This window comes from Eleutherodactylus coqui, chromosome 8 (genome assembly GCF_035609145.1).
Source record: "Eleutherodactylus coqui strain aEleCoq1 chromosome 8, aEleCoq1.hap1, whole genome shotgun sequence".
Lineage (NCBI taxonomy): Eukaryota > Metazoa > Chordata > Amphibia > Anura > Eleutherodactylidae > Eleutherodactylus > Eleutherodactylus coqui.
The window spans coordinates 123,473,408-123,617,586 of NC_089844.1; the positions used below are offsets into that span (position 1 = coordinate 123,473,408).

Consider the following 144,179-nt stretch of genomic DNA (forward strand, 5'->3'; position numbering starts at 1 on the left):
GGGCCTCCGCGTCCTCGCCCGCGTCCACGTCCTCTAGGCCTACCCCTACCCCTCAGCATGCTGTATTACCAGGAGTGCAGAAACAGAACGCTGTAATTAAATGTGCCGCTTATTGGCCTGTGGTTGGAGGCTGACTTCGCTTACGGAACGCACAGCAGAGGCAGGAAAGAATTTTGCGCAAGCCTGCTGTAACACTTAGCTGGCTGCGTATGAATTAGGACAACTACCCCCAGCAGAGACCCAGTACACTGAGAACGGTCACAGGCAGCCCAAATAGATTTTTTTTCTCAAATGTTTTTGGAAAGGCCCACTGCCTATATACACTAAATATGTCTTCTGTCCCTGCCTCACCACTACTGGCCCTGGACAATGTAAAATTACTGCAGGACAATTACTGCAAAAAAATGTGCAACACTGCAAAAAGCGGCCTCCACACTACTGCACACGGTTAGATGTGGCCCTAAGAAGGACCGTTGGGGTTCTTGAAGCCTAAAATAACTCCTAACGCTCTCCCTATAGCAGCTCCGGCACCAGCAGCACTGTCCCTGAACTATGTCAGAATGCATCTGTGGCGAGCCGCGGGAGGGGCCGATTTATATACTCGGGTGACAACTGATCTCGCCAGCCACTCACAGCAGGGGGGTGGTATAGGGCTTGAACGTCGCAGGGGGATGTTGTAATGCCTTCCCGATCTTTCTATTGACCAGAAAAGCGCGCTAACGTCCCAGAGATGAAAGTGAAAGTAACTCGAACATCGCGTGGTACTCGTCTCGAGTAACGAGCATCTCGAACGCGCTAATACTCGAACGAGCATCAAGCTCGGACGAGTACGTTCGCTCATCTCTAGTGCTCGCTCATCTCTATTAAAAACACATCGCACAAAAATCGTAATGTACAAACTTGCAATGTGTTTTTAAAATTAAAAAGTCCCATTGACAATCGAGTTTAAAAAATGCAGCGATATCGCAGTGTTAAAAAAACGAAAGTGGCTGTTCACCCTCCCTCTGTGATGTCATCTGACCCTCCGCTAAGTAATTGCAGAGGGCCGTTGGCCTACCATGGCAACAGGGCGCCTGATACAGGTGTCCTGCATTGCCAGTGCTTATGATTGCTATAACAAGCGATAATGTCATTGCAGGACAGAAGTCCTGCAATACTTTATCATAGCGATCATAATAATTATGGTACAAGTAGACAAATAGTGTAAAAAAAAAAAAGTGTCAAAATAAAAAAAAAATTAAAAGAAAAAAAGGGTAAAAGCAAACTTTTTTGTGCTTTTTCCCCTATTAGTATAAAAAAATAGTTTTAAAATAATATCTAACATTTGGTATCGTTGTTTCCGTAACAACTCGCACAACAAATTGAACACACTTTTTATCCTGCGCAGCCAAAAAAAAAAAATTAACCCCTTAAGGACACAGCCTATTTTGGCGTTGAGGACCAAACGATTTTTGGTATTTTTTCATCTCCATTTTTCAAAAGCCATAACTTTATTTTTCCATCGACGCGGCTGTCTAAGGGCTTGTTTTTTGCGTGTCGAACTGTAGTTTTTATTGGTACCATTTTTTAGGTACATAGAGTACATTGTAAAACTTTTATTATTTTTTTTTATGATCGTAGGGAGAGAACGCATCAATTCTGCCATAGATTTTTATTTTTTTTTAAAGCGTTAATCATGCAGCATAAATGACACACTACATTTTTTTCTGCGGGATGGAACGGTTACAACAATACCAAAATTCCTATTTTTTTTTAGGTTTTTCCACTATTCCACAATAAAAACCCTTTTTTTTTAAATTATTTTTTTTCTAAACTCACTGCATTCAAAGTGCTATAACTTTTTTTTATTTTTCCATGGGTTGATCTCTCTGAGGGCTTATTTTTTTTGAGACAAGCTGTAGTTTTTATTGGTACCATTTTATGATACTAAAAATTAGCATTTTGCCTCAGTTTTTTGGCATTTTTTTTAACCCTTTTTGCCATGCAGCATAAAAAGCATGTTCAATTTATTGTATGCGTTGCTACGGATCTCGCTCACTCTCCCTCCACCCCCCCACACTCACCCCACGGCCCCCCGAATTTTCTCCGACCATGCAGTTACTCGAAAATATCGTCGCTCTCTTGAATACCCTTACCGAACAAATTTACTGCTAGGACCTTCCAAACTAATAAAATTAAATACCTTTTATTAAATTTCTTTAAAAAGAGAAGAACAAAACACATACAAACAATTAAAGGAGGAGTTATGATGAAGAAGGCCACCTATATCTAGTGACCGGAACAGGTTAGAGTCGTATGATAGGACTCAACCTCAAAGACGACAGCAACCGCCACTTCTATAGTATGAACAATGAGAATTCGAGTCATACAATGAGGCTCAACTGATGTTCATCATGGATCATAGATCAAGAGAATAGTGATCCAGTCTAATGAAAGTAGAATCACTCTTAATCTGGTATCTCAATGTGCGTCATATAATGGAAAAGACTTGCACATAAAGAATTGCTCATGAAGCAGAATTGCGCGTTACCCTACGCGTTTCCCCCACCTAGTGGGTTCCTCATTAGTTACAATACGCTAATCCCAACCAATGTGTTGGGTTGTGGCTAGAATCTTATTGTGGAGGCCACAAACAGTCCGGAACTGATAATCATGGACCAGTGGTCGCCAAAATACAGTCTGTCTGCAAATGTAAATGCAGTGCAGCGAAAAATTACAGTGCACTGCAATTTACAAAAGATCAGAAGGAAATGACCTATGGCGTGACAATGATAGTCACAGCTATGGTCATTGAGAGAACATAACTATCGTCAAAGTACAAGATAAAATCAAGGAGAGATATCCCAAAACCATAAGCCGTCAGATGAAAACAAGATCTACAGCCCCTAAAGTCCTATGGATTGATGTGCAGCTACCTAGCTGATAAAAAGCTGTCTAAAGTTGCTAAATAAGCAGATAAGTGCAACTAAAGTAAGTAGCTAAAGGGGGCTAGCCCCTGTATTAGGACAAAGAACTGAAATCAAATGAAAGAAAAAGAAAACGGCGGCATGTCAGTCCTTGTGGTGGAGTGACAGCATAATGATTAGCTAGTCCAGAGAGCTTTAAATAGGGTTCGTTGGGGAACACCTCATAGTGGGTATGTTTCCCCTGAACCAATAAGAGACAAAGTGGGAGTCGCACTACTCGTACCTTGTAACCAAGGTTACCAGTATACAGATGCTCCGTGCTGATGATTAGAGTACTCCCATTATATTATCAAACATGCGCATGGGAGAGGAATAACAGTCGCTGCAGTAATGTTAAACATCAAGCAGATATCGCAAAGCGATCGCACTGTAGCGTCTCTCAAAACTCCGTAACCCGGAGTTCTGATAGATGACGTCATGACGTTAGCGCGGGGGAAGGGGGGGGGCGTGATTCCGCAGACGACGCCTTAGTCACATGACGCTACACGTCATTGAAGGCGTCATGTGATACCCAGGGAGGCGGACTGAGCGACGGCAGCGGCGTGCCTAGAGTCAAGGCCATAGCAACGGTTGTATTCATTACCCAGGGCTAATGGGTGACACGGAACAGATGCTGCGGTAATGATACATTATCACTAATAACCGCTGCTGAGACAATACTCATAGGTTCATACCATTAGAGTTAAATATAACGATCGATAAGAGGCAGTATTTTACTCCCACAGATTGTGGTGAGAGCATTAATGTGGTGCCTATAGAATAAGCCCCAATAGAGGCATACACGTAGCTCATTTGAAGGATAGTTGTATTCAGTGCATTCTGAAAGGATCTCCAGATGCATCGAGTATTAATCAGCTCTAATGGATGTGAAAACATCACATGGGTGGTTCTGATACAGATAACCGCATCCGAGAATGATCTAACCGCATGTACACACCAATAAATGTTTATTTGGAGTAGATTTAGTTATTCCTCTAAACCAATGCGCCATGAATAAGAGTAAATATTTGATGAACAGTAATATACAGTGTATAGGACTAGCGTAAACAATTATAGCTAAAAAAGGCTATGAAACATCTTGTACGCAAAAATGAGAAATTTCTCATAAATGAAGTGTAGCATAATAGCTAACTGAGAAAATATTTGGTTCTTCTGATGAAAAGATATTACATTGCCTCTACTGACGTGTTTAGTATCAATCATGCATGCTATCATTAAATGAAACAGTTGAATGACAACTGTTCATTCAGTCCAGTTGGAGACACAGAGCGTAGTCTGAAAATCCAGCTTGCCTCTTTTTGTAAGAGGAGCTGATTGAGATCCCCGCGGCGACCGTCAGAACGAATATGTTCGATGCCTTGGAAATAAACATGTGATTCATCACCCCCGTGTATATCCCACATGTGTATTGCAAGTGGTGTTTGCTCCTTGCGTCTTATATTCCCTACGTGGGCAAGAACACGGCGGCGGAATTCCTGGGCCGTCTTGCCCACGTAGTTTAACGGGCATGAGCAGGTGGCCAAGTATATGACATTTTTTGTCCGGCAGTTTATAAATTCACGGTTCGTGAATTCTTTTGCTGTATGTGCACTTTTGAACGTTGGACTTTTTTTGATAAATGGACATGCTGCACATCCTGAGCATTTGAAAGTCCCTTTCAAATTGTGCCTGCCTAACCACATACTTGTCGGAATTTCCTTTTGGAAGTGGCTTCGTACAAGACGGTCACGCAAATTGCGTCCACGGCGAAAAGTGATCAGTGGTGTTGGAGGTAATAAGTCACTAACGTCCTCGTCGTCTTTGAGGATGTCCCAGAAACTGCTTAAGATATCCCTAACGGCAGTGGAACCAGTATCAAAGGTACCGACAATCCTGGTTTGGGTGGTTTGTTCCCTCCTTTTTTGCAATAATTCCCCACGATTTTTTTGGGATGCAAAGTTATATGCCTCAAGAATTACCTCTTCTGGATAGCCACGCTGTCTAAACCTAGAGGATAATTTAACGGCTTCGGCTTCAAATTCATGTTCTGAAGAACAGTTGCGGCGTATCCGTAAAAATTGCCCTTTTGGGATTCCTCTACGTAATGAGTAGGGATGGTGACTATCCCAGGTTAAAGTATTCGTGGCAGTGGATTTACGGAATGTGGTTGTTGAAAGAGTGCCGTCATGTTCCTTTGTAATCTTGAGGTCGAGGAAGGTAAGAGATTTTTCATTGCTCTCAGCCGTGAAATGTAAGTTGAGGGAATTGATGTTTAGCTTCTCAACAAACTGGCTGAAAGTGATTGCCGTACCTGACCAGAGGATAAAGATGTCATCTATATACCTGGCCCATAAAAGGACGTTGTTGGTATATAGATGATTCTCCTCAATGAAAAACGTGTCGTTCCTAAGATTCATTCTTACTCGCAATTACTTTCTTTTCCAAGATGTCTTCTTCCACCAGCTCAGGGGCACCGCGATGGGGACACCATGTGCCCCATCCTACGCAAATCTGCTCCTGGGCTGGTGGAAGAAGACATCTTGGAAAAGAAAGTAATTGCGAGTAAGAATGAATCTTAGTAGTTCCAGAACAAATTGGTTGTGTTCATAGTAATGTTGGCCTTTCTGGCTAAGAAAATATTCGGTAGCCTTCAGACCTAATTCATGAGGAATTGAACTATAAAGACTCTCTACATCCATAGTCGCCAGAATCACATCTGAGTCAAGGTGAATGCCCTCTAGTTGGCGCAACATATCGAGAGTGTCCTCGACATGTGAGGGCAAGGAGGTGACAAAAGGCCTCAACAGCTGGTCAACGTAGGTACTCGCATGTTGGCTAAGGTTGGAAACGCCAGACACGATTCGCCGCCCTTTAATGGGCGATAGTCCCTTATGCACCTTTGGCAAGGTGTAAAACGTCGCTATCCTCGGGTGCTTGGGCACAATGAACTCGAATTCTTTAGGGCTGATCAGTTTGGAAGTCAGTGCCCTCTCCGCGATAGATAGTAATTCGCTGGAGAATTTCAGAGTAGGATCAGAAGGGATTTTTTCATATGTGTCAACGTCATTTAATAAGGATAGGCACATATTAGTATAATCGTCTCTGTTGAGGACTACAACGTTACCACCTTTATCAGATGGTTTGATAACCACATCATGGTTACTTTCTAAGGTTCGCAATGCACGTGATTCTTCATAGGTCAGATTTTGGGGACCTCTGCAGTTTCTGGGATTAAGATTTTTAATCTCCTTGAGGACGATTTTTTCAAAGGTATCTAGCAAGGGACAATGCAATGAAGGAGGGTTAGATGCATTTTTATTCTTAAGTTCCGTAAATGGACCTTTACCGGGGACCTTGTTCATATCTCTTTCAAGGTCTTGGAGATCCCTCAAAATGGGCATATCTGATGGAGAAAGCCCATACTCTCTTGCTAATTTTTTATCCAACTGGATAAAATGCTTCTTCCACCTAAGGCGACGCATGAAGAGGGAGATGTCCTTCGTCCAGACGAACGGATTGAAGGAGCTCGTCGGGACGAAGGACAACCCCCTCTCCAAAACGTCAATCTCTACAGATGTTAAAGTTTTTCCTGAGAGATTCATAACTTGTAATTCATCAGTGGAAGTTTCTAGAACAGCTTTATTATGGTGGGTCTGGGTGGTAGTCGCAGAGCTCTTCTCTCTCGTAATGGGTATCGAGAGGTGGGGGGGCCTAAAAAACCCTGATCCATGGTAGGGTTAGGGTATTTATTTCTGCCTCGTCCCCTTTGTTGGGGCTTATTTCTGTTTCTCCGAGGATATAAAGTGTGTCTACCTCTACCTCGAGTATCACTTTCAGACAGATCGAGATCGGATGAGCTTATATCGGTATCAGAACATGATCTATCCGTATAGGCTCGATTTTCTTTGAAATCAATGAGATCCCGGTTGAACTGTCCGTGTTTGCGTTCTTTGATTTGGGAGGTGTACTTTTCGACATTGTTCTGTAAGATTTTTTCTTTCACAGAAAACTCAGGGTCTGCCGAGTAGTGTGTTTAACATTACTGCAGCGACTGTTATTCCTCTCCCATGCGCATGTTTGATAATATAATGGGAGTACTCTAATCATCAGCACGGAGCATCTGTATACTGGTAACCTTGGTTACAAGGTACGAGTAGTGCGCCTCCCACTTTGTCTCTTATTGGTTCAGGGGAAACACACCCACTATGAGGTGTTCCCCAACGAACCCTATTTAAAGCTCTCTGGACTAGCTAATCATTATGCTGTCACTCCACCACAAGGACTGACATGCCGCCGTTTTCTTTTTCTTTCATTTGATTTCAGTTCTTTGTCCTAATACAGGGGCTAGCCCCCTTTAGCTACTTACTTTAGTTGCACTTATCTGCTTATTTAGCAACTTCAGACAGCTTTTTATCAGCTAGGTAGCTGCACATCAATCCATAGGACTTTAGGGGCTGTAGATCTTGTTTTCATCTGACGGCTTATGGTTTTGGGATATCTCTCCTTGATTTTATCTTGTACTTTGAGGATAGTTATGTTCTCTCAATGACCATAGCTGTGACTATCATTGTCACGCCATAGGTCATTTCCTTCTGATCTTTTGTAAATTGCAGTGCACTGTAATTTTTCGCTGCACTGCATTTACATTTGCAGACAGACTGTATTTTGGCGACCACTGGTCCATGATTATCAGTTCCGGACTGTTTGTGGCCTCCACAATAAGATTCTAGCCACAACCCAACACATTGGTTGGGATTAGCGTATTGTAACCCCTGAGGAACCCACTAGGTGGGGGAAACGCGTAGGGTAACGCGCAATTCTGCTTCATGAGCAATTCTTTATGTGCAAGTCTTTTCCATTATATGACGCACATTGAGATACCAGATTAAGAGTGATTCTACTTTCATTAGACTGGATCACTATTCTCTTGATCTATGATCCATGATGAACATCAGTTGAGCCTCATTGTATGACTCGAATTCTCATTGTTCATACTATAGAAGTGGCGGTTGCTGTCGTCTTTGAGGTTGAGTCCTATCATACGACTCTAACCTGTTCCGGTCACTAGATATAGGTGGCCTTCTTCATCATAACTCCTCCTTTAATTGTTTGTATGTGTTTTGTTCTTCTCTTTTTAAAGAAATTTAATAAAAGGTATTTTTTAATTTTATTAGTTTGGAAGGTCCTAGCAGTAAATTTCCCATAAGTTCTAACTGGGATTAGCTGCCCTTGTAAATTTGTGGCCCTTACCGAGCATGCTCGCTCATCTCTACTCGTTACACAAAAAACAAGCCCTCATAGAGCTCCATCCATGAAAAAATAGGTTATTGGACTTTGAATGCAGTGATTTATAAAAACAATTTTTAAAAAAGGGGTTTTATTGAGGAAAAGTGAAAAAACTATAATAAAAATCAAGAATTGTGGTATAGTGGTAAGCTTACCGAAGGTGGATATGGTGATGAGGGAAAGGAGCCCACAAGACATCAGAATAAACTGAGAGAAGTAGAGGGGATGACAAGGATTATAAAGAGGATGTGGTTTGGGACAGGACGTGGGAACCAGGTGATGAGGAGGTGATGACATTGACGTCATCAGAGTAGGATGGGTAGTGGCGGCACTGGCAGTGGTAAAGAGCCAAGCCAAGAAAAGGCCAAGACATCTGCAAAATGTCCCAGGGTCAGGCCTGTTGGTATGATCAGCTCAGGAGCAGATAACAGTGACACTGCTACTGTCTGTGTAGGCTGCAGAAGAAAGCTTGTCCGAGGAGGGACAAACTCCGGTGGTGGTGCTAATACCAGCTCTTTCTGGCACTCTATTGTGTGGCAATTCTTCTGTACCTCTCTGGAGAAACAAAACATGACACTATGCCAGATCTGTCAGCAGGAAGTAAGGCGGGGTCAGGGCCCAAATGTAGGAACTATGGCCCTGTGTAAGCACAAGAAGTGACATCACAATCCGATATCGAACAATCAAATTGCCCCACAATGAGAAGACATTTTTATTGCTGATGCTCTGAATCCCTATAATCTGTCTAATAACCAGACCTCATCCACAGGCTGTACAGTTTCACTGTCTTCACTGTCATCTAGTGCTCCTCCTCCGTCCTGTTAGTGAAATTCAATCATTCCATCAATATGTTGTGAGGCTCCAAATCAGAGGTGGTTATGGAGGCCCCCGTGAGAAAGCAGTGACACAGACAAGTCTATGTGCAAAGCAATCTACCTTTATTACATATGTAACAACTTATATGGTAACATGACGCAGGGCAGACTTTATGGCGAATGATCTTGTTTTTACAAAAGCATACATCATCAGTTAGAGATGGTATCTTAGATTGAACAGTAACTTGTGTTTTCACATTCCAATGTTACATTATGTTGTTGGTTCCAGCTAAACAGGATATGTGATTAGTAAATTTTGCTGAGTTGTACTGCTAGCAGTATGCCCAGGAAATCCTGTTTGGCTGTGTCAAGAAGTGGTAGACAAAACAAAATCATATTCGGGCCTGAGACCTTCACAAATCCCCCATTTAAAATTGTCCATCGAGAAAGAGTCTATAAGATGATGGTACGTTCAAGGGTTCTATTCCACCCATGCCAGACTTATCCACTATATTCTTCAATTCTTCTTGCCGGATTAACAACAGAAAGCCACTTTAAGATGGCTATTTTAACTATATCGTAGGGGCAGCATCTCCAAATTATTGGCTTGTCTTCTCATATTGCATAACATCCAGAAATTGCAAACACTCAAAATAGCAAACAGAGTAAAAAGTAATAATAAAGGATGCAATACAGAATTCATAACTTTTCCTGCTGTGGGCGACCAACCAATGGTGCCCTGTATCCACCTGTATCTTTGTACCTATGCTGATAAGTTCATTTGCCACCCAAACCGTCTGTTTCTCTAAATCTACCAATGTAAGATTATTGACTTCTAAATGCTTTTTCATGTGCTCAGTGTTTCTCATAAGCTTCTGAAGTGATATTGTTATATTAGACATCGGTAATATGTCTGGATGCCAATTATATCTTAACATTATTTCAGCATCAGGGAGGAAAGTATATACTTCCGCAAACCAGTATAACAGGGACACATTCTGTAAATATCCTGAGAAGGGTATAGTCAAATTGTACATGGAGGTGTTTTTCTGATTTGTTACCATACAAATATATTGTGGTCCTATTTCTATCATGTCATAAGTAATTGGCAACACTGTCCATATACTGACTGAATGTTGTAACAAACATGGCTCATATTGTGCTGTCCCCTGACCACAAACTAAACCATCTAAGGTCTTTTCACAGGTGTCTATTTTATGTGTCTTATTATTTGTATCCACCATTACACCTTCAAATTTAGTTAACCAGTATTGTGCTGGGTATAGTGGTGGACCAAATATCACAGGTAAAACTATAAACTTGCACATCAGATCAGTGCTTTTTACCTGGAAATATATCATAGAGCCTGTACAATACTCAGTTGTGCATTCTACACTGTCTATTTTAGGCTGTATCCATGGTCCCTTAGGTATCATATTTTTGAATATATTTCTCCATAATCTTTCATTATGGGTCGAGAAGTCCGACTGTGCTTTCTCTCTCTCTCTCTCATGTAGGATATACATATTTCGCAGATTACATTGTGTGTATTTTATTAAATTGCTTACATTTGCAAATAAATTATATTGTAATGCAAAGCTCAAATTAAAAAGAATTAATGCATCGTTATCATAACCGAGCATAAAGTGTTGGGGAAGGAACAAGGAAGGAATCCATTGTGCCTGAACATTTATCAAATGAGTAACAGCTTGCCCTACCCCAGACATCTTATTCTTCATCACCTCTAAATCTATAGAGTTCAAAACCCCTACACCTGTACCAATTCCCCCTAATAGGGTATCATACCATTCTCGTTTTACTCTGGTGCAGAGTTTCATTGCCAGAAAAGAAATATTAAAATGCACAATGGTTTTCTGGCTCTTTGTGGACACATTCATACAGGTATGTGGTATTATTACCATATTATCGCATACTTTCGGTCTCATATCTAACACTGTTGGATAGTGTCCCCAGACTGTACGATTTGTTATGCTGGTAGCATTTATACATAGTACTGTATATTTATCTGTCAAGTATATGGTGAAATTAATGCCACTGGCACCTGTTATGTTCCTTTTACATTCTAGTGCCTTCATTACTGTATAATAATCATATTGATTATCTAATTCAGCCATACATCCTTGATTTAGGGAAAAGCATTCTATGTTTACCAGACTGTTTACATGTAAACTCATGTTTCTCCCTTCTACAGTTTGATAGGATCGTTCTGTAAACTTTACTGTGGGGCTATATAGTGCTCTAATCCCCTTTATAGTACAATTTGGGAGTTAGCCGCACATGTAAAGTTATCCTGTGTACGTATGTTTGTGTGAGACTTCCATCCCCAACTACGAGTCATCTGCCCCTTTTCCTCTGCCCTCTTTACTATTCTTAACAGTCCTCCAGGGGTTACCGCATAGACTCTTATGTACTGTATCTGTATACCTGATAACACACAAGCTAACCACCTCATTTTTCCTCTGAGTTTTGCACTTTCTTACAATGAGACCAATAAAAGTCTTACAATGAGAGGCGTGTACCCAGTTAGTTTTGGCTTCCAATTTGACAGAAGTGCTTGTTGTCAATAGCACCTGATATGGACCATCAAACCTGGGCTTCAAAGCCCTCCTTATGTGTCTTTACGACCACCCACTCTCCAAGCTGTAGGTCATGCTATCCCTCAAAGGAGTTAGGATCTGGAATTGAAGAAAACACCTGGTTTTGCATTACCTTTAGACGAGCACTAAGAGACATAACATAGTCAATTAGCGCACCATACTGGGCCTGCAACTTCTGTGGAAAATACAGGCCCAGGCTTGGTGCACACCCAAACAAAATTTCATATGGTGATAACCCCGTGTTTCTGCTAGGTATGTATCTTACTGAGAAAAGGGCTAAAGGAAGGCACTCAGTCCATGGTTTGCCAGTTTCCTGCATTGCTTTCTGTATTTTTAATTTTAGGGTACCATTCATCCTTTCTACCTTCCCACTACTTTGTGGATGATGGGTGTGAAATTCCTGGGAGACATTCAGGGCAGACACGATGTGTGTATTTTACCTGTGAAATGTGTACCCCTGTCTCACTCAATCACTTCCGGTACCCAATACCTGCAGATTACCTCATTCATGAGCTTCTTTGTGGTTACCTGCTCGTTTATCTTGGTAGCAGGGTAGGCCTCCAACCTGAAAAGACAACAACAACAAGCACATATTGTCACTTTCCAACACGTGGGAGCTGAATATAGTCAATTTGCAATCTCTAAAATGGGTAGAGTTGCCTAGGCAAGTGTTTATGTGACAACCTTACCTTCTGTCCTGAGTTACTTATGGCTGTAGAAGAGAGGAGACCACAGCACACGCAAAAACAACCCGCTGGATAAAGATCTACTCGGGGGGGGGGGGGGGGGAATTATTTCCAAGACTTAAGCGTCAGCAATAAATGCAAAGCCACCCTAGGGGCTATGGACCTACGCCCCATAAAACATGTAGAGTAGAGGAGGTGGCAGCATAAAATGATGCAGAAAATTGTCATATAAAGGAACATGTTTATTGTGTCCAAGGTAAGATAGGCAACATTTCGACCTATAATTAGGTCTTTTTTAAGCTAAATAACATAAGGATCAGGATATGCAGTCCATGTTCCATGTTCCAGTGAGTTGCAGCTGGGAGCAGGGGGTGCCGGGGGGAGAGAGGGAGAAAAAGATCTCTCCTCCGTTCCTCCCCGCTCTCCCCGCCCCCTGCCAGCCCCCGAATCTTTAGAGACGAGCGGGGAGATACTTGGTTAAGGCACTACTCGCTCGAGTAATGTGCCTTAGCGAGTATACTCGCTCATCCCTAACCCCTACTTCTTCAGGTAACAGGAGGGCTTTCATGAGACTCTGCACTGCTGCACCATTCTTAATTAGTTGTCCAGCTGAAGTTAAAAACTGTCTGGCCTTCCATATTGGGCCATAATCATGAGCTATGCCAAATGCATACCTGGGAATCAGTGTAAATGTTTGCTGTCTTACCTTCCACCACTCTACATGCCTCAGTGAGGGCATTCAGTTCCGCTTCTTGTGCTGAGACATGCGGAGACAGAGTTTCTGCTTTTGGGACATCACGTTGTGTGACTACTGCATACCCAGTATGGAATCGGCCATCCTCACCTTGGTACCGTCTACAAAAAGCTCAAAATATGCATTGTCAACAGGGGTTCCAGTAACTGTTTTTAAAACCTGAATTTTCTTGTTGCATCCATGCTAGACAATCATGCTGATATTCTATTTCAAATAGATCATGATCTTATTTGCAAAAAAAATTTTTTTAAATAGCTGATCTGTAATACCTAGATCACCTATGCCTCCCCCTCCCCCATTTGAACCAGGACACTTGATTGGAAGAAGAGTAGCTGGGTTCAAGGTAATACATTATTGAAAAGAAATTTTAGGGGGGGCATGGAAAGAGCACATTGTAGCCGGATTTGACAAGCTAGAGACAGATGTTTAGGTTGTACTTGAGTGAGTATACTCTGGATGTCATGAGGGGTGAGAACCACTAGGGGGTAGTCCAGGACCACCTCAGAAGACTTGTCAACCATTGCTTGTGCTGCTGCCACCGCACGGACACAGGAGGGGGCTCCTCGGGCCACCGGATCCAATCTCATGGAGTAATACCCAAGTGGCCATGGACGTCCTCCATGTTTTTGTATCAATACTGCTGTCGCATGACTGGAAAGTTCAGTGCAGAAGAGAGTGAAAGGTAAAGTGTAGTTAGGAATTCCCAGTGCTGGAGAACTGAGAATAGAGTTTTAGTGTATGGAAGTTGTCAGTTGCTTCATGAGTAAGAGAGAAAAGAACACTTGGAAGACCGTCATAGAGTGGTTTCATCAGAAATGAGGCAGAACGGATCCAAGGACAGCAGTATGAGACAAGTCCCAAAAAGGTGCGGAGTTTGGCAGCAGAAGAAGGTACAGAAATGGCTTGAATTGCAGCTTTGTGTTCTTTTGTGAGATGTTTGGTCCCTTGAGCTAGGCAATGGCCTAGAAACACAACCTTTTGTTTTCAAAGCTGTAATTTTTCCTTTGAAGCCTTGCAGGCATTTCCTGCTAAACATTTTAGAAGAGAAATGGATGCAGATTGACATGTTTTCAGATCCTCAGCACAAAGCAGAAGGTCATCAACATATTGCAACAGCACAGTCCCATCAGGCGTAGTCCAGGTTTGCAAGACAGACTGGAGTGCCTGGGTGTACATGTTTGGAGAATTCTGTGCACCTTGTGGCAGGACTGTCAAAGCATCCTATTTTTATTTCTTTAAGTTTAACTCAATGCCCTTTGCTGTCTGTAAAAGGGCCAGAGATTCAGACTGTCTCCACTCTGGCTTATTGTCTTTGAGTTTAGACTAGGGGTTCCCGTAAACCTTCTACAAAGGCCATACTAAGTACACGTTCGCCCATTTCTTGTATACCTTTATACCCTAGATCAGACCATCGTTGCTGGAGTCAGACAAAAAAATGTTCTACACCCTCTTTGTCTTGCGTTATGTTAGAGAGGGACCGAGAGCACTCCTTCAATTTTTCCTATGCCCAGTGTTTGATCATTTTTCTCATTTCATTTTCAGCCATCAAACTATATATATTTTATATACCACTCACATACGGGCCCTTCGCACACATACAAAAATACCCCCCCCCCCCCCCAAAAAAAAAAAAAAAGACAGATCCATATTTATGATCAGGAGCGACAAATATGACACTCTAATTCTCTTGTGCAGCCCAATATAACCAATTTTTAATTCACATTTCTTTGCAGAGACAAGTAGGTCCTCTATGGCACAGTACCCCACCCTTTGCAATTAACTTATCTCCTGTAGAACAAAGAAACTTCTCTAGACAAATAGTAGGACTGTATAACCGGTTCCACTGCCTATAACCATCATCTTTTATGTGCAAATGGCCTGGGCTCCCGTGTCTATTTAGAATTACCCCAGAGTGTAATATACTTGTCCCACCTTACAAAACTGAAAATTCACGCTGGAGTTTTATTCATTCATATACGGGCTGATAAGTTTATCATGTGAAGTAGAAACTGTGATTGTATTTACTGTACATAGGACTGCCGACAGCGAACAAAACACAAACACACATTATATATATATATATATATATAACAGAAAAACTCTTATGTACGGCGGTTTTATGTTTTGTCCAGTATAGGTTATCTAATGGCAAGCACAATACCACTTATGCCCATTTCCACCCACATACTTATATTCACCACTTAAGTTAGCAACTATTATCACTGTTAAACCTTTTTCTATATCTTTACTTGCCTTTTTCCAACTATTAAACATTTCCTGTAGTCCATTATCTTTAACTCATCCAGCATGACTTTCTGAAAACCTTTCCCATTGCTGGAGATCTAATAATCCTGTCCCTTCATATCCTATGTGCTTTAACAATTTATCACATCCTTTACTTACTGCATCCCTGCCTTCTCTCTCTTGTACAATTTCCCATGCAGTCTTTCATACCTTATCCTCTTTACCAGCAGTATTGCCCATGGCTGGCGGCTTATGTACACCAAGAGGCTTATTATTTTTATTTGTTCACACACATAAAACAATCCCCTGACCATTTGAAATATACAAACTGAACCACAGGGGGCCCTGTCCAGAATCGTGGCCTTGTTAGGGACTCATTACAGCCTCACTGATCGGGTTCCTGTTAACACAGGACACAGATTTATATTTGCACCCCAGAGGTCAGGTTTCGTAGATCAGGTCAGCTCATCTCAATCACTCACTCATGCATAAACAGACACACATAAAGACAAAAACCATTTGCATGTCAGTTCCTTCTTTTAAGTGTCAGTACTTCCTCACCCTGCTTATTTCCCCCTGTCTCTACTACTTCTCTTATGGCTATAAGAGGATCCCATCAGGGATTCAATCCTCTGAATACTTTAGGCTTCCCTGGTACAACTTATACCATGCCTTTCAGAGATCAGCAAGAGGGTTTCATATTCTCTAAACTGACCACGCAAAGTAACAAACAATAACCGTTAAAGAACACCCGCACAGCATATTCAGCCCACCATATGGATTCTTTTAAAAATTTGAAGATTTATAAGAGGCATGGACTTCTTACCTCTCGGACAGGAAAGCAGCGGCCGGAAAACATGGATAGATTGTGGCAACATAAAGCCTTACCTTACTGCTCAGTTTTGTCAATCTGTGGTTCCGAGTGGCTCCTATCCCATCTGTGTCCAGGAGGGTTCGAGGTGTAGGTGGCCCTCTTGTTCCTTCAACCCCATCACGTTGGGTGCCAGTTTGTTAGGGAAATTCAATTATTCCATCAATATGCTGTGAGGCTCAAAATCAGAGGTGGTTATGAAGGCCGCCGTGAGAAAGCAGTGACACAGACAAGTCTATGTGCAAAGCAATCTACCTTTATTACATATGTCACAACTTATATAGTAACATGACGCAGAGCGGGCTTTATGCCCGATGAACTTGTTTTACAAAAGCATACATTGTCAGTTAGAGATGTTATCTTAGATTGAACAGTAACTTGTGTTTTCACATTCCAATGTTACATTATGTTGTTGGTTCCAGCTAAGCAGGATATGTGATTAGTAAATTTTGCTGATTTGCACTGCTAGCAGTATGCCCAGAAAATCCTGTTTAGCGGTGTCAAGAAGTGGTAGACAAGACAAAATCATATTCAGGCCTGAGACCTTCACAGTCCCCTCTGTTATCCATAACGGAATCTGTAGCCAACAACACACATTTCCTTTGCCGAGCTTAGTACTATTTCTCTGGGTGCATGGTGTGTTGAACACATTAAGAGGTGCATGCCTCTTCATGTATTAGGCACATCCCTAGGAGCTCTGAGCGCCTAGACAGAAATATACACCATATCCGACCTAGTGTACATTTCTGATATAATTTACGCCACTTTCTGGTATAAATTACACACATCTATTGGTCCGGGGTCAGACACGCCCCCTCAACATTTTCTACTGTTCAAAAAAAAGGGACAGAAAGGAGTTGCAAATGTTTGTGCAAATACATGTTTGGGGCTTTTATAAAAAAAAAACTTAAATAAATGTGTCCCAATGTGCCTAGTCATCCAGTTGTCATGGGGCTGAATTTGCACCTGGCCAAGTTGTTGGTGCAGTCGCTGCCATACTAATTGGTCGAGACCACCGCCTTCAGGCAACTGATGACGTGTCCTTAGCCTAGGTGGCAGATACCTAGCTGCTATCCCTACTTTGCTCAATTAAGTGGAAGAGCGCATGGTACAAACTTTGCAATTGTTTGTGTGGTGCAGTGGGAGGTCAGTGGGAAGTTTGAACAAGGCTCAGGTAAAGTGAAATTGTGAGGTTTAAAGATTTGTGGCTCATAACAGGGCTGGGGTTGTGTGGCCTTTGGATCTGGAATCTAGGCATGGGGATTTTTGGAGGGGTGATGGTGTGCATTTGAATGAGGTGGGCATTGAGATTTGGTCATTAGCGATCTAGGAGTGGAATGAGAGAGCGGTGAATTTGTGGGGTGCGAAGCAGGCCTGAGGTGGTCAAGCCATGCTTGCTGTGGTGGGTGGGGGTCCTTGGAACCGGCATAAAAGTGGGTTGGGGGCAAGGCAGGGGGTGGATAGCTGCATTCTCCCCTTTGATTAATGGTTACTGGTGGGTTTGTCACCTCTTGGCTCTGACAGGGTGGAGTCCTTGCAGAGATGGTGGGGTGTCTAGTCTGGTAAAGGGTAGTGGATCTCCGAGTCAGGAGGTGTGTGGCTGGAGGTAATTGGGAAATTGGGTCTCCTGAGTCAGTTGCTGTGCAGTTGGAGGAATGTTTGGATACTTCTCTTAAATAGGGAGGCGACAGAATTTTGGTGGCTTCAAAGACTTTCCCTCTTTTGTGGGGAATGTTAATTATTATGGTTGAATTGGGTTAATTATATGTTAATTTATGTAAATTTAGTTTGTAATAAAATGGCTGCTGTGGCTAAATTATCCAAAGAATTAGTAGATGTCTGTTGTTCGGGCATAGAAGATGTAGATCGGTAGTGGTTAAAAGGTGTGAGGGCTATAGCTGGGAATGACTCTGCTATAATCGGCCAATTCACGGACGAAAAATGCATGGACAAGAAAAAGCCACTAGTGTGAGAGGCCGAGAAATAGTTGCAACATTTCTCATAGATGTAGTCCTGGAATATGATTCAATTCTGGCATTACTTTTTAAAACTATTTTTACAAAGTTCACCAAGTGAGATAATTAAAAAATTATTTTCATTGTGTATTTTTTTGAATGCGGTAATACCCATTATGTGTAGCTTTAATAAAGTTTTGGGTATTTAATGCATTTAAAATATATATATTTTTTTTTTAGAGGGGGGGGAATGCATATTTTTTTCAAACTGGATTTTTTCTTTAAATTAATCTTTAATTTTTTACACTTTTTTGTTCCCTGAAGAGGACGTGAATATGGATTTTGATCACTAGAATAGTACAATAGTATATGTAGTGTACTCTATTAAACCTATAGCAGCAGCCTATTAGACTCCGCAGGAGGCGAGTTCTAATAAGCTGAGTTACATGGCAAGCATGGGAACCAATTGGTAGGTTGCAATTGCATTGCAGAGTGCCGATGGGTTATAGAAGTTGCCCCCTCTGGTACTGCTGAATTATGTCACAACCGAAAGTTAGGGGTGGTAACTAGAGATGAGCGAGCATACTCTGTAAGGCAAATTATTCGAGCGAGTATTAGCATTTTCGAGTAACTGCCTGCTCTTCTGAAAAGATGCGGGGGGGGGGGGGGGCGGTATGGGGTGATCTCTCTTCCCCATGCTGCCCCCCTGAATCTTTTCCGACGAGCAGGCAGTTAGTCAAAAATGCCGATACTCGCTCGAGTAATTTGCCTTACCAAGCCTTGCTTGCTCTTCTCTTTTAGTAACATAATACAGCAGTCTTCAAGTTTCATAACGCCTCCAGCTTCTGATTAGCTGGGGGCGTGTTTAATCCCCAAGTGCCGTCCTGACACTGCAGTCCATCAGGGAGGACAATGACAACAGTGGGAGCAGCCACGGCAGAGCGGAACACACAGTGAGCCAGGCAACCACCTGTCAGTGGCAGAGACCTGCCGGCTGGGACGGAACAGATAGTTGGGACACCGGGTGAAGAAAGTTAGCAGACGGAACTGTGAGGGAGAGGAGGCACAGCCTAACAGAAGGGGGATTCCTCCAGTGCCACCACGATCACACTGTTAACAGAGTTGGCGGGTAGCGGTTGCCCAGGAGAGATGGAACGGGGATGCCTGCTCTGAGGAGAATGATAGCTGCAGCGAGTGTATTGATTTTTGGCTGGCCTGAAGGGTTAGGATTAGTTTTCCTGTTAGGCTTACATTATTAGCTCTAAATGCTTCCATGTTACAGCTGTAACATGGAAGCATTTTGGTACCATGCGGCGGTGTGCCGTTGGGGCGCGTCCTCCTGGCTTGTCTGGCTGCTGGGGATGTGGGTGCCCGGCCGGCGTGGTGCTGGTGGCGCACAGCGCTGTGTGCGCGCTCACCTGTGAGAGCAGCTGCCGTGCATGAGCTCCCTTTTATGTTCTGTTGGGAGTTGGGAGGGGGCATGGAAAGAAGTGCAGAAGAACCTGGAAGAAGCCGGGGCTCGTATGCAGTTGCGTAGTGGGAGGAGTCTGTCAGTATCTGAACTCTACAGGATGGGACAGAAGGTATATTTGTCTTCTAGAAATCTCAAATTAAAGGTTCGATCTTTGAAACTGGCGCGGCGTTATGTGGGTCCCTTTATCATCACGCGGGTAGTAAATTCGCTTGCTTATGAACTTGATTTGCCAGCTACATGGAGGGTTCATAGGGTTTTTCATAAGTCATTATTGAAACCTTTTGTCCCTTTTGTTATGTTGTGTTGGGAGTTGGCTGTCTCCCTCTCTCCGCCCCTGGGCGGAGGCTTTTCTTTAAAGGTCGGCAGAGACTTGCAATCACTGCCAGTTATTGGTTTCCCTCAGTATGCTAGCTAGCCTGCCTCTGTTGGTCTCCTGCCTCAGTCATCTTGCCTGCTATACTTTGCTATTGTCCGCCAGGTTTTTCCATCTGTCTCAGTTCTGCTTAGTATTGTTCATGTTAGTTATTTACATCTGCCTTTTCTGTCGGTATTCTACCCTTTCCATCCAGGGATGCCAGTGTCCCTTTTTTGGTCCCTAGTGAGAGTAGGGACCGCCGCCCAGTTGCCTGCCTGGGGTTAGCCAGGAGTGGAGGCAAGTAGGCAGGGACAGGGGTTGTGGGTGAGATCTAGGGTACCGGGGCTGGCGTATCAAGGGTAGTATACCGTAACACATTTACAGCTAATAACCTAAGCCTAAGAGGCCAATCAAAATTCTAGGCCAGCCAAAAATCAATACAGATGCTGCTAAGACCTTCAAAAATTCAGCTAATCAAGAGGTAAGGGCCTAATAGGGGCATTCCTGCATGCAAGCCTTGTCAAACCCCTAGCTTCCGGTGACGTCAAGGTACCACAGTGCCGCCCTCTCCCTCATGTCATCTGTTTACATGCTACAATTACTATTGATTATGGCATGTAAGTGGTTAAACTACCAGAATCTCAGGATTCTCCGCTACTGGCTGTTAGAGCAGGAGCCTGGCTCTCAGAAGCCAGCCAAGCTATCACCTTAAATAGATCTATATGCAGGTTTGCAGCCAATTACTGATATCAGTAAAATATATTGCAGTCTCTAGCAGGTTAAGACGAAATGGCCATACACAAGTGTAATAATATATCACCCCTCTAGCTGCTTCTTGCTCACATGGTTATGACATCTATGCTCCTGCTGCTACTGCAAGACCTTTGATCTTTGCTATTGTCTGTCCCTGTGTATACAGAGCAGGACCTGAGTATACAGAGCAGGGGAGATATGCGAGTGATCTCCAGGGTTACCTGCTAGAAGGGACTGATTGGGCAGTTAGGAGGAGGACTGTGCAGCCACAGTATGTATGGCAGCAGAGTTCTGCCGATGATCGATCATCATTATGGAAGCGGTCAGGGGTCTCTGGATCTATCTGACCCCCCAGCCTCTGGATGATAAAGCGCAGACACTTATCAGTAAAAAGTGTTAAAAGCAAATATTAGAAAGAATTAGCTTATTAAGTGCCCAGTAGTAGAGCAATGAGGTCCATGTGGCCTTTATGCATACTACTGGATGCAGGCATCTTAATGCTCAAATACAAGTGGAATATATTCACAATGCTGTAAACTGCCTACTGCCTGGGAGTTGCACAAACTTTGTAGCTCTTGGGTCTCATGGTGAAGACCGCTACTGGGTTGATGTCCAAGTCATCTGTACTCACTCCTGGAGGCGGTGTGAATGTGAACTTCTGCAGCAGTCCAGTGATGAAAAGAAATAGCTCCATTCTGGCGAGGCTCTCTCCTGCACACACTCTGCGCCCTGTATAGACATGAAGATACCAATCAGGGTCTGTAAATCATTACTAAGGAAACACAACAGAGCTGGCTCCACCACTATAAGAGTTGTGTACTGTTTTATTATTGAGTTCCATGTAATGAGTATGCAGTAAGCTCCCCCTAGTGGTAGGTGCAAACAGCTAGATTTATTATTATAGCAATGATTTTTGCTATTAAGCTATATTAAGAAGTTAATCAGCACAGAATTGTGGACCAAAAAATATGTAATGTTGAAAATTGGAGATTTACTTTGAGGGGTAATTATAGACTGAATTCCACTAAACAGGACAAGGCCCATGGATCTTCAAACCGATACCAACTTTAACCCCTTAGTGACAAAGCCTGTTTGCGCTTAGTGACGGAGCCAAATATTGAAAATCTGACTTGTCACTTAACATAGCATAACTCCGTAAAGGCTTTACATATCCAATGGATTCTGACACTGTTTTTTCGCTATATGTTGTACTTCATATAGGTGGGGAAAATAGACTGATAGAATTTATGAATATTTATTAAAAGTGCCAATATTGGGAAAATTTTGAGAAAATTGTCTTTTTTCACATTTTCAACTGTAATTACGCAAATATGTGCAAAAATACTGTACAAAGTTTTGCTAAGGTATATATTTTCATCAGTTTACTTTATTCTGGACGCACATTTGAAAAACGTTCTTGATTTTTTAACTATTTAGGAGACGTACAAATTTAACATTACTTTTCAGCATTTTGAGGAACACTGTTTTCCTGCACCAAGCCAAGATTGCAAAGGCTTATAGGTGTCAGAATGATAGATACCCCCACAAATGACCCCAATTTAAAAACTAAATGCCTTACTGTATTCACTGAGGGGGCTTATGAGTATTTTGACCCCACAGTTTTTTTTTTCAAGTGTTAATGCAATTTAGAAGAGAGAAAAATAAAAATTTACATTTTTGGAAATATGTCATTTTTTTCAAGACATATTTTTTTCTATAGTGCACATGAGAATGAGTGACACCCCAAATGGATACCCCTGTTTGTCCTATTTTCAGAAATATATCCATTGTGGCCCTAATATTATGCTTGTATGCACAATGGGGCCCAAAATGAAAGGAGTAGTCGGTGGCTTTCAGAGCAGAAATTTTCCTTGAAGGCCTTTTAGGCCCCTAGCACACTTGTAAAGTTCTTGAGCGGCCAAAACCATTGAGGAATCCCACAAATGACCCCATTTTGAAAACTAGACTCCTTAAAGAATTTATCCATGGGTGTACTGGCCATTTTGACCCCACAGTTTTTTTTTAATGAATTCAAGCAAAGCAGAAGGAAAAAATTCTGATTTTCATTTTTTTGGTAATTCTGTCATTTTAAAAACAGCTTTTTTTCTTCAGCACACACATGAATGAAGACTTGCACCCCAAAATGGATTCCCCCTGTTTCTCCCGTGTTCAGAGACATACCCATTGTGGCCCTAATCTCATGTCTGGATGCACAACGGGGCCCAAAACAAAAGGAGTAGTTGCTTAAAGGCCTTTTATGCCCCATTGCCCACTTGTAGAGCTGTTGAGCAACCTAAACCATAGAAACCCCCACAAATGACCCCATTTTGAAAACTAGACCCCTTAAGGAATTTATCTAGGGGTGTACTGCCCATTTTGACCCCACAGTTTTGGAATGAATTCAAGCAAAGCAGAAGGAAAAAATTGAGTTCTGTTTTTAAAATGACAATTGCCAAAAAAACGAATTTTTTTTGTACAGCACACACATGAATGAAGACCCCTGTTTATCCCATGTTCAGAGACATACCCATTGTGGCCCTAATCTTATGTCTGGATGCACAACGGAGCCCAAAATGAAAGGAGTAATCGGTGGCTTTCAGAACAGACATTTTGCATGAAGGTGATTTAGGCCCCATTGCCCACTTGAGCGGCCAAAACCATAGCAAACCCCCACAAATGATCCCATTTTAAAAACTAGACCCCTTAACGAATTCATCTAGGGGTCTACTGAGAATTTTCACCCTACAATTTTTGAATAAATCTAAGCAAAGCAGTAGGAAAATTACAATTTTCATTTTTTTGGCAATTGTCAATTTAAAAACTGTTTTTTGTACAACACACACATGAATGAAGACTTTCACCCCAAAATGGATATCCCTGTTTGTGCCGTATTCAGAAACATACCCATTGTGGCCCTAATCTACTTATAGGACACATGGCTAGGCCTATAATGGTGGGAACACCATTGCATTTCAGGGCACAACTCAATAAATTCCAGGCCCCAACTCAATAAATTCCAGGCCCCATTGCTCGCTTGTGCGGAAAAAAAATTGACTCCCTAAAAATAATCCCCCCCCACACATACACACACACCACGCCCTTTTTGGCGTTCCTCCAAATCTGAGATAAACGTAATAATGTGAACTGTGTGGGGGTTTTTTTCCGAAGACACAGGTAATTAAGGGGGCCTGGTTGGGATGGTTAAATCGGGCAATAGAATCTTTTTATCACATGACTGGGGACAGCTCCAGGCTCTCAGCGACCGTTAGTCGCCGGGAGCAAGGGAACTTTAGGTTTCCTGGGCTCCCCGCCTCCTGCGCATGTGTCCAGCATTTTGCCGGCGGTCGCATGCGCAGAATGTCGGGAAGGCCCACGGAGGAGGGACCCGTCGGGGTTCAAATACGGAGGCCTCCAGTAAAAAGTTTCATCTCTCACGGATCGCATCCAACTTTTTTTTTTTAACTTTTACGTGATCGCCATGATCCATTGGATAACGGCGAACACGTGATCAGGAACCGCTCACCGCGGTCCCCCATAAAATCTCCAGGCTCTTGGCTAAGTTTTGTAGCCAAGAGCAGGGAGATTTTAAATTACCCTGGCAATCCACAGCTTTTTCGAATGCGTCTGCCGCTTTGGCGATGGGCGGTGCACAGAAGTTGGGGTAAGGTCCGTGGATAAATTCGGGGGCCTTAGGTACGTAATTTCATCCTCCCTCATGGATATGATCCCTGAGGGGAGATGAAACGTAAGCTTTTTTTAACTTTTTTTTTTACTTTTTCAAACTTTTTTTTTTACTTTAAATGATCACTGTTATCCATTGGATAGCAGTGATCATGTCCCCAGTGACATCCCTCTGCTCCTGGCTACACATGGTAGCCAGGAGCAGAGGGATTTTAAATTTCCCGGGGCCTGAGCCCCTCTGTGCACGTGCAGAAGGGGACTTCAGGTCCCGAAAGACCAGGACACCGCTGAGGACCGGGGGTGAGTATTTTCACCTCCCCTCATGGATCCGATCCATGAGGGGAGGTGAATTTAACTTTAACTTTTTTTTAAAAAATTTTTGTGATCGCCGCTATCCATTGGATAGCGGCGATCACTGGCCTGGAGATCACTTCACCATGGTACACATCAGGGAAGGCGGGCAAGTACTTTCAGCTGCCCTGATAGATCCGATCCATCAGGGCAGCTGAATCTTAAACTTTTTAAACTTTTTTTTTAACTTTATTGCGATCGGCGATATCCATTGGATAGCGCCGATTGCAATGCCGGGGGGACTGCCCGTGGCCCAGGATGACAGCTCCATGCTGTCAGCTACCTGCGGGCACCGATAGCATGGAGCTGTCACGTCCTCAGCTAAGAGGGCTTTAATCCTAAGAGGATGTATGTTTTTTCGTCCTCTAGGATTTAAGCCCACTTAAAGGGGTTGTCCCGCGGCAGCAAGTGGGTCTATACACTTCTGTATGGCCATATTAATGCACTTTGTAATGTACATTGTGCATTAATTATGAGCCATACAGAAGTTATCAAAAGTTTTATACTTACCTGCTCCGTTGCTGGCGTCCTCGTTCCCATGGAGCCGACTAATTTTTGCCCTCCGATGGCCAAATTAGCCGCGCTTGCGCAGTCCGGGTCTTATTCTTTTCTGAATGGGGCTCCGTGTAGCTCCGCCCCGTCACGTGCCGATTCCAGCCAATCAGGAGGCTGGAATCGGCAATGGACCGCACAGAAGCCCTGCGGTCCATGGAGACAGAGGATCCCGGCGGCCATCTTTAGCAGGTGAGTATGAAGACGCCGGACCGCCGGGATTCAGGTAAGCGCTGTGCGGGTTGTTTTTTTAACCCCTGCATCGGGGTTGTCTCGCGCCGAACGGGGGGGGGTTAAAAAAAAAAAAACCCGTTTCGACGCGGGACAACCCCTTTAAAGAGGACGTAAAAAGGCAATGGGGCCGTCACTAAGGAGTTAAGACTTAAAACAGGACCTTAGCTCCCTACCATGTCCCTAATTAGTCAGGCGATGTGGCAAGAGAAGTGGAGGAGCTGTTTAATCCATTAAGGATATGTCCTATTTTGGCCATGAGGTCGCAATTATTTTTGGGGGATTTTTATCTTTTCAAAAGCCATAACTAAATTTTTCCAGCGAGATGGCCATATGAAGGCTTGTTTTTTGCATGGTGAACTTTAGTTTTTATTGGTACCATTTTTTGGTGCATACAATGTATTGTAAAACTTTTATTATTTTTTTTTTTTTTAGGGAAGGGAGGGAAAACACACAAATTCTGCGATCCTACAGATTGAGGGCTTATTTACATGAGCGTATATCCGCCGGCGTTTTCACAGCCGCCCGATATACACTTCCATCTAAGCAGTCCCCACCATCCCTCCCCATCACCAGCTCTCTGCCTCTTTCCTCCATTTCGGCGTTTGCAATGGGAGGGGGCGATACAGGGGCAGAGCTAAGCTCTTCTGTCCCTCCTACTCCCATTGCTGGATATGGACAAGTGGCGGGGAGGGGCTATGAGCTTATTTTTACATTGGTGTATTCAAAGTCCCATTACTTTTTAATTTTCCATGGTCAGAGCTCTCGAAGGGTGTGATTTTTGCGTGACTAGCTGTAGTTTTAATTTCTACCATTTTGGGGTACATACGGCTTTTTGATCATTTTCACTGTCTTTTTTGGGGAGGCAAAATAGATAAAATACTTTGCCTCCATTTTTTCGTTTTTTTTTTTACAGTTTTTGCCTTGCAGTATAAATAGTGTATTCAATTTATTGTACAGGTCGTTACAAATACGATGATACAAAATGGTTTTTTTTTAAATGCTTACTTTTTTTAAACATAGGGGAAAATATGCAATAAAGATTATCATCTTTTTACATTATATTTATTTTACAATTTTTTTGTCACTGTAGAGGACTTCCAGCATAAACAGCTATGATTGCTATGATAATGCATTGCAGGACTTCTGTGCTGCATTGCCTTATTACTTACAGTAGCAATCATAGGCAATGGCAAGCTGGGACACCAGTATCTTGTTTCTATGGCAACTCATCAGCCATCATAGAATGCTAGAGTTGGAAGGGACCTCCAGGGTCATCGGGTCCAACCCTCCACTCAGTGCAGGATTCACTAAATCATCCCAGACAGATATTTGTCCAGCTTTTGTTTGAATACTTCCATTGAAGGAGAACTCGCCACCTCCCGTGGTAACCTGTTCCTTTCATTGATCACCCTCACTGTCAAAAGTTTTTTCTAATATCTAATTTGTGTCTCCTCCCTTTCAGTTTCATCCTATTGCTTCTCATATTAACTTTTGTAAATGAGAATAGGGCTGATCCCTCTGCACTGTGACAGCCCTTCAGATATTTGTAGACAGCTATTAAGTCTTCTCTCGTCCTTCTTTTTTCAAAGCTAAACACTTCCAGATCCTTTAACCGTTCTTCATAGGACATGATTTGCAGACCGCTCACCATCTTGGTAACTCTTCTCTAAACTTGCTAAAGTTTGTCTGTCTTTTTTTAAAGTGGAGTGCCCAGAACTGGACACAGTATTCCAGATGAGGTCTGACTAAGGAAGAGTAGAGGGAGATAATGACCTCACGTGATCTAGACTCTATGCTTCTCTTAATACATCCCAGAATTGTTTGCCTTTTTGGCTGCTGCATCACATTGTTGACTCATGTTCAGTGTATGATCTGTTAGTATACCCAAGTCTTTTTCACATGTGCTGCTGCTTAGCCTAATTCCTCCCATTCTGTATGTGCTTTTTTCATTTTTCTTGCCCAGATGTAGGACTTTGCATTTCTCCTCGTTAAATACCATTCTGTTAGTCGACAACCACTGTTCAAGCATTTTTAGATCTTTTTGAATACTCTCCCTCTCTTCCTTAGTGTTAGGTATCCCTGCAAATTTGACCAGTTTCCCATCAATTCCCTCCTCCAGATCATTATAAAATGTCGATCTACACTGGGCCTAGGACAGAGCCTTGTGGTATCCCAAATGATACATTCTTCCACTTGGATGTGTAGCCAGTTGTGAATCCACGAGAGTTGACTTGTCAATCCCATATTTGGTCATTTTTTCAATAAGTATAGTATGAGATACTTTGTCAAATGCTGATACCGCACAGGCTGGTGTGATTTGTATTTCTCCTGGGTCCAGACTTCTGCACGAGATCTGGGATCATCTTCTCTTTGATAAACACATAAATTCTCCTTACAAAGGGCTTTACAATTTGACATAGACCTCTCTGCTCCAGTGAATTTCCTATTAGCAAATATAGCTTTAAAAGCTTATTCTAATATGCAGAACACAGGAGTGTTGGAGATGGACGGAAGCACCAGAGGACAGCGGGAGAGCTGAGGCAAATGAGGAATGAGGAGAGAGAATCCCAAATAATGCTACAGCATGTAGGAGAGCAACAGGCTGCAGCTGCATGCAGAAGAGGGAGAGGCAGGTAAGCACCAAGGCTATGTGTGTATATATTTTGAAGGGGCAGTTTAACAAGAAACACCATATGGGATGGTTTTAGAGCATTTTACATGGCAATAGGCTTTATATTTTGGGGGAATTTTGGAGAACACCAAAAATATGGCAATACTTTCAGTGGAGCCCTTTGCAGGGCGCTATATATTGCACAATGAAAAACATTCTTTGCATGCACAAACATGACAGGAGATCTGCATTCTGAATGTAATTTTCTTTGCCATATCTCTATAACAAGCTTGGTTCTATTATTGTATCTATGCAGTAAGCTTGGTTCTGGTGCTATCTCTATGTAGTAAGCTTGATTCTTGTGTTGTATCTATGTGGTAAGCTTGGTTCCGTTACTATATTTATGCAATAATTTAAATTCTGTCCTATATATTTGTGGTAAGCTCAGTTCTAGTAATATATCTATATAGTAAGCTTGGTTCCGTTATTGTTTTCAGTAAGCTTCAGATAATTTTAAAACTTTACACTTTAGACTGACCTTTGGAGAATGCATAGAATGCATCTTTCTTCACAAACTTTCCATCAGCATCCAAGAAATGATTGGGGTTAAACTGGTTGGGAGTCTCCCATTGGGTTTCATCATTGAGAACAGATGAGAAGAGTGGAATTGTTAAGGTTCCCTATAACAGAATGACAAATGTGTAACAAATTTGAAAGTTCTTTCAAATATACAAAAATAATATATATGTAATAGGATGTCAGCCATTTTCCCACACATGGAGAAATTTAGCTACAAGTCTAGTGTCCATCAGCGCGATAGTTACTGTTTATGGTAGTCTATATACAAATGACTGTTACAATACTTGTCATATGGCAGCCACTGTGCTCACTGTATTCAATACAGACTGCCATAAACATCTCCTTCCTCCTTTCATATGATGGAGGGCGGCCATGTAAATTGGATCTCATTATTTCTGCTTCCTTTACTTTTACATCTATAAATATCTTAGATTGTAAAACCCCTTTGCAGAGGATTGCTTCTTTAGGGTGGTTTCACATGGGACGACTCTTGGGTGCTTAAGTGCCCGACAGCCATCCAAATGGTATCGCTTCTGTACTTTCACACAGGAGAGACAATCGCTGACTGAATGGAGGTAGGACATGCTGGAGATCTTCCGGCCTCCACTCAGAATAAATGAGCAGTCATTCATACATGAATGACTCCCTGTTTACACGGGCCGATAATCGCTTGGTTTTTAGAGCTAAAGAGTGACTCTGGAAAGTAAATGATTCTCGTTTACTTGCCCTTTTGGGTCCCGCGTTTAATAAGATGACAGTCATCCGTAATCGCTCTTTTGAGCAATTATTTGGTCAATCATTGAACTGAGTAAAACCATTCTCAAGTTGCTTAAAATATTAATCATACAGCACCACAGTACCCACATAACAGTGCCAGCCACACAGTGTCCCCCAAAACAGTGCCAGTCACATGCAGTAGTTCCCTCCCAGCACAATAAGAGACCCACCATTCTCCCATAACAGTGCCAGACACACAGTTTTCCCATAGAAGTAGTAGACACAGTGTCCTCCAGAACAATGCTGGATGCACAAAGTGTTCTTCCTAACTGTACCAGCCACATAGTGTCCAATTAGTATTTACCTCACCCTGTTCTGGTGCCCCTCACCACCCCCTCTGATCAGGCAGATACATGTGAGTAGCTAATAGAGAGTGCTCACATGTATCTTGTAACTCCTACATGGATATACGGTGGATATAAAAAAAAGTCTACACTCTCCTGTTAAAATACTAGATTTTTGTAATGTTAAAAAATCCAACAAAGATGAATCATTTCTAGAGATGAGTGAGCATGCTTGTCCGAGCTTGATACTCGTTCGAGCATAAGCATACTCGAAGGTATTCCTTACTCAAGCGAGCACCACTCGGTGCTCGAGAAAATTTCACTCTTTCCTCCCCACATTTTTAGCGGCTTTTCTTAGCCAATGAACATGCAGGAAAGGCTTTGGCAACTCCTGTTATGACATGCCAACCCTGTGCACATCTGTAACAGTGACTGGCTGCCCAGATCAGGTGACCTACGAGCATAAAAACTCAGGTCACCTGATGCTTGCCTCACACGCAGGCTGGATTAGCTCAGGGACAGAGCTGCTGCTAATGAGGGAGAGTGGTAGTGTAGGTTAAAGAAGCGTTTAGGCACGGAGCCTTTTTCCAAGAACCCAACTGTCCCTTTTAGGACTACAACCCCTCTTATTATGTGCATCAGCACTTTGGTAAGCCTACTGAAGACAGCGCTTCCGAGGAGGAGGCCAGTGCAGCACCAGAACAGGTTTGAAGAGGCAGTGGGGTGGCCAGAGGGAGATGTAGGGCCAGAGCAAGTAATCCCCCAACTGTTCCACACAGCACCTCCTTGCGGCATACTCCTGTGCAGAGGGCTAGGTGCTCGAAGGTCTGCAGGTTTTTTAATGAGCGCATGGCAACTGACGAACAGTGGTGTGCAACCTGTGCTGCACCAAGATCAATAGGAAAGCCACCGCCACTAGCCTGACCACCACCAGCATGCGCAGGCATATGATAGCTAAGCACTCAATGAGGTGGAAAGAACGCCATTCACCACCTGCGGGTCACACCACTGTCTCTTCCCCTTTGTCACATGCTGGCACTGAGATGCAATCCACCTTCCAGGATGCAGCCATGAGCGTCTCCCACCCTGCACCCACCCCTTCACATGCATGGTCCTCCATTGACTCCACCAATGTGTCTCAGCGCAGCGTTCAGCTGTTCATAACACAAGCTTTAGAGCACAAATATGCAGCACCCACCCGTATGCACAATCGCTAAATGTGCATATCTCCAAATTGCTGAGCCTGGAGATGCTGCCATATAGGCTGGTAGAAACGGAGGCTTTCTGATCCCTCATGGCGGCGGCCATCCCTCGCTACTCGGTCCCCAGTAACCACTATTTTTCCCGCTGGAGTCAACCCAAATGGTGAGCGGCGATGTGGCCATTATCAGCATAACCATCCCACTGCTTTGCCTGCGGAGAAGGTCGCTGCTAAGCATTAAGGCCGACGCTTTGCAGATAGAACAGGAGATGGGGGATGACAATACATCACTTGATAGCCAGACCACCCTCAGGTCTGTTTCTCAGCGCGTATTGGAGGAGGAGGGGAAAGAGACTGCTGCCCACACTGCAAAGGGTACCCATGCTACTTCCTTCACATCTTTTCAGCATGTATGGGCTGAAGAGGAGGAGGAGGAGGAAGAGACTGAAAGTCATCCTCCTAGTGAGCGCAGCGATGTGTTGCGTACTGGTACTCGGGCACACATGGCTGACTTCACGTTAAGCTGCCTTTCCTGTGAGCATCGCGTTAGACGCATTCTGGCCAACACAGATTACTGCGTGTTCACCCTTCTCGACCCACAGTATAAGGAGAACCCTTGCACTCTCATTCCCAAAGAGGAAAGGAGTATGAGAGTGATGCAATTACCACAAGGCCCTGGTGGAAAAGCGGATACTAAGTTCCCATCTAACAATGCTAGCGGTAGAGGATGTAGTTCAGTGGGCTAACTAGCATGGGAGAAGAGGGTAACAGGCAACATGTCCAGCGCAGGCAGGGGAACACTCTCCAAGGCCTTTTCCATTTTTATGGCACCCCAGCTAGACTGTCACCACTCCCCAGTCTAGGCTGAGTAGGAGGGAACAGTGTAAAAAGATGGTGAGGGAGTACATAGCCGACCGTACTAATGTCCTCCGTGATCCCTCTGCTCCATACAACTATTGGGTGTCAAAGCTGGACACGTGGCACGAACTTGCGCTGTCCGCCTTGGAGGTGCTGGCTGGCCCTGCCGCTAGTGTGTAATCAGAATGGGTGTTTAGTGCTGCTGGGGGGATTATCACGAATAAGCATACCCGCCTGTCAACTGACAGCGCCGACAAGCTTACACTTTTTAAGATGAACAAAGCCTGGATTTCCCCAGACTTCTCTTCTCCACTGATGGAAAGCAGCTTAACATAAAGTATCTTTAAGTTAGAACTGGAGAACCATGTACCCTCTATTACCTCCAAAAAAGGGGAGAAGTTGCTTGGTCTATCCTTCTCTGATCCTCCTACTCCTTCTAAACCAGCATGTCAGCACGCTGAACAACCAATTTTTCAGAGGGCCAAAAGGCTCTGTAAAATCTATTTTTTTCGGAGGACTGCCTCCAGGCTCACTGTAAACAATTTCTTATGAGGGCCGCCTCCAGGTTCTCACCCCCAATTTTGAGGAGGTTACTACTAGAGTTCAGCAAACGTGCTGGTTCCAGCTTCATACGCCCACAGAGTCCACAAATGTATCCCAGCGCAGTGTCCAGCTATCTGACACCGAAACGGAATGAATTGTCCTGGTCATGCCACTCTAATTTCTTCATAGTACATGCTGTCTTTCCCTGGGGCACTGGTTAAAAAGCCCCTCGGGGAGAGGCAGGGGCTGGGACAGGCGGTAGCTTGCCTGTCTGTGGACCGCCACCTGGATCCCATTAAGCAAGTACGAGCTCTATGTTAAGAAAAATTATTTTAGGGGTTCACCTGCACTCTGAGTAAACAAATCTTTAAGGGGTTCACCTATACTTTTGGTACACAAATTTTTCAGGGGTTCGCCTATATTCTTGGTACACCAATTTTTCAGGGGTTAAACTATACTCTTGCTAAACAAATGTTTCAGGGGTTCAGCTACACTCTTGGCACACAAATTTTTCAGGGGTTCACCTATACTCTTGGTAAACAAATACCCTGCACTCTCGCTCAAAAAATCTTTCAGGTTCTCACCTGCAATCTTCGTAAAAAAAAATTCTTCTTTTTTTAATAGTGGTTTGTTTTCTTTATTAAAATGTAGAGTTACTGGCCTCTGAGTCCCCCCTATGCTGGCGTTTGTGGCTAATGAAATGCTGCGACGGAGGTGACATGGGATGGCACTTAAAATCATACACTAATTTGTCTGCGATTTGTCAACTATGAAGCACAATTTTAACAGGGTCACACGGCGTATGGAAACATATCCCAGCGAGGTGTCCATCTTTGGCCACTAATTTCTTTACAGTTCATGATGTCTTTCCCTGGGGCACTGGTTAACAAGCCCCTCGGAGAGACAGGAGCTGGGACAGGCAGTAGCTTGCCTGTCGGTGGACCGCCACCTGAATCCCATTCAGGAAGTACGAGCTGTCGCTCAAAGAATCTTTCAGGTTTTTACTTGCACTTTAGGTAAACAAATCTTTCAAGGGTGCACCTATACTCTTGGTAAACAAATCCTTTTAGGGGTTCACCTATACCATTGGTAAGCAAATCGTTCAGGGATTCACTTGCACTCTGAGTAAAAAAGTCTTTCAGGGGTTCAACTACACTGTTAATAAACAAATCTTTCAGGGGTTCACCGGCACTGTGGGTAAAAAAATCATTTGTTTTAGAATGGGTTGTTGAATTGCGGAGATGTGTAGAAGTACTGGCATCGGAGTCCCCTTTATGCCCACGTTTGTGGCTCATGAAAATTTGTGACAGAGGTGGCATGGGATTGGAATTATTTGAACCCAACAGTCCTTTTTAGGACTACAACTCCACTTTTTGTGCATCATCAGTTTGGCTGCCTGGGACCACTAGTGCGCACAAAGTATTTACAAGCATCCCGGCTTTATCCTGCATACTGTTGCTCGTTCTATACAGCATACTGCTACTGGTGTACACAAAATATATAGGAACTAACAAAACTCCTCATTTTTCATTTTTTTATTTGTTTTTGGTTGAAAGTATTTGCATAATAGGCCAAAGGGTGTGTCCTGTTGATCCACACTATATAACAAGACTGTACACATTTTACACTGTCTATTTTTGGCTTAAAACCTACACAAAATACCCCTGTGTGTGTCCTGTCGATCCAAACTCTGTAACAAGACTGTATGCATTTTACACTGTCTATTTTTGGCTTAAAGCGTATGCAAAATACACAGTCTGTCCTTTCGATCAGCACAATATAACAAGACTGTATACATTTTACACTATTTTTGGCTTAAAGTGTACGTAAAATACCTCGCAGTTTGCGTAGCATTTTGATGCAGTGCATTATACAACATGATGAAAACTAGGGGTAAGGGTCGAGGATGAGGACGTGGATGTGGGTGTCCGAATGAGGGTGTGGGAAAAGGCCGAGGTCCTGGGCGGGGTGAAACAGTGCCTGGTTTGGCCACTCTAATTTCTTCATAGTTCATGCTGTCTTTTCCTGGGGCACTGGTTAAAAAGTCCCTCAGGGAGAGGCAGGGGCCGGGGCAGGCGGTAGCTTGCCTGTCGATGGACTGCCACCTGGATCCCATTAAGCAAAAACGAGCTGTCGCTCAAAAAATCTTTCAGGTTTTTACCTGCACTCTTTGTAAATAAATCTTTCAAGGGTTCACCTATACTCTTGGTAACCAAATCCTTTTAGGTGTTCACCTATACTTTTAGTAAACTAATCAATCAGGGGTTCACCTGCACTCTTGGTAAATAAATCATCAAAGCAATCCAATTGTTGAAAGGGATCAGTCAGGAGAAGGGGACCAAAACATTTCCAAGGCATTACATATACCATTGAACACAGTGAAGATGGACATCAAGAAGTAGATTAAATTTGGCACAACACTAACATTAACAAGAAGTGGACGTTCCTCAAAAAATGGTGAGAAGACCAGAAGAAAATTGGTCTGGGAGGCTACCAAGAGGCCTACAGCAACATTAACCCTTTCTAATGCAGTGTTGGACTGTGTGCGACATTAAGATTTTCCTGCATTGCTCCCATGTCGGGTGAGGTCCAACGCGTTTCTAACATTATGTAGGAGAGGTCCGACATCCAACCTGTCTTCTGCATATGTATATTACAGTATGCAAGAGAGTCTGATGTCCGACCTCTCCTGCAGTGTAATATATAATATACGTTTTAACTCACGCTAAATTTTCAAACAATGGCTAATAAAATCATCATGAAGTTCACTTTTAGTGTTTCAGTTGAGTAATTCTAATGAATCCACCCAATTGTCCCACTCAAAATAAATAAGAGCTGGGGCGAGTGTGGGTGGCAGGGAAATTGGAAAGTGTTAAAGGAACTGCGATGATAGTCTGGTCTCTGTATCTAAAGGTTACAGTTGTCTTTTGACAGCCATGTTTTCTGGACCATCAGGATGCATACTAATATGTCTGTCTTGATGGTTGGCGCCCACAACCATTTTCTATCTGGCTGCAGGTTGTGGGCTTCTGCCCTATAGCTTTACCTCTGATACTAGTAGTCCTCAAGAAAATAAGAATGATATATAATAGTGACATTAATAAATTGTAATAATGTAAGAGAACAGTGTCTGCAGCTCTTCTATATACAATGAGTGCAGACACATCTGGATGGAGCGCCCTCTACTGTTATACAACTAGATAAAGATGGATTTCTCAGCCCCGTCTTCACCAAACTGCATAGCAGTACAGGGGTTTTGTAAGAAAAATGTACAGAATTGGCTAATAAATCCTATTGCAAAAATGCTTAGAATCACCTATTCTGTACATTTAAAAAAAACTGCAGGTAGTCTTACAATTTGAGAGACGTTTTTGTGATGTTTTGTTATGCACACTGCTAGATAAAGAATTACCTTTGGTATAAAATAATCTTTGTAATGGACATCTGAAGGTGTGAAATGTGGGAAAAACTGGAAGATATTAGCACAGCGTTGCGCTTCATGGGCTACGGCCAAGCAGTATGGAAGGACTTTCTGGTCTTCCCATCTAGGAGGGCGCTCAAGCCCTATCACACTTTTAATTTCATCTTGTGCTTTTTCTGGAAAATACAGAAATGTACAGAATAAATTGTGATATTCCTTTCATCCATTGACTTGTCACTATTCATCTATTAACCTTGACCTGAGATGCTGAGCCATGACATGGCCATGACTGCCGGTACTGCAACATAAAGTGTCATTGCAGACTATACCCCCGAACTCTTATTCAGCGTTACAGAGTGTCATTTTCTCCAACATGGAACTGCCTCTTCATGAGTGGACTGGCTGCAATGTCATTAGCACTATAAAGTTAAGCCCCATTTATACGGGACGAATTGTCAGGCAAACGATGCCCGACAGCATGTCCCAGTGATGCTTGCTCCTGTGCTATTACACGGGAGAGAGCATCTCTGGCATCTCTCAGAGCACAGCCAGCATGGAGAAAGAGCAGGCGGGGAGCGATCTTCCCCCGCCCACCTCCATTCAATGTAAGCTGAAAGTCGCTCAGAACCGAACGACTACTGTTCACACTGAACAGCTAGTTCAGTTTTCTGCATGCAGAAACTGAATAACTGAACAACTCTTGCTCAGCCGCTGCATGCATTTACATGGCATGACTACAGTATAAATTCCCGCAGAATTTGAACAGCTCTGAATGATAATCGTGCTGTGTAAATGAGCCATTACACAAGTGGCTGCACACACAATGTGTAGTTATTAGGACTGGACATCTCCCTTTGGTTACCCACGGTAATTAAAATACTTAAATTATTTGTGGAACTTGAAAACAGAACTAGTTAGATGGAATTATTACTATTCATATACAACATCCTTAGTCCCCTCAGAACAGCACCAGAAACTAAGTTATGTTGCTGTTTTGGGGGGGGGGGCAGGCGGGGATGTATTTTTTATGATAACCCGCTCCTCAGTTGCCATGCTGTGAAGTCCACAGATGTCTATGGGAGTGTGCATGTACAGCGGCCTGGAATGAGTCAGATTTTCAGACTGTGAGCAGACATCACCAACGGACGCCACAGGTGCGGGGGAGTGGGTGAGTATAAAAATACATCCCCCATCTTCCATAACCTCCCTGAAAAGCACTATAACTTAGTTTATGGTGCTGTTTCGGGGTGACAGGCTCCCTTTAACTTACTCTGTATATGAGGATATTTCATCATGAACAGAATACACCACTGTATCGTCGTGGATGTGGTCTCTGTCCCACCAAGCATAAGATCAAATGCAGAGGCCAACAAGTTCCTTTCTGTAAAGATTTTCTCTTTTTCATCTGCAACTATTTCCTAGAAGACAAAGACAATAATGTGAGAGTGGCCTTAGCCTGGAGCTTCTCAGCAACTAACATTACTGCACTTCAGAGGAGACTTTAATGTTCCCCTATGATAAAAATGACAAAACAAAATCCAACCTGATCATGTGTCTCTGATGGTTGCAAAGCTCCTTGCAACATTTCATAATGGGCAACATTGTAGTCACCCGCTAGTTACAGTAAGGGCACAGTTACAATAGTAAAAGTAATTTAGGACCTTCCTCAGATGTGGGCAGCAGCAACATGAGTAATTTCCACATGCAGTATTGGACCTGTGCGCTATCTGGTGTCTGAAAACTATAATTATATTTTTCTACAATGAAGGATATTCTGTATCACTCATCACACAGATTAAAGCTCTTTACCCTTTCCTCCTTCTGAACGAAGGCTTCGGTGTACGTCCTGAAAGAAGCTTCAGATTTAACTTCTTTTGCTTCCTTGAAGAGAACCTTCAAAATTTCATTTAGCTGATGAATTCTGTCCATAACAAATGCGGGTTCTTTCACGAAATATTTCAGTATTGGGAAGACATTGTAGCACTGAAAGAGGAAGACAGACAATAAATCGTATATATGATGAGCAAGTATCTGTAATTCATATCACCACATAAATCAATAATCGATGGGACCCAGATACATTATGACTGTGTACTGTCAGCTAAATATCACACAGCTACTAATATACTATGTGTAGGAATTTGGCTGATCCTAATCTTCCATAATGCCTTGTAATTATCCCAAAATCCTAGTATGCAGTCTTGGGTCAATCTCATTGAAGTCTAACACGATCCTTATAAGTCTATGAAGAAGGTACCACCATTAAGATCCATGTAACTGGCTACATTGCAGATTTATCATCTTTTGTAATATGGAACCATGAGGTCTTCACGTGTCATTGCACTGTAAGTCAGTACTGTGGCTTTACCGTGTGCATGGGCGATTACCTGTTTGTGCCAGTGTTACAGCTATAAAACCTATGAGAGTTTTGGTTAATCAGATCTCACCCACATAAGGTCACATTCATGCGTGGATTGTAATCCTGTTGGTCAGAACTGGGTTGAGCATCTGAATCAGCAATATTCTGATAGAAGCTTTGGAACAGTAAAGATTCTGCAGAGCAAAGACTAATATAAGATGCATGTGAATGACAAAGTGACATTGTATCACTGACCCCCCGATATATAAATGCCCAACCTTCATTCCACACCAACACCATAGCAGCAATGTATGATTAAACTGTAATATAAATGCCCATTTCTGACAAAACCTTCTAGTCCGACTTCACCTCTCTTGCATGATGTAAATCCAGCAAATCAACCATTATGAAACTGTATGTATTCCAGCCCCTCCTCTCAAAGGTCGATGGTTATTCAGCTGCCTGGTGGAGTTCTGGTCTTGTTGACATCCTCTAGTTCCAGCACTGTCAGATAAATTTGCTGTGATCATTCTTTTATTTGGGCTTTGTGATATCTCTTGCCTTGTCCTGCTGTGACTTCTGTGATTTCCATCTGTCAGTCGTCACCTCCATCTTCACCATCTAGGGTCAGATAAGGTTGCCCCAGGCTCCAGATATAGAGCCACCCTCATCAAGGAAATTGTCCAGCTTTTAGGTAGAGATTCTTCATATTAGTAAGTTGTGGTAAGATTCCCCATTTCCCCCAATTTTTAGTTTGGTTATTCATACTTTTTACTCTCTGGGTTATTAAAAAATGCGTTTATTTTTACTTTTTGGATAACTTGTATGTCCTATCCTGATTATTTGCTTAGCATGCGGCTTGAATGTAACAGTATTTATGTGTGTTGAATATTTACAGCTATGCATCCATATGCATCTCCTGTCTCTATGTGGATGTGCTGTTGCCTTTATCTTGTATACAAATGATTTATCAATCACTGCTTTAATTGATACTCTAATGGTGTACTTTACCTTTGCAGCTGGTGTACCAATATTGATAACAAGTTCATCCATAATGGTTATCATTCTTTGGAAAGTTGGGTCATCGTAGACAAACCGTCTCCCAAATAACATTCCAAAGGTTATGTTAGGAGCAGCAAGATACAACACTTTTTTAGCAAAAGGTTTACCTGGAATGTATATGGAGAATTAGTATTACTCAAAAAGATCAAATATCCCCAGTTCTGCCAATAACTAGTGCTTTTGGTCATTTGTTTGTCAGCATTTACCAAACTATTATTCTAGGATCAGTATTATTGCTTATATGACCATTGCAGAATATTTCAACGACATGTTCTTATATTGAACAAATGTCTCCAAACTTTGAAAGTCATGTAAGAAACTGCCTACAAGAAAAACCCCATGGTCTGTTGTATCTAAGACCACTCACCATTATAAGCCTGAATTGCTTCACACAGAAACTGTAGCTCCTCAATAATTCGGGTTTCAATGGGTCTCTTCCCCATCCCAAGATCTCGTAATATAGAAAGCATAAATCTTCGGGTTACCTTCCATATCTCTCCATTAGATAAGAACACTCCTAGAGAAGAAGAGTACATATTTCACACTTCACAACATGGGTCTTTCTTTTACTAGTTCCCTAGATTTTCCCTGCATGCCTTGGCTCTCTGACAAAGAGGTGAGTCTTTATGAAATTCACTTCACATCCTACAAATTCATGTCACCACATCCTGGGACAGAACGGATAAGTACTTAGTGCTTTTCCTAACCCCTCCTCAGCATCTCATGGCAGCTCTTGTGGGCCCCATAAAAGCAACATGGACTGCTTCTATGGTATATGCATCTTGTTCCTATCTCTACAAAAGTTGATGGATGCAGGAGCTGCTAGAACTCATTTTAATATTTTGTTATACACAGGACAGGGTTGCAAGGGGTACAGCCAAGAAGGCTGAGAGGAGACTTAATAGCTGTCTAGAAATATCTGAAGGGCTATCACTGTTCAGGGGGATTAGCCCTATTCTCATGTGCAGAAACAAAGACTATGTGACGGTGTTAATTACCATGATTTTGCTGAAAGTTATCCGCAATAGGGATTGGACCACGATCTCCAAAACTATAGTGTGCATTGACCAGAGCTTCTTTATTGGCTTCATACCCAACAAAAACGACTGCTTTTGCGGAGCCAAAATGGAAGGAGAAGATTGGACCATATTTCTTTGCAAGCTGGAAAACAATATTAATAATGTTATATTTCACAGTTGAATAAAATGTTTTCCCACTCATGACATTGCAAGCATACACCTTTTTGCTCAATTGCATTTATGTCTCAATACACTTGAGACAAAATCCCATTTTTGGAAGGGGCATGAAGGCTTGGATGGGGGAAGAGGGATACCTAGACTTGCCCAGAAGACTGTATGTTATGTCGCCATGATTTCAGGGGTAGTTTGTTGGTGTATACCCGACTTGTAACTACCAGTGGGGCACATGTCCTGCCAGCCTTCCCTTGTTACACCCCTTTAATTCAACCTCTTTAACCCCTTAGTGATCTATGATGGATATACTATGAAGACTAAGAAAGAGGAATCGGATATCAAATCTCTTACACGTGGAAAAAAAGCCTTTAGCCTATTTAACAGGGACGATCTGCCAGGCAAATTCAGCCTATCAGGATTTCCCACAAGGTTTGTAAGTGGGCCCAGTCATGATATCAATCCTATACGCACTACAAAGCGATCCCATGAGCCTAAGAGTTGTCCTATGAAAGTTGGGGTATCCAGTCCTCGTCTGCCTATCCCCCCTGGGTGCCATAAGATATCCTGTGCCTGATGTGGAGAGGAGTTTTGTTCCTGTTCTACCTACAGCTTAGGGAAGCGGTTATGAAAAATGTCTAGTACACATTTCATGGTTGTAGCTTTGTGAGACATTTTACGGATACGGGAACAATTGGACCTAGGCAACCTAATGGGGAGAGTCTGGAAAAGGTAGACAAACTTAGGGAGTGAGTCCATTTTCAGAACATTACCAAACCATGAGAGGGTTAATGGCCGACACTTCTGCAAGTCTGCCTCTAGCAATGATAGCATCAGTTTATAATTCAGGTCAAATAGTTGGTCTGGATTGGCTATCAGAGAAACCCCCAGGTATCTGATACAATCATCCCCCGAACGAATGGCAAATTACTTCCCTAAATTTGATACTTCAGCTTGTGGGATGGACCTGTTCAGGATCTCAGACTTATGGATGTTGACCTTGAAGTTACTGACTCTGCTGTTTTTTTAAAAATCTTTTAGAACAGCCAGAGAGGCAATTCTAGGGTTCGACAAATATATTAAGAGATATTCAGCAAACAATGCCAATTTGTGCTCAGAAGTATCAGTCTCATAATCTCAAATATCTTGGTTTTCCCTCAGCACGTTTGCCAAGGATTACATCACTAGGATACAGAAAAAAAGGATAGGAGGCAGCCCTGTCTTGTACCGTTTTTGATTTGCTAGGGGCGCGGAAAGAGATACGTTCACCTGGACCCATGCCGTAGGATTGTGGTATAGGGCCAATGTCCAATTCAGGAACCAGGGTTTAGTCCAATCTTTTTCAAAACCCCCAGTGGACTATATCAAATGCTTTCTCTGCATCAACCGCCAGCAGACATAGGAGTTTCCCCGAGCAGCAAGTCCGCAAAATCAGGAAAATTGATTAAATTGTGCTATCTCTGGCATCTCCACCTGGTATGAATCCCACTTGTTCTCTGTGGATTAGGGATGATATAACAGATTGGGCATAAGTGATGCAAACTTTTTTAGAACATAGGGATGCTAACATTTTTTAGAACATTTTTGTACCTATATTAAGCAGCAATATATTTGCTGCAGATTGAGGGATCTTTCCCTGGTTTGACTATTACTATTATTATGGCTTAAAGGGCCATAATAATTGTAATAGCCAAAGGGGGAATGGACAGTTAGTCCCAACATACTTTGGAAAATCTAGCTGTAAAGCTGTCTAGACCTGGGCTTTGGCCTATCTTTAAACTCCACATTACCTCTTGAAGCTCTTTTTCTCTGAGGTTGCAGTCTAAGTGACTGGAATCTTTATAGGGCAAAGAGTCTGGAGCATGTTTGGACAGATAAGTCTCAATATTCTGTGTTTTGATTTTGTGTGACCCTGGGATCTCCTGAGAGTGTCAGGACTCAAACCCAGGATCTCCTGGACTCCAGGCGGTTGCTCTACCTGCTGAGCTATCCAGCTCTTTGGATAACTTCCCTGCATGACCTTGTATGTGTTTCCTGTTTGGCTCCACCCTGTTTTCCAAGATTGCATATCCTTTAAAAGCCTGGCCCTTTCACTTCCTCATTGCATGATTATTTGTGCTCCAAGCTTAGTCAAGCTCCACCACCTGCCTGCTCTTCTGAACTGCAACTGATACTACCCGTGTACCTGTCTGCTCCTCTGTACTGCAACTGATACTACCCGTGTACTGACCTCTGGCTTCCCCTGACTATGCTATCTGTCTGCTCCTTTGTACTGCAACTGATACTACCCATGTACTGACCTCTGGCTTCCCCTCAACAAGCTTTGCTTGCATTGGTTGCAATACTAAGGCTCTGAACCCAAACCGAACCGTTACAATAATTATCATGCCCAAAAATGGAGGCCGTTGTGACCACCCTGAGGAAGCAAGTTTCGGAACTGCAGGAATTTGGTGCCACTTACCAAGAAAAATTTTCTAATTTACAAACCTTGGTATTGAACTAACATAAAGAAATAACCAATTTACAGAGGCAACTTCTGGATTTGCACAGTTCTGGCTCAGATATTCGCATTCCGTTGCAGGAAAATTCAATGGGGGGATCATTATCTTTACAGAGGTTTCCTTAACCAATGCCATATAATGTCTGAAAGTGGCTGGGCCATGTCTGGAAAAAGTAACAAGTTTGTCTAGTCACGTGGTGTTTGATTATAAATATGAGTGATTGAGAGTAAGGTGGGGTCCTTCAACCTCGACGGCTGAGAGAGGAGGGAGAGTGCCGGCCACATGCGGGTACCTTCAATCCTCATGCTTTGAAGGGATGGAAGCGGAGAAGAGGTATCCAGGTTACCACCGTCCTAGGAACCACCTCTGAGGAGTGAAAGGAGTAAAGGAGTTTGTTGTGCAATATCTACTTCAAGAATACGGAGTGAGTGTCGGCAGAGTGTTGTGTCCCCCTGAGGAGTTATTGAGAGTCCCGGAGTGTGTGTATCCAGGAGCAGAGAATTATAGATAAATTAGACTGTAGGCCCAGTTTCATTACGTGTTCTCCTCCCTGACTGTCTACTGAAAAGCTGTCTTTCCTACACGTGCGAGTAAGCTGTATTGCCTTCAAGTATACAGTTAAGTTGACCAGTTACTGCCATTCCCAGTGATTGAGTTTTCAAGTTCCATTCGTGTGTTGTGGACTCTTTATTCTGCTGCTGGAGAATCAATGGTGTGAAGGAACTGTGGTGTCACGCGTGACAATTCATTTAGTCCACTACACTTATTCAGGTAACCGCCACCCAACGTTACCAGGAAGAGGCCTACTAGTGCCTTGGCTGAGGCTCCGTGCATCCCTCTGGGGAGGAGTCTGGTAGAGCCACCATGACAAGTGACACCTCTACCCCCGCCAGCTCCTTAGTGTGGGCCTCATGTCTTGGTCATCGTGGAGCACCACAGAAGGATGGAATTTTATTGACTTAAAAATACGCTCTTCAAATAAACATTTCAAGGAGTAAACACATGCCAATTGATTTGGAAACAATGGATGTATCACCTTATTTTGTGGTCCTGTAAGTCATGAAACAATTGAACCATAAATCTGTATTGAACCTGATCACTGTAAAAATATTAGTTTTTATCTTATTCCTTCCCCCAAGTTTCCAGTTATTCTTAGAATCCCTTGGTTTCTATCCATAATCTTTCTATCGACTGGGGTTCAAGGACTCTTACCTTCCCTTGTGAGTACTGTAAGGAAAATTGTCAGATGATTCTGCCCACCCCTAAATACTATGAATTCCGTGACATCAGCAGCAATAAAAAAGCTGATCGACTACCCCCCTCATCGGCCATATGATTGTCCAATAGAATTGCTTCCTGGAACAACCATTCATTTTAAACGAATTTACAATCTTTCCAAACCCGAATTAAAGGTACTCAGAGAATACATGGATGAAAATTTAAAGGAGGGCTTCATTTGACCTTCTTCATTCCCAGCTGAGGCACCTTTTTGTTCTTTGTAGAGAAGAAAGACTCTACCTTGCTGCCATGTATTGATTACAAAGAACTACGGTAAATAAAATTACTGTTAAAAATCTGTACCCTCTCCCCTTAATTCCGGAATTGCTGGAAAGACTCTGTTCTGCCAAGATTTTTACCAAACTAGATCTACGATAGGCCTATAATCGTATACGGATTCGCCCAGGGAATGAGTGGAAGACTGGCATTAGAACCAGATATGAACATTTTGAATACCTGGTTACCTTCTTATATTTTCAGGCAGTTTGGAGGAGCATCGTAAGTATGCCAGGCTAATCTTGGAACGTCTCCAAAAGAATTCTTTATATCAAACTGGAAAAATGTGAGTTTGCACAACCAAGAATTCAATTTCTTGGATATTTTATCTCCCCAGATAGTCTGAGTATAAACCCTAGTAAAATTAAAGTTTTGGTTGAGAGGCCTACTCCAAGAAATTTAAAACATGTTCAAAGCTTTATAGGGTTTGCGAATTTTACCAAATCATAAAAGACTTCTCAAAAATCATCTTACCAATCACTTTACTCAAAAAGTCAAAGCATATTCATAGTCTTCTGAGGTACAGGATGCTTTTGAAAAATTAAAAGCTTCTGCACCATTACTGGTCCATCCACATCCTGACTTGCCTTTTGTTGTTAAAGTGGACGCCTTTGACTCTGCTGTGGGAGCTATCTTGTCACAATGATTCTGAGATAAAATGCAGCTTCATCCTTGTGCATTTCTTTGTCATAGCATGTCATCTGCAGAAAGGAACTATGACATTGGAAATAAGGAACTGTTAGCCATCAAAGTCGCCTTCTCCGAATGGAGACATCTTTTGGAAGAAGCCAATCATCCTGTAGTATTCCTTACTGATCACAAAAAAGTTGAATTTTTCCGCACAGCTTGGCAGCAAGACAAGCATGATGGGCCTTGCTCTTCTCTAGATTTATTTTACCATTTCTTAACAGCCTGGCTCAAGAAATGGCAAGGCTGATTGTCCAGGTTTCTTGCTGACCTGGAGCAGGGGTCTAACACAGGCTGTACAATTTTGTCCTCCAAACATTTCTTGGGAATAATTGACTCAAAGGACTTTTTTATAAAGTACAAAGACAGATAACAAAATGACACTTTTCTCAATCATCCTAAGAATGTGGATCTCTCTTTTAAGGAAGAGTTTTGGAGGCAGGAAAATAGAGTGTATGTCCCCAATTCTATTCGACTTGAAGTTCTTGAACTTGTCCATGATTCTAAATTTGGAGGTCCTCTTGGGGTTACGACAACTCTTGAACTATTGCTTTGTTCATTTTGGTGGCCTAATTGTAAGAATGATGTAACGTGCACACAACCAGACACCATGATCTTCCCTTTTAGGACTTTTTCAACCACATCCAGTTTCATTCAGGCCTTGGGGATCAATATCAATGGATTTTATTGTGGATCTCCCCCATGTAAAGAAATAATTGTCATCTTTGTTGTGGTGACAATCAACCAAGGAGAAAAAATGCCCTGCGCTTGCAAGGACAGACTCCAGAAAAATCCTTCGTAATAAGTAAAAAGGTTCTTTAATATAGTGCAACGCATTGGGTTTTGTACCAGCGGATTGACGGCTAAACCGCGAGATTTCCGCCCAGAGTCCGGCGTGTGAGCATTCTGCCTAACAGCGAGGTAAGAAATTAATCGAGCATGTGCAGGGAGCACAGATTGAACCATGTCTACAGGTTTATCAAATACTAGCTGATATACCCGGCTTTACCTGTGTTAATTTGGTACATGTGTTTGTGGTGTTTGCACAGAATTTTATGAAGTCGTGGTTACTTCAAAGGAACTGGAGAATAAAAAGTATACACGTAGAGAAGCGTTAGATTCTCCTCAGACTGCATGTACTGATGTCCCTCTGCAGAATGTGCCACCCCTCCCACTCTACTCACTTTTTACCCTTAAAAGTAATGCCCATTTTTATACAAATTTAACCCCAGACTGGAAGTTACAGCCCCTTCTTAGCTTAAAGGAATGCTCCATCGCTGTAGTCAATCGCCACTTCCTTATGTTCTTTACAGTCTTTCAGTATATGGAGGAAGAAAACAAGATTAGGTATATTACATAATGGTGTGCTTACTTTTGCACTTAGCTTTGAATACTCAAGTTGTGACTCCTTTGCTTTTCATATTTAGGACCTAAAGAATGCTTTTGCCGAATTTCATGTTTGTTCAACAACGGGAAGTTAGAGAGTTATACTAGGTACATTACATAGGGGTGCATTTACTTTTGCACTTCTCATTGAATAATCAAGTTGTGACCCCTATACTTTTTCTATTTAAGAGCTAAAAAATAATCGTTGCAAATTACATGTTTGTACAATATCGGGAAGTTAGAGAATTAGTCAATCAGTGAGTGAGTCAGTGGGTGAGGGCTTTCACCATATATATATATATATATATATATATATATATATATATATATATATATATATATATATATATATATATATATATATATATATATATATATATATATATATATATATATATAATATGACAAATCACTGAGCCATTGTACACTAAACATAATCTTGTCCTAAACCACAATGGTTAGCCATTAATTGTGATGTACTCCTATATTTTACACTTCAACAGTGCCACTATTCCCCCCTCCGCAGTAAAACTAGCTGATCGGTTGGGGTATTACCACTGGAACCACCACTGATTCTAGGAACAGGGATCTCTTTTCCTCTTGTTCTCCTCACTATGGGATTGTTTCTTTCACCTACAGTGACGTCACTGTGTATTGAGTGCTAGCTGAACATGCACAGTCAGCGCGCCTTTCACTTCATGGAATCTTAGGCTACAAATATCTTTCATCTTACCAAGAAAATAACATACACAAAATCTGCATCTGGATTAAAAGGCCGTGGTATTTATTTAAACTGGGTTAAAACATATTAAATATCATAAAATATATAAAATGTAGACTCAGTCCGTCCACCTCAAGTCTACCAAATATAATAAAATCAAATATAATATATTAAATATCATAACCGATATAACACGTAGACTCACTCCGTCCACTTCAAGTCTACCAAATATAATAAAATCAAATATAATATAACCTGTAGACTTAGTCTTGCATACTCCAGTCTACAGCACCAAAGTCCTTTTAATAACCTTTGTCCACCCGCAGGAGGCGGGCGACATCCCACTCGGCCATGCTCATCCTATGATATGGCCCCCCCCACAACCGCCGCAGCCATTTCAATCATATTTTGCAAATTCATGTTAAGAATATCAAGAACAATATCAGATAGATGTACCTGGTCCACCCTGTAAAACCCAGAAACGAACCTTTCTAATGCTCTGTGACGAAATGAGAAACCCCCAATGGTTGACATCCATCTCTCTAGAGATCTATTCAACCGTCTTCTAATCTTTTCCATAAACAAAAACTTGGGGAACGACCAAATTTTCCGGGGTATTATTTCTGATAACACTATTCTGGTCCCAGGGAACATAGACTTCGTTTTCCACAGCTCCTTTCTGATCTCAAGAATCAGGTCATATGTCTTCAGCCTTCCAACATCATTTCCTCCTAAATGAATAATCAAAATGCTCGGCATCGGCAGCACTGCCTGCTTCTCGAGCAGCAATGATGTCAAGGAGGGCAAAGACATTACCCTGATTCCACACCAATAGATCTCATAAGAAGATGTATCCAAACCCAAATTCCTTGAGTAGCAGCGGCTTACCGCCCTCTGATGAGCCCAGAATATGTGTCCTACAATCCAAACTATCTCTCTTTGAGAACCTAAAACAAAAAACAAAGAACATTACAAGGCAACATTATTGGTCCGAACATATAATTGAAATCGATTTGATTCCCATCTACTGATACTCTTAATATGCTCTTTGCTGAAACCCAACCTAGCTGCCTCTGTGGCAGCGTCAATTCTAAACGAGTGCGATGTCACTTTAACCCCATTGCAACCTGCCTTCTTAACACATTTCTTTAGCACACTTACAAATTGAAATGGTGACAGCGAAGATCCGTCCACAAGGCAAAAGAACGATCCCATCTTTTGCGGACGAATCCTCAAATACCTTTGTACAGCTCTGACCGGGCACAGGTTAGCAGAGGGATTCTGAAACCGCTGAATCCATATCCCTTTGCCTAACCTATCAGTCTTTGTATGTTTTAAAAATAATTTCACGTGATTGCCCTGATCAAACACGTCAGACACCAATAACGGTGAGCAAGTTACCTTGGATTGGGACAAAAATTCGCCACATCTCAGAGCTCCAAAATAAGCCAATAAAAAGGCACAGTGAAATAAAATACTCTCATACTCTGAAGTGCAGACAAAGCTGAGAACCGCCACTAACTTACTCAATAAACTAAACGTGATGGCCGACCTCTGATCTGCGGCAAAAGCAACCGTTTTAAAACCGCGTCTCAGTAGCTTAATTTGCTTATATGAATTAATTGGCGTTACATTCAACCATTTCTGAAAAAAGGATATACCTGCCAAAAGCTTCATAACAGAGTTATAAGCCAACCCTGACTTAATCTTTGAACATAAAGAAATGCAAACATTCACATCTTGTAAACTCTCATATACTGCCTTCTCCTTGCAAAAACATCTCCAAGCTTCCCAAGCTGCATTATACTCCAACCAAGTCTTCGGCGCTACAGATCTGGACAAAAGCTGAAAAATCAACTCAGCATCAGGGCCCAGAGATGTTCGGACATTACACACCAATTAAATCCCCTTCTGGTGCCAGCTCCTTGAAATGCAGCATCTGAAAGCAAGATAAAGTAGGGACTGAAACCTACTGTTGAGTAAGACTGCTCTGTGCTTTGACAAAAATGTTGTACTTTAAGCAAGCCCACACTAACAGTTTCAGCAGTCTTGTAACCGGCTCTGATTTGGATACAAAACAATTCAATGCTAGTAGAACTCCTCTATTATCAGAACAAAATAACAATCTACTATTAGACAACTTTTCACCGCACAGATACAATGCTACCACTAACGGGAAAACTTGTAACACTGCATTCTTCAAGAAACCCTTTGATAGCCAAGATTCATGCCATTCCACAACAGACCACTCAGCAGCCCTGCCGCATAACCACTTTTCGATTTTCCTAATCTTAACTTCAAATCCTGTGTCCGGCAAAAACTTGTTTGCCATGCGGTGTGACCATTAAAATCAGACAGAAAGCTCAACCAGATGCTCAGATCTTCCTTTATACCTGCAGTTAATCTAACATGCGACGAAGGTGAAACCAACCCTTTCATCGCTGAAAATATACCTCTGACAAAAATTCTACCCACTGGAATTACACGACATGAAAAGCCAACTGGCCCGCCATTTTCTGTAGCTCTTTCAAAGTAACTTTCTTCTTCCGCAGTACACCACTGATCAAGTTGCACAATCTCTCCACTTTCTCAGCCGGCAGACGAAAATCCATCCTAATGCTATCAATAACTATCCCTAGAAACTATAGCTCCACACAAGGCTGAACTGTCTTCTCATGAGCCAGCGGGATTCCAAAAAAACTCCATCACACAAAAACCTCTCAAAACCTCAGCACATTTGTTACTTTCTGGATGACCTATAAACAAGAGGTCATCTAAATAATGCATAATACCAACTAAAGGGAACTCCTTGCTGACCACCCACTCTAGGAACGAAGAAAATAGCTCAAAATAGTAACAAGACAGCCTAAACCCCATGGGTAACGCCATGTCAAAAAAGAAAAATCCATCAAACTGAAAACCTAGAGTTAAAGCCAGCGGCACACACTGGAAGCAATCTGAACGCTGCCTGTATATCAGCCTTAGCCATCATGGCACCTTGACCAAATCTCCGTAATAAAACTAACGCTGAATCAAATGAAGCATACTTCACCACTGCCTGACCCCATCCACCTCATCATTCAAGGAAGCATTAGGGGGAAAAGACAGGTGGTGAATGACCCGGAAAGTATTTGCTTCCTTTTTTGGCGCTAGACCCAAGGGAGATAACCTGAAATTCTCAAAAGGAGGATTACTAAATGGTCCAGCAACCCGGCCTTCTTGAATCTCCTTTAGGATTTTATCACGCACCACATCCGGATGCAACTTGACCGAACTTAAGTTTTCCACGCAATTACACCCGGAGCCTTTAAAACCTGGGATAAAAAAATCCGACTCAAAAACCTTCTTCAATGAGTTGGGCCCTCAGGCACTCTGGGTACCGTCCTAACCATGGCAGCAGCCTTCCCAGCTTCACTGGGGTTGAGGCCTTTTACATGCAAATCCCTCGTACCAACCTGAGAGCTGGCTGCTGCAGCCTTGCGAAAGCACTTTACCACAAAGTGCAATCCATTACAAAAGGAGCACTCGTACTCCCCATTTCAAATTGGGGTATATCGCCAGCTTTTGACGAAACATTTCATCATAAGTAAACCATGATGATCCGCCAAAGCTGCGATATGCCTCCAATATAATGTCTATATGTTGCAGAATGCCTGCAGTCTTAACGGACGACTTCTCAGATAACACTGCAGCATAAATGCAAACCGCCTGCAACCACACATTGAAACTCTTGGGGCGCTTTTTTTCTTCCTCTGCCAGATTTTCTCCTTAGTGGCTATTGGCAGGTGAAACCCCAGCGGGGACAGCTCACAGGGCAGAGCTTCTTTAAAACACTGTGAGCTCACACCAGCCTTGTTAACCATCAATGGGACCGCTGGTGTAGCTATCCATGACACTGCTGGGGACTCATCCTGCACAGTTGACCCTCTATTTAACTCCACTGACTGCTGCATCCCTGAAGAACCAGCCTGTAATAACCCTCTCAGGGTCAGCAAAACACTATCTAATGATGCTAGCGTATTAGCAGACGCCAGCAATGGCTGCGATAAACCTTCGTTGCCAGAGGGCAGCGAAAAACACTGCCCTCCAGAAGTTTCACCACCCCTGGAGCTCGCCGCTGCTGTCATCTGGATGGCTGGCCCTTCAGCTGCTGTGGAGCCCAACGGTGTCCTCCTGGAACTGTCTTCCGCTGGCTTGTGACGCTGTGGGGAAATTGATGGAGAATAGCGCCTGCTGCTCTTCCGTGTGTGCTTACTCCTAGCGCGGGTCTGCATCTCCACAGAACCTGGTACTAAAGCTTCCGGCGGGCATCCAGTCAACCGCTCCGACGCCACCTTCCTTCCAGACGACCTCTTCCTCGCACTGGACGATGCTGCAGCACTTCTAGTCGAGTCCCTCCTGGGCAAAATGACCGCTGACCCATACCTCCGTCATCCTCCAGGTCACTTGGCTCAGAGGCTAAAAGGGAGATATCCTCCAGGCTGGCAGGTAAGGCAGACACACCTGCAGCAGGAACTTCCAGGCAACGTCTCAGCCACTCCTCACCGCCTGCAGCCTCCGCTCTCACTATCAGTTGCCTCAGTAAGTCCTCCATCACACAGCTGGCAACCTTGAATGCTGTGAGGGGAAAACTGTGACAGGATTCTGCAGCTTGACTTAATGATATCTCCTCTTGTTTCCCGCTCAAACCTCCACCAATCACAGCCTGTTGCTAGGCATTTGCCTCACAGAGACGTTCTCTCCTGATAGGTCACTGCCATTATCTTCTTGGCCAATCATTCTCTGTCGCCAGGCTTCCCAGCTTCCATAGCAGACTCCTCATATTATAGCTGACCCTAGAGTGACTTAATAAAAACAGGTTAGAACACCCCCCCCCCCCATCCCCAATACAAACCATTTCCATCTACCTTTTATTAAAGTTATTAACCCTTTCCACCCCCAGATTCCATGAGGCCTCAGTCCCCTAGCGTACTTCTGCCGTACAATAGGGCTAATGGAAATACCACAGCGATTGCTGCTTGGCTATGTTCGCAGAATCATTGAAAATAAATGGAGTGACATGGTGTTTGCATGATCAGAACTCCATTCATTCTCCTCATTACTGGGGGAAGGACAGGGGAGATATGAGCCTGTGATCCTTAGGATCTGTGCAGGTCTCAGCAGTAAGATCCCCACAGATCAACAAGTTATCCCCTATCCTCTGGGTAGGGAATAATATGTAATTCTGGTACAATCCCCTTTAAACAATATCTGTACAGGGTATCTAAACAAAGGGTGATCCTGCCGATGAACAGACCCTTTACGTGTACAGGTAGCACTAGTCTACAATCTGTAGTAAAATCCTCATGTGAGACAAAGCAATTGAACAGGAGAGACCAAAACCCTGGTCAATGTATAATGGATTGCTGGTGAACACCCACTTAAATTTCATCTATATGAATTAAATATCATTTTGTAAATCGCTAATGACATCAGCCAAGAAGACTGTATAATCATATTTACATGGTCAACGAGTGGAGACAAATTGTGACATTGGCATCTATGAAATCAGAGCACGTTTAGTCATCAGAGCTAAAGTTATTTTACCTTCATTAGAGTGAGGTCTTGTCTTCTTATATCCAGTAAATGCATGTTACCAATAATGGGGAGCGGGGTTGGTCCTGGTGGGAATTTATAAATCTTTCTTTTCGAAAAGCTCATTAGGATCTTCACGACCATTATGACGATGGTGCATAGAAGGAAAATAGTCACTGATTCTGAAGCCATGGTGAGTCTTCTGTAGCAATTACTGTAAAGTAACCCATTATATACATACTGTACTTGTATAGCGGAACTCCACCTAGTCCAATCAGCTTTTCTTGTTTTCACATGCTCTTCTGATATTTATGGCCTAAGACCCCAGGCAGGCTCAATTGGCTGACGAAAGATACTTATCTCAGATAAATGAATGCTATCTCTCAATGTGCTTACCCACCTTACAGGTCAAAGATCAAATAACTAAATGTATTTATTTTGTGCACAGAACTGGTTTTCATGATATCTCTACTGTTAATATTATTGATTTTAAAGTGCAGTTAATTTCAGGGCACTGTATGTATGAGAACAAAGGTTTTATTCTATACATAAAGGAGAAAGCCTTCACTGACTGACTGACTCGCCACTAATTCTCTAACTTACTGGTGTCGTACAAAGTTGAAATTTGGCATGACCATTCTTCAGATCCTAAATGGGAAAAGTAAAGGGATCGCAACTTGATTATTCATTTCTAACTGCCAAAGTAAGTGACACCTTATATAACACAACTTCCCGATGTCATATAATTGTGATATTTGGCACAACCATTCTTTAAATCCTAGGTAGGAAAAGTAAAGGGGCTGGTTGCGACTTCAATATTGATTTCTAAACATGGAAAACTGTGAAAATCTGCAATACATAATATAGTTCTTTCCTCAGAAACCATAAAGCCTAGGGAAATGATGTGTGTACTCGGGAGAATGTACCTCATCTCTGTGTGTATACTGAGGAGAATCTAATGCTCCTGTATGTCTATATACTAAGGATAATCTAATTGACCTCTATGTACATATACTGAGGAGAATCAACCTTACCTCTTAAGTGTATCTACTGAAGAGAATCTAATTGACCTTAGTGTGCATAAACTGAGAAGAATTTACCTCACCTCTATGTGTATATACTAAGGAGAATCTATCTCACCTCTGTGTATATGCTAAGGATAATATAACTGACCTCTGTGTGTATATACTGAGAACAATCTAACTGACCTCTGTGTGCATATACTGAAAGGCTGTAAAGTACATAAGAAGGGGTCCATAGACTACTGGGATAGAGCATGCCTTAAGGTTAAGAAGGGGCTGCAACCTCTTGTTTGGGGTTAAATTTGAATAAAAAGTGGAGTTACCTTTAAGAGTAAAAAGTAAGGAGAGTGGGAGGGGTGGCAAATTCTGCATTCTGAGAATTTAACGCTCCTCTATGTTTATACATATTTTACTCCTCGCTTCCTCTAAAGTAACCAAAACTTCATATAATTTCCTGAATGAACGACAGGTAAACACTAGTACCAAATTAACTCAGGTGAAGCTGGGTATAAAAGCTAGTACAGTATATGTATGTGTTCTGTTTATAAAAACAACAGGAACAGTAAACATTTACTAAATGAATAACAAACTTATAGAGTAAGATGCACTTCAACAGAAACCAAAAAAAGGAATGGATTGAAGGAAACTGTTAAAAACGTGGATGTAAAGTGCGCAACTATAAACAATACAGTATTCGGAAACTGCTGTAAAGAACGCTGATTGCCTGTCACACTCTGGAGGTTTCAACTGAATATTGTAGTGACTTCTACCAAATGACAAAGTTAAGAAAAAAAATCCAACATGGGGAGTCCACCTCTACTCAACTCCAATTTTGCTTCCACAGCTTCCAGGAGAATTTAAACACATCTGTGTATATCATTGATAACATCAATGATATACATGGCTGTCTGTTTACGGCCTTGAATATCATTGATATTATCATTAGGGAAATCATCACAGGGATTTCATAGCATGTTTCATTGCCTACTCCGGATTATATGCGGGAAGTTGTGTACGCAAATCACTGAAACATGACACAACACCAACTAGTATCATCCTTGTAGGAAAATCATCCAAAGGATTTCCTAGCGTGTTTGATTGCTTGCTCCGGATTATATGCGAGAAGTTGTGTACACAAATCACTGACACATGACACCAGTTAGTATCACCTGACAATGAAGCTCTTCTGTTTTATTACACGGCAGACACATGTATATATATATTGTAGCAACGCAGGGGAAAACACTTCAGGCCACAACCAGAGTACTGTCCGTGTCTCTTTTTATTTATTGGCTGAACATAACATAAATGCACTTGTAATCTCCAGATAACAGAAAACAGGAATAAGCAGTTCCTTTTCACGCCAACAGTCCAGCAAAGCAAAAACACCAGTCCTTTTTTAAATTAGCATGGCAAGGGCCCAGCAAACCTTTGTTGCAGTGTGTTGTTAAGTCTGCAGTTTCGCTCACTTGCAGCTTGTGTCTCCCACACCAGGCAGCTCTGAACTCCTCCTTCACACTGCAACCTGCACCCATTTATACACCTCACCTGTCTGGGCCAGGTGGAACTCAGTACTGGAGTGAGGGATGGACCGGGTTTACATCACGGATGCTAGTAGTCTCCATGATATGTACCTTCCGTCCCACACTTTACCTCTCACACTACTTTATCTATATATATATATATATATATATATATATATATATATATATAATATGTGTGTGTGTTCACTTACGTAAGCAAGAGTTAGAGTGGCTAAGATCTACACAATTGGCTTACTTTATAATGACTCTAATGATTAACATATGTTAATGCCTTAAGGTGTATGTTGCTACTAAAACATGTATTTCCTAAGAAACGAAACTCAAGAGGGAGAATAACAGTCTTCTGTGCTCATTGCTCTAATAGCTACTCTCTGAATGAGACCACGCTATCTCAGGAAATTCCTAAGCCAGGGAAGGATATGTGGGAGTATGTGCCAGCATCTAATACATACAAGTGTATAACAAGAATAAGTTAATCATTTAGATTCTAGCTATTCACTAAAAAACATATACCAATCTCTCTATGTGTATGTATGTATGTATGTATATATATACTCAAGTTTGCATAAGCTGATATGAGAAACATATGAAGAAATATATATACAATAGAATACATACATTATCACTAACAATATCTTAAACTTGATTCTCTGGATGATGAGTAGCTAGTGAAGTGACTGGTAAAGGAGAGAGAGAGGAAGGGAAGTAATGGAGGAGTGGTGAATTAGCTGTGCAACAGAGTTGAGGATATATTAGAGCAGTGTTTCTCAAATCCAGTCCTCGGGACTGCCAACAGGTCATGTTTTCAGGATTTCCTCAGTATTGCACAGGTCATGTAATTATTGTCGGTGCTTCAGACATTACCACAGGTGTTCTTACTATATGATATCCTGAAAACATAACCTGTTGGAGGTCCTGAGGGCTAGAGTTGAGAAGCACTGTATTAGAGGGATGCGGGACCATAGATATGAGGCCACAGAGAAGGATGTTGCAGTAGTCTAGATGGGAAATGATGAGGGCATGCACTAGCATTTTTGTCAATTTAGGTTTGAGGAAAGACCATTATTGAGAGGTGTTTTTTGAGTTGGAGGTAGTAAGAGCTTGTATGTACCAGGTGAAGGAGAAGGTAGAGTCAAATGTTACAAGACAGTGAACTTGTGGCACTGGCGAACATATGAAGCCACTGATTGTGATTGATTAGTCTGGAGGGGGTGTTAAGTGATATCAAAGAAAGATTGTGATTTTCAGTTTTCTACATGTTGAGTTTAAGAAAGCGGGAGGAGAAGCAGCAGGATATGGCCAATAGACATTTGCAATTCTGGGTACATAGTAACATAGCAGCATAGTATTTTAGGTGAAATGGAGACAATGTCCATCTAGTTCAGCCTGTTAACACCCCCCACCCCCACCACCACCATTGTTGAACGATCCAAAGCAAGGCAAAAAAAAACCCAATGAGGCAGAAGCCAATTTTAGCCCATGTGGGGGAAAAAAATTCCTTTGCGACTTCATAATGGCAGTCAGAATAATCCCTGGATCAAAATTTTGAAGGTTCACACCCAACTAAAAGACCTGGATCAACAACCCCACTCGTTATTTAATGTTTATAACCTGTAATATCATAGCACTCTAGAAAAGCTTCTAGTCCCCTCTTAAACTCCTCTATGGATTTTGCCATCACCATGTGCTCAGGCAGAGAGTTCCACAGTCTCACTGCTCTTACAGTAAAGAACCCCCATCTTTGCTGGTGATGAAACCTTCTTTCCTCTAGATATAGAGGATGTCCTTGTTACTGTCGCAATCCTGCATTTAAACAGATCATGGGAGAGATCCCTGTATTATCCTCTAATGTATTTATACATAGTTATTTGGTCACCCCTTAACCGGACTTTTTCCAGGGTGAATAATCCCAATTTTGATAGCCTCTCTGGGTATTCCATTCCTCCCATTCCATTTATTTATTTAGTTACTCTTCCTTGAACCCCGTCGAGCACTGCAACATCTTTTCTGAGCACTGGTGTCCAGAACTGTAAACAGTATTTCATGTGAGGCCTGACAAGTGCATTATATAGTGGAAGAATAATGTTCTCGTTCCTGGCCCCTATACCTCTTTTAATGCATCCCAAGACTTTAGCAGCTGACTGGCATTGGTTGCTCCAGTTAAGTCTACAGTCAACTAGTACTCCACGTGTTTTTCCATCTCACTTTGCTGTAGCAGTACCCTATTTAGTGTATATTCATGCCATCCGTTTCTATTGCCCACATGCCAAACCTTACATTTATCAATATGGAACTTCACTTGCCATTTTTCTACCCAAGTCCCCAGTTTATCTAAGTCCATTTCCAGCCGCACACTGTATTCCGAATATTATCTTGTATAATTTCATATCATCTGCAAATATCGATATTTTACTGTGCACTCCTTTTATCAGGTCATTGATAAATATACTGAACAGAATGGGGCCTAGAACTGAACCCTGTGGCATTCCACTAGCGACGGTGACCCAATCAGAGTACGAACCATTTATTACCACCCTCTGCTTTCTATCTCCGAGGCAGTTCTTAAATCAGCTACATAGATTTTCGCCCAGACCAAGCTGTCTTATTTTATATATCAGCCTATTATGCGGCAAGGTGTCAAATGCTTTAGAAAAATCCAGATATATGAGATTAATAGACTCTAGCAGGTCCAACCTAGAACTTACTTCATTGTAGAAGCTGATCAATTTGGTCTGACATGATTGACCCCTCATGAACTCATGCTGATGAGGAGTTATACTGTTTTTTTTTTCCTTGAGGTATTCCAGGAGGGCATCTTTCAGAAACCCCTTGAATATGTTTCGAATTATTGAAGTGAGACTTATCGGCCTGTAGTTACCAGGTTCTCTTCCTTACCCCTTTTTATATATTGGAACCACATTGGCAATTCTCCAATCCAGTGGTACAACCCCGGTCTCAATAGTGTCCCTACAGATAAGAAAAAGCAGTCTATCTACCACGTCACTTAGTTTTTTTTAGAACCCTTGGGTGTATTCCATCTGGGTCTGGCAATTTATCAATTTTAATCTTTTTTTAACCGACCTCTGCACTTCTCCCTGAGTTAGGCAGGTAATATTGTGGAGAGTTTGTTTTCTCCCCCTGCATCTCGTGTGACATTTCTTTTTCCTTCCTGAATACACTTGAGAAAAAAACTATTTAATAAATTCGTCTTCCCCTATCGTCTTTTATGGTTTCTCAGGCATTATTTGTTAAAAGGCCAGTGCTTTCAGTGCAAATCCTTTTACCGTTTATATAATTGAAAAATAGTTTAAGGTTATTTTTGGCAATCAGTCTTTCTGTCTCCTCTTTGGCAGTTTTTATCTTTTCCTTACATACTTTGTTTTTTCCTTGTATGCTTTCAGTGTTTCTTCACTGCCTTCTTGCTTTAATAATTTAATCCCTTTTTCTTTTTTCACTTATTGCCCCTCTTATGGTCTTATCTAGCCACATTGGTTTCCTACTACTTGTACTTTTATTTTTAAAGGGTATGAACTGCTCGCATGAGGTTAATAGGATATTTTTAAACTTCTCCCATTTGTCACCTGTAGTGTTATTTTTGAGGACTTTGTCCTAATAATGTTGCTGATAATAATTTGAGATCAAATTTTGCTTTACTAAAGTTTTTCATTTTTTGTCACTCCCTGCTAAGGCTTCCTATTAAATGACAATTGGAAATTGAATATATTGTGGTCACTATTTCGCAAGTATCCTTCAACCTGCACCCCCATGATTCTGTCCAGTTTGTTAGTTAACAATAAGTCCAGAGTGGCCCTCCCTCTAGTTGACTCCTGCACTAGTTAGATAAGGTAGTTATCTTTAATTAATCTCAAGAACTTATTCCCCTTGTAAGTTTTGCAGGTTTTGTCTTCCCCTATTCCTGGATAATTAAAGTCTCCCATCATAATTACTTCATTGCAGTTTGACACCTTTTCTATTTGTCTTATTAATACGTTTTCAGTTCCTCTGTTATTTTTGGTGGCCTATAGAAAACTACTATCAGGATTTCGGTATTTTACCCTTCCTGTATTTCTATTCACAGAGATTCCACATGTTCCTCTCCTACACCTATATCTTATTGAAGCTTTGGCATTAAGCAGTTCCCACTGTCTCCTCTGAAGAGATTGTAACCCTGTAAATCCACCCCCCAATCGCACTTATCACCAAACCATGTTTCCGTTATTCCTACTATATCATAATTTTCTTCAGACATTCTTACTTCAAGCACACCCACTTTACTGATCAGACTTCTTGCATTCATTGCCATACAATTTCTATGGTTGTTATTATTCTTTATATTCATTATGCTACTTATGGTCCTATTAGTTGTTCTCTCAGTTCTAACTGCACTAACCTCACACCCTGCTCGACCCCCTTTCACATTACTTGGTCCCAGGTCACTGTCTACACTGTCTTACCACCTATTACTCTTTTTGCCCTTCCCCCAGTCCCTAGTTTAAACACTCCTCCAGCCTTTTAGCCATCTTCCCTCCCAGTAAAGCTACACCCTCCCAATTGAGATGCAGCCTGTCCTTACTGTAGAGCCTGTACCCAGTACTGAAGTCAGCCCAGTTCTCCAGGAACCTAAACCCCTCCTTCCCACACTTATTCTATGAGCTTTCCTAGGCCAAAGGTGTAGATGGAGTAGAGCAGGAGCCTAGTATAGAGCCTTGAGGGACACTAACAGAGAAAGGGTGAGGTAAGAATATGTTGTGCAAGAGGGAGACACTAACTCTTCGGTCACTGAAGTACAAAGAGATCCAGCAGAGGGCCAAGTTTGTGATGGCAAGGGAGAAGAAAGTTTTTAACAGAAAGAAGTGGTCGAATGTGTTGAAGGCAGAGGGCAGGTCTAAAGGGAGGAGTACAGAGTAATGTTTTGAGGCTTTTGCAGTTAGCAGATTAGCTATTTTGGTTAGTGGTAGATTAAGAAGCCAAGGTGTGATTTGGAAAGTAAAGGGGAGAGCTTGTGCTTGGTAATGGTGGGAAGCAGGTTAACCAGAAAAGGATCACGCAGCTGTTCAGAGGGGCAGTGAGGGGCAGTGAGTTGGCTGAAGCTTTCTCTGATGTTATCGACCTTGTGTTTGCATCGTGTGGCAGTCCTCGGTGGAGATGAGAGATGTGGAAGGGGACATGGAAAGGGGAGTTAAACGTCTTAAATAGTTTTTCGGGTTATAGAAAAGGAAGGATATGAATCTGCAAAGTCTGGTGCATAGCTAAAAGCTCAGAAGCTCGGTTTCAAAAGTTTCTTTCTTACTTGATGACTGCTGGCTGGGGTCTACTTGGAGCTTTCTGCAGAATCACTGGCTCTATTAGAAAGCTCACCCATGCAACATAGTATGTAAGGCTGAAAAAAATATGTATATCCAGTTCAGCTTATTACCCCCCAATGTTGGTCCAGAGGAAGGCAAAAAAACAAACCAATAAAGTAGAAGCCAATTTTTCCCATTTAAGAGAAACAAAAATCTTCCCGGCTTTAATCTGACAATCGGAATAATCCCTGCATCAACAACCCTTTTGAAGTTATTAATGATTATAATATTGTATCACCCAAGAAAGGCGTCTTGGCCCCTTTTGAACTCTTATCAAATTTGCCATCACGACGTTCTCAGCCAGAGAGTTCCATAGTCTCTCTGCTCTTACAGTAAAGAACCCCCTTTATGTCGGTGTAAAAACCTTCTTTACTCTGGATGCAGAGGATGCCCCCTTGTCACAGTCCTGGATATAAATAGATTAGTAATTCTTAGGAAATTATGTAGCACCAGTGTTTATGGTGGCTACATGCACCTCACAAACACAGCACTGCTACATACATTGTTAAACCCATACAACAGGGATCAGAAGAAGAACCTGTGATGACATCAGCATCATGCTCCGTCCCTGATCACATGATGGTGATGCTTATCTCGAGTGAATGACTTAAATGCTTCACCCCTGATCACTTGACGGTGATGACATCAAAGGTCCTTCATCCTTGTGCAGGTTATGGATGGACTACAAGCCCCCTGTGGCCTTAGTTGCTATGGAATACTAACGTACAACTAGCCAGACAACAGCCGTGTGCATACAGAACCTGTGATGACATCACCGTCATGTGACCAGGGGCGGAGCATGTAACTCCCTCACTGGGGATAAAGGACCTTTGATGACATCACTGTCGTGATCAGGGGCAGAGCATGTAAGTCACTCACAAACCCACTAACTACTCACTCATATGCACGGACAGATGGTCTTCGTTAGTATTTTGATCATGGGAGAGATCTCTGTATTGTTCCCTAATATATTTATACATAGTCATTAGGTCGCCCCTCAGACGTCTTTTTTGTAGACTAAATAATCCCAAATTTGATAACCTCTCTGGGTATTGTAGTCTACCCATTCCATTTATTACTTTAGTTGCCCGCTTTTGTACCCGCTTAAAGGGGTTGTCCCGCGAAAGCAAGTGGGGTTATACACTTCTGTATGGCCATATTAATGCACTTTGTAATGTACATTGTGCATTAATTATGAGCCATACAGAAGTTATTCACTTACCTGTTCCGTTGCTACCGTCCTCGTCTCCATGGAGCCGTCTAATTTCAGCGTCTAATCGCCCGATTAGATGCGCTTGCGCAGTCCGGTCTTCTCCCTTCTGAATGGGGCCGCTCGTGCCGGAGAGCTGCTCCTCGTAGCTCCGCCCCATCACGTGTGCCGATTCCAGCCAATCAGGAGGCTGGAATCGGCAATGGAACGCACAGAGCCCACGGTGCACCATGGGAGAAGACCTGCGGTCCACCGTGGGTGAAGATCCTGGCGGCCATCTTCGCAAGGTAAGTAAGAAGTCACCGGAGCGCGGGGATTCCGGTAAGTACTATCCGTTTTTTTTTTTTAAACCCCTGCATCGGGTTTGTCTCGCGCCGAACGGGGGGGCTATTGAAAAAAAAAACCCGTTTCGGCGCGGGACAACCCCTTTAAGTTCTCATATGTCCTTCTTTAGTACCGGTGCCTAAAACTGTACACCATATTCCATGTGTGATCTAACCAATGACTTGTAAGAGAAAGAGAACAATATTCTCGTCAACACTAGCAACCAAGAATGTTGTTTAAAGTCTGAAAAGATTAGGGGCATGAGCTGCAAACCTCCTTTCCTCCACCAGTAAAAGAAATTAATACGCACATCTGTCTATCTATCTATCCATCCTCTCACAGGCACTATATCTACAAGACCACCTTTATAACACTGTGCTTAGTTAGATACAGGGGTTTAGCTCTAGAATACCTCAAAATAAAGCTATCATCATACAGTAATCAGACACCAGCTCTAAACATTGATAGTGATTACATTGTATTCAGGGTTACTTTACACAGGACATCTGTCAGGACTGTAAGCACATGACAGTTGTCCCAATGATTATTGCTCCTGTGTTTTCACACAGCAGCGATAGTCGTTCAGTGAATGGAGACAAATCACTTCCGGCCACCGGCATCCTCACTGAACAAACAGTCGTTCAAAGATGAACTAGGCATTAAGTTTCAGTGACCTGAAACAAAGTGATTAGCAACTATTGAGCAATTTCTTGCTCAATACCTTGTTGATCCTATGTTTACACAAGACAACTGTTACAGAAAATTGCTTGTTTAATTTTTTCTTCCGGCTGATAGTTATCCTATTTAAAGCTGCCCTTACTTCCAGTGATCACAGGTGAAATCTCTCTGATTGCTGACATTCATTGTTGTTTATTATTATTTTTCAGATCAGTATCCAGGTCAAAATGATCCCTCAAGATCCAAATCATACAGCCAGCAGTCATCTGTACCTGTACCCATACCTAAACCATACAGCTTGCAGTCATCTGTACCTGTACCCATACCTAAACCATACAGCTTGCAGTCATCTGCATCTGTACCCATACCTAAATCATACAGCCTGCAGACATCTGCATCTGTACCCATACCTAAATCATACAGCCTGCAGACATGTGCACCCATACCTAAATCATACAGCCTGCAGACATCTGCATCTGTACCCATACCTAAATCATACAGCTTGCAGTCATCTGCATCTGTACCCATACCTAAATCATACAGCTTGCAGTCATCTGCATCTGTACCCATACCTAAATCATACAGCTTGCAGTCATCTGCATCTGTACCCATACCTAAATCAAACAGCTTGCAGTCATCTGCATCTGTACCCATACCTAAATCATACAGCTTGCAGTCATCTGCATCTGTACCCATACCTAAATCATACAGCTTGCAGTCATCTGCATCTGTACCCATACCTAAATCATACAGCTTGCAGTCATCTGCATCTGTACCCATACCTAAATCATACAGCTTGCAGTCATCTGCATCTGTACCCATACCTAAACCATACAGCTTGCAGTCATCTGCATCTGTACCCATACCTAAATCATACAGCCTACAGTCATCTGTGCGTCTACCCGTGACCTAAGCCAAGCAGCCTGCGGTCATCTGTGCGTCTACCCGTGACCTAAGCCAAGCAGCCTGCGGTCATCTACACCTGTACACATACTAAAACCATGCAGCCTGCAGCCACCTGCACGCAAACCAAAACCATAAGTCTGCAGTCATGCACAAAAAAATTGTCACTACTCTACTTATCCATCAGCGTAGCTGTTTGCTTTTTTCTTTTTGCCGCACAAGCTGTGTTTTTTTGTGGTACTATTTAATGTACCATATGATGTCATTCTATGGGTCAGCACGAGAACTACGATACCAAACTTGTATTTTTTTTCCGCAGTACTACTTTTATATTTTTTCAAAGATCTTTGTTTTTTAGTTATTTTCTGCTGTCATCTTCTGCGTGCAATAACTTTTTTATGTTTCCGTCGACGTAGTTGGGCTCATTTCTTCCAAGACATCCTATAGTTTACATTGGTACTATTACGGAATTAAATACAACCTTTTGTTCGCTTTCTATTGTATTTTTTTTTTCTGGGAGACAGAGTGACCAAAAAAGCGCGTTTCTGACGTTCTTTATTTTTTTCGGATGACATTCACCATGCGAGGTAAATAATGCACCACTTTTACGGATGCTGCGATACCAAATATGTTTTTTGGTTTATGATTAAGATTTTTTTTATTATACATTTAGCAAATAGGGGTTCTTTTAAAGTTTTATAACTCCATTGAACTTATTTTTACTTTTTCTAACCCCCACCGAGGGGACCACAACTTGTAATACTTTGATCGATCCTGCAGTATGATGTAATGCTATAGCATTACATCATACTGCAATCTGAAAGGCAGTCTATGAAGCCACCCCATGGGGACGACTTGATAAACAGTCTGCTAAGATGGCCGCTGGCTGCCATGATACCCGCAAACCCACCTGCGATCTCACTGTGGGGAATAGGGGGGCCCTACAGGACCCCCGAACATCGTTCGAGGTATTTAAATGCCACTGTCAGAATTGGCACAGGCACTTAAAGGGTTAATATCGGCGATCAGCTGTAATAAACAGCTGACAACCGCACTGTATGAAGAGAGGTCGTCCTGTAAACACTCTCTTCATACATACCCTGATGCTGAAGGACGTAAATGTACGCCCTGGAGCAGAAAGGGGTTAAATGTGAAGGATATAACTATAGTGAGTGTGATATAGATAGCTATAGTGAAAGTTGCATACTTGACCCATGTTTGTAAAGTGTTCTGATTACTTGTGATACACTTGTAATCAGACTACTTTTTTAGTGGGGATTTTCATTACAACTACACATCGCTAGTATGCCTGTAATTTGACAAACTCAACTCTACTATACCGCTGTGCTTACAGGTACATCAAAACTGTTAATGCATAGTTGATTTGCGTTAAGGTCCATTTAGACAGAACCATTATCACTCAATTCGTTAAAAAGCCATCTTTTGAGTGATAATCATTGTGTCTAACTGCACTGACACAGTGCAGTTTTCATTAAGCCGTCGCTAATCATTGATCTTTCAGCGTGCTATAAGACAACGATGAGCCTTAAAAGGAATTCACAGTGAAATACAGCTAATACTATTGTTTCAGCTGTATCTTGCTCCCTGAACACAGGCAGGGTATGAAGAACACAGTTGTCCAGCTGTGTTCTTCATAGCCCGCTCGGAGCGTTCGGCTTTATAACAGCCGGGCGCTTGTGCAGAAAACAGCTGGATGCAGAAGACAAGCGGGGACACCCCGCTTGTCTTCTGCATCTTCCGTTCAGAGCACTTGGCTGTATAACAGCCAGGCGCTCCGAGCGGGGAACAGCTGGATGCAGAAGACAAGATCGCTCAACGTGCATTGTAAATGGACACAACGATTATCGCTCAAAAGATGTATTTTGAGCGGTAATGCTTGTGTCTAAATGGGCCTTTAGTTATGTGACAGGAAGGGCAGAAATGTAGTTGATCTATCTGAGCTTATTTTTTCAAAGCTAATTGGCAATCGTTTTAGCGATAATCGGTAATGTAAATGGGCACCTGGCACCCGCATTTCGGGCACTTTTTGCTGATCCTTAAAATCAAGCTGACTTGATTTTAACAATCACTTTTATCAGTTGTTCTCCACGGGGGAGTGCTGATAGCATTGTTTTCCCATGGAGAACAAAGAATCTGAGTGCAGAGAATAGCCTCCAGCTATTAGCCTGCATTCAGTGAAGACTTCATTTATATACATAATTGGTATTTAAGTAGCTGAGTAGCTACTTAAATACAAATTAATTTTTATGCAAAATAATCCCTCAAAGCTATTGCTCAAACTGTCATTTGAGAGATCTTTGAGCGATTATCTGCTTGTGTAAATGGTCTCAAGAGGTATTTAAGATGTAATCACAGATAACAGTCCCTCATAGTCTTGCCCTGTCTCTCTACCCAACCCACCCGGCTGTGTCTCAATTACTTCAGCTGACTCACAATCCCCTTATCATTCCTGTCTGTAGCATACACTGATGGCACCATGGGGGGGGGGGTTGAGGAACAAGGACAGACAAAAAAACAATAATGGAGTGAGGGGGAAGGGAGGGGGGAATGATGACACACAAGAGCAGACCAAGACAACACCTTGTGTGTAACCCCCCCCCCCCCCATCATTCCCTCCCCCCCCCCCCATCCTCCTTCCAATGCAATACCCACAGACTCCGAAGTCTTCGTCTGCTGTGTGAGACCTTGTGTGTCATTCAACTCTGCGAGGCCCGCACAGAATAAGAACATGATGCGGTTTGATTTCTGCGTTTTTCAATGCAATCCTATGCAGGCGAGCACAGGTCGGAAATTCTGCGGGAAATCCCGCTGCAGAATTTCCGCCCGTGTGCAGGGGGCGTACTAAAGAAATTTTAAATTGATTAAACAAAAAGAAATGTTAAAAATCCTGTTTTCCCAATTCTCATGTAAAAAAATCAAACCCCCAAAATTGACATATTTGGTATTGCAGTTTCCATATGTTATGTTCATGCAGAGCAACCTACACGATTGTAATATATATATATATATATATATAAACCTAAAGGGATGAATATGCACTCAAGACCAGACACAGACCCCCAAACAAGAAAAAGTAGGGGAAAAGGGGAACTCTGCTAACCCCACACCACAGCTGTCTGTATAACTACAGGCAGAATGGAATTCAGACATAAACTAAACAGACACACCCATACATACTATCACTAGGGTTCTGAAAGTTCATGATAAGATAAGTACAACAAACAACATCCTATAGCAGGTGATTGGCTGGCTGCAGCAATCCACACAATCAGCCAGCCAAATCATCCACAAGTGCAGTGATGTGCTCCTGCACGTGCTTAGAACCAAAAGACCTGGGAGCACATACAATCCCGATAAAGCACACTGTAAAAGTCCTAAATATCACATTAATACGCACAGTGAATGCTGTAACTAGAGATGAGCGAGTAGCAGTGTTTTCGAGTAACTGTGTACTCGCTGAAGCAGCATGTGGGGGCGGCAGTCTTAAATGAGCACGCTGGCTCATCTCTAGCTGTAACAAAAAAGAAAAGTATACAGTGCCAGAACTGTGGTTTTTTTTGTCACCCTGTCACTCAAAATAAGTGGAATAAAAATTAATCAAGTCACATATGCTGCATATTAGTACCAACAAAAACTACACCACACCCTAAAAAAAAAAAAAGCTCCCACACAGTCTCACTGACAGAAAAGTAAAAAAAGTTACGAGTTTGAATATGACAACAAAAAGCATTTTTTAAAGTTTTATGTTTATTAAAAGTAGTAGAACTGCGGAATAAGTTGGCGCTATACAAATAAAGATTATTATTATTATTATTATTAGAACACTATAAAGACTATATAAATGTAATGCAGAATAATGTTAACAGGTCATTTTTACCGCACCATGGACGTCAGAAAAGCGAAACCCTCCAAAAAAAGCACAATTGTTTTTCCCAATGAACCCCAGTTAGAAAATGTTCAACGTTTTTCAGTACATTATATGGAACATTAAGGATGCCTCCCTGCATTATGTAATGGAGTAGAAAATTTCTGCAGACTCAGCAGTGTGTTTGAAATGTATAATGCAGATTTGTCTGCAGATTTTAACCCATGAAATCTGCAACAACAGCTGATGTGAAATCTGCGCCATTTACAACTTTGCAACTACACCTCCCTTACCCTCAATCAAACAATCAGTTTAAAGCCCCAGTGTCCTGGTCAATGTATAACTGATTGTTGGTGAACATCCACCTAGTAACAAACACTTACATTTCATCAATATGAACTGAATATGATAACTTTGTAAATCGGTAATGACATCAACCAAGAAGACTGTATAAACATATTTCCAAGGTCAACGATTGGAGACAAATTGTAACATTGGCATCTATGAAATCAGAGCACGTTTAGTCATCAGAACTAAAGTTATTTTTTTACCTTCATAAGAGTAAGGTCTGGTCTGTTGATATCCAGTATATGCATGTTATATAAATTCACCCAATGTGCCGTCAGGGAGATATAGTGGCCCTGCCCGCCTGTGCTCGTCCACGTGTCCGTTGTTAAGTGGACCTTGCCAGTAACCGCATTGGTGAGGGCGCGTACAATGTTGCGGGAGACGTGGTCGTGCAGGGTTGGGACGGCACATCGGGAAAAGTAGTGGCGACTGGGAACTGAGTAGCGCGGGGCCGCCACCGCCATCATACTTTTGAAAGACTCCGTTTCCACAACCCTATACGGCAGCATCTCCAGGCTGATAAATTTGGCTGTGCACGTTTAACGCTTGAGCGTGCGGGTGCGTGGCGGCATACTTGCGCTTGCGCTCCAACACTTGCGCTAGCGACGGCTGGACGGTGCGCTGACAGACATTGGTGGATGGGGCCGAGGACAGCGGAGGTGAGGGTGTGGGTGCAGGCCAGGAGACGGTAGTGCCTGTGCCCTGAGAGGGGGGTTGGATCTTAGTGGCAGGTTGGGGCACAGGGGGAGAGGCAGCGGTGCAAACCGGAGGCGGTGAACGGCCTTCATCCCACCGTGTGGGGTGCTTGGCCACCATATGTCTGCGCATGCTGCTGGTGGTGGTGGCTCCCCGGCTGATCTTGGCGCGACAAAGGTTGCACACCACTGTTCGTTGGTCGTCTGCACTCTCAGTGAAAAACTGCCAGACCTTTGAGCACCTCGACCTCTGCAGGGTGGCATGGCGCGAGGGGGCGCTTTGGGAAACAGTTGGTGGATTATTCGGTCTGGCCCTGCCTCTACCCCTGGCCACCGCACTGCCTCTTGCAACCTGCCCTGCTGCTGCCCTTGCCTCCCCTCTGAAGACCTGTCCTCAGTAGGCGTAGCAAACCAGGTGGGGTCAGTCACCTCATTGTCCTGCTGCTCTTCCTCCGAATCCTCTGTGCGCTCCTCCCTCGGACTTACTGCCCTTACTACTACCTCACTGATAGACAACTGTGTCTCATCGTCATCGGCCTCCTCACCCACTGAAAGGTCTTGAGACAGTTGCCGGAAGTCCCCAGCCTCATCCCCCGGACCTCGGGAACTTTCCAATGGTTGGGCATCAGTCACGATAAACTCCTCTGGTGGGAGAGGAACCACTGCTGCCCAATCTGAGCAGGAGTCCGAGAACAGTTCCTGGGAGTCTGCCCGCTCCTCAGAATGTGTCATTGTAATGGAGTGAGGAGGCTGGGAGGAAGGAGAAGCAGCAGCCAGAGGATTCTGAGTTGCAGCAGTGGACGGCGCAGAACTATGGGTGGACAATAGATTGCTGGATGCACTTTCTGCCATCCACGACAGGACCTGCTCACACTGCTCATTTTCTAATAAAGGTCTACCGCGTGGACCCATTAATTGTGCGATGAATGTGGGGACGCCAGAAACGTGCCTCTCTCCTAATCCCGCAGCAGTCGGCTGCGATACACCTGGATCAGGAGCTCGGCCTGTGCCCACACCCTGACTTGGGCCTCCGCGTCCTCGCCCGCGTCCACGTCCTCTAGGCCTACCCCTACCCTCCAGCATGCTGTATTACCAGTAATGCAGAAACAGAACGCTGTAATTAAATGTGCCGCTTATTGGCCTGTGGTTGGAGGCTGACTTTGCTTACGGAACGCCAGGAAATAATTTTGCGCAAGCCTGCTGTAACACTTAGCTGGCTGCGTATGAATTTGGAGGACAACTACACCCAGCACAGACCCAGAACACTGAGGACAGTCACAGGCAGCCCAAATAGATTTTTTTCCCCAAATGTTTTTGCAAAGGCCCACTGCCTATATTCAATCAATATGTCTTCTGTCCCTGCCTCACCGCTACTGGCCCTGGAGTATGTCAAAGAACTGCAGAGTGTTGCACTGTGGACTGCAATACAGCGGTGATTTAACAGCCCAGACAGAGCCAGGAAATAATTTTGCGCAAGCCTGCTGTAACACTTAGCTGGCTGCGTATGAATTTGGAGGACTACTACACCCAGTACAGACCCAGAACACTGAGGACAGTCACAGGCAGCCCAAATAGATTTTTTTTCTCCAAATGTTTTTGCAAAGGCCCACTGCCTATATTCAATCAATATGTCTTCTGTCCCTGGCTCACCGCTACTGGCCCTGGAGTATGTCAAAGAACTGCAGAGTGTTGCACTGTGGACTGCAATACAGCGGTGATTTAACAGCCCAGACAGAGCCAGGAAATAATTTTGCGCAAGCCTGCTGTAACACTTAGCTGGCTGCGTATGAATTTGGAGGACTACTACACCCAGTACAGACCCAGAACACTGAGGACAGTCAAAGGCAGCCCAAATAGATTTTTTTTCCCCAAACGTTTTTGCAAAGGCCCACTGCCTATATTCAATCAATATGTCTTCTGTCCCTGCCTAACCACCACTTCTGGCCCTGGAGTATTACTGCAGGGTGCAATGCTCTGCACGGCCGATATACCAAAAAAAAAAAAGTGCAACACTGCAAAAAGCAGCCTCCACAGTACTACACACGGTTAGATGTGGCCCTAAGAAGGACCGTTGGGGTTCTTGAAGCCTAAAATACTCCTAACGCTCTCCCTATAGCAGCTCCACCAAGACAGCACTTTCCCTCCTCTATGTCAGAACGCATCTGTGGCGAGCCGCGGGAGGGGCCGATTTTTATACTCGGGTGACACCTGATCTCGCCAGCCACTCACTGCAGGGGGGTGGTATAGGACTTGAACGTCGCAGGGGGAAGTTGTAATGCCTTCCCTGTCTTTCAATTGGCAAGAAAAGCGCGCTAACGTCTCAGAGATGAAAGTGAAAGTAACTCGAACATCGCGTGGTACTCGTTACGAGTAACGAGCATCTCGAACACACTAATACTCGAATGAGTATCAAGCTCGGACGAGTACGTTCGCTCATCTCTAGTTCTAATATGTCCTTCTTTAGTACCGGTGCCTAAAACTGTACACCATATTCCATGTGTGATCTAACCAATGACTTGTAAGATAAAGAGAAGAATATTCTCGTCAACACTAGCAACCAAGAATGTTGTTTAAAGTCTGAAAAGATTAGGGGCATGAGCTGCAAACCTCCTTTCCTCCACCAGTAAAAGAAATTAATACGCACATCTGTCTGTCTGTCTATCTATCCATCCTCTCACAGGCACTATATCTACAAGACAACCTTTATAACACTGTGCTTAGTTAGATACAGGGGTTTAGCTCTAGAATACCTCAAAATAAAGCTATCATCATACAGTAATCAGACACCAGCTCTAAACATTGATAGTGATTACATTGTATTCAGGGTTACTTTACACAGGACATCTGTCAGGACTGTAAGCACATGACAGTTGTCCCAATGATTATTGCTCCTGTGTTTTCACACAGCAGCGATAGTCGTTCAGTGAATGGAGACAGATCACTTCCGGCCACCATCATCCTCACTGAACAAACAGTCGTTCAAAGATGAACTAGGCATTAAGTTTCAGTGACCTGAACTAGGCATTAAGTTTCAGTGACCTGAAACAAAGTGATTAGCAACTATTGAGCAATTTCTTGCTCAATACCTTGTTGATCCTATGTTTACACAAGACAACTGTTACAGAAAATCGCTTGTTTAATTTTTTTTTCCGGCTGATAGTTATCCTATTTAAAGCTGCCCTTACTTCCAGTGATCACAGGTGACATCTCTCTGATTGCTGACATTCACTGTTGTTTATTATTATTTTTCAGATCAGTATCCAGGTCAAAGTGATCCCTCAAGATCCAAATCATACAGCCAGCAGTCATCTGTACCTGTACCCATACCTAAACCATACAGCTTGCAGTCATCTGTACCTGTACCCATACCTAAACCATACAGCTTGCAGTCATCTGTACCTGTACCCATACCTAATCCATACAGCCTGAAGACATCTGCACCCATACCTAAATCATACAGCTTGCAGTCATCTGCATCTGTACCCATACCTAAATCATACAGCTTGCAGTCATCTGCATCTGTACCCATACCTAAATCATACAGCTTGCAGTCATCTGCATCTGTACCCATACCTAAATCATACAGCTTGCAGTCATCTGCATCTGTACCCATACCTAAATCATGCTATAGCATTACATCATACTGCAATCTGAAAGGCAGTCTATGAAGCCACCCCATGGGGACGACTTGCTAAACAGTCTGCTAAGATGGCCGCTGGCTGCCATGATACCCGCAAACCCACCTGCGATCTCACTGTGGGGAATAGGGGGCCCTACGGGACCCCCGAACATCGTTCGAGGTATTTAAATGCCACTGTCAGAATTGGCACAGGCACTTAAAGGGTTAATATCGTTGATCAGCTGTAATAAACAGCTGACAACCGCACTGTATGAAGAGAGGTCGTCCTGTAAACACTCTCTTCATACATACCCTGATCCTGAAGGACGTAAATGTACGCCCTGGAGCAGAAAGAGGTTAAATGTGAAGAATATAACTATAGTGAGTGTGATCTAGATAGCTATAGTGAAAGTTGTATACTTGACCCATGTTTGTAAAGTGTTCTGATTACTTGTGATACACTTGTAATCAGACTACTTTTTTAGTGGGGATTTTCATTACAACTACACATCGCTAGTATAGAGTTGACAAACTCAACTCTACTATACCGCTGTGCTTACAGGTAAATCAAAACTGTTAATGCATAGTTGATTTGCGTTAAGGTCCATTTAGACAGAACCATTATCACTCAATTCGTTAAAAAGCCATCTTTTGAGCGATAATCATTGTGTCTAACTGCACTGACACAGTGCAGTTTTCATTAGGCCGTCGCTAATCATTGATCTTTCAGCGTGCTATAAGACAACGATGAGCCTTAAAAGGAATTCACAGTGAAATACAGCTGATACTATTGTTTCAGCTGTATCTTGCTCCCTGAACACAGGCAGGGTATGAAGAACGCAGTTGTCCAGCTGTGTTCTTCATAGCCCGCTCGGAGCGTTCGGCTTTATAACAGCCGGGCGCTTGTGCAGAAAACAGCTGGATGCAGAAGACATGCGGGGACACCCCGCTTGTCTTCTGCATCTTCCGTTCAGAGCACTTGGCTGTATAACAGCCAGGCGCACCGAGCGGGGAACAGCTGGATGCAGAAGACAAGATCGCTCAACGTGCATTGTAAATGGACACAACGATTATCGCTCAAAAGATGTATTTTGAGCGCTAATCCTTGTGTCTAAATGGGCCTTTAGTTATGTGACAGGAAGGGCAGAAATGTAGTTGATCTACCTGAGCTTATGTTTTCAAAGCTAATTGGCGATCGTTTTAGCGATAATCGGTGCATGTAAATGGGCACCTGGCACCCGCATTTCGGGCACTTTTTGCTGATCCTTAAAATCAAGCTGACTTGATTTTAACAATCACTTTTATCAGTCGTTCTCCACGGGGGAGTGCTGATAGCATTGTTTTCCCATGGAGAACAAAGAATCTGAGTGCAGAGAATAGCCTCCAGCTATTAGCCTGCATTCAGTGAAGACTTCATTTACATACATAATTGGTATTTAAGTAGCTGAGTAGCTACTTAAATACAAATTAATTTTTATGCAAAATAATCCCTCAAAGCTATTGCTCAAACTGTCATTTGAGAGATCTTTGAGCGATTATCTGCTTGTGTAAATGGTCTCAAGACGTATTTAAGATGTAATCACAGATAACAGTCCCTCATAGTCTTGCCCTGTCTCTCTACCCAACCCACTGGCTGTGTCTCAATTACTTCAGCTGACTCACAATCCCCTTATCATTCCTGTCTGTAGCATACACTGATGGCACCATGGGGGGGTTGAGGAACAAGGACAGACAAAAAAACAATAATGGAGTGTGTGTGGAGGAAGGGGGAAGGGAGGGGGGGAATGATGACACACAAGGTCACAGAGCAGACCAAGACAACACCTTGTCTGTAATCCCCCCCCCCCCCATCCTCCTTCCAATGCAATACCCACAGACTCCGAAGTCTTCGTCTGCTGTGTGAGACCTTGTGTGTCATTCAACTCTGCGAGACCCGCACAGAATAAGAACATGATGCGGTTTGATTTTTTTGCGTTTTTCAATGCAATCCTATGCAGGCGGGCACAGGTCGGAAATTCTGCGGGAAATCCCGCTGCAGAATTTCCGCCCGTGTGCAGGGGGCGTACTAAAGAAATTTTAAATTGATTAAACAAAAAGAAATGTTAAAAATCCTGTTTTCCCAATTCTCATGTAAAAAAATCAAACCCCCAAAATTGACATATTTGGTATTGCAGTTTCCATATGTTATGTTCATGCAGAGCAACCTACACGATTGTAATATATATATAAACCTAAAGGGATGAATATGCACTCAAGACCAGACACAGACCCCCAAACAGACCAAACAAGAAAAAGTAGGGGAAAAGGGGAACTCTGCTAACCCCACACCACAGCTGTCTGTATAACTACAGGCAGAATGGAACTCAGACATAAACTAAACAGACACACCCATACATACTATCACTAGGGTTCTGAAAGTTCATGATAAGATAAGTACAACAAACAACATCCTATAGCAGGTGATTGGCTGGCTGCAGCAATCCACACAATCAGCCAGCCAAATCATCCACAAGTGCAGTGATGTGCTCCTGCACGTGCTTAGAACCAAAAGACCTGGGAGCACATACAATCCCGATAAAGCACACTGTAAAAGTCCTAAATATCAAAATATCACATTAATACGCACAGTGAATGCTGTAACTAGAGATGAGCGAGTAGCAGTGTTTTCGAGTAACTGTGTACTCGCTGAAGCAGCATGTGGGGGCGGCAGTCTTAAATGAGCACGCTGGCTCATCTCTAGCTGTAACAAAAAAGAAAAGTACACAGTGCCAGAACTGTGGTTTTTTTTTTTCTCACCCTGTCACTCAATATAAGTGGAATAAAAATTAATCAAGTCACATATGCTGCATATTAGTACCAACAAAAACTACACCACACCCTAAAAAAAAATCAAGCTCCCACACAGTCTCACTGACAGAAAAGTAAAAAAAGTTACGAGTTTGAATGACAACAAAAAGCATTTTTTAAAGTTTTATGTTTATTAAAAGTAGTAGAACACTATAAAGACTATATAAGCGTAATGCAGAATAATGTTAACATGTCATTTTTACCGCACCATGGACGTTTTTCCCAATGAACCCCACTTAGAAAATGTTCAAAGTTTTTCAGTACATTATATGGAACATTAAGGATGCCTCCCTGCATTATGTAATGGAGTAGAAAATTTCTGCAGACTCAGCAGTGTGTTTGAAATGTATAATGCAGATTTGTCTGCAGATTTTAACCCACGAAATCTGCAACAACAGCTGATGTGAAATCGGCACCATTTACAACTTTGCAACTACACCTCCCTTACCCTCAATCAAACAATCAGTTTAAAGCCCCAGTGTCCTGGTCAATGTATAACTGATTGTTGGTGAACATCCACCTAGTAACAAACACTTAAATTTCATCAATATGAACTGAATATGATAATTTTGTAAATCGGTAATGACATCAACCAAGAAGACTGTATAAACATATTTCCAAGGTCAACGATTGGAGGCAAATTGTAACATTGGCATCTATGAAATCAGAGCACGTTTAGTCATCAGAACTAAAGTTATTCTTTTACCTTCATAAGAGTAAGGTCTGGTCTGTTGATATCCAGTATATGCATGTTATATAAATTCACCCAATGTGCCGTCAGGGAGATATAGTGGCCCTGCCCGCCTGTGCTTGTCCACGTGTCCGTTGTTAAGTGGACCTTGCCAGTAACCGTATTGGTGAGGGCGCGTACAATGTTGCGGGAGACGTGGTCGTGCAGGGTTGGGACAGCACATCGGGAAAAGTAGTGGCGACTGGGAACTGAGTAGCGCGGGGCCGCCGCCGCCATCATACTTTTGAAAGACTCCGTTTCCACAACCCTATACGGCAGCATCTCCAGGCTGATAAATTTGGCTATGTGCACGTTTAACGCTTGAGCGTGCGGGTGCGTGGCGGCATACTTGCGCTAGCGACGGCTGGACGGTGCGCTGACAGACATTGGTGGATGGGGCCGAGGACAGCGGAGGTGAGGGTGTGGGTGCAGGCCAGGAGACGGTAGTGCCTGTGCCCTGAGAGGGGGGTTGGATCTTAGTGGCAGGTTGGGGCACAGGGGGAGAGGCAGCGGTGCAAACCTGAGGCGGTGAACGGCCTTCATCCCACCTTGTGGGGTGCTTGGCCACCATATGTCTGCGCATGCTGCTGGTGGTGGTGGCTCCCCGGCTGATCTTGGCGCGACAAAGGTTGCACACCACTGTTCGTCGGTCGTCTGCACTCTCAGTGAAAAACTGCCAGACCTTTGAGCACCTCGACCTCTGCAGGGTGGCATGGCGCGAGGGGGCGCTTTGGGAAACAGTTGGTGGATTATTCGGTCTGGCCCTGCCTCTACCCCTGGCCACCGCACTGCCTCTTGCAACCTGCCCTGCTGCTGCCCTTGCCTCCCCCTCTGAAGACCTGTCCTCAGTAGGCGTAGCAAACCAGGTGGGGTCAGTCACCTCATTGTCCTGCTGCTCTTCCTCCGAATCCTCTGTGCGCTCCTCCCTCAAACTTACTGCCCTTACTACTACCTCACTGATAGACAACTGTGTCCCATCGTCATCGGCCTCCTCACCCACTGAAAGGTCTTGAGACAGTTGCCGGAAGTCCCCAGCCTCATCCCCCGGACCCCGGGAACTTTCCAATGGTTGGGCATCAGTCACGATAAACTCCTCTGGTGGGAGAGGAACCACTGCTGCCCAATCTGAGCAGGGGCCCGAGAACAGTTCCTGGGAGTCTGCCCGCTCCTCAGAATGTGTCATTGTAATGGAGTGAGGAGGCTGGGAGGAAGGAGGAGCAGCAGCCAGAGGATTCTGAGTTGCAGCAGTGGACGGCGCAGAACTGTGGGTGGACGATAGATTGCTGGATGCACTTTCTGCCATCCACGACAGGACATACTCACACTGCTCATTTTCTAATAAAGGTCTACCGCGTGGACCCATTAATTGTGCAATGAATGTGGGGACGCCAGAAACGTGCCTCTCTCCTAATACCGCAGCAGTCGGCTGCGATACACCTGGATCAGGAGCTCGGCCTGTGCCCACACCCTGACTTGGGCGTCCACGTCCTCTAGGCCTACCCCTACCCCTCAGCATGCTGTATTACCAGTAATGCAGAAACAGAACGCTGTAATTAAATGTGCCGCTTATTGGCCTGTGGTTGGAGGCTGACTTCGCTTACGGAACGCCAGGAAACAATTTTGCGCAAGCCTGCTGTAACACTTAGCTGGCTGCGTATGAATTTGGAGGACTACTACACCCAGCACAGACCCAGAACACTGAGGACAGTCACAGGCAGCCCAAATAGATTTTTTTCCCCAAACGTTTTTGCAAAGGCCCACTACCTATATTCAATCAATATGTCTTCTGTCCCTGCCTAACCACCACTTCTGGCCCTGGAGTATTACTGCAGGGTGCAATGCTCTGCACGGCCGATATACCAAAAAAAAAAAAAAGGGCAACACTGCAAAAAGCAGCCTCCACAGTACTGCACACGGTTAGATGTGGCCCTAAGAAGGACCGTTGGGGTTCTTGAAGCCTAAAATACTCCTAACGCTCTCCCTATAGCAGCTCCACCAAGACAGCACTTTCCCTCCTCTATGTCAGAACGCATCTGTGGCGAGCCGCGGGAGGGGCCGATTTTTATACTCGGGTGACACCTGATCTCGCCAGCCACTCACTGCAGGGGGGTGGTATAGGGCTTGAATGTCGCAGGGGGAAGTCGTAATGCCTTCCCTGTCTTTCAATTGGCCAGAAAAGCGCGCTAACGTCTCAGAGATGAAGTGAAAGTAACTCGAACATCGCGTGGTACTCGTCACGAGTAACGAGCATCTCGAACACGCTAATACTCGAATGAGTATCAAGCTCGGACGAGTACGTTCGCTCATCTCTAGTTCTAATATGTCCTTCTTTAGTACCGGTGCCTAAAACTGTACACCATATTCCATGTGTGATCTAACCAATGACTTGTAAGAGAAAGAGAACAATATTCTCGTCAACACTAGCAACCAAGAATGTTGTTTAAAGTCTGAAAAGATTAGGGGCATGAGCTGCAAACCTCCTTTCCTCCACCAGTAAAAGAAATTAATACGCACATCTGTCTGTCTATCTATCCATCCTCTCACAGGCACTATATCTACAAGACAACCTTTATAACAATGTGCTTAGTTAGATACAGGGGTTTAGCTCTAGAATACCTCAAAATAAAGCTATCATCATACAGTAATCAGACACCAGCTCTAAACAGTGATAGTGATTACATTGTATTCAGGGTTACTTTACACAGGACATCTGTCAGGACTGTAAGCACATGACAGTTGTCCCAATGATTATTGCTCCTGTGTTTTCACACAGCAGCGATAGTCGTTCAGTGAATGGAGACAGATCACTTCCGGCCAACGGCATCCTCACTGAACAAACAGTCGTTCAAAGATGAACTAGGCATTAAGTTTCAGTGACCTGAAACAAAGTGATTAGCAACTATTGAGCAATTTCTTGCTCAATACCTTGTTGATCCTATGTTTACACAAGACAACTGTTACAGAAAATCGCTTGTTTAATTTTTTTTTCCGGCTGATAGTTATCCTATTTAAAGCTGCCCTTAGTTCCAGTGATCACAGGTGACATCTCTCTGATTGCTGACATTCACTGTTTATTATTATTTTTCAGATCAGTATCCAGGTCAAAGTGATCCCTCAAGATCCAAATCATACAGCCAGCAGTCATCTGCACCTGTACCCATACCTAAACCATACAGCCAGCAGTCATCTGCACCTGTACCCATACCTAAACCATACAGCTTGCAGTCATCTGTACCTGTACCCATACCGAAACCATACAGCTTGCAGTCATCTGTACCTGTACCCATACCTAATCCATACAGCCTGAAGACATCTGCATCTGTACCCATACCTAAATCATACAGCTTGCAGTCATCTGCATCTGTACCCATACCTAAATCATACAGCTTGCAGTCATCTGCATTTGTACCCATACCTAAATCATACAGCTTGCAGTCATCTGCATCTGTACCCATACCTAAATCATACAGCTTGCAGTCATCTGCATCTGTACCCATACCTAAATCATACAGCTTGCAGTCATCTGCATCTGTACCCATACCTAAATCATACAGCTTGCAGTCATCTGCATCTGTACCCATACCTAAATCATACAGCTTGCAGTCATCTGCATCTGTACCCATACCTAAATCATACAGCTTGCAGTCATCTGCATCTGTACCCATACCTAAATCATACAGCTTGCAGTCATCTGCATCTGTACCCATACCTAAATCATACAGCTTGCAGTCATCTGCATCTGTACCCATACCTAAATCATACAGCTTGCAGTCATCTGCATCTGTACCCATACCTAAATCATACAGCTTGCAGTCATCTGCATCTGTACCCATACCTAAATCATACAGCTTGCAGTCATCTGCATCTGTACCCATACCTAAATCATACAGCTTGCAGTCATCTGCATCTGTACCCATACCTAAATCATACAGCTTGCAGTCATCTGCATCTGTACCCATACCTAAATCATACAGCTTGCAGTCATCTGCATCTGTACCCATACCTAAATCATACAGCTTGCAGTCATCTGCATCTGTACCCATACCTAAATCATACAGCTTGCAGTCATCTGCATCTGTACCCATACCTAAATCATACAGCTTGCAGTCATCTGCACCTGTACCCATACCTAAATCATACAGCTTGCAGTCATCTGCACCTGTACCCATACCTAAATCATACAGCTTGCAGTCATCTGCACCTGTACCCATACCTAAATCATACAGCTTGCAGTCATCTGCACCCATACCTAAATCATACAGCTTGCAGTCATCTGCATCTGTACCCATACCTAAATCATACAGCTTGCAGTCATCTGCATCTGTACCCATACCTAAACAATGCAGCCTACAGTCATCTGAGCGTCTACCCATGACCTAAGCCAAGCAGCCTACAGTCATCTGAGCGTCTACCCATGACCTAAGCCAAGCAGCCTACAGTCATCTGAGCGTCTACCCATGACCTAAGCCAAGCAGCCTGCGGTCATCTACACCTGTACACATACTAAAACCATGCAGCCTGCTGCCACCTGCACGCAAACCAAAACCATTCAGCCTGCAGTCATGTACAAAAAAATTGTCACTACTTTACTTATCCATCAGCGTAGCTGTTTGCTTTTTTCTTTTTGCCGCGACAAGCTGTGTTTTTTTGTGGTACTATTTAATGTACCATATGATGTCATTCTATGGGTCAGCACGAGAACTACGATACCAAACTTTTTTTTTTTTTCCGCAGTACTACTTTTATATTTTTTCAAAGATCTTTGTTTTTTAATTATTTTCTGCTGTCATCTTCTGCGTGCAATAACTTTTTTATGTTTCCGTCGACGTAGTTGGGCTCATTTCTTCCAAGACATCCTATAGTTTACATTGGTACTATTACGGAATTAAATACAACCTTTTGTTCGCTTTCTATTGTATTTTTTTTTCTGGGAGACAGAGTGACCAAAAAAGCGCGTTTCTGACGTTCTTTATTTTTTTCGGACGACATTCACCATGCAAGGTAAATAATGCACCCCTTTTACGGATGCTGCGATACCAAATATGTTTTTTGGTTTATGATTAAGATTTTTTTTATTATACATATAGCAAATAGGGGTTCTTTTAAAGTTTTATAACTCCATTGAACTTATTTTTACGTTTTCTAACCCCCACCGAGGGGATCACAACTTGCAATACTTTGATCGATCCTGCAGTATGATGTAATGCTATAGCATTACATCATACTGCAATCTGAAAGGCAGTCTATGAAGCCACCCCATGGGGACGAATTGATAAACAGTCTGCTAAGATGGCCGCTGGCTGCCATGACACCCGCAAACCCACCTGCGATCTCACTGTGGGGAATAGGGGGGCCCTACGGGACCCCCGAACATCGTTCGAGGTATTTAAATGCCACTGTCAGAATTGGCACAGGCACTTAAAGGGTTAATATCGGCGATCAGCTGTAATAAACAGCTGACAACCGCACTGTATGAAGAGAGGTCGTCCTGTAAACACTCTCTTCATACATACCCTGATGCTGAAGGACGTAAATGTACGCCCTGGAGCAGAAAGGGGTTAAATGTGAAGGATATAACTATAGTGAGTGTGATATAGATAGCTATAGTGAAAGTTGTATACTTGACCCATGTTCGTAAAGTGTTCTGATTACTTGTGATACACTTGTAATCAGACTACTTTTTTAGTGGGGATTTTCATTACAACTACACATCGCTAGTATGCCTGTAATTTGACAAACTCAACTCTACTATACCGCTGTGCTTACAGGTACATCAAAACTGTTAATGCATAGTTGATTTGCGTTAAGGTCCATTTAGACAGAACCATTATCACTCAATTCGTTAAAAAGCCATCTTTTCAACGATAATCATTGTGTCTAACTGCACTGACATAGTGCAGTTTTCATTAAGCCGTCGCTAATCATTGATCTTTCAGCGTGCTATAAGACAACGATGAGCCTTAAAAGGAATTCACAGTGAAATACAGCTGATACTATTGTTTCAGCTGTATCTTGCTCCCTGAACACAGGCAGGGTATGAAGAACACAGTTGTCCAGCTGTGTTCTTCATAGCCCGCTCGGAGCGTTCGGCTTTATAACAGCCGGGCGCTTGTGCAGAAAACAGCTGGATGCAGAAGACAAGCGGGGACACCCCGCTTGTCTTCTGCATCTTCCGAAACAGCTGGATGCAGACGACAAGATCGCTCAACGTGCATTGTAAATGGACACAACGATTATTGCTCAAAAGATGTATCTTGAGCGCTAATCCTTGTGTCTAAATGGGCCTTTAGTTATGTGACAGGAAGGGCAGAAATGTAGTTGATCTACCTGAGCTTATTTTTTCAAAGCTAATTGGCGATCGTTTTAGCGATAATCGGTGCATGTAAATGGGCACCTGGCACCCGCATTTCGGGCACTTTTTGCTGAACCTTAAAATCAAGCTGACTTGATTTTAACAATCACTTTTATCAGTCGTTCTCCACGGGGGAGTGCTGATAGCATTGTTTTCCCATGGAGAACAAAGAATCTGAGTGCAGAGAATAGCCTCCAGCTATTAGCCTGCATTCAGTGAAGACTTCATTTACATACATAATTGGTATTTAATAGAGATGAGCGAACGTACTCGTCCGAGCTTGATATTCGTGCGAATATTAGGGTGTTCGGGATGCTCGTTACTCGTAACGAGTACCACGCGGTGTTCCGGTTACTTTCAGTTTCCTCTGAGACGTTAGCGCGCTTTTCTGGCCAATTGAAAGACAGGGAAGGCATTACAACTTCCCCCTGTGACGTTCAAGCCCTATACCACCCCCCTGCTGTGAGTGGCTGGGGCGATCAGATGTCACCCGAGTATAAAAGTCGGCCCCTCCCGCGGCTCGCCACACATGCCTTGTGAGTTAGCTGAGGGACAGTGGTATCGTGCTGGAGCTGCTGTAGGGAGAGCGTTAGGAGTTAGTGTAGGCTTCAAGTACCCCAACGGTCCTTCTCAGGGCCACATCTAATAGTGTGCAGTACTGTGTTAGCACTGTATTTTTTTTTTTTTTTTTCAAAATTGGATCTGCAGAGCATTGCGCCCTGCAATAGGGACAGAAGTGGTGGTTAGGCAGGGAGAGTGTTAGCAGGGAGTGTAGGCTTCAAGAACCCCAACGGTCCTTTCTAGGGCCACATCTATCCGTGTGCAGTACTGTCCAGGCTGCTGTTAGCAGTGTTGCATTTTTTTTTTTCTTCTCAAAACCGGCTGTGCAGACCATTGCACCTGGCATTAATACTACAGGGATAGAATTGTGTAGGCAGGGCCAGAAGACATACATTATTCATTGAATAGACGCAGTGTGGCTTGTCCTTAGAATTTTTTCCCTTGTTTTTCAATTTCGCCTGCCTCTGACAGTCCTCAGGGCTCTGGGTACGTGTGTGCTGCATGCAGAACGTTAAAAAAAATCAGACTCAGCCAGCTACGTTTTACTGCAGGCTTGCGCCAATTTTTTTCCTGCATGGGAAATCCCTGATCTGCTGGAGCCAATAACTTTGCATCACTGCAGTTCTCTGACACATTTGCAGGGCCACAACACAGTTATTAAACTTAGTAGTATTCATTGAATAGACGCAGTGTGGCTTGTTCTTTGAAAAACAAGGGAAAAAATTCTATTTCGCCTGCCTCTGACAGTCCTCAGGGCTCTGGGTACGTGTGTGCTGCGTGCAGAACGTTAAAAAAAATCAGACGCAGCCAGCTACGTTTTACTGCAGGCTTGCGCCAATTTCTTTCCTAGCTTGGAAATCACTGGTAATACAGCATGCTGAGGGGTAGGGGTAGGTCGAGAGGACGTGGACGCGGCGGACGACGCGTAGGCCCAAGTAAGGGTGTGGGCACAGGCCGAGCTCCTGATCCAGGTGTGTCGCAGCCGACTGCTGTGCGATTAGGAGAGAGGCACGTTTCTGGCGTCCCCACATTCATCGCCCAATTAATGTATCCACGCGGGAGACCTTTATTAGAAAATGAGCAGTGTGAGCAGGTCCTGTCGTGGATGGCAGAAAGTGCTTCGAGCAAGCTATCATCCACCCAGAGTTCGGCGCCGTCCAGTGCTGCAAATCCGAATCCTCTGTCTGCTGCTCCTCCTTCCTCCCAGCCTCCTCACTCCACTACAATGACACATGCTCAGGAGCGGGAAGACTCCCAGGAACTGTTCTCGGGCCCCTGCTCAGATTGGGCAGCAGTGGTTCCTCTCCCACCAGAGGAGTTTATCGTCACTGATGCACAACCATTGGAAAGTTCCCGGGGTCCGGGGGATGAGGCTGGGGACTTCCGGCAACTGTCTCAAGACCTTTCAGTGGGTGAGGAGGACGATGACGATGAGACACAGTTGTCTTGCAGTGAGGTAGTAGTAAGGGCAGTAAGTCCGAGGGAGCAGCGCACAGAGGATTCGGAGGAAGAGCAGCAGGACGATGAGGTGACTGACCCCACCTGGTGTGCAACGCCTACTCAGGACAGGTCTTCAGAGGGGGAGGCAAGGGCATCAGCAGGGTAGGTTGCAAGAGGCAGTGCGGTGACCAGGGGTAGAGGCAGGGCCAGACCGAATAATCCACCAACTGTTTCCCAAAGCACACCCTCGCGCCATGCCACCCTGCAGAGGCCGAGGTGCTCTAAGGTCTGGCAGTTTTTCACCGAGACGCCTGACGACCGACGAACACTGGTGTGCAACCTTTGTCGCGCCAAGATCAGCCGGGGAGCCACCACCAACAGCCTCACCACCACCAACAGCCTCACCACCACCAACAGCCTCACCACCACCAACAGCCTCACCACCACCAGCATGCGCAGACATATGATGGCCAAGCACCCCACAAGGTGGGACGAAGGCCGTTCACCGCCTCCAGTTTGCACCGCTGCCTCTCCCCCTGTGCCCCAACCTGCCACTGAGATCCAACCCCCCTCTCAGGACACAGGCACTACCGTCTCATGGCCTGCACCCACACCCTCACCTCCGCTGTCCTCGGCCCCATCCACCAATGTCTCGCACCGCACAGTCCAGCCGTCGCTAGCGCAAGTGTTGGAGCGCAAGCGCAAGTACGCCGCCACGCACCCGCACGCTCAATCGTTAACCGTCCACATAGCCAAATTTATCAGCCTTGAGATGCTGCCGTATAGGGTTGTGGAAACGGAGGCTTTCAAAGCTATGATGGCGGCGGCGGCCCCGCGCTACTCAGTTCCCAGTCGCCACTACTTTTCCCGATATGCCGTCCCAGCCCTGCACGACCACGTCTCCCGCAACATTGTACGCGCCCTCACCAATGCGGTTAATGGCAAGGTCCACTTAACTACGGACACGTGGACAAGCACAGGCGGGCAGGGCCACTACATCTCCCTGACGGCACATTGGGTGAATTTAGTGGAGGCTGGGACAGAGTCAGAGCCTGGGACCGCTCACGTCCTACCCACCCCCAGAATTGCGGGCCCCAGCTCGGTGGTGGTATGTTCGGCGGTGTATGCTTCTTCCACTAAAGCACCCTCCTCCTCCTCCTCCTCCTCAACCTCTGTCTCGCAATCTAGATGTGTCAGCAGCAGCAGGACGTCGCCAGCAGTTGGTGTCGCGCGGCGTCGCAGCACAGCGGTGGGCAAGCGTCAGCAGGCCGTGCTGAAACTACTCAGCTTAGGAGATAGGAGGCACACGGCCCACGAACTGCTGCAGGGTCTGACAGAGCAGACCGACCGTTGGCTTGCGCCGCTGATCCTCCATCCGGGCATGGTCGTGTGTGACAACGGCCGTAACCTGGTGGCGGCTCTGCAGCTCGGCAGCCTCACGCACTTGCCATGCCTGGCCCACGTCTTTAATTTGGTGGTTCAGCGCTTTCTGAAAAGCTACCCACGCTTGTCAGACCTGCTCGTAAAGGTGCGCCGCCTCTGCGCACATTTCCGCAAGTCCCACACGGACGCTGCCACCCTGCGCACCCTGCAACATCGGTTTAATCTGCCAGTGCACCGACTGCTGTGCGACGTGCCCACACGGTGGAACTCTACGCTCCACATGTTGGCTAGGCTCTATGAGCAGCGTAGAGCTATAGTGGAATACCAACTCCAACATGGGCGGCGCAGTGGGAGTCAGCCTCCTCAATTCTTTTCAGAAGAGTGGGCCTAGTTGGCAGACATCTGCCAGGTCCTTCGAAACTTTGAGCAGTCTACCCAGGTGGTGAGCGGCGATGCTGCAATCATTAGCGTCACCATTCCTCTGCTATGCATCTTGAGAAGTTCCCTGCAAACCATAAAGGCAGCCGCTTTGCGCTCGGAAACAGAGCCGGGGGAAGACAGTATGTCGCTGGATAGTCAGAGCACCCTCCTGTCTATATCTCAGCGCGTTCAGGAGGAGGAGGAGGAGCATGAGGAGGATGAGGAGGAGGGGGAAGAGACAGCTTGGCCCACTGCTGACGGTACCCATGCTGCTTGCCTGTCATCATTTCAGCGTGTATGGCCTGAGGAGGAGGAGGAGGATCCTGAAAGTGATCTTCCTAGTGCGGACAGCCATGTGTTGCGTACAGGTACCCTGGCACACATGGCTGACTTCATGTTAGGATGCCTTTCTCGTGACCCTCGCGTTACACGCATTCTGGCCACTACGGATTACTGGGTGTACACACTGCTCGACCCACGGTATAAGGAGAACCTTCCCACTCTCATTCCTGAAGAGGAAAGGGTTTCGAGAGTGTTGCTATACCACAGGACCCTGGCGGACAAGCTGATGGTAAAATTCCCATCCGACAGCGCTAGTGGCAGAAGGCGCAGTTCCGAGGGCCAGGTAGCAGGGGAGGTGCGGAGATCGAGCAGCATGTACAGCCCAGGCAGTGCAACAGTCTTTAAGGGCCTGGACAGCTTTATGGCTCCCCAGCAAGACTGTGTCACCGCTCCCCAGTCAAGGCTGAGTCGGCGGGAGCACTGTAAAAGGATGGTGAGGGAGTACGTAGCCGATCGCACGACCATCCTCCGTGACGCCTCTGCCACCTACAACTACTGGGTGTCGAAGCTGGACACGTGGCCTGAACTAGCGCTGTATGCCCTGGAGGTGCTTGCTTGTCCTGCGGCTAGCGTCTTGTCGGAAAGGGTGTTTAGTGCGGCTGGGGGAATCATCACAGATAAGCGTACCCGCCTGTCAACCGACAGTGCCGACAGGCTAACACTCATCAAGATGAACAAAGCCTGGATTTCCCCAGACTTCTCTTCTCCACCAGCGGACAGCAGCGATACGTAAGCAATACGTAGGCTGCACCCGCGGATGGAAGCTACGTGTTCTCTCACCATCCAAAACGGGGACATTTCTGCTTCATCAATCTGTGTCTAATATTCCTCCTCCTCCTGCTCCCCCTCCTGAAACCTCACGTAATCACGCTGAACGGGCAATTTTTCTTAGGGCCACAAGGCTCACTCATCTAATTTTTCTAAACAATTTTTATATGTTTCAATGCTCTTAAAAGCGTTGAAACTTTAACTTGAACCAATTTTTAGTTAAACTGGGCTGCCTCCAGGCCTAGTTACCACTTTAACTTGAACCAATTTTTAGTTAAACTGGGCTGCCTCCAGGCCTAGTTACCACTTAAGCCACATTAACTAAAGCGATTAATGGGTTTCACCTGCCATCTTGGTTGGGCATGGCCAATTTTTACTGAGGTACATTAGTACTGTTGGTACACCAATGTTTTGGGGCCCTCACCTACAGTGTAATCATAGCAATTTGTATGTTCTTCGCCTGCACTCATGGTACAGAAGTGTGTGTGGGGTTGGCCTACACTTTAGCTACATAAATGTAACTTGGGCCTTGGCTATACTGCAGCTACTGAAATGGAACTAAGACTGCGCTCCCACTATACTGCTGCTTCGGAATTGTTCCTGGGGCCTGTGTAGGCTGCTACTATTACTGAAATGGAACGAAGACTGCGCTCCCACTATACTGCTGCTTCGGAATTGTTACTGGGGCCTGTGTAGGCTGCTACTATTACTGAAATGGAACTAAGACTGTGCTCCCCCTATAATGCTGCTAGTGATATGTTAGTGGGGCCTGTCGCTAATGCTACGGCTGAAATGTTACTAATTCTACGGCTGAAATGTTACTAATTCTGGGCTCTGCCTATACCGCTGCTAATGGTATGTCTCTGGGGTGTGGAAACAGAGGCTTCCCAAAGACATGATGGCGGCGAGGCCATTTCCCACCAACGCTGTTACTGTTAAGGTGCATATTGTCAGGACAGTGTCCGGGATATGGGGGTCCCTGATATATCCCGCAACCCCTGTCCCTGCCTACTTGCCCCCCTGGGCTAACCCCCAGGGCGACAACTGGGCGGCGGTCCCTACCCTCACTAGGGAAGCGGGACACGGGAAGACAAACAGACACTGAAGACAAACAACGGTAGAACGGTCAGACAATCCGGGTCGGCAACAGGAGGGTACGCAGTACAGGGGGGTCAGGCAAAAACGTAGTCAAGGTCCAAAAGCAGAGGTCAAGAAAGCCGGGGTCACAAACAGGAGTCAAAAGAATACGCGGGTGCAGCTGGAAGACCAAACTAACACTGGCAAGGCCTGAGAGGAAAACACACCTATTTAAATGCTGTCAGCGCTCCCGCCCCAGAAGCTGATTGGGGCGGGGAGCCTGACAGCAGCAGGGCTAATCAGGGCGGTGCTGGGGGCACGCCCCCAGTCTCACTGCACAGACAGTTACCAGGGAAGCCAGCCTGGTAGTCAAGCGACTAGAAGCACCAGCTGCCTCCCTAGCAACCCGGCGGCGACCAGTCTTACAGCGGCCCGGGGAGATCACAAGAACCGGGGTACCTCTGCGCCGTGCTCCTGTACCCCGGGTGGCCGGACCGGTGGTGCGGGCACGGCGGCCCCGAGAGTTGCCGGTTCTGACAGTACCCCCCCTTCTACGGGGGGACACCGGACCCCCATGGCCAGGTGCGGGCTTAAGCGGGAAAGCCCTGTGGAATGCCTGGACTAGGCGTGGCGCATGAACGTCCCTGGCAGGGACCCACGTCCTATCCTCAGGGCCAAATCCTCTCCAGTGGACCAGGTACTGCAGCACACCTCTAACCCGTCGGGCATCCACCAGCCTTTCTACTTCATACTCCAGTTCCCCCTGTACCAGAGAAGGAGGAGGCGGGTTCTGGGTGGGTAGAACTGGAGTCACATACTTCTTAAGTAAGCTTTTGTGAAACACCTTGTGGACCTTCCAGGGGTCAGGAAGTGCCAACTTATATGACACCGGGTTGATGACCTGAGAAACAGTAAATGGGCCAATGAACCGAGGAGCAAGTTTCAGGGAGGGAACCTTGAGTCTCAGATTCTTGGAGGACAACAAAACTTGCTCCCCGACTACAAAAGGTGCAGAGATGGTACATCTTTTATTTGCGTATTTACGCAGTTTCTCTTGGGAACCCTGAAGGTTCTTACGAACCTGGGCCCAAACTGTGCACAGTTCCTCAGAGGATATGTCGGCGGCCGGATTGTTCGAGACCACAGGAGTGGAAAGCGAGAACCGGGGATGAAACCCATAGTTACAAAAAAAAGGTGACAATTGGGTCGACGAGTTAACATGGTTGTTGATAGCAAATTCGGCGAGAGGTAAGTAGTTGGCCCACTGATACTGGTTATCAGAGACAAACAGTCGCAGATACTGGATAAGTTCTTGGTTCATTCGTTCCGTTTGTCCGTTACTCTCGGGATGGAAAGCGGAGGAGAAGGACAAATTTACGTTTAGATTTTTACAGAAGGCTCGCCAGAAGCGAGCGACGAACTGAACCCCTCTATCTGACACAATGTCCTCGGGGATCCCATGTAACCGAACAATCTCCTTGATGAACATTTCAGACAGAAGTTTGGCGTTAGGCAACTTGCAAAGCGGAACAAAATGTGACATTTTAGAGAAACGGTCTACTATTACCCAGATGACCGTATTCCCCAGCGAGGATGGCAGATCAGTAATAAAATCCATGGACAAATGGGACCATGGCCTGGACGGAATGGGCAAGGGAAGAAGAGGACCCTCAGGACGTCTCCTGAGATTCTTCCCCCTTGCGCAAACCGGGCACGCGGACACAAATACCCGTACCTCCTTGGCCATGTGCGGCCACCAATAGAGTCTGGATACTAACTCCAGCGTACCCCTGATGCCGGGGTGTCCAGCTAGGACAGAAGCGTGTGTCTCCTCTAACACTTTCAATCTCAGTGACGATGGGACAAATAATTTGCCTTCCGGAAGGGCTTCAGGAGCAGATTGTTGAGCGGCGTGAATGAGAGGTGAAAGGTCGGAGGAGACAGCAGCGAGGACCACCCCAGGGGAGAGAATGCTCTCAGGCTCCGGCTCGGCAGGTTCCGGAGAACCAAAGCTCCTAGACAGGGCATCAGCCTTGACATTCTTAGAACCGGGTCTATAGGTAACCACAAAATTGAACCGAGAGAAGAACAAGGCCCAGCGGGCTTGCCGAGCATTTAACCTCTTAGCGGAATCTAGATAGGTGAGGTTTTTATGGTCTGTGAGTACCGTGATCTGGTGATGGGCTCCTTCCAAAAAATGCCTCCACTCTTCGAAAGCCCACTTAATCGCCAGCAATTCCCGGTTGCCTATATCATAGTTCCGTTCGGTGGAAGAAAACTTCCTAGAAAAATAGGCACACGGTCTAAGGTTGGTGAGAGTGGAGGGACCTTGGGACAGTACCGCTCCCACACCAAACTCAGAGGCATCTACTTCCACCAAAAAAGGGCTGGACAGATCTGGTTGTACTAGGACAGGTGCAGAAGAGAACGCCGCCTTTAGGGTATCGAAGGCCCTCAGAGCCTCAGAAGACCAGGTCCTCACATCTGCCCCCTTTCTGGTGAGGTCCGTTAGAGGTTTAGCCACCACGGAGAAGTCTTTGATGAATTTGCGATAGTAGTTGGCGAAGCCGAGGAAGCGTTGAAGGGCTTTCAACAACCCTGGCTGGGCCCACTCCGTGATGGCTTTCACCTTTTCAGGATCCATCTGGAAGTCGCATGGCGTGATGATATACCCCAAAAATGATATCTTTTGTACCCCGAACACACATTTCTCGAGTTTAGCAAACAGCTTGTTATGTCTGAGTCGAGCTAGTACAGTCTGAACGTGAGTATGGTGACTTGGCAAGTCGGAGGAAAAAATCAAAATGTCGTCTAGATATACAACCACGAACACCCCCATGATATCCTGAAACACTGAGTTCATGTACCCCTGAAAAATGGCGGGGGCGTTACACAATCCAAAAGGCATAACTAGGTATTCAAAATGCCCGAGGGGCGTATTGAAGGCGGTTTTCCACTCATCCCCCTCCCGAATGCGGATGAGGTTGTATGCTCCCCTGAGATCAAGTTTAGAAAACCATCGGGCACCAGCGACCTGGTTGAGGAGGTCAGGAATGAGTGGAAGGGCATACTGGTTTCGTACTGTGATTTTGTTTAGCTCTCTATAGTCAATACAGGGCCGGAGGCCCCCATCCTTCTTCTCAACGAAGAAAAACCCGGCACCCACCGGGGATTCTGAGGGCCGGATGTGCCCCTTGGCCAGGCTGTCCTGGATATAGTCCCTCATGGATTCTCTCTCAGGAACCGTAACGTTATAAATGCGGCCCTTAGGAAGTTTGGCCCCAGGAATCAAGTCTATTTTACAGTCCCATTCCCTATGAGGGGGCAGAGCTTCAGATAATTGTTTGGAGAACACGTCAGAAAACTCGGAGAGGTAATCTGGTAGGGGGGTCCCCTCGCAGGTGGAGATTCCCACCTTCACCGCACAAAGGTGGTTGGCACAGCGGGGACCCCACTTTACCAGTTCCAACGTGTCCCAATTTACTACCGGGTTGTGCTCCCGGAGCCAGGGGAGGCCTAGGACGACGTCCACAGACAAATCTCTCATCACTAGAAAGGTGCAGGTTTCCACGTGTAAGGCTCCTATCGTAAACCTTACTTCAGGGGTAACCAGATGAACCACCCCTGCTTGCAATGGGGTGGAGTCCACTCCTGAAACCAGAATCGGGGTCTCTAAACGTAAAAAAACCCCGGACAGTTGAGCAACGAAATTAAAGTTAACGAAATTCGCAGCAGCCCCAGAATCAACAAAGGCTTGCCCAGTACGGTGGAAAGCATGAAATTCTAGGGTGCAAGGCAATAACATTTTGGATAACACAGGGAGTACCTTAGCTCCTAGACAGTCCTCCCGACAACTGCCTAGGAGCGGGAGTTTTCCTGCCGTGGCTTCTTAGTGCAGGTGGCAATGCGGTGACCCGGCTCCCCACAGTAGAAGCAAAGATTCTTCTTCAGGCGATATTCCCGTCGCTGCTTGGGGTTCATGGCTCCCAGTTCCATGGGCTCGGTGGTGGGAAGTGAGAGAGTCAGGTCAGTAGAAGAAGTGGGCGTGGGGAGTGGAGTGGCCCGAGCGGCGTGTCGGCCCCTCAAACGTCGGTCGGCCCGAATAGCAAGCGTCATGGCTTGCTCCAGGGTTCTAGGCTCTGGGTGGGCCACAAGTAGGTCCTTGAGACCCTCAGACAGACCGGTCAAAAATAAGTCTTTTAGGGCGGCATCGTTCCACCCGGATTCCGTACAATGTTGACGGAATTGGGAACAGTAGTCCTCCGCCATTTTACAACCCTGGCGCAGGGCCAGAAGTTTGGAGACTGCGTAGCCCGCCCGGTCGGGTTCGTCATAAATTTGACCCAGGGCGGAAAAAAAGGCGTCAAGGGATAGTCGGGCTGGAGAGCCTGCTGGTAGCGAGAAAGCCCAATTTTGGGGGTCCCCCCTCAGGCGGGTAATTACAATTCCCACTTTCTGATATTCAGTACCAGAGGAGTGGGGTCGGAGATCAAAGTAGAGCTTGCAGCTCTCTCTAAATGCAAAGAACTGACCTCTCTCTCCAGAGAAGCAGTCCGGCAGCGTGGCTCGGGGTTCTGACATAGTCCCGGGAGCGGAAGGGGGCTGCATGGGACCTGCAGCCGCCACTTGTTCCTGTAGCTGCATGCGGGCGGTTAGGTCCTGGACCAGGTTAGTAAGGACCTGGACCTGGTTCGCTAACGCAGCCACGGCCTCCATCGAGGGATTCAAAGTAGCCGGGCGGATGCACGAGTCTGACCTACCTTCGGCCAGTGTTACTGTCAGGACAGTGTCCGGGATATGGGGGTCCCTGATATATCCCGCAACCCCTGTCCCTGCCTACTTGCCCCCCTGGGCTAACCCCCAGGGCGACAACTGGGCGGCGGTCCCTACCCTCACTAGGGAAGCGGGACACGGGAAGACAAACAGACACTGAAGACAAACAACGGTAGAACGGTCAGACAATCCGGGTCGGCAACAGGAGGGTACGCAGTACAGGGGGGTCAGGCAAAAACGTAGTCAAGGTCCAAAAGCAGAGGTCAAGAAAGCCGGGGTCACAAACAGGAGTCAAAAGAATACGCGGGTGCAGCTGGAAGACCAAACTAACACTGGCAAGGCCTGAGAGGAAAACACACCTATTTAAATGCTGTCAGCGCTCCCGCCCCAGAAGCTGATTGGGGCGGGGAGCCTGACAGCAGCAGGGCTAATCAGGGCGGTGCTGGGGGCACGCCCCCAGTCTCACTGCACAGACAGTTACCAGGGAAGCCAGCCTGGTAGTCAAGCGACTAGAAGCACCAGCTGCCTCCCTAGCAACCCGGCGGCGACCAGTCTTACAGCGGCCCGGGGAGATCACAAGAACCGGGGTACCTCTGCGCCGTGCTCCTGTACCCCGGGTGGCCGGACCGGTGGTGCGGGCACGGCGGCCCCGAGAGTTGCCGGTTCTGACACATATAACCACGGACACGTGGAGAGGACACGTAGTGCCTCAAAAACATCCCCCGCCACGGCCCACTTAATCCTGGCCACATTCCGAAAACCAACAAAATAAAACCGTGCTACTAGGTCCGCAGTCACCACCACATTACCACCAACGCGGTTACTGTTAAGGTACATATTACCAGTCTGACTGGGGCATGCAATGTGGGCCGAAGCCCACCTGCATTAAGCACGACATTACTACCTCAGCTGTGTTGGGCAATGCAATGGGATATTTTTGTGTATCGCCGGTGGGTTCCAGGAAGCCACCCATGCTGTCGGTCGACAGGGACTTCACAATAGGGAGTTGTACCTGCCTGTGTCTATGAATTAAAAAGCCCGGTCTGACTGGGGCATGCAGACACCTTGACAGAATGAATAGTGTGTGGCACATAGGTTCCCCATTGCTATGCCCACGTGTGCAGCTCCTGATGGCGGTGGCACAGGATTCTATTTCTCATTGCTTCTGTACAGCATTGTGGGCTATCGCCCCGCCCCTTTGAAAGGGTCGCTGCCTAGCCGTGCCAACCCTCTGCAGTGTGTGCCTGCGGTTCCTCCTCATGGCAGACGCACTTCTAAATAGACATGAGGGTGGTGTGGCATGAGGGCAGCTGAAGGCTGCGCAGGGACACTTTGGTGTGCGCTGTGGGGGGGAGGGGGGGGCGGTTGGGCAGCATGTAACCCAGGAGAAGTGGCAGTGGAGTGTCATGCAGGCAGTGATTGTGCTTTGTTGGAGGTAGTGTGGTGCTTAGCAAAGGTATGCCATGCTAATGAGGGCTTTTCAGAAGTAAAAGTTGTTGGGAGGGGGGGGGGCCCACTCTTGCCGCTATTGTGGCTTAATAGTGGGACCTGTGAACTTGAGATGCAGCCCAACATGTAGCCCCTCGCCTGCCCTATCCGTTGCTGTGTCGTTCCCATCACTTTCTTGAATTGCCCAGATTTTCACACAAGGAAACCTTAGCGAGCATCGGCGAAATACAAAAATGCTCGGGTCGCCCATTGACTTCAATGGGGTTCGTTACTCGAAACGAACCCTCAAGCATCGCGAAAAGTTCGTCCCGAGTAACGAGCACCAGAGCATTTTGGTGCTCGCTCATCTCTAGTATTTGAGTAGCTGAGTAGCTACTTAAATACAAATTAATTTTTATGCAAAATAATCCCTCAAAGCTATTGCTCAAACTGTCATTTGAGAGATCTTTGAGCGATTATCTGCTTGTGTAAATGGTCTCAAGAGGTATTTAGGATGTAATCACAGATAACAGTCCCTCATAGTCTTGCCCTGTCTCTCTACCCAACCCACCCGGCTGTGTCTCAATTACTTCAGCTGACTCACAATCCCAATGATAAGGGTATCATTCCTGTCTGTAGCATACACTGATGGCACCATGGGGGGGTTGGGGAACAAGGACAGACAAAAAAACAATAATGGAGTGAGTGTGGAGGAAGGGGGAAGGGAGGGGGGGAATAATGACACACAAGGTCACAGAGCAGACCAAGACAACACCTTGTCTGTAATCCCCCCCCCCCCCCCCCCATCCTTCTTCCAATGCAATACCCACAGACTCTGAAGTCTTCGTCTGCTGTGTGAGACCTTGTGTGTCATTCAACTCTGCGAGACCCGCACAGAAATAGAACATGATGCGGTTTGATTTCTGCGTTTTTCAATGCAATCCTGTGCAGGGGGCGTACTAAAGAAATTTTAAATTGATTAAACAAAAAGAAATGTTAAAAATCCTGTTTTCCCAATTCTCATGTAAAAAAATCAAACCCCCAAAATTGACATATTTGGTATTGCAGTTTCCATATGTTATGTTCATGCAGAGCAACCTACACGATTGTAATATATATATATAAACCTAAAGGGATGAGTATACACTCAAGACCAGACACAGACCCCCAAACAGACCAAACAAGAAAAAGTAGGGGAAAAGGGGAACTCTGCTAACCCCACACCACAGCTGTCTGTATAACTACAGGCAGAATGGAATTCAGACATAAACTAAACAGACACACCCATACATACTATCACTAGGGTTCTGAAAGTTCATGATAAGATAAGTACAACAAACAACATCCTATAGCAGGTGATTGGCTGGCTGCAGCAATCCACACAATCAGCCAGCCAAATCATGCACAAGTGCAGTGATGTGCTCCTGCACGTGCTTAGAACCAAAAGACCTGGGAGCACATACAATCCCGATAAAGCACACTGTAAAAGTCCTAAATATCACATTAATACGCACAGTGAATGCTGTAACTAGAGATGAGCGAGTAGCAGTGTTTTCGAGTAACTGTGTACTCGCTGAAGCAGCATGTGGGGGCGGCAGTCTTAAATGAGCACGCTGGCTCATCTCTAGCTGTAACAAAAAAGAAAAGTACACAGTGCCAGAACTGTGGTTTTTTTTGTCACCCTGTCACTCAAAATAAGTGGGATAAAAATTAATCAAGTCACATATGCTGCATATTAGTACCAACAAAAACTACACCACACCCTAAAAAAAATCAAGCTCCCACAGTCTCACTGACAGAAAAGTAAAAAAAAGTTAGTTACGAGTTTGAATATGACAACAAAAAGCATTTTTTAAAGTTTTATGTTTATTAAAAGTAGTAGAACACTATAAAGACTATATAAGCGTAATGCAGAATAATGTTAACATGTCATTTTTACCGCACCATGGACGTCAGAAAAGCGAAACCCTCCAAAAATAGCACAATTGTTTTTCCCAATGAACCCCACTTAGAAAATGTTCAAAGTTTTTCAGTACATTATATGGAACATTAAGGATGCCTCCCTGCATTATGTAATGGAGTAGAAAATTTCTGCAGACTCAGCAGTGTGTTTGAAATGTATAATGCAGATTTGTCTGCAGATTTTAACCCATTAAAGCTGCAACAACAGCTGATGTGAAATCTGCACCATTTACAACTTTGCAACTACACCTCCCTAAGGGCGAGCACCCACTGGCGTTTGCATTTTCCGCGGGAAAAAAACGCAGTAATTCATTAATCGTTTCCCGCGATTTTTCCGCGCGTTTTTCGCGGCGTTTTCGCGGCTTTTCCATTAATTTCCATGGAGAAAAATAAGGACACATATGCAACTGACAGTTCCTATGTTAAAAACGCAAACGCAACGCAAAAAAAACGCCAGTGGACAGGAACACATGTTATCTCTATGCCTGTGCAGGAAAAACGCAAAACGCAGGTAAAAAAACGCCAGTGGGTGCTCGCCCTTACCCTCAATCAAACAATCAGTTTAAAGCCCCAGTGTCCTGATCAATGTATAACTGATTGTTGGTGAGCATCCACCTAGTAACAAACACTTAAAGGGGTGGTCTCGCGAAACCAAGTGGGGGTATACACTTCCGTATGGCCATATTAATGCACTTTGTAATATACATCGTGCATTAAATATGAGCCATACAGAAGTTATTCCACTTACCTGCTCCGTTGCTAGCGTCCCCGTCTCCATGGTTCCGTCTAAATTCGCTGGCAGCTTGCTTTTTTAGACGCGCTTGCGCAGTCCGGTCTTCTCCTTTCAGCACGAGCCGCTTCAGTGTGCTCCGCGCTACAGCTCTTCTGCGCATGCGCAGATGAGCTGTCACTGCTCGGGAGCGCGCTGGAGCGGCCATTCTGTACCTTCCTCTGTTAGAGGAAGGTGCAGAAACTGGAGCTGCCGTCCGGAGAAGCCGCCCAGCTGTCCTGCCGTCCAGGTAAGTGATGGGCCGGGGGGGGGGGCTGCCGCTGCGATGGGGGGCTGTCGCTAGGCCGGGGGGGCTGTCGCTGCGATGGGGGGGCTGTCGCTAGGCCGGGGGGGGCTGTCGCTGCGATGGGGGGGCTGTCGCTAGGCCGGGGGGGGCTGTCGCTGCGATGGGGGGGCTGTCGCTGCGATGGGGGGGCTGTCGCTAGGCCGGGGGGAACTAGCGCTGGGCCAGGGGGGTAAGTGATGGGTCGGGGGTGATGTTCACTGACAGGTGAAGGCCCCGGAGCCCAGCGCTGGGCTCCGGGGCCTTCACCTGGGCTGAGGGTCTAGCGCTGGGGAGCCGGGGGCTAGCGCCGGTTACCTGCTGCCTGGCGGTGGGTGACTGGTCGGCGGCTGCGGGGCGTCTGGTCGGCGGCTGCGGGGCGTCTGGTCGGCGGCTGCGGGGCGTCTGGTCGGCGGCTGCGGGGCGTCCGGTCGGCGGCTGCGCGGCGTCCGGTCGGCGGCTGCGCGGCGTCCGGTTGCCATGGAGACACAGCTGGCAGCGTCTCGGGAGCGCGCACGTCGGGCTGCAGCGAGCAACGGGGAAAGAGCCGGCGGCCATCTTGGGGAAACTTTTATAAGTTGCTGAAACGCTGGAACGGTAAGTACAAACCAGCTAGGAAAGTCATTTACAGGGGTAATTAGTAATGTATGTTTAATTAGGGGGATTGGGCAAAAAAAAAAAATCACTGCTTCCTCGAGACATCTCCTTTAAATTTCATCAATATGAACTGAATATGATAATTTTGTAAATCGGTAATGACATCAACCAAGAAGACTGTATAAACATATTTCCAAGGTCAACGATTGGAGACAAATTGTAACATTGGCATCTATGAAATCAGAGCACGTTTAGTCATCAGAACTAAAGTTATTCTTTTACCTTCATAAGAGTAAGGTCTGGTCTGTTGATATCCAGTATATGCATGTTATATAAATTCACCCAATGTGCCGTCAGGGAGATATAGTGGCCCTGCCCGCCTGTGCTTGTCCACGTGTCCGTTGTTAAGTGGACCTTGGCAGTAACCGCGTTGGTGAGGGCGCGTACAATGTTGCGGGAGACGTGGTCGTGCAGGCCTGGGACGGCACATTGGGAAAAGTAGTGGCGACTGGGAACTGAGTAGCGCGGGGCCGCCGCCGCCATCATACTTTTGAAAGACTCCGTTTCCACAACCCTATACGGCAGCATCTCCAGGCTGATAAATTTGGCTATGTGCACGTTTAACGCTTGAGCGTGCGGGTGCGTGGCGGCATACTTGCGCTTGCGCTCCAACACTTGCGCTAGCGACGGCTGGACGGTGCGCTGACAGACATTGGTGGATGGGGCCGAGGACAGCGGAGGTGAGGGTGTGGGTGCAGGCCAGGAGACGGTAGTGCCTGTGCCCTGAGAGGGGGGTTGGATCTTAGTGGCAGGTTGGGGCACAGGGGGAGAGGCAGCGGTGCAAACCGGAGGCGGTGAACGGCCTTCATCCCACCGTGTGGGGTGCTTGGCCACCATATGTCTGCGCATGCTGCTGGTGGTGGTGGCTCCCCGGCTGATCTTGGCGCGACAAAGGTTGCACACCACTGTTCGTCGGTCGTCTGCACTCTCAGTGAAAAACTGCCAGACCTTTGAGCACCTTGACCTCTGCAGGGTGGCATGGCGCGAGGGGGCGCTTTGGGAAACAGTTGGTGGATTATTCGGTCTGGCCCTGCCTCTACCCCTGGCCACCGCACTGCCTCTTGCAACCTGCCCTGCTGCTGCCCTTGCCTCCCCTCTGAAGACCTGTCCTCAGTAGGCATAGCAAACCAGGTGGGGTCAGTCACCTCATTGTCCTGCTGCTCTTCCTCCGAATCCTCTGTGCGCTCCTCCCTCGGACTTACTGCCCTTACTACTACCTCACTGCAAGACAACTGTGTCTCATCGTCATCGGCCTCCTCACCCACTGAAAGGTCTTGAGACAGTTGCCGGAAGTCCCCAGCCTCATCCCCCAGACCTCGGGAACTTTCCAGTGGTTGGGCATCAGTCACAATAAACTCCTCTGGTGGGAGAGGAACCACTGCTGCCCAATCTGAGCAGGGGTCCGAGAACAGTTCCTGGGAGTCTGCCGGCTCCTCAGAATGTGTCATTGTAATGGAGTGAGGAGGCTGGGAGGAAGGAGAAGCAGCAGCCAGAGGATTCTGAGTTGCAGCAGTGGACGGCGCAGAACTATGGGTGAACAATAGATTGCTGGATGCACTTTCTGCCATCCACGACAGGACCTGCTCACACTGCTCATTTTCTAATAAAGGTCTACCGCGTGGACCCATTAATTGTGCGATGAACGTGGGGACGCCAGAAACGTGCCTCTCTCCTAATCCCGCAGCAGTCGGCTGCGATACACCTGGATCAGGAGCTCGGCCTGTGCCCACACCCTGACTTGGGCCTCCGCGTCCTCGCCCGCGTCCACGTCCTCTAGGCCTACCCCTACCCCTCAGCATGCTGTATTACCAGTAATGCAGAAACAGAACGCTGTAATTAAATGTGCCGCTTATTGGCCTGTGGTTGGAGGCTGACTTCGCTTACGGAACGCCAGGAAATAATTTTGCGCAAGCCTGCTGTAACACTTAGCTGGCTGCGTATGAATTTGGAGGACAACTACACCCAGCACAGACCCAGAACACTGAGGACAGTCACAGGCAGCCCAAATAGATTTTTTTCCCCAAATGTTTTTGCAAAGGCCCACTACCTATATTCAATCAATATGTCTTCTGTCCCTGCCTAACCACCACTTCTGGCCCTGGAGTATTACTGCAGGGTGCAATGCTCTGCACGGCCGATATACCAAAAAAAAAAAAAGTGCAACACTGCGAAAAGCAGCCTCCACAGTACTGCACACGGTTAGATGTAGCCCTAAGAAGGACCGTTGGGGTTCTTGAAGCCTAAAATACTCCTAACGCTCTCCCTATAGCAGCTCCACCAAGACAGCACTTTCCCTCCTCTATGTCAGAACGCATCTGTGGCGAGCCGCGGGAGGGGCCGATTTTTATACTCGGGTGACACCTGATCTCGCCAGCCACTCACTGCAGGGGGGTGGTATAGGGCTTGAACGTCGCAGGGGGAAGTTGTAATGCCTTCCCTGTCTTTGTATTGGCCAGAAAAGTGCGCTAACGTCTCAGAGATTAAAGTGAAAGTAACTCGAACATCGCGTGGTACTCGTTACGAGTAACGAGCATCTCGAACACGCTAATACTCGAATGAGTATCAAGCTCGGACGAGTACGTTCGCTCATCTCTAGTTCTAATATGTCCTTCTTTAGTACCGGTGCCTAAAACTGTACACCATATTCCATGTGTGATCTAACCAATGACTTGTAAGAGAAAGAGAACAATATTCTCGTCAACACTAGCAACCAAGAATGTTGTTTAAAGTCTGAAAAGATTAGGGGCATGAGCTGCAAACCTCCTTTCCTCCACCAGTAAAAGAAATTAATACGCACATCTGTCTGTCTATCTATCTATCCATCCTCTCACAGGCACTATATCTACAAGACAACCTTTATAACACTGTGCTTAGTTAGATACAGGGGTTTAGCTCTAGAATACCTCAAAATAAAGCTATCATCATACAGTAATCAGACACCAGCTCTAAACATTGATAGTGATTACATTGTATTCAGGGTTACTTTACACAGGACATCTGTCAGGACTGTAAGCACATGACAGTTGTCCCAATGATTATTGCTCCTGTGTTTTCACACAGCAGCGATAGTCGTTCAGTGAATGGAGACAAATCACTTCCGGCCACCGGCATCCTCCCTGAACAAACAGTCGTTCAAAGATGAACTAGGCATTAAGTTTCAGTGACCTGAAACAAAGTGATTAGCAACTATTGAGCAATTTCTTGCTCAATACCTTGTTGATCCTATGTTTACACAAGACAACTGTTACAGAAAATCGCTTGTTTAATTTTTTTTTCCGGCTGATAGTTATCCTATTTAAAGCTGCCCTTACTTCCAGTGATCACAGGTGACATCTCTCTGATTGCTGACATTCACTGTTTATTATTATTTTTCAGATCAGTATCCAGGTCAAAGTGATCCCTCAAGATCCAAATCATACAGCCAGCAGTCATCTGCACCTGTACCCATACCTAAACCATACAGCTTGCAGTCATCTGTACTTGTACCCATACCTAATCCATACAGCCTGCAGACATCTGCATCTGTACCCATACCTAAATCATACAGCTTGCAGTCATCTGCATCTGTACCCATACCCAAATCATACAGCTTGCAGTCATCTGCATCTGTACCCATACCTCAACAATGCAGCCTACAGTCATCTGTGCGTCTACCCATGACCTAAGCCAAGCAGCCTGCGGTCATCTACACCTGTACACATACTAAAACCATGCAGCCTGCTGCCACCTGCACGCAAACCAAAACCATTCAGCCTGCAGTCATGTACAAAAAAATTGTCACTACTTTACTTATCCATCAGCGTAGCTGTTTGCTTTTTTCTTTTTGCCGCGACAAGCTGTGTTTTTTTGTGGTACTATTTAATGTACCATATGATGTCATTCTATGGGTCAGCACGAGAACTACGATACCAAACTTGTATTTTTTTTCCGCAGTACTACTTTTATATTTTTTCAAAGATCTTTGTTTTTTAGTTATTTTCTGCTGTCATCTTCTGCGTGCAATAACTTTTTTATGTTTCCGTCGACGTAGTTGGGCTCATTTCTTCCAAGACATCCTATAGTTTACATTGGTACTATTACGGAATTAAATACAACCTTTTGTTCGCTTTCTATTGTATTTTTTTTTCTGGGAGACAGAGTGACCAAAAAAGCGCGTTTCTGACATTCTTTATTTTTTTCGGACGACATTCACCATGCGAGGTAAATAATGCACCCCTTTAACGGATGCTGCGATACCAAATATGTGTTTTGGTTTATGATTAAGATTTTTTTTACTATACATATAGCAAATAGGGGTTCTTTTAAAGTTTTATAACTCCATTGAACTTATTTTTGCTTTTTCTAACCCCCACCGAGGGGACCACAACTTGCAATACTTTGATCGATCCTGCAGTATGATGTAATGCTGTAGCATTACATCATACTGCAATCTGAAAGGCAGTCTATGAAGCCACCCCATGGGGACGACTTGATAAACAGTCTGCTAAGATGGCCGCTGGCTGCCATGATACCCGCAAACCCACCTGCGATCTCACTGTGGGGAATAGGGGGGCCCTACGGGACCCCCGAACATCGTTCGAGGTATTTATGTTCAAATAAATTTTTATTGCACATCGACAGCTTGGTCTCACTTGTAAATCACTTCAACCTTATCAAGACAAGCAGTGAAATAAACTTGGTACACCATCAGATATGTCTGCTTCAGAGACTTATTATCGAGCAGAAGGTTAGCAGAGAAGAGGGGACAGAAAACAGGGTATCATGGGGGATTAACGTTGCGCTTCCCCCAGTAATCCTAAGACATCTGGTTTGCGTTAACTGCTTGTTGAGTATTTTCCCCCTCTCCCTTCTCTGTCTTGGTCTATGTTGCAGGACTGGGACAGTCTCCAGTCTCGTCTCGTCCTGTATTTCTGATATGGACCTTTCCTTTGCTGTCGACATTAGTTTTACTTATTCTATGACACACAGTGGGGGGGGGGGGGGGGGGGGGGAGTAGGGTAGGGAAGGAGGGAGGAGGAAAGAAGGGGACCGGGGGGGGGGGGGAGAGGAGAGGTGTGTGGAGTTAAAGGTAGGTATGGCCGCGTGTGTTACGCCCAGGGGGTCTTTCTTACGATCTCACTGGTCTGTAGAGCCTTGCTCTATCCATTTTCTGAGATTGTCCGTTCCCCTGAACGCAACCCACGGCTGCCAAAGCTTGTAGTAGGCTTCCCATAGTTTGGGCTCGTCTGCCCCCAGCTCGTCGAATCTCATGAGGGTATGTAATTCTTCCACCCACATACCCCTGGTTGGGGCGGCGGCTGAGCGCCACAGTCTTGGAATGAGTCTTCTCATTGCTATTATAAAATGTTTTAATAGACTTGCTTTCGCCTCCCTCACGGAGCCCGGGAACAGTGAGAGCAGGGCAAGCTTGGGTGTCATCGTAATGTCCGAGTGATTGACTTGGTTGTACAGGGTTGTCACTTCTTTCCAGAGCTCGGCTACTGGCTGACATTCCCACCAAATATGTATCATGTTGCCTCTGCTCCCGCTGCATCTCCAGCATTCCGAGGAAACCTGGGGGAAGATCCTCTGCAGTTGGTCAGGGGTTCTGTACCACCTTGAAACTATCTTATAGTTAAGGTCTTGAATTCTACCTGCCGTGGAGACCTTATGGGTCAGATTCCAGATCCTTCCCCAGTCCTCCTCTGTGAGGTTGTCCCCCAACTCCCGCTCCCAGGACTCCCTATACCTCAGGGCCTCGTCCCCCGTCTCCCGACCCAGCAGCATCTTGTATAGCTTAGAAATCATGTGCCTTTGGGTTGTGCCTGAAAGACATATTTGTTTGAACTCCGTAAGGGACGCTGTTAAATTCACTTTCGGCGTCAGCGAGCTCACAAAACCCCTTAACTGTAGGTATTGCAGCCAAAAACTTGGCTGTGGTGGAGCCTGGTCTAGAATCTCTGTCAAAGATTTCAATCCTGACTCTGTCACTACGTCTCTTAGTCTGGGGGTTGGTGTAGCCGGGAGGGACAGGAGACCCGTCCTACTTTTGGTGGTTTCAAATAAGGGATTTGCAGTAAGCGGTGTTAACGGCCCGGGAACCGTGACCAGGCCGGGGCGAGACGCGAAGCCCGCCCATGTCGTAAACAATTGGAGACTGAAGGGGGAAATATTAGGAATATATTTTATCCACCTGGTTGGTATCCAGGGGGCTCCGTATAGGCCATCCGTCTCCCCTGCGTGCTCTATTTCCACCCATAGCCTTGAACTCCTGTTTTTAATAATGTCAAGGGCACAGTTTGCTATGTTGGCTTTATGGTATAACGAGAAGTCTGGTAGGCCCAGGCCTCCCTTTTCTTTTTCCCTCGTCAGTATGGAGTGGCGCAGTCGTGGTTTGCACCCCTTCCATACAAAGTTAATGATCAGGGATCTAATTTTTTTGAAAAATACTCTTGGGAGGCCTATTGGAATGGTTTGGCAAATGTATAGAAATCTGGGTAGCACGTCCATTTTTACCGCATTAATTCGCCCATTCCATGAGATGTAGAGGGGGTTCCATTTACCCAAATCCTTCTCCAGGCCCTCGACGAATGGGATGAAGTTTAATTTATAGGCTGCCGTAGGCTCTGCTGAAATATTTATTCCTAGATATTTTAAGTGCGAGTCGACCCACCGAAAGGGGAGTACTGACTTCAGATGCCAGACCTCGGCCTGCGGGAGTGTTATGTTCAGGGCCTCTGATTTCTGTGCATTGATTTTGTAGTTATTAATTCTCCCGAATTTCTCGAATTCCTTTAAGAGCACAGGCATGCCGATTCGGGGGTTAGACAGGTATAGCAGCAGATCATCGGCGAATAATGCCATTTTATGTTCTGAGGTGCTAACCCTGAAGCCCTTTATTGAGTCGTTGCTGCGGATAGCGTTCGCTAGGGTCTCCATAGTAAGAATATAGAGAAAGGGGGAGAGGGGGCACCCCTGTCTCGTCCCGTTGCTCACTCTGAGCGTGCCGGACAACGTCCCGTTCACCCTGATTCTCGCGGTCGGGTCCTGGTAAAGTGCCATGATCCACTGGAGCATCCGTGGGCCCAGTCCGATTTTCTCTAGTGTGGCAGAGAGGAAGGTCCAACTCACCCTATCAAAAGCCTTCTCTGCATCAATCGACAGGAGGCATAGTGGGGTGTTAGTCGATTTGGCCCTAGCTATTAGGGACATTGTTTTGATAGTGTTGTCCCTTGCCTCTCTGCCAGGGACAAAGCCAACCTGCTCCAAGTGAATCAGCCTAGGGATTTGGTTTTGTAGTCTGATTGCTATTAATTTAGCAAACATCTTGAGATCGACGTTTATCAGCGAGATTGGCCTGTAACTCCCGCAGGCCGAGGGGTCCTTACCCGGTTTAAGTATAACTGTGATGTGGGCCTGCAGAGCCTGCTTGGGGAACGGGTGGCCTTTGTTTACCGCGTTAAATGCGTCTAAAACTATTGGGACAAGTTCTTCCGCAAATAATTTATAGAATCTGGCTGTATATCCATCTGGGCCCGGGCTCTTATTTACTTTCAGATTTTGGATTATATCAGTCAGTTCTGGGGGTGTGAAGTCCTGCTCCAGGGCCTCGGCCTCTGTTGGTGCCAGGCTCTTAGGTGCATATTCAGAGAGGTAGGTATCAATCTCGTTTTTAAGGGTCTGATGTGGAGTATGTGTCTCTATCGGGATGTTGTAGAGTTTATCGTAGAAGGATTTAAATTCCTCCAGTATATCCTTGGTGTTGTGTACTACTTGGCCTCTGGCGGATTGAATTTTAGGGATATATGTTTGGGGGGACCTGGGATGAAGGGTCCTAGCCAGGTGCGCACCACATTTGTCCCCGTATTCAAAGGACCCTTTTCTGATTTTGTCCCTAAGGGCCAGGGAGCGCTGGTCCAGTATCTCTAAGATCTGTTGGCGGACCAGCGAGATTTCCGCCCGCAGTGTTTCGTTTTGATGTCTTTTGTTAGTGTTCTCTTTGGCCCTCAGGGTAGCCAGTAGCCCTGTCAAAGTGGCTGCTCTCTCTTTTTTAATCCTGGTTCCCTGGGAAATCAGCACGCCCCTTAGTATACACTTGAGGGCTTCCCATTTTATTGGTGCCGGGGTCTGGTCTGCTTGGTGGGTCTCCTTAAAAGTTTCAATTTCTTTTCTAAGTGTTGATACGCATAAGGGGTCTTTTAGGAGGTTGTCGTTGAGTCTCCAGGACTGACATCTAGGTGTGGATCCCCATCCCGCTAAACCCCCAAAGACCGGGGCATGGTCCGACCACAGCAGGTCCCCATGTGAACATGAAGGGGAACTATCTAAGAGGCTGTGTGAGATCATAAGGTAATCTATCCTACTGTAGGAGTTGTGAGCCGCTGAGTGGAACGTGTAATCCCGGGTGTCTGGGTGTAGTGTTCTCCAGAGATCTATTAAGTGTAATGCATCTAGCTTTTTTTTGAGTGCCCTGATTGCTGCCCGGGAGACGGAGGACTTACCCGATGAAGTGTCCACCGCGGGGTCCATTGCCACGTTAAGGTCTCCGCCTAGGATTATTCTCGATCCGTCCGCGAATTTGGCTAGGGCGGTCAGCACACTCATCGCCGCAGGAACTTGGTTCTGGTTGGGGAGATAGATATTAGCAAAGGTGGTCACTGTACCCATTATTTCAACCTTGAGAAAAATATATCTGCCCCCTGGGTCAATAAAGGAATCAACTGGCTGGTATTGAAGCGTCCTATGTAGAGCAATGGAAACCCCTCCCGCCTTTCTCAGAGGGTCGGGACTATGGAGCCACTTGGGGTAGTACGATGAGGAGCATGTTGGCACGCTCCCCTCCCTGAAATGCGTCTCCTGTATCATAGCTACCATTACTCTTTTTCTGTGGAGGTGATATAGGAGCTGTCGTCTCTTCTGTGGGCTGTTTAGCCCCTTGGTATTGTGGGTGCAAAACGTTAAATTCGCCATTTAAGCCTGGAGACCGGGGTGGGTGCGTATCTCCCATCTCTCCTCAGGTGGGTTAGGGGCGGGGAAAGGTAGAGAGGGGTGACACAAAAGGGAGCGACACATCGGGAAAAACCAAATAGGGAATAGACACGTAACTTAAGAACAAACAACATCTGGTAGAGGGCCGCTAGCGGTCCCTTAGAACTAGTGGTCCGCCTATACAAGGCAGAAAACAACAGCTTAAATTAGCTGTCAGCCCTATGTGGGAGTGTGGAGGCCAAGAAAGGGTGGGCTCCCTCCCACCTCTCAACCCTGTCGAGAGTGTATCCCGGGTGTAGGAACCGGGATCGTTAAACATATGAGTGGGCGTTCCCAGACCCGGCTACGTCAAATTCGTCCCCCCTGCTAGTAAGGTCTTGTGGCATGTTCATCCTGTACAGGCGCATTTGGGGGAGGGGGGAAAGGAGTTATAGGTATAGTAGAAGTATATGCGTGAAAAGAGGAGAAACAAGACAGTATGAGATTATAGAATAGAAGTGGCTGCGTCCCGGTCACTCTGCCGATCCGCTTCTGGCGTCTTCATTTCCCCCCTGGCGTTGGTCTCTGCGTCGTCGTCTGGGAGTGTAGGTGTAGCTCTTGATCATGCGCCTCAAGCGTTTCTGGAACCTTCTCCTGGGTCTCCTCTACTGCCTCTACTCTCTGGCCTATTTGTCGGATCTCCTGCTGGAGAGACGCTACGTCCTTCTTACGTGCGGCCTCGAGTTGCTGGAAAAGGGTATCAATGTGGTTCTGCGTCGGTAGGGCTCTTAGATGACTTTTCCAGTCCCAGTCCTCACCCACTTCTGATTCAAGGGTTTGGTTGTTGGGTTCGCTCTGGGCTAGGTATCTGAAGTTTGATCGTCCTGTTCTGTTACCGGCGTTGTCTGCGCTGCCTGTCCCCATATTCTGTTTGCTGGCTTGCGGCTCGGTAGTCTTGGGTTTGGCTGCGCTTTGCACATCGGTCTGTGTGTATCTTTTCTGTCCCGCGCTTCTTTGTGGTAGCGGAGCGCTGTGATATGGTTGTACTGGTGGGCCAGTCTCTGTCTCGGGCTGGTGGTCATCTGTGGGTTCTTTGGAAGGGGCTCTGGGTCCTAGAAGTTGCTCTGGCGAGCCGTGTGTCAGAGGGAGGCTGGACCGCGGGAGAGCCCGATCCGGTTGCGGCACAGGGGGTGTTGATGCATTCTTGGCCCGGTTACTGGACTCGTTCTGCACGCTTGGCCTCTGTGATGGCTTAGTTGTTGTTGTGGCCTGCTCGTCGGCCAGCCTGGTCTTTCCTTGTGATGCTCTTTTTTGTTGCCGAGGAGAGCTCGGTCTTGGCTGACTTGTGTCTGTGTCCGGCATGTTTATGTGCGGGCTGTGCGTGAGGCCCTTAGGGGTGTCTCCTTGCCGGGAGGGCGGCTCTGGGGAGCTGGATGTTGGTGGGGAGCTGTTCTGCCTTGAGAGGCTGATTTCCTGTGGGGGGTGCTTGTCAGCCTGTCCTGCATCTTGCTGGGGGGACTCGTCCTGCCTCACTGGGTGCTGTACGTCCCTTTCATTTGGCTGTACCCCCTTGCTGGGCTTGTTGCCTGTGTGGGTCGTTGCCCTTTTCCCCTGCTCCACTGGGGGCTCTTCTGCTGGGGGTGGTTGACGGGCTCTCCCCTTTTCCTGGGCTGCTATTCCTGGCCCCTTTTCCCCTGCTGGGTGCTGTAGGTCTGCCTGTGGGGGGGCTATCTGGGCCGCAGGTGGCTCTGTTTCTGAGCTGGTGGAGTCTCCCCTTATCCCTGGGGCTGGCTCATTAATCCCCCCTGCCGCTCTCACCTCCTCCTCTGCTGTAGCGCCCTCAGCGCTTGCTGCTCCTCCTCCCCCCTCCGTTGAGCTGCTGCTGCCGGCGGGTACCGGCGGTCCGCCGTCCGCCGGTAGTGTCGTGCCGTCACCTCCTCTCTGCGGCATGTGGTGGTGATCGGGTCTCCCGCTGGGCCGCCCAGGCTTCAGGATTCTCTCCGGGCTCCAGCCGGCTGATTGCTGTCCGATGCAGGGCTGTGTTGCCGCTCCGGAAGTGGAGCGGGCGCCATCTTGGGTGCGCGCTCCCGGGACTCTGCTCCCGCTGTTCTTCGCAGCAGGGTCGCGATGCTTCTCCTGGAGTCGTCTGAGGAGGTTGGTGTGACTCCTCTCTTCTTCCCCTTCGCCATTGTTGGGGATTGCCGGGTCTGGGTCCTCCACGTGTCGGCTAGATGGGGCTGGATGCGGGAGCCGAGCTGAGACACGTCTCACTCCTCCATTAGCTGGCCACGCCCCCCCGTTCGAGGTATTTAAATGTCACTGTCAGAATTGGCACAGGCACTTAAAGGGTTAATATTGGCGATCAGCTGTAATAAACCGCTGTGACAACCGCACTGTATGAAGAGAGGTCGTCCTGTAAACACTCTCTTCATACATACCCTGATGCTGAAGGACGTAAATGTACGCCCTGGAGCAGAAAGGGGTTAAATGTGAAGGATATAACTATAGTGAGTGTGATATAGATAGCTATAGTGAAAGTTGTATACTTGACCCATGTTTGTAAAGTGTTCTGATTACTTGTGATACACTTGTAATCAGACTACTTTTTTAGTGGGGATTTTCATTACAACTACACATCGCTAGTATGCCTGTAATTTGACAAACTCAACTCTACTATACCGCTGTGCTTACAGGTACATCAAAACTGTTAATGCATAGTTGATTTGCGTTAAGGTCCATTTAGACAGAACCATTATCACTCAATTCGTTAAAAAGCCATCTTTTGAGTGATAATCATTGTGTCTAACTGCACTGACATAGTGCAGTTTTCATTAAGCCGTCGCTAATCATTGATCTTTCAGCATGCTATAAGACAACGATGAGCCTTAAAAGGAATTCACAGTGAAATACAGCTGATACTATTGTTTCAGCTGTATCTTGCTCCCTGAACACAGGCAGGGTATGAAGAACACAGTTGTCCAACTGTGTTCTTCATAGCCCGCTCGGAGCGTTCGGCTTTATAACAGCCGGGCGCTTGTGCAGAAAACAGCTGGATGCAGAAGACAAGCGGGGACACCCCGCTTGTCTTCTGCATCTTCCGTTCAGAGCACTTGGCTGTAGAACAGCCAGGCGCTCCGAGCGGGGAACAGCTGGATGCAGAAGACAAGATCGCTCAACGTGCATTGTAAATGGACACAACGATTATCGCTCAAAAGATGTATTTTGAGCGCTAATCCTTGTGTCTAAATGGGCCTTTAGTTATGTGACAGGAAGGGCAAAAATGTAGTTGATCTACCAGAGCTTATTTTTTCAAAGCTAATTGGCGATCGTTTTAGCGATAATCGGTGCATGTAAATGGGCACCTGGCACCCGCATTTCGGGCACTTTTTGCTGATCCTTAAAATCAAGCTGACTTGATTTTAACAATCACTTTTATCAGTCGTTCTCCACGGGGGAGTGCTGATAGCATTGTTTTCCCATGGAGAACAAAGAATCTGAGTGCAGAGAATAGCCTCCAGCTATTAGCCTGCATTCAGTGAAGACTTCATTTACATACATAATTGGTATTTAAGTAGCTGAGTAGCTACTTAAATACAAATTAATTTTTATGCAAAATAATCCCTCAAAGCTATTGCTCAAACTGTCATTTGAGAGATCTTTGAGCGATTATCTGCTTGTATAAATGGTCTCAAGAGGTATTTAGGATGTAATCACAGATAACAGTCCCTCATAGTCTTGCCCTGTCTCTCTACCCAACCCACCCGGCTGTGTCTCAATTACTTGAGCTGACTCACAATCCCCTTATTCCTGTCTGTAGCATACACTGATGGCACCATGGGGGGGTTGAGGAACAAGGACAGACAAAAAAAAACAATAATGGAGAGTGTGGAGGAAGGGGGAAGGGAGGGGGGAATGATGACACACAAGGTCACAGAGCAGACCAAGACAACACCTTGTCTGTAACCCCCCCCCCATCATCCCCCCCCCCCCATCATTCCCCCCTCATCATTCCCCCCCCCATCATTCCCCCCCCCCATCATTCCCCCCCCCATCATTCCCCCCCCCATCCTTCTTCCAATGCAATACCCACAGACTCCGAAGTCTTCGTCTGCTGTGTGAGACCTTGTGTGTCATTCAACTCTGCGAGGCCCGCACAGAATAAGAACATGATGCGGTTTGATTTCTGCGTTTTTCAATGCAATCCTATGCAGGCGGGCACAGGTCAGACATTCTGCGGGAAATCCCGCTGCAGAATTTCCGCCCGTGTGCAGGGGGCGTACTAAAGAAATTTTATATTGATTAAACAAAAAGAAATGTAAAAAATCCTGTTTTCCCAATTCTCATGTAAAAAAATCAAACCCCCAAAATTGACATATTTGGTATTGCAGTTTCCATATGTTATGTTCATGCAGAGCAACCTACACGATTGTAATATATATATATAAACCTAAAGGGATGAGTATGCACTCAAGACCAGACACAGACCCCCAAACAGACCAAACAAGAAAAAGTAGGGGAAAAGGGGAACTCTGCTAACCCCACACCACAGCTGTCTGTATAACTACAGGCAGAATGGAATTCAGACATAAACTAAACAGACACACCCATACATACTATCACTAGGGTTCTGAAAGTTCATGATAAGATAAGTACAACAAACAACATCCTATAGCAGGTGATTGGCTGGCTGCAGCAATCCACACAATCAGCCAGCCAAATCATCCACAAGTGCAGTGATGTGCTCCTGCACGTGCTTAGAACCAAAAGACCTGGGAGCACATACAATCCCGATAAAGCACACTGTAAAAGTCCTAAATATCACATTAATACGCACAGTGAATGCTGTAACTAGAGATGAGCGAGTAGCAGTGTTTTCGAGTAACTGTGTACTCGCTGAAGCAGCATGTGGGGGCGGCAGTCTTAAATGAGCACGCTGGCTCATCTCTAGCTGTAACAAAAAAGAAAAGTACACAGTGCCAGAACTGTGTTTTTTTTTGTCACCCTGTCACTCAAAATAAGTGGAATAAAAATTAATCAAGTCACATATGCTGCATATTAGTACCAACAAAAACTACACCACACCCTAAAAAAATCAAGCTCCCACACAGTCTCACTGACAGAAAAGTAAAAAAGTTTGAATATGTCAAGTTTGAATATGACAACAAAAAGCATTTTTTAAAGTTTTATGTTTATTAAAAGTAGTAGAACACTATAAAGACTATATAAATGTAATGCAGAATAATGTTAACATGTCATTTTTACCGCACCATGGACGTCAGAAAAACGAAACCCTCCAAAAATAGCACAATTGTTTTTCCCAATGAACCCCACTTAGAAAATGTTCAAAGTTTTTCAGTACATTATATGGAACATTAAGGATGCCTCCCTGCATTATGTAATGGAGTAGAAAATTTCTGCAGACTCAGCAGTGTGTTTTGAAATGTATAATGCAGATTTGTCTGCAGATTTTAACCCATGAAATCTGCAACAACAGCTGATGTGAAATCTGCACCATTTACAACTTTGCAACTACACCTCCCTTACCCTCAATCAATCAGTTTAAAGCCCCAGTGTCCTGGTCAATGTATAACTGATTGTTGGTGAACATCCACCTAGTAACAAACACTTAAATTTCATCAATATGAACTGAATATGATAACTTTGTAAATCGGTAATGACATCAACCAAGAAGACTGCATAAACATATTTCCAAGGTCAACGATTGGAGACAAATTGTAACATTGGCATCTATGAAATCAGAGCATGTTTAGTCATCAGAACTAAAGTTATTCTTTTACCTTCATAAGAGTAAGGTCTGGTCTGTTGATATCCAGTATATGCATGTTACCAATAATGGGGAGCGGGGTTGGTCCTAGTGGGAATTTATAAATCTTTCTTTTTGAAAAGCTCATTAGGATCTTCACGACCATTATGACGATGGTGCATAAAAGAAAAATGGTCACTGATTCTGAAGCCATGGTGATTCTCCTGTAGCAATCACTGTAAAGTACTCTTTATATATAAAGTTCTTGCATAACCCAGTGCAAAGAGCTTATCTTGTTTTTATGTGCTCTTAATATTTATAACTTCAGAAATGTGGAGGGGGCATTGGGGAGTGGAGAAGGGAGTAGAAGGTGTTAAATAGTTTGGGTTATGGTAGAGGGAGGATATGAAAAAGCAAAGTCATGGGCGTAGCTAAAGGCTCATGGGCTGTGGTTGCAAAAATTCAGCATGGCCCCAACCCCACCCCCTCCCTGTACTTGATGACTGCTGGCTGTGGTCTACTAGGAGTTTTCTGCAGCATCACTGGGTCTGTTATACTAGCAAGCAGGGTCTGAAAAGGTTAGGGGCATGAACTCCAAAACTCATGCCTCACCTCCTTTCCTTCACCAGAAAAAAAAAATCTATCTATCTATCTATCATTTTACAGGCACTATATCTACAAGCTAACTTTTATTACAGTAGGTTTAGTTAGATACAGCAGTTTAGCTCTAGGATCTAGGATACCTCAAAATAACGCTGTCACCATATAATAGACACCAGCTTTACACATTGATTGCGCTTACATTACATTTAGGGTTTCTTTACACAGGTTGACCGTCGGGACCATAAGCACATGACAGTTGTCCCAATGACTATTGCTCCTGCACTTTCACACAGCAGCGATAGTCGTTCAGTGAATGGAGACATATCTTCCGGCCGCCCACATCCATTCACTGTGAACAAAGAATCATTCCAAGTTGAACAACTGCCTGTTTACACTGATAGTGAGTTGCTCACACTTCATTTAGTTGCAGTGAGCCAAAACAAGGTTACTAGTGTAACGCCCTAATGAACTTGCTGTATCTATGGTCAGAGGCCTAGTTCCTGTCGCGGTGATGCCACACTCTAATTTGTACACTCCGGATGATATGTTGCAGAAATAATGGAGACAAGTCCAGTTTAGTTTAGTAATCTGAGTGAGCAGATTTACTAACTTTGGTAGTTTGCAACAACGGGTTAACTTTAGAATTCTCTGAAGACATATTTAGAGAAGGTATTTAAGAATGCAGTAATAAACAAGCAAGATACAGTAATGTCGAATTGATGATGCTCTCTCTCACTTATTTTCCTGAAGATTGATTTACTAGGCAATTTCCCAACTAGTGAATTTAGATTAAGCAATTTAGTTAGATTTGCCTGTAGGATTTTATGAAGCAGAGATACATGCTGGTTTTGACTTCACTGGGTAGCTATAACTCACTGTTAGATGAAGATGGACCCCTGAAGGAAACTTATGTGTTCTCTGCTGTAAGATGCCAAGGGAGTGGGTTAATCAACACACTCTACCTTGGGAAACAATAACTTGCTGAACTACTCCTCCTCTCTGACCACAGAACTGCAACCTCTTCTTACTAACATCTGGCTGAGTCTGCCTAACTGCTCTGCGTCACTTCCTTTTATAACCTCTCTCTCTCCCGCACTCTGGCATGGGGCCTTGTATCTTTGCTTCCCGTCCTTGGGCTCTGCACCAGTAAGATTAAACTTGACTGTCAGCCAATGAGAGACCAGCTGACATCAGGGTTGAGCTCTGTGCTTAGACCAGAAGGGGAGACACAGGGCCTCTCCCACAGATGGCACCTTCTGGATCCAGGGATGGCATTCAGACAGGTGAGACAGGATAAGTGTACTGTGACTGTTCTGTAGCATCCGCTGGGCCACTACAGCTAGCAACTACTGAGCGATTTCTTGCTCAATACCTTGCTGGGCCCCGTGTTTACACAAGAGAACTATCACTAAAAATTGCTGATTTGATTGCTTTTCTTTTGGCCATTTGTTATGTAAAGCAGCCTTACTTCCAGTGATCACTGGCAACATCTCTCTGGTGACATTCATTGTTTATTAGTTTTTTCCAGATCAGTGTCCAGCTCAAAGTTTTCCATCAAGATCCAAGGCATACAGCCTGCAGTCATCTGTACCTGTACTCATACATAAACCATACAACCTGCAATCATCTATAGCTGTACCTATACCTAAACCATACAGTCTGCAGTCATCTACACCTGTACTCATACCTAAACAATATATCCTGCAGTCATCTGCACCCGTACACCATGCCTAAATCATACAGCCTGTGGTACACTGCAACTGTACTAGAGATGAGCGAACACCAAAATGTTCGGGTGTTCGTTATTCGGAACGAACTTCCCGTGATGCTCGAGGGTTCGTTTCGAACAACGAACCCCATTGAAGTCAATGGGCGACCAGAACATTTTTGTATTTCGCCGATGCTCGCTAAGGTTTTCATGTGTGAAAATCTGGGCAATTCAGGAAAGTGATGGGAATGACACAGTGACGGATAGGGCAGGCGAGGGGCTACGTGTTGGGCTGCATCTCAAGTTCACAGGTCCCACTATTAAGCCACAATACCGGCAAGAGTGGGCCCCCCCCCCCCCCAACAACTTTTACTTCTGAAAAGCCCTCATTAGCATGGCATACCTTTGCTAAGCACCACACTACCTCCAACAAAGCACAATCACTGCCTGCATGACACTCCACTGACACTTCTCCTGGGTTACATGCTGCCCAACCGCCCCCCCTCCCCCCCCACAGCGCACACCAAAGTGTCCCTGGGCAGCCTTCAGCTGCCCTCATGCCACACCACGCTCATGTCTATTTAGAATTGCGTCTGCCATGACGAGGGACCGCAGGCACACACTGCAGAGGTTGGCACGGCTAGGCAGCGACCCTCTTTAAAAGTGGCGGAGCGATAGCCCACAATGCTGTACAGAAGCAATGAGAAATAGAATCCTGTGCCACCGCCATCAGGAGCTGCACACGTGGGCATAGCAATGGGGAACCTATGTGCCACACACTATTCATTCTGTCAAGGTGTCTGCATGCCCCAGTCAGACCGGGCTTTTTAATTCATAGACACAGGCAGGTACAACTCCCTATTGTGAAGTCCCTGTCGACCCACAGCATGGGTGGCTCCCTGGAACCCACCGGCGGTACACAGAAATATCCCATTGCATTGCCCAACACAGCTGAGGTAGTAATGTCGTGCTTAATGCAGGTGGGCTTCGGCCCACACTGCATGCCCCAGTCTGACTGGGGTTCTTTATAAGTGTACAGATGTAGTAAAAACTCCGTGTGCACCTACAGCATGGGTGGGTGCCAGGAAGCCACCGGCGGTACATAGAAATATCCCATTGCATTGCCCAACACAGCTGAGGTAGTAATGTTGTGCTTAACCCTTTCCAATCCAATTTGTATATGGTTTTCCTAGGGGGCTTACTCTTTTTCTGCTGTTATACAACGGCGCTATATGCTGGCTAAAGCCAGTACTGCATGAGCTGACACATAGGATAGGCTCCGACAGCAGAGAGGCTGGCAATATACAGTAAGAGAACCCCGACGGACGTCTACCAACAACGGAGCTGTACAGCCTTAAACCCTAATGTCTTCACAGGTCACACAGTGGACTGGAAAGGGTTAATGCAGGTGGGCTTCGGCCCACACTGCATGCCCCAGTCAGACTGGGGTTCTTTACAAGTGGACACATGTAGGTTAAACTCCCTGTGGACCCACTGCCTGGGTGGGTGCCAGGAAGCCACCGGCGGTACATAGAAATATCCCATTGCATTGCCCAACACAGCTGAGGTAGTAATGTCGTGCGTAATACAGGTGGGCTTCGGCCCACACTGCATGCCCCAGTCAGACTGGGGTTCTTTACAAGTGGACACATGTAGGTTAAACTCCCTGTGGACCCACTGCCTGGGTGGGTGCCAGGAAGCCACCGGCGGTACATAGAAATATCCCATTGCATTGCCCAACACAGCTGAGGTAGTAATGTCGTGCGTAATACAGGTGGGCTTCGGCCCACACTGCATGCCCCAGTCAGACGGGTTCTTTAGAAGTGTACAGATGTATTAAAAACTCAGTGTGCACCTACAGCATGGGTGGCTCCCTGGAACCCACCGGCGGTACATAAAAATATCCCATTGCATTGCCCAACACAGCTGAGGTAACGTCAGCTGTAATGCAGGTGGGCTAAAAATTAATTTGATTACACTGTAGGCGAGAGCCCACAAAAATTGCTGTATCAACAGTACTAATGTACATCCCAAAAATTGGCCATGGCCAGCCAAGAGGGCAGGTGAAACCCATTAATCGCTTTGGTTAATGTGGCTTAAGTGGTAACTAGGCCTGGAGGCAGCCCAGTGTAACGAAAAATTGGTTCAAGTTAAAGTTCCAATGCTTTTAAGCGCATTGAAACTTATAAAAATTGTTCTGAAAAATTATTTGAGTGAGCCTTGTGGCCCTAAGAAAAATTGCCCGTTCAGCGTGATTACGTGAGGTTTCAGGAGGAGGAGCAGGAGGAGGAGGAATATTAGACACAGATTGATGAAGCAGAAATGTCCCCGTTTTGGATGGTGAGAGAGAACGTAGCTTCCATCCGCGGGTGCAGCCTACGTATTGCTTACGTATCGCTGCTGTCCGCTGGTGGAGAACAGAAGTCTGGGGAAATCCAGCCTTTGTTCATCTTGATGAGTGTTAGCCTGTCGGCACTGTCGGTTGACAAGCGGCTACGCTTATCTGTGATGATTCCCCCAGCCGCACTAAACACCCTCTCCGACAACACGCTAGCCGCAGGACAAGCAAGCACCTCCAGGGCATACAGCGCTAGTTCAGGCCACATGTCCAGCTTCGACACCCAGTAGTTGTAGGGGGCAGAGGCGTCACCAAGGATGGTCGTGCGATCCGCTACGTACTCCCTCACCATCCTTTTACAGTGCTCCCGCCGACTCAGCCGTGACTGGGGAGCGGTGACACAGTCTTGGTGGGGAGCCATAAAGCTGGCCAGGCCCTTAAAGACTGTTGCACTGCCTGGGATGTACATGCTGCTCGATCTACGCACATCCCCTGCTACCTTGCCCTCGGTACTGCGCCTTCTGCCACTAGCGCTGTCGGCTGGGAATTTTACCATCAGCTTGTCCGCAAGGGTCCTGTGGTATAGCAACACTCTCGAACCCCTTTCCTCTTTGGGAATCAGAGTGGGCAGGTTCTCCTTATACCGTGGATCGAGCAGTGTGTACACCCAGTAATCCGTAGTGGCCAGAATGCGTGCAACGCGAGGGTCACGAGAAAGGCATCCTAACATGAAGTCAGCCATGTGTGCCAGGGTACCTGTACGCAACACATGGCTGTCTTCACTAGGAAGATCACTTTCAGGATCCTCCTCCTCTTCCTCCTCCTCCTCCTCCTCAGGCCATACACGCTGAAAGGATGACAGGCAATCAGCCGGTGTACCGTCAGCAGCGGCCCAAGCTGTCTCTTCCCCCTCCTCCTCATCCTCCTCATGCTCCTCCTCCTCCTCCTGTACGCGCTGAGAAATAGACAGGAGGGTGCCCTGACTATCCAGCGGCATACTGTCTTCCCCCGCCCCCGTTTCCGAGCGCAAAGCAGCTGCCTTTATGGTTTGCAGGGAATTTCTCAAGATGCATAGCAGAGGAATGGTGACGCTAATGATTGTAGCATCGCCGCTCACCACCTGGGTAGACTCCTCAAAATTACCAAGGACATGGCAGATGTCTGCCAACCAGGCCCACTCTTCTGAAAGGAATTGAGGAGGCTGACTCCCACTGCGCCGCCCATGTTGGAGTTGGTATTCGACTATAGCTCTACGTTGTTCATAGAGCCTGGCCAACATGTGGAGCGTAGAGTTCCACCGTGTGGGCACGTCGCACAGCAGTCGGTGCACTGGCAGCTTAAAGTGATGTTGCAGGGTGCGCAGGGTGGCAGCGTCCGTGTGGGACTTGCGGAAATGTGCGCAGAGCCGGCGCGCCTTTACGAGCAGGTCTGACAAGCGTGGGTAGCTTTTCAGAAAGCGCTGAACCACCAAATTAAAGACGTGGGCCAGGCATGGCACGTGCGTGAGGCTGCCAAGCTGCAGAGCCGCCACCAGGTTACGCCTGTTGTCACACACGACCATGCCCGGTTGGAGGCTCAGCGGCGCAAGCCAGCGGTCGGTCTGCTCTGTCAGACCCTGCAGCAGTTCGTGGGCCGTGTGCCTCTTATCGCCTAAGCTGAGTAGTTTCAGCACGGCCTGCTGACGCTTGCCCACCGCTGTGCTGCCACACCGCGCGACACCGACTGCTGGCAACATGCTGCTGCTAACACATCTTGATTGCGAGACAGAGGAGGAGGAGGAGGGTGCTTTAGTGGAGGAAGCATACACCTCCGCAGATACCAGCACCGAGCTGGGGCCCGCAATTCTGGGGGTGGGTAGGACGTGAGCGGTCCCAGGCTCTGACTCTGTCCCAGCCTCCACTAAATTCACCCAATGTGCCGTCAGGGAGATGTAGTGGCCCTGCCCGCCTGTGCTTGTCCACGTGTCCGTAGTTAAGTGGACCGTGGCAGTAACCGCGTTGGTGAGGGCGCGCACAATGTTGCGGGAGACGTGGTCGTGCAGGGCTGGGACGGCACATCGGGAAAAGTAGTGGCGACTGGGAACTGAGTAGCGCGGGGCCGCCGCCTCCATGATACTTTTGAAGGACTCAGTTTCCACAACCCTATACGGCAGCATCTCAAGGCTGATGAATTTTGCTATGCGGACGGTTAACGTTTGAGCGTGCGGGTGCGTGGCGGCGTACTTGCGCTTGCGCTCGAACACTTGCGCAAGCGACGGCTGAACGGTGCGCTGAACTACACTGCTGGATGGGGCCGAGGACAGCGGAGATGAGGGTGTGGGTGCAGGCCATGAGGCGGTAGTGCCTGTGTCCTGAGAGGGGGGTTGCATCTCAGTGGCAGGTTGGGGCACAGGGGGAGAGGCAGGGGTGCAAACCGGAGGCGGTGAACGGCCTTCGTCCCACCTTGTGGGGTGCTTGGCCATCATATGTCTGCGCATGGTGGTGGTGGTGAGGCTGTTGGTGTTGGCTCCCCGGCTGAGCTTTGCGCAACAAAGGTTGCACACCACTGTTCGTCGGTCGTCAGGCGTCTCTGTGAAAAACTGCCAGACCTTAGAGCACCTCGGCCTCTGCAGGGTGGCATGGCGCGAGGGGGCGCTTTGGGAAACACTTGGTGGATTATTCGGTCTGGCCCTGCCTCTACCCCTGGCCCTGGCCACCGCACTGCCTCTTGCAACCTGCCCTGCTGATGCCCTTGACTCCCCCTCTGAAGACCTGTCCTCCTGAGTAAGCGTTGCACACCAGGTGGGGTCAGTCACCTCATCGTCCTGCTGCTCTTCCTCCGAATCCTCTGTGCGCTGCTCCCTTGGACTTACTGCCCTTACTACTACCTCACTGCAAGACAACTGTGTCTGATCGTCATCGTCCTCCTCACCCACAGAAAGTTGTTGAGACAGTTGGCGGAAGTCCCCAGCCTCTTCCCTCGGACCCCGGGAACTTTCGAATGGTTGGGCATCAGTGACGATAAACTCCTCTGGTGGGAGAGGAACCGCTGCTGCCCAATCTAAGCAGGGGCCCGAGAACAGTTCCTGGGAGTGTTCCCGCTCCTGAGCAGGTGTCATTGTAGTGGAGTGAGGAGGCTGGGAGGAAGGAGGAGCAGCAGACAGAGGATTCGGATTTGCAGCAGTGGACGGCGCAGAACTGCGTGTTGACGATAGGTTGCTCGAAGCACTTTCTGCCATCCAGGACAGGACCTGCTCACACTGCTCATTTTCTAATAACCGTCTCCCGCGTGGACCCATTAATTGGGCGATGAATGTGGGGACGCCAGAAACGTGCCTCTCTCCTAATCGCGCAGCAGTCGGCTGCGACACACCGGGATCAGGAGCTCGGCCTGTGCCCACACCCTGACTTGGCCCTCCACGTCCTCGGCCGCGTCCACGTCCTCTAGGCCTACCCCTACCCCTCAGCATGCTGTATTACCAGTGATTTGATTTCACAGGCAGGAAATAAATTGGCGCAAGACTGCAGGCCAAATATAATTTTTTCCCTTTTTGGAAAACGAAAGGCCCCACTGCCTCTAGTGAATGAATAATCTAAGTTTAATAACTGTGCTGTGTCCCTGCTAATGTGTCACAGAACGTGAGAGTAACAGAGTTATTATAACTCTGGCAGAGCAGGTATTTTTTTTCCCAATTAAGGAAAGCAAATGGCGAAGCCAGCAGTAAAGCGTAGCTGGGTGCGTATGATTTAGCAATGTTTTTCACGCAGCTCACACGTGTCCACCGCCCGTAAGGACGGACAGAGGCTGGACAAATAGATTTGTTTCCACTTGTTTTTCCACCAAAAGGCAGCACTGCGTATATTCAATGAACATGAGAAGTTTAATAACTGTGCTGTGTCCCTGCTAATGTGTCACAGAACGTGAGGGTAGCAGAGTTATTATAACTCTGGCAGAGCAGGTATTTTTTTTCCCAATTAAGGAAAGCAAATGGCGAAGCCAGCAGTAAAGCGTAGCTGGGTGCGTATGATTTAGCAATGTTTTTCACGCAGCTCACACGTGTCCACCGCCCGTAAGGACGGACAGAGGCTGGACAAATAGATTTGTTTCCACTTGTTTTTCCACCAAAAGGCAGCACTGCGTATATTCAATGAACATGAGAAGTTTAATAACTGTGCTGTGTCCCTGCTAATGTGTCACAGAACGTGAGGGTAGCAGAGTTATTATAACTCTGGCAGAGCAGGTATTTTTTTTCCCAATTAAGGAAAGCAAATGGCGAAGCCAGCAGTAAAGCGTAGCTGGGTGCGTATGATTTAGCAATGTTTTTCACGCAGCTCACACGTGTCCACCGCCCGTAAGGACGGACAGAGGCTGGACAAATAGATTTGTTTCCACTTGTTTTTCCACCAAAAGGCAGCACTGCGTATATTCAATGAACATGAGAAGTTTAATAACTGTGCTGTGTCCCTGCTAATGTGTCACAGAACGTGAGGGTAGCAGAGTTATTATAACTCTGGCAGAGCAGGTATTTTTTTTCCCAATTAAGGAAAGCAAATGGCGAAGCCAGCAGTAAAGCGTAGCTGGGTGCGTATGATTTAGCAATGTTTTTCACGCAGCTCACACGTGTCCACCGCCCGTAAGGACGGACAGAGGCTGGACAAATAGATTTGTTTCCACTTGTTTTTCCACCAAAAGGCAGCACTGCGTATATTCAATGAACATGAGAAGTTTAATAACTGTGCTGTGTCCCTGCTAATGTGTCACAGAACGTGAGGGTAGCAGAGTTATTATAACTCTGGCAGAGCAGGTATTTTTTTTCCCAATTAAGGAAAGCAAATGGCGAAGCCAGCAGTAAAGCGTAGCTGGGTGCGTATGATTTAGCAATGTTTTTCACGCAGCTCACACGTGTCCACCGCCCGTAAGGACGGACAGAGGCTGGACAAATAGATTTGTTTCCACTTGTTTTTCCACCAAAAGGCAGCACTGCGTATATTCTATGAATATTAACTGTGTTGTGGCCCTGCCTATACAATTCTTTCCCTGCAGTATCAATGGAGGGTGCAATGCTCTGCAGAGGCAATTTTGAGAAGCCCAAAAAAAATGCAGCACAGCTAACAGCAGCCTGGACAGTACTGCACACGGATAAATATGGCCCTAGAAAGGACCGTTGAGGTTCTTGAAGGCTACACTCACTCCTAACACTCTCCCTGCCTATGCAGCACTTCTGTCCCTAATGCCAGGTGCAACGCTCTGCAGAGCCGATTTTGAGAAAAAAAAATGCCACTGCTAACAGCAGCCAACACACAGCTATCAGTGGCCCTAATAAGGACCTTTGGGGGGTCTTGAAGCCTACACTAACTACCAATTCTTTCCCTACAGCAGCTCCGGTATAAACAGCACTGTCCCTCATCTAACTCACCAGGCATCTGAGGCGAGCCACGGGAGGGGCCGACTTTTATATTAGGCGAACACCTAATCTCGCCAGCCACTCACAGCAGGGGGGTGGTATAGGGCTTAAACGTTGCAGGGGGAAGTTGTAATGCCTTCCCTGTCTTTCAATTGGCCAGAAAAGCGCGCTAACGTCTCAGGGAAGGAAGTGAAAGTAACCAGAACACCGCATGGTGTTCGTTACGAATAACGAACATCCCGAACACCCTAATATTCGCACGAATATCAAGCTCGGACGAACGCGTTCGCTCATCTCTAAACTGTACCTATACCTAAACCATATAGCCTGCAGTCATCTGCACCCGTACCAATGCTTAAAACATATAGCCTGCAGTCAACTGCAATTGTACCCATACCTAAATCATATAGCCCCCAGTCAACTGCAATAGTACCCATACCTAAAGCATGCAGCCTACAGTCATCTGCACCTGTACCCGAACATTGGTTGCGGCATTTAAATGATGCTATCAGAATTAACAGCTAAAGGGTTACTGCTCCAATAAGCAGTGCAGCTTATTGGGGCTGTTGCGGGCAGGTGCAGCCTGTAAGAAAAACCCAGGGACTTTAGGTGACAGTGTAGGGGATACTATAGGGCTATGGAGAGCCACTGTAACTCCTTTGCTTTCTCTTTTACAGCTCTTCCAAAGCTCTGTAACAGAGGCGCCTGTGGTACCGCGGGTGGAAGGCAGTAAGCTGATTGGTTGCGAGCACCGGCGGGAACTGCTGCTACTCCCTGCCTCCACCAATCAGCCGTATGTACGAGCGGCAGTGAAGAGGAGAAAGAGAACTGCTCTCCTCACCTGCTATAGAGCCGAATGTGCGAAAGTGCGTTCTTCCCCTGCTATGGAGCGGAGTGAGCCTGATGTTCAAACATGTGGACATGGGATTCTGCAAGCCAGCTTGAATTTCGACATGTTTGCTTGATAAGACGCACTGACCCCTACCCCTCCTTCCATTTTGGGGGAAAAAAATGGCATCTTTTAGAATGAAAAATATGGTATATGCAACAAGAGCAGTTAGTAATGAGTAGTGAGCTGTCAAGATATCTGCCAGTAAGAAAAGCTGCAGCAGCCATGGGTTTTGGTTTCTATATAGGCACTTGAAAGCCTACAGAAGGAAAATTTTGTAAGTATAAGGTTAAAAGACTAGTATCTCGTGAGACCTGTTGACGGTGCTATTGAGGGCATCAGCAGTACATGGGAAATCTTTATTGAGAAGCAGCCAGACAACACGTTTAGAGGTGATAAGCCTCTTCTTCAGACAGCTGGAAATCACACTGTTTCAATACAAGAATACCATATATAAAGGTGTGGAGGAGGAAAAGGATAGGGAGAGTAGAGTAGATAAAAACGTAATATAGATTAGTAGTTATTTAAAATATATTAAATATAATTATTGAATAAAAATATTACATGTATTATGTTATAAAATTGCTTAATACTAGAGACGAGGAAAATGAATTCGTAGATCCAGAATTTGGTCAATTTTTACTAAAAGTTCTGTTCTGTGCGAACCCAAACCCAGTGCAGTTCATCTCAGCAGAACCTATTAAAATGGTATCCGCCAGATGGCAGACAAAAGAAGAAAGGAGCATGAAAGAAGAACATGATCTCATGGTAGCTCAATTTTGCTTTGCAAACAGCTCTTAAAGGCAATCAGAAGGCAGTGTAGGGATGAGGTCAGAGACATTATAAAAGACTGTGCGCATAGCTGCAGGAGCCATTTTAGCCCGTTAAAGAGCTGTGAGGGACAGTGACTTAGAAATGTACAATAGTGTATAGTTTAAGGGTGCCTACCCACTACAGTTTTTTTATTTTTTTTTTTGCTGCAAATTCGCAGCGTTTTTTTCTTCCAACTGTCAATGGGACTTGCTAATGTTAAAATCGCAATGCGCAAAAATTGCAGTTTAGCGGTAAATCGGGATCTATGGGTTCAGTACAGACCCGAACAAGTATGCAGGGTGGTCGGCTGCTGGTAGAGTCAGATTCTGCTGCGGGCTCCCGCATGCAGAATTTGACCCACCCGTGGATATGAGCTCTTAGTCATCTAATCATTCGTCTATACCATTAAACCCCACAGATGCTGCAGTCATTGCTGATCGAAGGAGGATAAGGAGGAAGCAGGAGCAGCAGCAGCAGGAGGAGAATGAGGACGCAGCAGCAGCAGGAGGAGGATGCAACAGGAGAAGCGGCATCAGGAGGAGGATGAGAACGAGGACGCAGCAGCAGGAGGAGGAGGCAGCAGGAGAACGAGGACGCAGCAGCACCAGGAGGAGGCAGCAGGAACAGCAGAAGGAGGAGAACAAGGACGCAGCAGCAGGAGGAGGTAGCGGGAGCAGCAGTAACAGGAGGAGGATGAGAACGAGGACGCAGCAGCAGCAGGGGAAGGCAGCAGGAGCAGGAGAACGAGTATGCAGCAGAAGGAGAATGAGAACAAGGATAAGTACACAGCAGTAGCAGCAGCAGGAGGAAAACGATGACACAGCAGCAGAACCAGAACGCCGGCGGTAGGTGAGTATTGATGTTTGGTTTTTTTACATGTAGTGTAGTTAGGGCTTATTTTTGGCAAGGCCCAGAATGGATTAATGGCATTTCAATTAATTCAATGAGGAAAATTGATTTGAGATAAGAGTGTTTTGGGTTAAGAGCTCCATCACGAACAAATTAAACTCTTAAGCCAAGGCACCACTGTATCTTAAAATGGTACTAATAAAACTACATGTTGTTCTGGAATGTGGTAAAACATAATAAAACCAGTATGATTTTGATGTTGTAATAATTGTACTGATTTGTAGAATAAAGGTAACATAATATTTACACCATACTATGAAAACCATAAAAATAAGTCCAAAAAAACTGTGGTGAAATAGCTTTTTTCCATTGTCCAGGCACAAAAAAATTAAGTTATTGAATACATTATATAACTAGAGATTGGTTGCAATAAAAACTAGAACACGTCTCACAAAAAACACGGTGTTATACAACTATGTTGATGAAAAAATAGAAATTTATGACCACTGGAACACAGAAGGGGATACGATTTACTGGCTCTTAAGGTTAAAATTATTTATGGGGTTAAAAATGCACTTTAGGGGACTGAGTTCTGTGCCATATATATTTACATAAGACAAATTCAAAATCTTCAATAAAACGTTATATTTTCAGAAGGGTTTTTCCAGTTTGAACTTGACTGCTGGGGGGTATAATTCAAAATTTAGTGGATTCCTACTCCTCTACAGTTATTTGGCACACTGATAGAAGCATTGGCCTTTCCCTTTCCTCTTAACTGTCCCCTCCTAGTGGGCGTGCCACCTTTTCTCCTAAGAGACAGTGCTAAAGATAAGGAAGATGCTCAACAACAACACCGTGATGATGAGGACTTGTGTGACGACAGTCAGCTGTTAGGGTGTGTTGTGGTGGTGAAAGTAATGGCCCAATGCATAGCTGTGGTACTACCAGTAGTGGGGGTGGTGGTAGTGGCAGTTATGAATGTTGATATGGTGAGGCGGGAAAGGAGCCCATAAGACATCAGAACAGACTGAAAGACGTAGAGGTGAGGATGAGGACTATGAGGATGATGTGCCTTTGGACAGGACATGGGAACCGGGTGATGAGGAGGTGATGACGTTGACACCGTGCCGCATAATAGGCTGATATATAAAATGAAACAGCTCAGTCGGGGTGAAAACGTGTGTATCTGGGTGAAGAACTGGCTCAGAGATAGAAAGCAGAGGGTGGTAATAAACGGTTCATACTCAGATTGGGCCACCGTCACTAGTGGGCTGCCACGGGGTTCAGTATTGGGCCCCATTCTGTTCAATATATTTATCAATGACCTGATAGAGGGGCTGCACAGTAGAATATCAATATTTGCAGATTACACAAAATTATACAAGATAATTAATGCACCTGAGGAGAGTGTACGGCTACAAAAGGACCTAGATAAGCTGGAGGCTTGGGCAGAAAAATGGCAAATGAAGTTCAATGTTGACAAATGTAAGGTTATGCACATGGGCAGGAGAAATGGATGTCACCAATATACACTAAATGGGGTACAGCTAGGGAAAAGTGAGATGGAAAAAGACCTGGGGGTACTAGTGGATTGTAGACTAAACTGAAGTAACCAATGCCAGTCAGCTGCTGCAAAAGCTAATAAAGTCTTGGGGTGCATTAAAAGAGGTATAGGGTCGAGGGACGAGAACATTATTGTCAGGCCTCACATGGAATACTGCGTACAGTTCTGGACACGGGTGCTCAGGAAAGATGTTGTAATGCTTGAAGGGGTTCAAAGAAGGGCAACTAAATTAATACATAGAATGAAGGGACTGGAATACCCAGAGAGGTATAGGGGTTAATTTACCCAGGAAAAAAGATGGCTAAGGGGCGACCAAATAACCATGTATAAATACATTAGGGGACAATACAAGGATCTCCCCCATGATCTGTTTATACCCAGGACTGCGACGGTAACAAGAGGGCATCCTCTATATCTAGAGGAATGAAGTTTTTATCACCAACATAGAAGGGGGTTCTTTACTGTAAGAGCAGTGAGACTGTGGAACGCTCTACGTGAGGACGTGGTGATGGCAAAATCCATAGAGGAATTTAAGAGGGGACTAGATGTCTTTCTAGAGTGGAAGGATATTCCAGGATATAAACTTTAGATGACTAGTAGGTTGGTGATGCAGGTCTTATAGACAGGTAGGAACTTTTAGAGGTTGATCCAGGGATTAGTCTGACTGCCACTAGGGAGTTGGGAAGGATTTTTTTCCCAGAAAGGGCTAATTGGCTTCTGGCTCTTGGGGTTTTTTTGGCCTTCCTCTGGATCAACAAGGTTATAACAGGCTGAACTAGATGGACGTTCTTATCAATCGGCCTAGCATAATATGTTACTATGCAGCTATCTTTGCTATTTGTGACTAAATATCATATATTTCTTATCTGCTATCATCTATTAGATTCAGTGTCATTAATTTAGCTGAGCCCCTGATGAGCCCTTGCAATCAGCAGGACGAAACACCTTGGATGTTTTATGTGGTTATTGTCATATAGTGTCACTAACTTTTGAATGATTGTTGCAGTCGGATGTTTAAGGTGGTTATAACTATTGGCCTTTTGGATGATTGATGCAGACATTGTTATGTGCTGAATATGGATACAGCCATATATTGTCACCTATTTATGTCTATTAACTGATATTGACATGTATGGAGTAGGGTCTTTGGACCATTTCACTAGCCATCTGAGTTGATGGCTCCTTGTCTGTTTGCATAATTCCATCCCCTGTTTCCCTTACACTATGGAATAAGACCTCCGGTGCTCTGTGCCTCTGAATACCAACACCATCTTGTTTCCTTGAGACTAAACCAACTCCCCTCCGATTGGGATATCCGTGTTGATGGGGGTCAGTGTTTTAAGTGTTGTTCTGAGGACTTTTCTGCCTACAAGGGCAGGGGGATAGTGGGCTCATATTGGGCATCACCGGAACACAAGGGGAGTTCATCCTATCTACCCTTTTTTAAGAAGTGTATTATTTGCCCAGACATATGAGCCTTGTACATTTATAGATTATGAATTTACTCATGACCATAAATAAGTTATAGAAGTTTCCATTTCTCAGTCTTGATTTGGTTAAAGTGAATAATATTCAACTTTAGATTAATGAGGACACACTTGAAATTATGCCCGGTGTTGAATAACATTTTTTGGACTCGTTATGTGTATTCTGGAATTATTCCATGGCTGTGTTGATCAAAAACATGTTGCAATAGCTACAGTGAAGACCAAAACTTGTCATGTATCATTGCCTTTATCAAACTTTATATATGTATACTAGCTTACCCGTCGCGCGTTGCTGCGAAGACATACATACATACATTCGTTTTTATATATCTAGATAACAACCAATCACAGCGCAGCTTTCATGTTACCTTAGTGGTATAATATATAACAACCAATCACAGCGCAGCTTTCATGTAACCTCAGTAGTATAAGTAGTAGCAACCAATCACAGCACAGCTTTCATGTTGCCCCAGCAGTATAAGAAATAGCAACCAATCACAGCACAGCTTTCATTTTACCTCAGCATTCTCAATATCCAGCAATTGCCAAGCGAAACGTTCGGTGGATGCATCATTTTGTAGTTGAACACGCTTGCTCGTAATGCCTTTTGCTTTCGTGTTTGCGATGGAAATCAAATGATCTTTGTCTGGGGGGCATAACTGTCAACGATGCTCACACGCGCGCGCCACCTATCGTAGGATAGTTGTACTATGCCAGTAACCTTCCCAGGAGTGTACTCAACAACTTCCCAAAGTTTCATGGCGATTGGATGAATGGTGCAGTAATGCATAAAGGACAGACAGACAGACAGACAGACAGACATTTATATATATACTAGCTTACCCGTCGCGCGTTGCTGCGAAAACAGACAGACATTCATACATTCGTTTTATATATCTAGATAACAACCAATCACAGAGCAGCTTTTTTATGTTACCTCAGTGGTATAATATATAACAACCAATCGCAGCGCAGCTTACATGTTACCTCAGCTTTATAATATATAACAACCAATCACAGTGCAGCTTTCATGTTACCTCAGCAGTAAGAGAAATTACAACCAATCACAGCGCAACTTTTATTCTGCCTCAGCAATATAAAAAATAGCAACCAATCACAGCGCAGCATTCCTTTTACCTCAGCGGTATAAGATATAGCAACCAATCACAGCACAGTTTTCATGTTGCCTCAGCAGTATAAGAAATAGCAACCAATCACAGCGCAGCTTTCTTGTTATCTCAGCATTCTCAATATGCAGCAATTGTCTTGCGAAACGTTCGCCGGATGCATCATTTTGTGGTTGAACACTCATCCCGTTGCTCAATTTTGCAAATTTTGCGCTTAGGATTGAATAATCGAGTTGGGACCCATTAACTTTTCCTATTTATGACATAATCAATGCTCGTGCCAAATTTCCCGTTTCTATGACATTGGGAAGTGAGAGAATTAGATTCCGTACGTAAAATTTGGACGCTAATTCTTTTGTGCATAGAATTGAATAATCGAGTTGGGACCTATTAACTTTTCCTATTTATGACATAATCAATGCTCGTGCCAAATTTCTAGTTTCTATGACATTGGGAAGCGAGAAAATTAGATTCTGTACGTAAAATTTGGACGCTAATTCTTTTGCGCATAGAATTGATAATCGAGTTGGGACCCATTAACTTTTCCTATTTATGACCTAATCAATGCTCGTGCCAAATTACATCGGGAAGTGAGAGAATTAGATTCCATGCTACATAAAATTTGGACGCTAATTCCTTAGCGCTTAGAATTAAATAATCAAGTTGGGACCCATTAACTTTTCCTATTTATGACATAATCAATGCTCATGCCAAATTTCATGTTTCGATTACATCAGGAAGTGAGAAAATTAGATCCCGTACGTAAAATTTGGACGCTAATTCTTTGGCGCTTAGAATGGAATAATCGAGTTGGGACCCATTAACTTTTCCTATTTGACATCAATGCTCGTGTCAAATTTCAAGTTTCTACTACATTAGGAAGTGAGAGAATTAGATTCCGTACGTAAAATTTGGACGCTAATTCTTTTGTGCTTAGAATTGAATAATCGAGTTGGGACCCATTAACTTTTCCTATTTATGACCTAATCAATGCTCGTGCCAAATTACATCGGGAAGTGAGAGAATTAGATTCCATGCTACATAAAATTTGGACGCTAATTCCTTAGCGCTTAGAATTAAATAATCGAGTTGGGACCCATTAACTTTTCCTATTTATGACAATCAATGCTCATGCAAAATTTCATGTTTCGATTACATCAGGAAGTGAGAAAATTAGATTCCGTACGTAAAATTTGGACGCTAATTCTTTGTCGCTTAGAATGGAATAATCGAGTTGGGACCCATTAACTTTTCCTATTTGACATCAATGCTCGTGTCAAATTTCAAGTTTCTATTACATTAGGAAGTGAGAGAATTAGATTCCGTACGTAAAATTTGGACGCTAATTTTTTTGCGCTTAGAAATGAATAATCGAGTTGGGACTCATTAACTTTTCCTATTTATGATATAATTAATGCTTGTGCCAAATTAAATCGGGAAGTGAGAAAATTAGATTCCGTACGTAAAATTTGGACGCTAATTCTTTGGCGCTTAGAATTGAAAAATGGAGTTGGGACCCATTAGCTTTTCCTATTTATGACATAATCAATGCTCGTGCCAAATTTCAAGTTTCTATGACATTGGGAAGTGAGAGAATTAGATTCCGTACATAAAATGTGGATGCTAATTCTTTGGCGCTTAGAATTGAATAATCGGGTTGGGACCCATTAACTTTTCCTATTTATGACATAATCAATGCTCGTGCCGAATTTCATGTTTCTACGACATCGGGAAGTGAGAGAATTAGTGGCAATGATGGAAATCGAACGATCTACGTGGGGGGCGTAACTGTCGACGACGCTCGCACACGCGCCATTTATCATAGCATAAATGTACTGTGCCAGTAATCTTCCCAGGAGTGTACTCAACAACTTCCCAAAGTTTCATGGCGATTGGATGAATGGTGTAGTAGCGTATAAAGGACAAACAGACACACACGCATACATTCAATTTTGTATATATAGCTATACGTGTGTTATTGCTAAAATCTGCGAAACCCAGGTACATCTCGACTGTGTAGAATTTGGTATTAGAATAGCAGCTGCTATGAAACCCTAAACACGTGACACTATGGGCTCATGCCCACAAGCAATGCAGGATATGCCTGCAGATTTACGCCATGGGAGTACTGCCATTAAAAACAAAAAGTGCCTGCTGGTGATAGCAGAATTCCATGGTCTCCATTAATGCTATATTAATGGAGACCTCCCACGGCATAAATCCGCCAGAAATAGAACATGACGCATTTTATTTCCCGCTGTGGAAATCCGCTGTAGAATTCTGCATGTGAGCATTGGCAGGCAGAAAGCTTTTAGGTTCAATAGAACCTAATAGCTGCAGAATTCACGCATTTTGACAATGTTAGATAAATATATTTTCTAACATTTGACATGGCATGTATATTGTCCTGGCAATCTACACAACCAACTGAAGAATTGGCTTCTTATATTTTTTTTCTACAAAAAACTGCATTTTACAGTGTTAGGCCTCTTTCATACAAGCCTATATCGGCCCAGCGTTTTCAGTCGGCCAATGTACGCTGTGATCAGATGCATTGAATTCCAATGCATCAGATCACATGGCTGTATTCCCCCAATGTAAAAGCACCTGGCCGGCCAATGTAGGGTCCGGCGTTTTTATGTCAAGCCCAAAAGATAGTCCTGGAACTATCTTTTGGGCCGGAATACGTCAGCCGCTGCATGAGCTTCTATGGAAGCCAATGACAGCGGCGGGAGGGAGTTTAGCAGCGTGACTGCTAAACTCCCTCCCTCTTCTCTCCTCCCCTCCGGCTAAGTGCCATGGGAGGGGAAGGGACCAGGGGCACCTCCTCCCATTGAGGCTGCGGACAAGGGGCAGGACGGGGTGACGCTTAGCTACGCCCCCTCCCATTGCAATCAAGCAGAGAGGAAGAGAGAGAAGGTGAGCCAACGAGGCGGAGGGAAGGGGCAGCAGCATGGTGGCCTCAGCTTATATGCGCCAAGCCTCATGCCATCTGAATAGGCGCACAAGCATTAGATTTCTGTGCCTGTTGGTGAGCTTTCACACCCCAGATGGTAACGTATATCGGCCGGCCGTGAAAACGGTGGTCGATATACACTTGTGGGAATGAAGCCTTAGGACTCATTCACATGAGCGTATGCATATTTTAGTCTATAAACCTGCTGCTTGAAAGCACAGCGTTTATACGCAAGTGTCTGCGTTTTTTTCTTAGCTGCAAATTTTGGTTCGTGAGAATGCACAAAAATAGGACATGCTGCATTTTTTTTTTTACAGACAACCGAAATACGTAGCAAAAATATGCAAATCTGAACAAACCTATTGAAATCAGTAGGATCTAATCATTGATTATTACGCATATAGCTCCAGGACTATCTTTTGGGCCCGACATAAAAATGCCCGACGCTATATTGGCCAGCCGAGCGCTTTTACATCGTGGGAATACGGCCATGTGATCTGATGCATTGGAATGCAGTGCATCAGATCACAGCGTATATTGGCCGACCATGAAAACGGCGGGCCAATATATGCTTGTGCGAACAAAGCCCCAGGCCCTTTTACCTGAACCAGGAGCTGAGTTGTGGCTCAGTGAATTAAAAGGAGAATACCGCCAGAGCTCGGAGGAGAGGGAGCTGGTCTGAGAAGCAAGTTCAGTGGGAGCTATAGCCATGTGTGGGAAGCCTGGTGAGAAGCACTGTTTGAGTTCTTTGTGCCAAAGCTTTAAAGCCTGAACTTAAAGGGGTTGTCCCGCGGCAGCAAGTGGGGTTATACACTTCTGTATGGCCATATTAATGCACTTTGTAATATACATCGTGCATTAAATATGAGCCATACAGAAGTTATACACTTACCTCCTCCGGTGCTGGCATCCCCGTCTCCATGGCGCCGACTAAAGCTGCCTTCTCCTTCCATTAGACGCGCTTGCGCTGTCCGGTCTTCTGCTCTGTTGAATGGGGCCGCTCCGGCGTGCTTGCGCCGCACATGTCTTCTGCGCATGCGCAGACCAGCTCTCCGGCGTGAGCACGCCGGAGCGGCCCCATTCAACAGAGCAGAAGACCAGGCAGCGCAAGCGCGTCTAATGGAAGGAGAAGGCAGCTTTAGTCGGCGCCCTGGAGATGGGGACGCCAGCACCGGAGGAGGTAAGTGTATAACTTCTGTATGGCTCATATTTAATGCACGATGTATATTACAAAGTGCATTAATATGGCCATACAGAAGTGTATAACCCCACTTGCTGCCGCGGGACAACCCCTTTAAGGACATTTAGGTTTTGAATATTCTGGCTAAAGCACGTCTATTTAAGAGCTTATTTACACAGGTGTAAATATGCAGCTATATTATGCAGTGAAAAAAGCCCATTGATTTAATCACGTGTCTATTAACACAGCATAAAAAATGCAGTATGTTCTATTTTGGTGCACATTAGCCCATATTAAATTTAATTTTAATCCGTCTTTGTCCCACTTCCAAATAAGGTGATATGCAAGTAAGCTACAACTATCGGACCATCACACTCATATCGCATACATGCAAAATCCTCCAAGATTATTCAAAAACACATGGTCTCAATTGTTAAGTGGGACCTCCCTGACATCTAACCCAGATTCCGCATAGGACTTGGAACCAAGGAATAAATTGCAAAACTGCAGTTAATCACGGAGAAGAGGCAAGAATATCAGAAGGACGTGTATATGTGCTTCATTAACTACAGCATAGCATGCGACTGCATTGGACACAACAAGCTGTGGAAATGCAGGAAGCAAGTTCCAGAGCATCTGGAAGAATTGATACAACACTTTATGAGGACCAAGAAGCCACAGTACAGACAGCATGCGGCAACACTGACTGGTTTGAGATTGAGAAAGGTGTCCGAAAAGGCTGCATTCTATCACCGGCCCTGTTCAATCTGTATGCCGAAACAATCATGAGACGATGCAACCTGGACTAATCAAAAATTGGTGGGAGAAACATCAACAACCTTCAATATGTTGATGATACAACATTGCTCGCTATAAGTAAAAAGGACCTGGAATATCTGATCCGAAGAGTTAAAGAAGACTGTGAGGGCTGTACCTCAACATAAAAAAACAAAGATAATGACAACAGCAAGGACAGTCCATGTAATAAAAAAAAAATCGACATCAGAAAATTAAATCTGTTAAAGATTTCCTCTTCCTTAAATAATTAGTAAGGAATTTTTATATACACACATTTTGTATCCATATTTTTCATTATATTGTTTTTATATATGTTTTTTACAATATTTAAAATTCAAATGTGTGTGTGTTTTGAGGCTGCATTTACATTTAAATATTCTGCATGAATTACCTAATTCCTTACTAATTATTTAATGTTTTCTATATGTGTATTTTAACATTTTTATATTTTTTTTATTGTACCTTTTAACATACACATCTATATTATATTTAATGAATGTATGTATATATATTTTTTACATTTAGCATATATTTTTACAAATTAATTTAGTATCCTTTATCTCTATCCATTTTTTTTGTCTTATTTTCCTTTATCTTGTTCCTCTCGCCCATTAAATTTAAGTTTGCAGTCCCTCACTGGCACCATATAATCCATTACTGTACATTGGATAACAGAGTTCTCATTAATCTCAAACCCACCCAAAGCCCCTTTACAACAACCAACTGTCTAAATAACATTGTTGTTTTTAATTAAAATTGTATTCACATGGGAAGCACTGAGCGGGGAGCTAGAAGCTGATAAGAAGCCCGCAAGCAGCTGGCAGGACTTCCAGTTTGAATGCACTGTGCTAATGACCTTAGCGGTGACGTTCGCGCTCGTGCAGTCGTCAAAACGACTGTTGGCCTGTGTAAAAGAGCCTTAAAAGACATCGCTGGCTTCTCGCTCAGCGATTCACTTTCTATGTGAAACACTGAGCGTTTACATGCAACAAGAAGCCAACGATCCAGCAACCCTACGAAGGTTTCAATGCAAAGCCAACGATAAACAATCGCAAACGAACAGTGAGCGATTTTTTTTCCGCATTTACAATGAACGATTATTAAGTGTAAAGTGACCATAAGTATCAAACCTCATAAACTGCTAAACTCCCTCCCCCTTCTCTCCTTCTCTCTCCTCTGGCTGTTCGCAATGGGAGGTGGCAGGATGGAGGTGGAGCTAAGCTCGCCCCATCCTATTGCTGGCTGTGGACAATGAGCAGGGAGGGGGCGGGAGCTTAGCTCCGCCCATCTTGCTTCATCCCATTGCAAATAGCTAGTGGGGAGGAGAGAGGAGGTGAGTCGGCAAAGGGGGGGGGGGGAAGGGGAACATAGCTAAGCAGTCTACTCATGCCCAACGGTGTATATGCATCGGTGCTGTGCTGTGTGAATGGGTGCACAATGGCCGTGTGAAGGAGCCTTGAAAGTGAGTTCAATAGTTAAGTAAACCACGAGCAGTGTAATTGAGCCAAATATTTTTCAGTAATATGAGCTACTTGGAAAGTCCCCAAAGATTGATAATGTTGAAGCAGAAGCTTTGTAGGTGAAAGTTCAAGACAGTAGAAAATAAGTTAGTTTATATATTGCAATTATTAATTAGAGAATAGATTCAGCCTGATAAGCATAGAATAAAATACTACTAAAACACTCTATATTAGAAGATATGAATTCTGATAAAATAAAGCTATAGCAATCAGTACAATTTATCTCTATCTTGAAGCCATCTATATAAGATTCAGGATAAATAAAAAGTATTCATTAATCACTTCTGAATCTATTGTATTTATATTTAATGCAAGATTGGTTGTCATTTTTTATCCCCTTATTTATTTGGTGTATTGCCTTTTTGCTCCCCTTAGTTTGTCTGCATAATTTGAACAAGAGTCTAGTATCATGACTCGACATGACATATTACCTGCGCCATCCAATTCCCCCACCACCTGTTACATGATACCTCATCTCGGCCGCATGAGGGGGCATAAATTGTTTGTTGCCATATTTGATGCTTGCAGTTAAGAAAATTCCACAAGGTTTCCCCCATTTGAGTTAAGGTACCTTTACACGGTATGACTGTTGGGTGCCTAAGTGCTCAACAGCCATACCAGTAACTATCGCTCCTGTGCTTTACACAGGAGAAATAGTCATTCAAATAAATAGAGTTGGGCAGGCCAGGATCGTTCCAGCCACCCACCTCCATTCACAGTACACAGTAGTCACTCGTAGATTGAGCAACTCCAGTTCACACTGAGTGAGAAGCCGCTCAACAGTCAACTAAGTGACTTTTTGCACAGTGCCCTGTTGGGAGCTATGTGTCTAAGAGTTAATGTGGCATCCAAGCAGAGCACCGGCCACTGCGTGGAAGACCACAGGGAAAAAACAGAGGGTGGTTCCAGTGTCTTTGCATTCCCTCTCCACAATGGCCATATGGGGCCTAGCTCGGTCGCACACAGTGGAAATATTCAAACCCCCAATGGGGTTGGTACATAGGTAAAGTGTCAAGTGCCAGTGCCTCTTCCAAGGGATAAATCACCCAAAAACAATGAGTCTACAGTCAATGTATACTTTCAAAACCGGAGGCCCGCAGTTTTCTTTTACTCACATTATCCAACTTTGATTTTCCAAGAATACAGTGCAGTAATTCAGGGATAACATTTCTGGCGCATTTTTCCTTTGCCTAGACTCTGACACACTTACTCATAGAAGTCACTCTTCACCCGACATACAAATGTCATCAGTCCCAGTTAACTGATGGACAAACTCCTGGGGAGAGCACTTTTGACACGGAATGGAGAAACACATAACATCCTCTCACCACTGCCTATGTCCTTCGAACTGCATTTTTGCAGAGTGATTGCTTGTGACTAACTTGTTCTCAGAGTGGAAGTAGTAGAGTAAGTCCTGTTCCTCGACTTGGTAGTTTAGCAAGGGAAAGTGTGATCACGACCGCTGACTCCTTAAGAAGGTTCCGATCTCCAGACTCCAATCCCTTGAGGGGATGTATCCCATGGCAAATGAGATAGGCCTGAGGCTCTGCCCAGGCGGTGGCATCAGAGCATCAGCCCCCTGCTCACATATTCTCCTCCACTGACTACATCCCTCTACTCTCCTCTCTCCTTCCACCAACTCTGCCCCCAACCTCTCTGAAGAACCAATCACACCACACAGAGCAAGTTAGGGAGACAGACTCCCCAGTACAAAACACAGACTAAAGGCCCATTTACACTAGACGATTATCGCTCAAACCTTGCTCATCGGCGATCATTTTAGCGATAATCGGTGCATGTAAATGGGCGTGGGGCACCCACATTTCGGTCACCTTTTGCTGATCATTAAAATCAAGCTCACTTGATTTTAGCTATCAGTTTTATCAGTCGTTCTCCACGGGGGAGTGCTGATAGCATTATTATCAGCATGGAGAACAAAAGATCTGAGCACAGTTAATAGCCTCAGGCTTCAGCAAAGGCTTCATTAACATACAGTACATAATTGGCATTTAAGTAGCTGAGAAGCTACTTGAATACCAATTATTTTTTATGCAAAATAATCGCTCAAAGCTGTCACTCAAACTGGGCTTTGAGCAATCTTTGAGCGATTATCTGCTCCTGTAAATGGGCCTTAACACAGATACAGAGACACAAACCCTGTCCACGCAGGGAAGACAAATAAGACACAGAGGTACCCCAAGTTTGGGCCACTACAGTTCCCCCCTACTTAAAGAAAGCTGACCCCAGTGCTCTCTGATGCCAGAGGAAAAAGTCTGGGGCTGGAATTCCTTAGTGTACTATGCCATGCCATTTGCTCAAACTTTCAACCTCTCAGTAAAGAGAATACTCAACATCTACTGTGAGGGTATATGTATATATTGCCATATGTTTTTTATGCTTTTATACCTGTATGCAAGTTCTATTCAAAGTTTAAATGAGAAAAACTTAATCTGTCACCTTACATCAGATATTCCAAAGGCCTTGCGAGGCGAAGACAAAATGTATCTTGAACACCGCAAGGAAGAACCGGATACGAAGGCCGCATGCTTGGCTGTTTTCCCAGAAGTGCCGTATCTAGATAACGACTGTGCAACTATGCATATGACCTCCAGTGCCTCGGGCGGAAATGCTGACTTCACATATATGGTTATGCGGTGAATTTGAGCCAATGAGACCATTACCCATTCCTAGTGACATGACCAAAGGGTATAAGATCCCATGTAATCTGTAATAAAGTGCGCAGTTATGTCCCCGTGTGAGGAACTATACCAGACCTCCGTGTGGTGTTTCTTCTTTACCACCGGCAGAGGGGCATTGGGGTGGGCCTGATTGGTGCTGTACGCAGAAATTTCCCTGACACTACAATAAAGCGTAGGCTGCAGACTATGAATATCACTAACCCTGACTGGCGAGGGCATGGCAGAATCACGAACCCCTCCCCCGTTGGTTATAACCCAGTATAACCCACTCCAGCATGACTTCTGGGATCTCACTTCCAGTGTCAGTCCTAAACCAAATAACAGCATGTACTACATAAGGACTGGCCAGTCTTTTTTTTCTATAACCACTGCTGAGACGGGCGGAACCTGGGATGCATCAGCATACACTATGGGGACCATACATAATTCTTCTCCCCCAAAGTCTGAGACTAAATAATACACTGTGGCTGACAGGTAGAAAAGGGTAATGAATTAGGCAACTTGTATACGGGTGGAAGTGGAATGACATTCACTCCCCCCTGCTCGGCATGGGCGGGGAAAACATGACCATCAACTCCAAGCGAGACTGAAATTACTACCACCGAGACAGAAAAGGGGATATGCTCCCGTGTAGAGAGACACAAGCAGACATGGGAATTCTGACCAATGACCACTTAAGCAGGACTTTAACCGGAACTACCACTGAGAGATTTGACTCGCTCACCTACCACCCAACCTGGATCTTTACACACATTAGACAGCACCTCCGGTACACAACACAACATCCCATAACTTCAACTCCTGCACATTTACTTTTTTTAATTCTTTTTTTTTTCTTATTGCTAAACATTTTCTCACTAACGATTGTTATAAGCAATCATTAAGATACTCAACACAGCATTGCATACAAATGATTGTAAATATGATTATACAAATTATTCAGATAATTCATGGTGTATAAGCAGGCGAATACAGTTCAACAGTGCAAAGTATACTTTAAATGAACTTCAAAGTACTAGAGTTCATTGCAAAACTTGTTTGGCAGCAATAAACACAACAATGCCAAATCAGTCCTCACGCAACAAAATTCCAAAGTCTTATCTCTACCTAATAGTTGGCAGTCCAAAAGTTTTCAAAGTGCGTTTTTTTCCAGTAGTTTCTCAGTCCATGAGGTCACATGTGGGTTCCTCAGTCTCCGATTCTGTGGCGAAAGCCATGGGTGCCAGATTGCTTTCCCACAACCGAAGTCTAACGGACGAACAGATGAATGGACTAGGACAAATTAACTCATGAACCTCTTTGTCCTCCTCAGCATCCTACTTCTTTTTTACTGCTGGATTTGACACCAACCTAGGATAGACATCTCGCCAACTTGAAGGAAACAACTGATGGGGAAATCGAGGTGCTGTTTCTCCCTGACCATCCAGCTGGGGTGTTATAGTATGGCGAGCCCCATATTCCCCGATCCCGAGGATCACAGAAACCAAAAGAAAAGTTATTGTCCGCATAGTCAATAAACTGCTGCAGGTGTTCTGGCATGGTCTGTCGGGCTTCCACATGGTCCTGAGGTAGCAGGATCCAGGGAGAGTAGTAAGACAGACCAACTCCGATGGGGGTAGCATAGGGAAGGTGTCTCTGAATCATGGTATCACACGCCTCTTTCCAGACACCTACTGAGGCAAGAGCCACCACCACCGCTGATTCCTCCACTGTCCCACCAGCAGCAGGGATGGGAAACGTCTCTATGTGAGAGGGCAACCCCATCTCTTCTGATGAAGATGGGTTGAATCTTAGAGGATGCTAGGGGGACAGACAATGCAACCTCTTGTGGTTCTGTGGAGGGTAGCGTCAACCGGCACAGTCCCGGAATCGGTCCGCTCTTCCTCACCAGCAGAACTCAAACCAGGAATGTACCCAGACAATGATTTCACCCAAGGCAATAGTTCTTGCACTTCTCGTTTGCCCCCAAAATACCACTGGGGTCTGGTAGGAGGGTAGCCAGCTGGCACACCTTGGACAGCCATGGCAGCAGACGCAGGATCAAAAGCTTCATTGCTCTCCACTACCGGCTTCTTCTCAAACTCCTGAACATACTGTTCCAGAACTCTGAAGCTGGTCGCTGATTTCTCGACTGAGCAGTTTCTAACGCCTCCCTCCCCCAGCTCTGCAGTGGGAGACTTCCACCCCCCTTTTTTTCTTTTTACCACTGGTAGGCTTTTCATGAAGGGAAAAATTGTCTGGTTTTTTTGAAGAGATGGAGGGGGTCACCACTCGAGTTCTCTGGCCTTAAAGGGGTTGTCCCGAGGCAGCAAGTGGGTCTATACACTTCTGTATGGCCATATTAATGCACTTTGTAATGTACATTGTGCATTAATTATGAGCCATACAGAAGTTATAAAAAGTTTTTCACTTACCTGCTCCGTTGCTAGCGTCCTCGTTCCCATGGAGCCGACTAATTTTCGCCGTCTGATGGCCAAATTAGCCGCGCTTGCGCAGTCCGGGTCTTCTGCTTTCTTCAATGGGGCTCCGTGTAGCTCCGCCCCGTCACGTGCCGATTCCAGCCAATCAGGAGGCTGGAATCGGCAATGGACCGCACAGAAGCCCTGCGGTCCACCGAGGGGAGAAGATGCCGGCGGCCATCTTCAGCCGGTAAGTAAGAAGTCACCGGAGCGCGGGGATTCAGGTAAGCGCTGTCCGGTTTTTTCTTTAGGTCCCTGCATCGGGGTTGTCTCGCGCCGAACGGGGGGGGGGGTGGGGGGGTTGAAAAAAAAAAAAACCCGTTTCGGCGCGGGACAACCCCTTTAAGTGAATGTTCAACAGTGCCACCACTCCCAACAGCATGACACAGTCCTCTTTCAACATGTAGGGCATTTTCTCAAATATTTTGTCCAATAAAAGCAATAAAAGTCCAGTTTCAGTTTGTAGGTTTTTTTCTTTTTCTTATAATCCAGCAAGGCCAACAACAAGAAAGCGAAAAGTCCACTTTACCACTTTTCAGCATACATGGTGCGGAGGTAACATCCTGTTCGTGATACCAAGGCTTGTGGCATCTGAGCGGAGTGTGGGCTGCTGGGGGGGGGGGGGAGACCACGGGGAAAAACAAGATGGTGGTCATGATGGCTTCGCAATCCATCCCCACAAAGGCTGAATGGGGCCTAGCTCAGTCGCGCACAGTGGAAATAATCAAACCCCCAATGGGGTTGGTACATGGATGAAGTGTCACATGACGCCTGTGCCTCTTCCAAGGGATAAATCACCCAAAACCAATAAGAGTCCACAGTCAATATATACTTTAAAAACCGGAGGCACACAGTTTTCTTTTACTCACAATATCCAACTTTGATTTTCCAAGAACACAGTGCAGTTATTCAGGGATAACACTTCTGGCAGAGTTTTCCTTTACCTAGACTCACCTGCCCATAGATGTCGCTCTTCACCTGAAATATAGACGTCATCAATCCCAGTTATCTAAATGGACAAACTCCTGGTAGGGAGCACTTCTGACACAGAGGGGAGAAACACATAACATCCTCTCACCACTGCCTATGTCCCTTCTCTTACTGTTGGAATGGCATTTTTGCGGAGTGGTCGCTTATGATTAACGTGTCCTCGACTAACGAGTGGAAGTAGTAGAGTAAATCCTGTTCCTCGACTTGGTAGTTAAGCACAGGAATGTGTGATCATGACTGCCGACCCCTTAAACAGGATCTGATCTCCAGGCTCTGATCCCCGAAGGGGATGTATCCCATGGAAAATAAGATAGGCCCGAGGCTCTGCCCAGGCAGCGTCACCAGAGCATCAGCCTCCTGTTCACACATCCTCCTCCACAGACTACATCTCTCTACTCTCTCTTTCTGCTATTCAGTCCCCAACTTCTCTGAAGAATCAATCGCACCACACAGAGCAGGTTAGGGAGACAGACTCACCGGCACAAAACATAGACTAACAAAGATACACATACAAAAACACAGACACAAACACTGTCCACGCCGGGAATGCAAACAATACCCGGAGGTACCCCAACTTTGGGCCACTACACCAACAGTTATCTGAAATCACTCGTTTAAGTTTATCGGCCCTGATAACATAGTATGTTAGGCTGAATGAAGACAATGTCCATCTATTTCAGCCTGTTTCTTCCCCCTCCCGTCCCCTTGTTGATCCAGAGGAAGGCAAAAAAAACCCAACAAGGCAGATGCCAATTTAGCTAATTAGGAGGAAAAAATTCCTTCCCAACTCCATAATGGCAGTCAAAATAATCCCTGGATCAATGTTCGAGTTCCTACCTAACTCCAAGACCCAGATCAACAACCCCCCTGGTCACCTAATGTCTATATCCTGTAATATCATAGTTAGGGATGAGCGAGCACCAAAATGCTCGGGTGCTCGTTACTCGGGACGAAATTATCGCGATGCTCGAGGGTTCGTTTCGAGTAACGAACCCCATTGAAGTCAATGGGCGACTCGAGCATTTTTGTATATCGCCGATACTCGCTAAGGTTTTCATTTGTGAAAATCGGGGCAATTCAAGAAAGTGATGGGAACGACACAGCAACGGATAGGGCAGGCGAGGGGCTACATGTTGGGCTGCATCTCAAGTTCCCAGGTCCCACTATTAAGCCACAATAGCGGCAAGAGTGGGCCCCCCCCTCCCAACAATTTTTACTTTTGAAAAGCCCTCATTAGCAATGCATACCTTAGCTAAGCACCACACTTCAGCTGCCCTCATGCCACACCACACTCATGTCTATTTATAAGTGCGTCTGCCATGAGGAGGAACCGCAGGCACACACTGCAGAGGGTTGGCACGGCTAGGCAGCGACCCTCTTTAAAAGGGGCGGGGCGATAGCCCACAATGCTGTACAGAAGCAATGAGAAATCCAATCCTGTGCCACCTCCATCAGGAGCTGCACACGTGGGCATAGCAATGGGGAACCTATGTGCCACACACTATTCATTCTGTCAAGGTGTCTGCATGCCCCAGTCAGACCGCGGTTTTTTATAAATAGTTACAGCCAGGTACAACTCCGCAATGGGAATTCCGTGTGCACCCACAGCATGGTTGGCTTCCTGGAACCCACCGGCGGTACATAAATATATCCCATTGCATTGCCCATCACAGCTGAGGTAATGTCGTGCTTACTGCAGGTGGGCTTCGGCCCACACTGCATGCCCCAGTCAGACTGGGGTTCTTTAGAAGTGGACACATGCAGTTACAACTCCGTGTGGCCCCACGGCATGGGTGGCTCCCTGGAACCCACCGGCTGTACATAAATGTATCCCATTGCAGTGCCCAACATAGCTGAT

General features: G+C 45.2%; 1 protein-coding gene across 4 annotated transcripts; it reads right to left on the reverse strand.

Annotated features, from left to right (window-relative positions):
- Positions 1-18,917: 18,917 nt before the first annotated feature.
- On the reverse strand, positions 18,918-113,311 carry LOC136576784 (cytochrome P450 2W1-like). Of its 4 annotated transcripts, XM_066576349.1 has the most exons (10): positions 49,205-49,273; positions 48,197-48,255; positions 40,268-40,430; positions 39,637-39,786; positions 39,219-39,376; positions 37,658-37,831; positions 37,119-37,266; positions 35,840-36,024; positions 28,724-28,865; positions 18,918-21,485 (listed from the first exon to the last, which is right to left on the reverse strand). In XM_066576349.1, the coding sequence occupies exons 1-10, from the start codon at positions 49,245-49,247 to the stop codon at positions 21,298-21,300; spliced, it is 1,410 nt and encodes a 469-aa protein (XP_066432446.1). In that variant the 5' UTR covers positions 49,248-49,273; the 3' UTR covers positions 18,918-21,297. The 4 variants fall into 4 exon arrangements, with proteins under 4 accessions (XP_066432446.1, XP_066432444.1, XP_066432447.1 ...); XM_066576347.1 differs by lacking the exons at positions 48,197-48,255; positions 49,205-49,273 and adding an exon at positions 112,993-113,311; XM_066576350.1 differs by lacking the exons at positions 48,197-48,255; positions 49,205-49,273 and adding an exon at positions 68,346-68,388.
- Between the last annotated feature and the right edge of the window lie 30,868 nt (positions 113,312-144,179).

Bases quoted from the DNA above. Each gene is read 5' to 3' on its own strand.
- LOC136576784 (XM_066576347.1), bottom strand. From the start codon at position 113,172: ATGGCTTCAGAATCAGTGACCATTTTTCTTTTATGCACCATCGTCATA. The intron at 39,377-39,636 runs GTGAGTGGTCTT...TATACATTCCAG, and splicing joins AGCAATTCAGGCTTATAATG to GTAAACCTTTTGCTAAAAAA. The intron at 21,486-28,723 runs GTCAGTCTAAAG...ATGTCTATACAG, and splicing joins ATTCTATGCATTCTCCAAAG to GGCGCAGAGTGTGTGCAGGA.